General features: G+C 37.5%; 11 protein-coding genes and 2 pseudogenes across 11 annotated transcripts; 3 read left to right on the top strand and 10 right to left on the bottom strand.

Moving 5' to 3' along the window:
* Positions 1-758: 758 nt before the first annotated feature.
* LOC103054289 (olfactory receptor 2AP1-like) lies at positions 759-1,784 on the top strand. Its single transcript, XM_007443214.1, has one exon. The coding sequence runs from the start codon at positions 759-761 to the stop codon at positions 1,782-1,784; it is 1,026 nt and encodes a 341-aa protein (XP_007443276.1).
* A 5,183-nt stretch (positions 1,785-6,967) lies between these two features.
* LOC103054047 (olfactory receptor 6B1-like) lies at positions 6,968-7,939 on the top strand (annotated as a pseudogene).
* Positions 7,940-13,328: 5,389 nt separating this feature from the next.
* Positions 13,329-14,267, top strand: LOC103053815 (olfactory receptor 10A7-like). The gene has a single exon (XM_007443212.1). The coding sequence runs from the start codon at positions 13,329-13,331 to the stop codon at positions 14,265-14,267; it is 939 nt and encodes a 312-aa protein (XP_007443274.1).
* Positions 14,268-25,929: 11,662 nt separating this feature from the next.
* On the bottom strand, positions 25,930-26,910 carry LOC112543157 (olfactory receptor 11A1-like). The gene has a single exon (XM_025177361.1). The coding sequence runs from the start codon at positions 26,908-26,910 to the stop codon at positions 25,930-25,932; it is 981 nt and encodes a 326-aa protein (XP_025033129.1).
* Positions 26,911-35,914: 9,004 nt separating this feature from the next.
* On the bottom strand, positions 35,915-36,901 carry LOC103052713 (olfactory receptor 1f45-like). The gene has a single exon (XM_088143306.1). The coding sequence runs from the start codon at positions 36,899-36,901 to the stop codon at positions 35,915-35,917; it is 987 nt and encodes a 328-aa protein (XP_087999432.1).
* Positions 36,902-44,199: 7,298 nt separating this feature from the next.
* LOC103053171 (olfactory receptor 5J3-like) lies at positions 44,200-45,186 on the bottom strand. The gene has a single exon (XM_007441368.4). The coding sequence runs from the start codon at positions 45,184-45,186 to the stop codon at positions 44,200-44,202; it is 987 nt and encodes a 328-aa protein (XP_007441430.4).
* Positions 45,187-51,907: 6,721 nt separating this feature from the next.
* LOC103053408 (olfactory receptor 10A7-like) lies at positions 51,908-52,885 on the bottom strand. Its single transcript, XM_007441369.2, has one exon. The coding sequence runs from the start codon at positions 52,883-52,885 to the stop codon at positions 51,908-51,910; it is 978 nt and encodes a 325-aa protein (XP_007441431.2).
* Positions 52,886-58,790: 5,905 nt separating this feature from the next.
* On the bottom strand, positions 58,791-59,753 carry LOC103053644 (olfactory receptor 1f45-like; annotated as a pseudogene).
* An 11,632-nt stretch (positions 59,754-71,385) lies between these two features.
* LOC103054130 (olfactory receptor 5G9-like) lies at positions 71,386-72,345 on the bottom strand. The gene has a single exon (XM_007441372.3). The coding sequence runs from the start codon at positions 72,343-72,345 to the stop codon at positions 71,386-71,388; it is 960 nt and encodes a 319-aa protein (XP_007441434.3).
* Positions 72,346-78,501: 6,156 nt separating this feature from the next.
* On the bottom strand, positions 78,502-79,470 carry LOC103054378 (olfactory receptor 11A1-like). Its single transcript, XM_015890468.1, has one exon. It carries the CDS (start codon positions 79,468-79,470, stop codon positions 78,502-78,504), a length of 969 nt encoding a protein of 322 aa, XP_015745954.1.
* Positions 79,471-85,041: 5,571 nt separating this feature from the next.
* On the bottom strand, positions 85,042-86,040 carry LOC107326490 (olfactory receptor 6B1-like). Its single transcript, XM_015890469.2, has one exon. The coding sequence runs from the start codon at positions 86,038-86,040 to the stop codon at positions 85,042-85,044; it is 999 nt and encodes a 332-aa protein (XP_015745955.2).
* A 3,949-nt stretch (positions 86,041-89,989) lies between these two features.
* LOC103054615 (olfactory receptor 10A7-like) lies at positions 89,990-90,967 on the bottom strand. Its single transcript, XM_007441374.4, has one exon. It carries the CDS (start codon positions 90,965-90,967, stop codon positions 89,990-89,992), a length of 978 nt encoding a protein of 325 aa, XP_007441436.4.
* A 5,519-nt stretch (positions 90,968-96,486) lies between these two features.
* Positions 96,487-97,449, bottom strand: LOC148215484 (olfactory receptor 1M1-like). The gene has a single exon (XM_088143304.1). It carries the CDS (start codon positions 97,447-97,449, stop codon positions 96,487-96,489), a length of 963 nt encoding a protein of 320 aa, XP_087999430.1.
* Positions 97,450-109,106: the final 11,657 nt, after the last annotated feature.

Here is a 109,106-nt window from a genome sequence, read left to right as displayed (position 1 = left end):
ATAAGACGCTTATTTTGGAAACATATTATCATTGTGTTCAATTGAATTCTCACCAAACTCATTCCCTTTAATAAATAAACTTGTGTGTTTATGTGCGTGTGTATGTATGTCTGTGTGTGCAAACTGTTAACTACTTTTTGCATCCATAAATGTTAGGATAATATTGATGAATCTGTCTTCTTCTCTTCTTTTATCAGTAAACAGAATTCCCACCTCCCTTCCACTTTGGTCCAACAGACAAGTATGTGAGAATGTCCATTGTTGCCACAACAAACATCAATTAATCCCCCTTCATTAGCTCTACATCAAATTCAGTGCTCTTATGTATTCAAATATTCACAAATGTGCTGTCTAGAGAAATCAGGGATGATCATGGAAGGGACACATCTTAGTTATATTGCAGGTAAAAAGGTTTGCTAGTTGTTTTGTGATACAGTAAAAGTGATCTCAGGAAGCCTACAAAGAAAATTCTCTGGGAAGAATGTGGCTCCATTTTCCTCCATCAATGCTCCTGCATCAACCAAATCAGAAAATACTATCCCCTTCACAAAATGGCCCAAATCAACTTCTACAGCACAGCATCTGGCTATGAAGTGGCTCCAGCAGTACTGCTAGTCTGATTACATTGAAGATGGGGGGGGGGGAGTTCTAGCTGGACAACGTAACTCAAAACTGTATACAGTATGTGCTGAAGTTGTAGAAAAGATTTGATTCTTGTCTTCTTGCAGGACCTATGTGGCATACCATGGATTTGGTTAATGGGGAATATATCAAAAGTAAATAAGCCTCTGACAATTATGGAAGTGAAGAAATGCTCAGTTATCAAGAAAGGAAACCAGACCACAATCTCAGAATTCATCCTTGTGGGATTTGGGACTTTCCCTGAATTGCAGCCTCTGCTTTCTCTGTTTTTCCTGATGATATATCTTGCAACAATAACAGGGAACCTCCTCATTATATTGCTAGTTATAGCTGACCACCATCTTCACACACCCATGTACTTTTTCTTGGGGAATCTGTCCTGCTTGGAGGCCTGTTATAGTTCAATCATCTTACCAAAAATGTTTGCCAATTTGTTTACTGGTCAAAAGTCCATTTCTTTTACTGGATGCATGATCCAATTCTACTTCTTTAGTTGTTGTGCTGGAACAGAGACTTACCTCCTGGCAGTCATGTCCTATGACCGATACCTGGCAATATGCCAACCACTACATTATACTTCCATCATGCACGGGATGTTTGGTGTCCAGATCATGATTGCAGTGTGGATTGGTTCTTTCCTAGCTGGTTGCCTAACAGTGTCTCTTTTGGCTCAGTTGTCATTCTGTGGTCCCAATGTCATAAATCATTACTTTTGTGATTTGATTCCACTTGAAAAACTCTCATGTAGTGACACAAGCCTGATTGAACTTATAACCTTTTTCATTAGTTTCATTTTCATTGTCATCCCGTTTCTGCTAACATTAATATCCTATATTTGCATTATTGTCACAATTCTAAAGATTTCTTCTGCTATGGGAAGGCAGAAGGCCTTTTCAACCTGCTCTTCTCACCTCATGGTGGTTTGCCTTTTTTATGGTACGCTAATAGTTGTCTACTTGTTGCCAGATACACCCACTCTAAGACACCTTAATAAAGTCTTTTCTGTTTTTTATACCATCTTGACTCCTCTGATCAACCCCCTGATCTATAGTTTAAGAAACCAAGAAGTCCGCAAAGCCCTAATGCGAGTTGGATGGAAAGTGATACATGTTGCAAGGATGCAAATTAATATATTATCATAGCTTATTGAATCAATTGTTTCCTCCTTTTATACTGTCTGGTATGCTGAACTATGGCACTTTTCCTTCATCAACAGAAAACTATTGGTCCTGAATGACCTAACATCCCATTGTGCAAGATTTTCTTCAAGTCCCAGTTTTATATTAAAAAACTTTAATAACTGGGGTACAAAATGTCATATCAAAGAGAAATCCTCTGTAATATCTCATCTGAAGTATGCTTTACTTAGTACAACATACTTATTTTCCTCCATACTGCTATTGAGAAAAATATTGTCAATTTTGTTTCTGTTGTAGATATCATTAATATACAATAATTAACTGATATTGTATTGTTTTATGATTAAGATTGATTGCTATACTACAAGAAAAAAATCCATGTTATTGTATGGAAGACTCATCTATAGATATTTCAATCAATCAGTTATTAAAATAAATGACTCAAATCCCATTGCTTTCTTTATTGTCCCCTGCAGCCTTTGTGATTAATGACAGATGAAATGGAGCCATGGAGATACTTCCTAGAATAGTGATGCTGCAATGCTACATCTAGTAACCTTTCGGGCCCACTTTGATTCAGTATTTTCTTTTTCTCAATAAATCATTATCATCAGGGTGGGAGCCATCTGGATTTCTGAGGATGGGAGATATCATTCCAGAAGGCAACAGTAATGAATACTGAAAGAGCTGGCTGAAGAGCTGTCAGGATCTGTCAATTATTTTTCAATAATCTTGAGAACTGGGAAGGAGCCAGAAGACTGTAGAAGAGCAAATGTGATCCACTTCTTCAAGAACGGACAAAAAGAGGATTACTGACCAATGATCCTAATATGAATATTTGGAAATATCTTAGAGCAGATAATAGAGCAGGCCACCTTGAAGACAATGCTGTAATAGCTAAGCATCAGCATGGCTTTGTTAAAAAAACAGGTCATGTGAGACAAATCACATATTCTTCCTTGACAAAAGAACTGCCTTAGTGGACAAGGGGAAAGGTGAGGATATAGTTGCATTTGGTTGCAAAAATGGAGTGAACAATTGCAAGTTATTCATATATGGTGAAAAGCTAGAGCAAGTAGATGAAGGAATGGAGGTTTGGCCTTGGGAATCGGGAAGGAATGAGTGAACTGTTAAGAGGGGATTTTCAGAAAAGATGACTCAGTCCTGAGACAGAGGAAAGTATGAGAAAAATTCAAAACAACTCTGCCTTGATTTTGTTTAGAATAAGTTGGGGCAGAAAGAAATTCCAACAGGCTTTTGAGATTCTGTTATTCTACCCTGCAACATAAAAAAACATTTCTAGAATTCCTGCCATGCTTATTTCTTGATCTTGCCTATGATGAAAGCCTGAAAGTTGGAGGGGGTGAAGGATATCCACAAACTACAATTTGTCTGCCACTTCCATCTGAATTTCCCGCACAAGCACCATCCCCATGAATGGCTGCCAGTATTGATATACATTCATCCCCAGGATGAAGAACAGTCTTTGCTTCATGCCAGGCTGGACCCTCCAATGATGATTGTTATGCAACCAGAGAGGAGGGTCACTTTCCAGTTCCATCTAATTCTTTTCTGCTAGATTTGTCCACTGACCTTGATGAATTGCCTGGTCTGACTTCACCCATGGGAAGATGGATCATTCTAACAGGAAGGGAGGGGAAATAATGTAGATACAGCCTTAGGGGAAGAGAACAACAAACCCTTAAGGGAGGAGAAAAGTCTACTCACTCCTAAGAAAATGAAAAGCATAAGAAAGAAACTCAAAATAACCCTGCCTTGATTTTATTTGGCATAAGATAGGGCAAAGAAAATATGGCAAGCTTTCAAGATTCTGATATTCAATTCTACAGTAACAAAGAGCATTGTGCATTTCCCATTCTAACCCACCTCAAAGGGCTCACATTTGTGTCCCATAGTACAATGTTTCTTAAATATGGAAAAGAGAAAAGTAATTTGTTTATGACATGCAAACACTGGCAGAAACATAATGCATAGTATATGGTCTGTTCTTGGAGGGATGTATGTTTTTTTGAAAAATGAAAGAGGAAGGAATGGCTACATATACAAGAATGCTTCTGCCTACGTCATTATAATGAGGTGAGAGTTAGGAATATCTGGAGAAACGTAGAAGTAAGTTAAATGTAGTGAGAATGAGAAAGTTAAGATGTATTCAAGCAAAATAAAAAGATATAAAATAAACAATGAATGGGTTCTGTAGGAAAGTGGATTCAGTACAAAAGTAAGTGACAGGTCATGTATGAAAGAGGTGTTTAGGTTATACAAAAAGAATGAATAAGAACTGAACTGGAAACAAAGATATAGGGAAGAGTGAGTGAGTCAACAGGAAGAAGACAATGGAGCAGTTGAGATCCTCAAAAAGAGAAAGGTGAGAAGTTTATATAATAGAAGGTGGTATACAAAGCAGTGTATGGACATGATGGAAACATGGATGATTTGCAACAATAGAAAGCTACAGAGATGCATATTGATGGAAACTAGGTTTAGATATGTTTTCTTTCTTTCTTTCTTTCTTTCTTTCTTTCTTTCTTTCTTTTCTTTCTTCTTTCTTTCTTTTTCCTATTTCATGTCTTTCACTTACTCTTTCTTACTCATTTTACTGCGCTCTGAATAATATTTTGGCCCCAGAAGCGAACAGTGTGATGAACAGGTATGTATGTATCTACAAAAATCACCCTGACAAAGAGCTGTGCTACATTTTGAGCCAGAAAATGAAGTAGCCCCATGTAGAAAGAGTGAACTTTCGCATGTTTTTGAAGATTCTGAAGCTCATTGTTTCAGAACAGTTTTCCAAGAGCCAAACAGCAACAAATCCCCAGGCCCATGTGAAATATTTTAATTATCCAATAATTTTTTAAAAAATAACATAACATCCTCCTCAGGCCAGCCCAGATACTTAATAAGGAGGGATGTTATTACCCTGGATCACCAACTAGTGTAAAAAGGATGATGTAACAACACCTGGACACAACACTCTGAGAATGGTTTATTACTATACCTCCCTTTCTGCATCCTTTGTTATTAATGGCACGCTCTGGAGCACCTCAGATATAACAGGGAATGACTACAGGTGAGAGCTAATCTCATGTGCTGGTTTTCTTTGTTTCCAAGATAATCATCCTATACTACTAGAAACAATTATTTCAACAATGCAACAACTTTGGGCTGGGCTGGAAATGATATTTGTCTTCATAATGCATATTCATCAGTCTATTTCCATTAAAAAGAATCTCATTTTCATCTTCTCCTTCAGTACCAACATTTGTCTTCATCTTTGGAAAACTATAGAGCAAGTATGCCTAATTGCCATATTTATCATATTTATTTTGTGTGGTTTTTATATATGTGGTGCTCAGTAAGATTGGTGTCATTTCTTTCAAGTACACTGTCAATTATTCAGGAGTCTGGTAGTACCTTTTCCAACTACCACTTTTATTAAAAGGCATAAGCTTTTATGAGCTGTTGCTCACTTCATCAGGTGTATCTGATAAATTTGTTAGTTGGAAAAAATGCTACCAGACTCATGATTTTTTGCCACCATAGACAACATGGGTCTTCTCCTACACTCCTCCTAAACCATAATCCTTACTGTATGTATACTTCTTCAGAAGAAAATTTCATTGAATACAGTAGGATTAATATCTGAGTAATTCTGAGTCATGGGATTCATTGGACAATTAATTTTTAGAAACTTGAAACACCTTTTTTCGGGTACACTTTTTTGCTTAGAACAGCAAACAGCAATTGAAAAAAGAAAGAAAGAAAAATAACAGACAAAATAATTCTAAATTTAATTTCACTGAATAAAAATTCACCATCCACAAAACTTAGTTTTACAGGAACAAAAAAAACAAGAATAAAACAGTAACAAAGAAAGCATTTCACAGGACAAGATGTTTCATAATTAGTACGTGGCCACCAAGAACAGCCCTTCTCTTGCTGGAGCAGAAACTTGTTTTTCTTATGAACAGGCAACACAGAGAACATCCTTTTTAAAAGATCTTAAGGGGTAGGCAGATTGGAACAGTTGGTGATAGTTCCCAAGACATTTAGCACCTTCAAGGTAGCATTGAATTGTGTCCAGAAGCATACTGACTACCAGTGTGGTTGTTTCAAACTAGTAATATGATTTCATGAACAGCTATAAGGCAGGAAATATAGGAGTTAGACGTGATCTTCTCCAGAGTAGGAATTCCTGGAATATTAGTCTACTCCTAGAAATAAATTATGTTTGTGTCCAATTAATCAACCTGATCAACCTCATTCCCTTTTCTAAAGGGACAGACACCCTCCCACACATCCATCCATACATTTCTCACTTGATCCTCTGTTCAGTTAGTTTCATATCCATTTTTTTCTTATTCTTCATTCTCTTTTACTTATTCCTTCCTTTGTTGTTTTTGTCACAGGTACGTTCCTATCTTTTCTTTAAAGACAGGGATTTCAATTGCAGTTTTATGTAGCCATTCCATCTCAATCATTTGTTAACACTATTTTCTGCATAAATTTGAAGATAATATTGATATGTATCTCTTCATCCTATCTTTTTTCTCTAAAAACAGAATCCTCTCCTCCATTCTACTTGGGCCCAAGTGATGTATGAATGTCCATTAGTAGTATAGCAAACAACATCTATTAATCTCTCCTTATTAACCCCTCCTCTTATTCAGTGGTCTTATCTATTCAGATATTCACAAGTGTGCTGTCTGCAGAGATCAGGAATGGTCATTGTATGGACACATGTCAGTTATATTACAACAAAAATGTTTGTTTGAATCTTGGTGATGCAGTGAAAGCAATTTCAGGAAATTTACAGGGAAAATCCTCCAGATTCTGGATTTTCTCACTTAATACTCTGGAGAGGATCAAATCAGACTTACTATCCTCTCCATGGAATGACACTATCCTAATTCTGCAGCATAAGATTTAGCCATGAAGTGACTTCAGCAATTTTTCCACAACTCTATTTGTACCTGATTCCATAGGAAGATATTGGAGGCAAGTGGATTTCTAGTTAGATAATATAACTCAAAACTATCAATACAGTTCAAATTTGCAATCCATTTGATTCTTGTTATGTTGTAGGACTGATGTGGCCTGCCATGGATTTGATTAATGAGGAATACACAGAAAGGAAACAAGATTCTGAGAATTACAGAATGAAAGAAATGTTCAATACACAGAAAGGAAACCAAACGATCATCTCGGAATTCATCCTTATGGGTTTTGCAACTTTCCCTGAGTTACAGCCTCTTCTTTCTCTGTTCTTCCTAATGATATATCTTGCAACAATAACTGGGAACCTCCTCATTATACTGTTAGTGGTATCTGACCACCATCTTCACAAACCCATGTATTTTTTCCTGGGGAATTTGTCCTGCCTGGAAACTTGCTATAGTTCAATTATCTTGCCAAAAATGTTGGCCAACTTATTTGATGGTCGGAAGTCTATTTCTTTTATTGGATGCATGATCCAATTTTATCTGTTTGGTTCTTGTGTTTGTATAGAGACTTACCTCCTGGCAGCCATGTCCTATGACCGATATCTAGCAATCTGTAGACCTTTACACTATGCTTCCATCATGCATGGGAAAATTGGTGTCCAGATCATGATTGGAGTGTGGATTGGTTCTTTCCTAGCTAATTGCCTAACAGTGTCTCTGATGGGTCAGTTATCATTCTGTGGCCCCAATGTCATAAATCATTACTTTTGTGATTTGATTCCACTTGAAAAACTCTCATGTAGTGACACAAGCCTGATTGAACTTGTTACCTTTCCCATGAGTTTCATTTTCACTGTCATCCCATTTCTGCTAACTCTTACATCTTATATTTGCATTATTGCCACAATTCTAAAGATTTCTTCTGCTACGGGAAAGCAGAAGGCCTTTTCAACCTGTTCTTCTCATCTCATGGTGGTTTGTCTTTTTTATGGTACACTAATAGTTGTCTACTTGTTGCCAGATACACCCACTCTAAGATACCTCAATAAAGTATTTTCTGTTTTCTACACTGTCTTGACTCCTCTAATCAACCCTTTGATCTATAGTGTAAGAAATCAAGAAGTCCGCAAAGCCCTAAGGCGAGTTGGATACAAAATAATACATGTTGCAAGGATGTAAGCTAATATATTATCATAGCTCACTGAAATTAATTGTTTCCTCCTTTTATATGCCTGTTGTGCTGAACTGTGGCACATTTTCTTCATCAACAAAAATCTATTTGAGCTAAAACTGTCCAACATTATTGTGCAAGATTCTGTTGCAAGTCGCATTCTTATATTTAAAGTTTTTAATAATTTTCAATCAAAATACCATATGAAGAAGAATGCCTCTTCTAGTATCACACTCTGAAGAACTCTTTCATTAGGATAGCATACTTGGTTTCTTCCATATAAATGTTGTATAATCTACTTGTATTTTTTTTTCTAATACTGTATGGGCATCATTATCCTAATCAATCAATGTTTCATAGTGAGATTTTAAAAGTTTTGATTGTTAATCTACTTGGAGAAAATCCATGTTCAAGGTTAAATAAAGAAGTTGCAATATTTCAACTTATCAATGATAAAAATGAATAAAGGATGTAAATTCCATTTTTTTTTTCTCATCAGTTTTTGATGCAACTTTGGTCATTAATGTTGGATGGTTTGGAGCGGGGGGGGGGCGTGAATTGGGCATAGTTATGCTGCAACCCTGTGTCTTCTTACCTATCAGTTACATTCCTGTTTTGTTTTCATTTTTCCAATTAACCCATATAAAACTGTGATAGCTCACCAAACACAGCATAAAACTCATGTTTTCTGTGACCATTTTACATTTTCTGAGGTCGGTAGAAAGAGTTGTTTTGACTTTTAAAAAACTATGCATTAAAAATGCTTGCCAATTTACGCTACAATAATCAGAGATCTACTAGCAGATTCAAAACTAATTTCTATCTACCTCCACATGACACTAGATTATAATCCAATTATTGGAGAACAGCATTTTATTTAAACAATTAAACAAAGTGATACAAACTAAGGCAGATACTGTATGCTACGTTTCTGTCATTTTGTCATTTTTAAAAGTTCTATATCTAGATCAGCCATATAAATTTAACCTAAGGAGATAAGGCAGACTTTCCACTGATACATGCTTTTCTTATTCTATAGAAAAAGAAAGGAACAAAACATTCTCAATGACAAGACTCTGGAAAAATATACTTCACTAAAGATTATTTAAACTGAATACTGTTTTCTAATTCTTTCCTTGAAAACATTTTACTCAGTCCACCTTATTGCTAGTATTAATTTTAGGGGAAAAAAACAAAACAGGTTGAGATCATTATTAATAAAATCTAAAAAAATTCCAGCAGTTGACATCTAAAACCATAATATAATCCCAAAGGTTAGAGTTTTTTTGCTTCCTCCCCCCCGGCCCCAGCTCTCTCCTTGACTGGCCCTAGTATAAAAAGGTAAGATTTTACTAGTAATTACTTCATTTGTTACTAATAAAGGAAAGCAACAACAGATGAACTGTTTAGTTCACATTCCAACCATTTAATACATAATGGTAAAGAAATCATCTTCATGTATATTTTGAAGTACACATAAACCTTGCAGATCATTTGTTGCTAAGGGACTGCATGGCCAAAGAAAACTCCACAATAATTTTGCAGCGTGGGGAAGACAGAGAAAAGATACTTGTATTCCAGGGACAAAGTATGAGTGGAACACATCAGAGATGTTGCCTGGGAACATAATTATTTTTGAGGTAAATATTTATGCATCTATCGTGTCCGATTTTCATCTTATGTGTAGTACTCAGGAAAGAATATTGTATGTTTATTTCATCAGAATTTTCACTATCACTAACTTGGTAAATTATGGGGACTAGTTGATGGGAAATCAGATACAGACTACATAAATCTGATGGATTCTTTTTGGATGGGTAAGATCTATGAAAGTGAGAGAATCTATCTTCTCCTTATTGTAAATCAGTTCCAAGGTTCAGGAAGAAAGTAGTAGGTTTTAGAGAAGTCTTAGAACCTTTATAATGCTTGAGCAAAAATTTGGGTGCACAGAATACTGAACACCTACTTCAGGAGTAGGTGTTCAAACTGAAAATAACACTGTTGGGTCAATTTATCAATATTTGTGGTAATATTTGTTTTAATGCTGCAGGTTTGAGAAATATAACAAATAGTCCAAAGATCAGTGATGCCAAGGAGTCATCTTAAAGTGGATTAAGATTCAAGTTACCAAAACACCCCTTTTCATAAAATACATACTGATGGAACCTAAAAGATGGCTTAGACTATAGTTTTGTATAGACCTATATTATGTGGATATTAACTGTCATATTTAAATGAAACATTTTTGTTCAAAACTGAAGGCATTCATTATAGGTGTATCACTAGTCAGAGGTCCACTGCTTCCTACACAGACCATGTAATTTCACTGTCTTTCCTTTTAAGAAATGTCTGCTAATATGTGTGTCTTTAAAAAATGATTAAGGAACAGATTATGATTGTCTCCTTTCAGAAGATGGGTCAGGCTGGCTGGTGATGGAAACAGAATGCTAGGCTTGATAAACCTTAGCTGTATCAGGCAAGACACCCTCAAGTTTGTATTTTCACCATTGATAAGATGATGCTGATCTAAAAACCATCAACTAAGAACTGTTACACTTGAAGAGTCAGTCTTGATCATGGGCCTCTCATTTCCTAAAATCGGAAAATGCAGGGTAACTTAGAATTATAACATGAACATTCTAGACTTTTCATTAAAAAAAAAATCAGCAGCACCCTGGAATTATTATTTGAAATATAAATCCTTAGAATTTCAAATTAGCAATCTGTACTTGGGCCTAAGAAAATAGAGGACATGACAAAGCTATTAATATGGAAGAGGTAAGTACATTTTAGTTATTTTCATTGCCCTGTGTAGATGTTTATCTGGAAACAAGCAAAGCTAAATCTAGTGGGATGAGGGGGCACATACCTGATCCAACATCAGAGCAGACAATGTATTGTCGAAGGCTTTCACGGCCGGCATACAATGGCTGGTGTGGGTCTTCTGGGCTGTGTGGCCGTGGTCTTGAAGTCTTGTTTCAAGACTTCAAGACCACGGCCACACAGCCCGGAAGACCCACACCAGCCATCAGAGCAGACACTCAGAAAATGTCAAGCTTTTAGGACATAGAACTGCAAAGGAATTGTGACAGTAGGCCTAGGCAAAGATTTGATTCAAAGATTCAATATAATGAAGATCTCTTTGAGTCATTCAGATCAGATTTACAAATTGAAATGGTGACCTGACCAGATAGTTCTAAATCTCCTGGATCTCTCTAAACTGATTCAGAAATGTTGTGGTTTTTCTCCTGCTTATGAGTTTTGAAAAATGTAGTCTTGAAACTTGTATCCCACAAATGGAGAACACTGAGGGGAGTTAAGTGGTGTGATAGGCTCTCTGAGACAGACATAAGTAGCCAGCCAGTCAGTTTAAAGTTTTATTAAACTCTCTGCCCTTCTGAATGCTTTTGGGGTGGCAAGGCTATGCTTCACTTTGGCCTTCCTTCTCTTTAGCAGTTGTTTTACTATGGCCAGCCTCAACTTTCAGTTTTGTTCTCTCTTCTGCTAATCGAATGGTATACTCCTGCATTGGTCCTGCCAACACAACTGGGAGATCACCTGTGTCAGCACTCTGAACACAGGAATGAGGTTGACAAATCCAGCCTTCTATGCATTTTGGGGTCAGGTGTTACTTTTACAGTCCAAATGACTAGGACAGGTTCAAATCTCTCCCCATTACAATGAGTAAATTTGTGCAGGTGCTGATTCAATTATTCAGTGCTTTCACTTTCTCAGATGTTTTGCTACAGCCAGCCAGCCAGCCAGCCAGCAACTCTCTTGTGCTAATGGAATCTAATTTGTTCTGGGCCAGCCTCTTTCACGTTGTCCTACCAAGCTCTGTGCCATTCTATGGCAGTGCCAACCTGCTTTTAGGACTTCCGTATTATGTGGCCTGCCAGCTGCCACTCTGATGCAACCGGGTTCTGTCAGGACTGAGGGGGTTTCTTAATGGGGCAGACAACCTTGCCATCCCCTCCGAGGCTCCCCTGGAAAATCAGGGATCAGAGACAGAAAAGACATACAACTCAATAGGGACAAAAAAAAAAAGTCTGTGGCACCCCAGAAAAACATGTGAAACAGTTTAATTTTAAAATAGTTTTGGATTTTAAATGTTTTTGACAATTTCCATTTTTAAATTGGAGTCAGACGCCACATTGGCTCAGCCATGATCTTGTTACAAAACATAGAATTTGGAGGCTTTTTGTGTTGTTTTTCCTTAGCCTTGCTTCCTCAACTGTGAAAGAAGTATTGGGGAATTTTTCCAAGTTTTTACTGTGGTTAAAATCCTTGAAGCCATCTGGCTAAAACTGGCAAGGTTAATGTCTTCTAAAGGTTCAGCCATCCTTATGATTTTCATCCTGTTCTACCAAAACATTGCACGTGATTTTGAAATGTCTCAGTTAAAGCTTAGGAACAGAGATTTTTCAAACCTAATCTGTATCTTTGAATTTAATTGAACCAGACCAGGTTGCCACCAGATCTTGAATCACCACCTAAAACCTGTTTTATTAACTGTAAGGCTAAGCCACACACTAGCCTCTTTGACAATCTGAACCAAAAGCTATTTTAAAATGGCCAGTTCATTTTTGGAGTGGTTTTTTTTTTAATTGAAAACACATATAAATACATCCTTGTTTTTCCAAACATTAGTTTTCATTGTATTTTAATTTTAGTATCGAAATGGAGTCTCTGGGAGGCGCTATCTCTAAAATTATTTCTTGGAGATTTGCAATCAGCAATGGCTGACAGCAGGGATATAGGAATAATTCAGATATGATCTGTATTAGTGTCTGAAGGTATCTATGTATTGTTCTGTTTGACTCAAATCTTTTGTAATATTTCCAACAGCAAGAAATCCCACTTTAACTGCATCTATTTTTCTCTAATATATGGAACTTTCATTAAACTTTGCTAAACGTGTTATTTTTAAATGCAACTATATTTTTTTAGAAGTGCCCAAATATAGTTTAAAAAATGCAACCCTCCTAAATATGTATACATTTCTGGATTTGTTTTTTCTTGGGATACATGTCTTGGCTAAAGAATGATAGATGCAATTGTTCATTTTGACATGGGAGTTTCTGCTTGGGCAGGTCAGTTGATTCCCATTTAAATTCATACTTCCCCCCACCCCACATTCCTAGAGGAAAGCAGTGAACATGATCAGACGATTGTTTGTTACCTTTAATATCATAGAACATTAATATGTGACATTCTTTACTATGATGTGGTGGGTATGTTAAGAATCACAATATCTGTTCTTTCTGAGTGTCTAGGTATGCCAACCAGCAGTTCACTACGTGTATGTCAACATTTGCCTCAATCATCAGAGAGAAGAAAAGAAGGGAAAATGGGGCTACTAAAGTTCTTCAAATTGTTTTTCAGAATCATCTTGATAATTATTAGTAAGAAAGAATGGAAATAAATCAGTCAAGTGTTACAACATTCATTCTTTTGGGATTCAGCAATCTTCCTCAGATGAGAATATTCCTCTTTATATGTTTTTTTATTATATATACTGTGTCCATTGTGGGGAACCTACTTATTGTTTTACTCGTTGTAGCTGACCAGCATCTTCATACCCCCATGTATTTCTTCCTCATTAACTTGTCTTGTTTGGAGACCTGTTACATTTCAAACATCCTGCCCAGGATGCTGGCTAGTTTTGTAACTGGGGATCAATCTATATCTGTTTATGGATGTATGACACAATACTACTTCTTTGGTTTCTTAGCATCTACTGAATGTTATCTTCTGGCAATGATGTCTTATGATCGATATTTAGCAATATGCAAACCATTGCATTATACCACTCTCATGAATGGTAAACTCTGTCTCCAATTAGCCCTCACATCTTGGATGAGTGGTTTGTTGACCAACACCATCATAACTGTTTTTCTGGTACAGTTAACTTTTTGTGGACCCAGTGAAATTGACCATTTCTTTTGTGATGTGTCTCCAGTGGCTAATCTTTCCTGCAGCAATACAGACAGGGTAAACCTTGCTACATTTATTCTAGGATTCATGGCTATAGGGCCCCCATTTCTCCTAACGATAGCCTCCTACATCTATATTCTTTACACTGTATTGCAAATGAAATCTAAAACAGCACAGCAGAAGGCTTTCTCGACCTGTTCTTCTCATCTCATTGTAGTTTCATTTTTCTATGTTTCATTATTCCTTGTCTATGTTGTCCCTGAAACAGAAAGACTGAAGGAGCTACATAAAATCTTTTCTCTGTTCTACACTGTCCTGACTCCAATGCTCAACCCCATCATCTACAGTTTGAGAAACAGAGAAGTGAAGGAAGCCCTCTTTAAAACTGTTAGAAAGTACAGCAGTAGAGTTTTATAGTATCAAAATATCTCAATGGCTGTGGTGAACTACAGTTTAAGATGGGGCATAGCAGTTTTGTTGCTATGGGGGCTAATGTGCCCAAGGAATCCTTCCTTGATGTATCCCAGATCCTTTACCTTATTTTACCTTCAATATTATTTTAGTATTTAAAATAATGTGTCCACCTCTGGCATCAGCTTTATTTCAAAACAGTCTCTGGCCCTGCATAGTCCTAATGTAAAGTTCATACTTTGGTTTAAAAGTGTTCATTCCCACCCATCCTTACAAAAGAGTCACAATATGGAGCATCTTGGGAGAACTAAAATGTATGTAGGCACTGTTATTGATGTTGCCATGTTATTATTGTGTATATTGTTTATATTATTATTGTTACTATTGTGATAAAGATTTATTATTTTATGGATTATTTTTATTCTATACCTCCTTTGTAAGGGGTTTAGATTTTTTTTTTTTTTAGTGTAAATAAGACACTTGTAAATAAAGAAAGAAAATGGAAGGGAACATTTTGGTAACTGGTAAATTGGTTGGCTGTATCTGTTCCTGGTCACCCTGGCAGCCATTTTATGAATCACCATGTTCCTCCATGGTAATAATTTCATGAAGCATTTAAAACATTCTCACAGAATTACAAATAGGCTTGCTAGTTCAAATGTGTGTATATCCCTACTGTACAATTTTCATATCTGAAAAAGCATGTGGTGTTTTGCGTCAAGAAGCCCATTTTAACTGTAACTTTATTAGTCATGCATTTGAAATGGGCGGCCATGTGAATTTAATAAATAAATAAATACAATAATAAGCTTTTTATTTCTTATTTTATTTATTTACGATTCAAGACCAAGCCACAAAATTTAAAATACAACACACCATTCATACTTAGGTATATAATAATGCATATGTATATAAGAGGAAGGCACTCTATAAAATTAGCAATTCACTGGAGGTACCAAATGGTTTCTATAAACTAAGGCTATAGATAAAAAAAATTGCTACTGCCTTTGAAACACCTGGGTATTGCTCATTTAGTAAGAATACTTCAACCTCCTCTTCATGAGTGGAGTCTATCAGGCTCAAGAAGGGTGTATTAGTTCTGATTGCCAATGAGAGTACAGTGGGCACTTTAGAAGGATGTGTGAAGCAGACTCAAGCTCTCTCTTTCAACAAATACATACTCAATCTTCATATGGAAGTTTGGCATATCAACCAGCTGTCATCCTAGTAGGAAGAGCATCTATACAGGCTAGGGAGAAGACCCTTCTATGTGGGGCAAACAGAATCGTATAGATGTAATTGGGGAGTGTCTAAGGGGAGAGAGCAATTCCTCTGTAAGGAAGATGGGAAAGTTTGGCTCTGACTACCTGAATGCCTAAATCCCCTACTTTCTGCTTAAGTTCTACCGAGGCTTTTCTAGGTCCAAAGCAAGTAGGGCTGATATTGACAGTCCACATTATCTCAGATCTTGGTCTATTTATTTTTTGTGTGTTTGTTTGATTGATTTTTTGTTTTCAGAATTGACTGATGTATATCATATGGAATGAGCTGTACCAATGAGGTTCCCCAAATGATTTGTTTTCCCCAGACTCTTTGCTGACATAATCTTGCTCGGGTCTCAAATGAGATGCAGCCTAGCTCTAATCTGGTGATCATAGTAGGGGTCTTAAGGAACTCTCGGGGTACTGTGCTAAAGAATGACTTGAAATAAGCTACCAAAAAACAAAATTTTGGTCTTTTCCAGAAGACACTCTGATAATCCATCAAGCAGGTAAAATCATTTAAATACCTAGGTAGTTGCTTTCAATCTTTTACATGCTGAGGTCATCAAATAAGAGAGTTAGCTATAAAAGCTCAAAAAGTATGTCTAGCAATCAACAAATTTTCTAGTTGGTGAGAGAACAACTTTGTCCATGCAGAAATTAAAGCATTCAAGGCCAAAGTCCTTGGCATGATGCTGTACTGATCTCAGATATGTATTTACCAAAACTTCTCAACCTTTGAACAAATACAAATAAAATACTTAAATTCAATAGGACATATTCCTTACTTTGCTTCAATAATAATTCAATAAAAGATTTTATTGCCAGTTTGATGTAGTGGTTAAGATGCTGGCCGAGAATCACTCATAGGAGACTCTGAGTTCTAATCCTGCCTCAGGCATGAAAGCCAGCTGGGTGACTTTGGGTCAGTCACTCTCCACCCAACCCACCTCACAGGGTGGTTGTTGTGGGGAAAAAAGGAGGAGGAAGGAGTATTATGTATATTCACCACTTTGAGTTATTTATAAAACATAATAAAGGCAGGATAAAAATCTAATAAATAAATAGATAGATAATAACAATAACCTGAGCATATCAATTGTTTTTTCCTCTAATTTTATGTAAATATATAGTAAAATACCCAAAATTCTAATTGGACCTTACAGGATCATTTTCTACTTAGAAATAAGTTGTATTCATACAAAATAAATACCTAGTACATTTGATGAGGGACTGGTGTTTGTCATTGCTCCTAATTTCACAAAGCTGACATTTTGTTTTTATCCTTACTTACTAATTACTGTACAAGAGTGGGAAACTTACAGTTTTTCTTTCTTTCAGAAAAAGAGAATTTCTATGCAGTTCTCATGAGTGGCATACGGTGTTCATGCACTGATGGAGTTACAAAATGGTCAAGGGAAGTGTATGGATGTCCTGTCTTTCATTGTACATTCCACTCTCTAGTGGTCTGCAACTTCCTTGGCTCCCTACGATTTAGTTATATCTTGTATGTATAATACCTCAGTGTAAGTGAAGTCTGTGATCTTCTTCTGATAACTCTGTTCTAAAAGAAGAGCCTAACCATTGTGTCCCCAAGATGGTGATCCTCGTCTGAATAAATCAGAAGCTCACAATGTTGCCTTAATGAATGTACCACATAATCAATAATGATTTGTGAAGACATAAACTGCAATTCGTGACAGCATGTCCTCCCTGAAAAGTTCTATTTGGTCAGTCAGGTTGAAGACCTTCTATTTGGTCATAGGTTATTGGGGCTATTTGGGAGCAAAGGATGAAATTTTTCTATCTCAGATAACTAGTAAATTGGTGCACCATTTGGGTTTTGTTTCAGTGTATGTGTTTGTGTGTTTTAAGAACAGGGAAAAGCACAGGGAAAGGGATGTTCTTTGGACTTTCAGGCCTAGGAACAGATGGAGAGAATGGTTAGAACCTATACAGATATTTCACATATTCCTGAAACAATCTTGCCTTGCAAAACATCTTATATTACTGGACAATTCCACTGTTGATTTTCATGACTTGCAGTCCTAAATGGTGGGATACTATCTGATCAAAGAATTTGTATCAAATTTACCCCATTTTTTTCCCAGGATAGTATATATGGTAAATACCATCAATACAACAAATACAAAAACAACCATAATGAAATATGGCACAGTCTAACAGCATAAAATAATACACCAGTTATAGAGAGGGTAAAATTATGAAACACAAACTTACACATTGAAAGAACAAATATTATACAAGAGCTAAATTTGAAATTTTGATCCGCTAATACACTGAAAGGAAACACGTGACTCTTAATGACTTCTAGGAGGAACTGTCAGTTTACTGCAAACTCATTTTAGAATTTTGCAAACAACTTTGCTTTTCAAAATGTAGATGAGAGCTGAAGCAGTCAGGAAGATACAAAAAAATGGTGAAGATTTTTTTGAAGTGGCTTAGAGCAGGAGTATGTGACACCATATAGACAATTATTTTTATTTTTTAATTTATTTTTTGTGCCATCAGGTCAGTCTTATCTCCTGGCGACTACATGAATAAATCCATGAACTTTTCTTGGTAACCATTTTCAGAAGTGGCTTGCCATTGCCTTCTTTCTAGGGCATAGAGAGAGTGACTGGCACACTAGAACTCATTGTTTCCTGCTTTCTAGCCTGCGGCCTTTAACCATTACACCAGACTGGTTCTCTGAAAGTGAATAATGTGCCATAAAAGAAAGACACAGAAATAGATAAAACGAGCAGGTTGAAAATGTTTTTCACCTGCCAGTAGTGGACTGGATTTTTATAATTCTGGCAATGATGATGCAAACATAAGAGATGCTGGGAGTCAGGCAGCCTTTAAATTTAATAAGTTGTTATTTCTCAAAAACAGCATTTTGCTGGAGATGTAATAAGGACAATCCCTCTTTAAAACATATGTTCTTACAATGTCCTATACTTACTAAGCTTTGGGAGAAAGTAGTGGACTATATAAATATGATGGTGCAACAAAAGCTAAAATTTTCAGAGGATAATATTCTTTTGAACTATATACCTAGTACATGGAATTTGACAACCAGACAATGTGAATAGATTCTCCATGCCCTTATTATAGCCAAAAGACTGATATTGCTGCATTTGAAAGAAAAATGTATGGCCCCCTTCACTCAATGGATTGAAGACGTGATTACACTTGCCACCTATGAGCGGATTGCCTATAGATGTAGACTTTGTATGGACAAGTATAATGAAAGATGGGACTCATTTATACAAAATACATTGGGTTAAAAAACAACAGGATAGTCATATAATTCTATTAGAAATATATATGTACTTGAATAATATTTGTGTTCCCCTTCATGGATCACTGCCTTGTCGTGGCGAAGGGGCTTGCGTAACTCAGTGAAGCCATGAGCTATACCGTGCAGGGCCACCCAAGACGGACAGGTCATGACAGAGAGTTCTGACAAAATGTGGTCCACTGGAGAAGGAAATGGCAACCCACTCCAGTATCCTTGCCAAGAAAACCCCATGGACAATGTTAAAAGGCTAAAAGATATGACGCCGGAAGATGAGCCCCTCAGGTCGGAAGGTGTCCAATATGCTACTGGGGAAGAGCGGAGGGCAATTCCAAGTAGCTCCAGAAAGAGTGAAGCGGCTGGGCCAAAGCCGAAAGGACGTTCAGCTGTGGATGTATCTGGAAGCGAAAAGAAGGTCTGATGCTGTAAAGAACAATATTGTATAGGTACCTGGAATGTAAGATCTATGAACCAAGGCAAGCTGGATGTGGTCAAACATGAGATGACAAGATTGAACATCGACATCTTGGGAATCAGCGAACTGAAATGGACGGGAATGGGTGAATTTAATTCGGGTGACCATTATATCTACTACTGTGGGCAAGAAACCCTTAGAAGAAATGGAGTTGCACTCATAGTCAATAAGAGAGTGGGAAAGGCAGTAATGGGGTACAACCTCAAAAACGACAGAATGATCTCAGTGCGTATCCAAGGCAAACCATTCAATATCACAGTCATCCAAGTCTATGCCCCAACCACTGATGCTGAAGAAGCTGAAGTTGACCGCTTCTATGAAGACCTACAACACCTTCTAGAACTAGCACCAAAAAAAGATGTCCTTTTCATCATAGGGGATTGGAATGCTAAAGTAGGAAGTCAAGGAGTAATCGGAATAACAGGCAAGTTTGGCCTTGGAGTACAAAATGAAGCAGGGCAAAGGCTAATAGAGTTCTGTCAAGAGAACAAGCTAGTCATAGCAAACACTCTTTTCCAACAACACAAGAGACGACTCTACACATGGACATCACCAGATGGTCAATACCGAAACCAGATTGATTATATACTTTGCAGCCAAAGATGGAGAAGCTCTATACAGACAGCAAAAACAAGACCAGGAGCTGACTGTGGCTCAGATCATGAGCTTCTTACTGCAAAATTTAGGCTTAAATTGAAGAATGTAGGGAAAACCACTAGACCACTCAGGTATGACTTAGATCATATTCCTTGTGAGTACACAGTGAAGGTGATGAATAGATTTAGAGGATTAGATTTGGTAGACAGAGTGCCTGAAGAACTATGGACGGAGGTCCGTAACATTGTACAGGAGGCAGCAACTAAAACCATCCCAAAGAAAAAGAAATGCAAGAAAGCAAAATGGCTGTCTGATGAGGCTTTACAAATAGCTGTGGAAAGAAGGAATGCGAAAAGCAAGGGTGAAAGGGAAAGATATAAGCAACTGAATGCAGATTTCCAGAGAATAGCAAGGAGAGATAAGAAGGCCTTCTTAAATGAACAATGCAAAGAAATTGAGGAAAACAATAGAATGGGGAAGACTAGAGATCTCTACAAAAAAATTGGAGATATGAAAGGAACGTTTAGTGCAAAGATGGGCATGATAAAGGACAAAAAAGGCAGGGACCTAACAGAAGCAGAAGAGATTAAGAAGTGGTGGCAAGAATACACAGAACTATACAAGAAAGATCTTAATGTCCCTGATGTCCACGCTGGTGTGATCACTGACCTTGAGCCAGACATCCTAGAGAGTGAAGTCAAGTGGGCCTTAGGAAGCATTGCTAACAACAAAGCTAGTGGAGATGACAGTATTCCAGCTGAGTTATTTAAAATACTAAAAGATGATGGTGTTAAAGTGCTGCACTCAATATGCCAGCAAGTTTGGAAAACGCAAGAGTGACCACGGGATTGGAAAAGGTCAGTTTATGTTCCAATTCCAAAGAAGCGCAACGCCAAAGAATGCTCAAACTATCGCACAGTTGCACTCATTTCACATGCTAGCAAGGTTATGCTCAAAATCCTACAAGCTAGGCTTCAGCAATACATGAACCGAGAACTACCGGATGTACAAGCTGGGTTTCGAAGAGGCAGAGGAACTAGAGATCAAATCGCCAACATTCGCTGGATCATGGAGAAAGCACGAGAGTTCCAGAAAAATATCTACTTCTGCTTCATTGACTATGCAAAAGCCTTTGATTGTGTGGATCACAACAAACTGTGGCAAATTCTTAAAGAGATGGGAGTACCAGACCACCTTACCTGTCTCCTGAGAAATCTGTATGCGGGCCAAGAAGCAACAGTTAGAACCGGTCATGGAACAACCGATTGGTTCAAAATAGGGAAAGGTGTACGACAAGGCTGTATACTGTCACCCTGCTTATTTAACCTATATGCAGAGTACATCATGAGAAATGCCAGGCTGGAAGAATCACAAGCCGGAATCAAGATTGCAGGGAGAATCATCAACAACCTCAGATATGCGGACGATACCACCCTAATGGCAGAAAGTGAAGAAGAACTAAAGAGCCTCTTGATGAGGGTGAAAGAGGAGAGTGCAAAAGCTGGCTTGAAACTCAACATTAAAAAAACTAAGATCATGGCATCTGGACCCATCAATTCCTGGCAAATAGAAGGGGTAGAAATGGAAGCAGTAACAGACTTCATTTATTTGGGCTCCAAGATCACCGCAGACGGAGACTGCAGCCATGAAATTAAAAGACGCTTGCTCCTTGGGAGGAAAGCTATGGCAAGCCTAGATAGCATATTAAAAAGCAGAGACGTCACCTTGCCGACAAAGATCCGCATAGTCAAAGCTATGGTTTTTCCAGTAGTAATGTATGGCTGTGAGAGCTGGACCATAAAAAAGGCCGAGCGCCGAAGAATTGATGCCTTTGAACTGTGGTGCTGGAGAAGACTCTTGAGAGTCCCCTGGACTGCTAGGAGGTCAAACCAGTCAATCTTAAAGGAAATCAACCCTGATTGCTCATTGGAAGGATCGATAATGAAGCTCAAGCTCAGATATTTTGGTCACCTAATGCGAAGAGAGATCTCTTTGGAGAAGACCCTGATGCTGGGAAAGATTGAAGGCAAAAGGAGAAGAGGACGGCAGAGGATGAGATGGTTAGATAGCATCACTGAAGCAATGAGCATGAAACTGAGCAAACTCAGGGAGGCAGTGAAGGACAGGAAGGCCTGGCGCAATATGGTTCATGGGGTCATGAAGAGTCGGACACGACTTAACGACTAAACAACAACAACAATATTTGTGTTAGATAAGCACATATAGTGTCAGAGTCTGCACACTCAATCCCAAAGTTCAGTAAATCCGCTGGAGACAAAAGGTTCCATCAGAGATTTCTTTATTTAGGAGAAGCACACAGCATCATAGTTTGTTGAGTCTGACTCAACATAGCAAAGCCTTGTCTTTTTAAGCCCAACTTCCCCCCCTTCTAGGTTTCTATTCCCGCTTGCAGCTCTTCGTGCCTTGCTCCAGTTCTCACACCTCCTGGCCTTGGATGTCTGGCTCAAGATAGAGATAACGGCACCTGGCCTCCTCTTTCCCCCTCTTTATGGCAGGTCAAGCAAACGGTTAGAATAACATTCCCAGCATTTCACTATTGATCTATGGTTAGCAATAAAAGCAAAAGTATGATTAGTAATCAAAGCACATTAAAACAATTGAAGAATCTGGTTTGCATAGATCCTGACATATAGAATTGTAATTGTGTACTATTAAAATGATATATTTACTTTGTTGTTATATTCACGTTTATGTTAAAGCATGTTTATTTTTTTAATTAATAAAAAAATAATAAAAATAATAAACTGTCGTTATCGTTAGTGAAATCAGTAGAAATGGAGCAATAGAAAATATGGTGGGTAAGCAGGCTTTACAAAAATTACAAGTCAATTTTTCCAGTGGAGTTCATTCATAAAACAATGGTCTATCACACTGGATCCACCAAAGGAGAACTGGGCTATTAGAAACACCATGATGCTATAAGCCATCAAACCATTTGTCCATGCCCTAATCATAAGCCTGAAACAAGTTTCCTAATAGAAGCATAGAACAAAGATCTATGTCAAGTCATATGCCATTGCTACAAGGAAAAATCTTTCTATATCTGCACAATAACCAAAGAATTAATATTGGGCAAGGCATCCACTCACAGTAATGGTTCTGTCTACTGTTAACAAATTACTCAACATTTTTGGCAAGAGGCCAGGAGTTGAGTTAGGTTTTTCTGGTACAGCTTTTAAAATGTAAATTCCTTTCATGTAAATTCTTTTTTAGAGCATAGCATTGCTTGTATGCACCTTTCAATATTTTTTTTTCCTTCAGACTTTTGTGTCTATGTGATTGAGTGGAATAAAGGTAAGAATGAAGAATGTTGTAGAAGGTAGCAAAAATATCCAATATCTGAGATGAAAACATCCCTGCAGCAAGTTGTGCTACATTCATGAATGTTCCAAGATCCAAAAGTACTACTTTAAGAAATACTATCTGAAAAACTGGGCTCCAGGCGACTGAACCTTCTGACAAGATATGCTTTGATGTTGGTTAATTGCTGTTAATTTCCTGATATATAGATATAGATATAATATCAGATATAATTTTTTATTCCAAGGAAATATATGTACAATATCTGTTCACAACCATGTAACATAATGTTTCCGTGGATTGGTTCAAACAAATAATTGGCTTAAAAGTGAATAAACACAAAATATTGGATAATGATAGTGAACCAGTTTCTTGGATTCTACAGAACATTCAGAGCAACTCACAACATGGAAAAACATTGAAAACAGCACATATAAAGGTTACATAAGAGACAGCAGAGAATTTTCTGCATCATGATAGCCAAGAGAGATGATTTTTCAAATCCACTGCCAATAACAGATGTAGAAAATGACAATGGTTTTGTATCTCAACTCTCCCACACCCCACACTGCATTTTATTTCTTTTCTTTTTTCTTTTGTAAATCTATTTCTAAGTGAAGTTGATCTTAGAATTAGTTAGAACATAAACGTGGACAGCACATGAGGAAAGGAGAGTCTAGACTTCATCTTAAAATGCCTAGGACCTTCAACTGGAGATGTCATCATTCTGTCTGGTACATTGAACATGTTGTGATTTATTTATTTATTTATTTATATTTATGATATATAAATAGAAAAAGGAACGCATAATTGCAGCTCATATGAAATCAAGAAAATGTGGGAGGACCGAGAGAGTGTTCTCTTGCCACATGCTTTGTATCTCATAAATTAATATATAAAAATTGGTATACTTAGAAAGTTGGCAAGTAAATCTTTCACATAATTTTAGAAAAAAAAGGTAATTTTCTTTGGACTTGAAGGATATTCAGTAGGAAATGGAAAGAATTTCCAGAAATGCAGGAACAGCACATCTACGATTTCTGTAAAGTTAGGTCAACCCTGCAGAGTTGAATACTACCCATAGAAAAGTCTGCCTAAAATGCTTAGAAATAAGTCTCATGAGCTTCCTGGTGTGAACTGCTACGTTGTGAGGTGTGACAATTATTAGACCAAACTGTCACTGCAATAGGAACTGACAGTATAAGCAAATCTTCCTAGGGAAGATAACTAACTCAGAAGAGCAAGCCATGTAACCAAGAGTAACAATCAGAAATAAGAGACACAGAAGGTATACTCAGCACTGAAACTCAGAAATAGCTTTGAGGCCCTGATATAGGAAACAGGTTCTGAGTGTTCAGAAAAAGAAAAGGAGACCCTGTTGAATATCAGATGGGGTTGGAGCCCTGAAGAATAGAGGGTATGCAAGTGAACTCTCAAAGAAAGCAAGGAGAAAACTTGTGGTAATATGTGTGAAAGGCTATGGGGAGACTTGGAAAGAACAGAAATCAGCAGGTGAGTGAGTTGACAACTTAATAAAAATGGCAAGTGAGGCCAGGTGGGGAGAAATCTGGGAAAGTGAATCTCAAATTATTAAAAAAGATTCTGCCTTAATTCATTCACTATAAATGATACACGGAAATTGCAATAACAGTATGTGTTTACTCCAGACTAGTATCAAAGAATGAGTCCATAGAGCAGTGGCTATAAGCACTGTACTAGGAGTGGGGTGACCAGGTATTCTAGTCTACCCTTCAACAATTTGGTGACTGTGGTCCAATCATTGTCTTGCAGCCCTCAGAAGAAGGTCCTGGCAAACCATTTCCAACATGTTACTAAGAAAACTGCATGGACCTATCCTTCTAGTCAAAAGAAGTCCAGATTAACTTGAAAGATCATAATCAGAAGAATTAAAGATAAAAATAATTAAATTATTTGTAGCTACTGCTTCCTTCCTTACCAATACAAAATTATAAATTAAGAGCTTGTTTGTACAAGAATTGTTTATTGCAATATTAGAAGTAATCATTTAAAAAAAAAAGTACAGGAAGGCTATCCAACATAACAGATACATTTCTAAAACTTGATAAACAAGAAGACTGAAATAATCAAGAACCTAACTTTTTGAAGTATTTTCTTCTAAAAACCTCTTAGGTGACTCATATTATGAACACACATTGGAAACAACATTATAAAGAGAAAGATGACAGCCAAAAAATATTATGAAATCGATAGAAGATTAAAGATTCAAGATAATGAAGATTAAAACTGTCAGAAATGGGGCATGTCTGATGCCATTTGGAAAGAAAACATATACATATTGAGGGGAGGTTTTCAAGAAATGGATAAAGAAAGCTTTAGAAAGACCTAGGAAATCTTAATGGCATCAGTTTTTGGAACCGAGCTATGCCACCCACATGGAAGTCTACAGCCCAATTTAGACATTCCACAATATACATCCCTTTTGTATCTCTGAAATACAAAACTGACGATTTTTAAAATTTATAGCAAAATTGAAAAGAAAAATCAGCGGGTTAAGCAACATTGCCCCTAGATCTACAAAATAATCATGAGTAATATACAAAATGGACAATATAAGTCCTTCCCTCCCCTTTCATCATAAGAAACAAACAAACAAAAAAGGAGATGAGTAGCTCTGCCTGTCTCTGATAGCCGTCTTGGGTTTAGCAACCATATTCAAAATGCTTACTACTAAAGGATAAGGAACGTCTTCAAACAACCCCTTCCAAAAAAATGTGTCAATTTGCCATGAACGCGTCTTAAGGCTTGATGAACTTCTTTATTTCTTAAAGTATAGATGAGCGGATTGGCTAGAGGGGTCAGGATTGTATAAAAGACGGAGAAGATTTTATTAAGCTGTCTCAGAGTGGGGGTATCTGGTAACATATAGACAATTATAATTGTTCCATAAAAGAGACAAACAACCATGAGATGAGAGGAACAGGTTGAAAAGGCTTTTTGCCTTCCAATAGTGGATTGGATTCTTATGATGCTGGTAATGATGCAAACGTAAGAACTAATGGTCAGAAAAAACGGAGCAAGGGTATAAATGAAGGTTAAGAGAAAAACAATGATTTTAAGCAGGCTGGGATCACTGCAAGACAATTTTTCAAGTGGACTTAAGTCACAAAAGTAATGGTCTATCACATTTGGTCCACAAAAGGAAAACTGAGCTATGAGAAACACAACAATGCTATTAGCCATCAGACCATTTAGCCATGCCCCAGCTATAAGCTGGAAACAAAGTTTCCTATTCATAACAGATGCATAGAATAAAGGTCTACATATTGCCAAGTAACGGTCATAAGACATTGCTGCAAGGAGAAATGTTTCTATAGCTACACAACAGCCAAAGAAATAATATTGGGAGAGGCATCCACTCACAGTAATAGTTCTGTCTCCAGTTAACAAATTGCTCAACATTTTTGGCAAAATAGTTGAGGAATAGAAGGTCTCAAGGCAAGACAAATTCCCCAGGAAAAAGTACATGGGAGTGTGAAGATGTTGGTCATCTGCAACTAATACAATGATCAGGAGGTTCCCAGTTATTGTCACAAGATAAATCACCAAGAAGAGTAAGAAAAGAAAAGGCCACAACTCAGTATGATTCCCCAAACCCAAAAGGATGAATTGGGTGATGCCTGTCTCATTTCCTTTTTCTCTATTCAACATTTTTTCAAGTCAGTAAATACCATGCATTTTAGTTAGAAATATAAACGTTAGAATATAATCAGGAAATAATGTATCTGAGTGCTCCAATGGATAAATTACAATCATGAATCCCAACTTTCATTTAAAATGTAGCTTGAGGTCCACAGAGAATTGAAGATCTCAATGAGAATGAATCACAAAGACTCCACATTTCTCCATTTTTGGCTAATAATGAAATTGTTGCAATGATGGCATAACAAGGTGGCTCCTTCTCCTCCAAGTTTTCTTCAATCTCTGCATGATGACATTTGAAGCTCAGCCTCAAAAAAAAAAAAGAGAATTACAAGAAATATTCTGTCAGTTAGCCTCTTATAACATTTGGAACATCAAGAACTACCCAAAATAAAACAAAAAACAAAGATAGGAGTTCAGTCTTTTGTAGTTTTCAGGGACAATGGCAATGCTAGAAAGGATAGTACTTTCTAGCTGTTTCTCTGTGATTCTCCTCCATTATAGAGAATTACAGAGATGACCTTGAAGAAGGCATTCAAAAGTCATTACCTAAACACTAGGTTAGCCCTGGAAGGAAGGAGGGAGTAGAAAATAATTCAAGATTTACCTCTTAGTATGGAGGGAGGGAGGGAGGGAGAGAGAGGAGACAGAATGAGAATATCTCTGCCAGGCTTTCAAAATTCTGTTAATATACCCTATAATAATAGAGCTCCAGTAGTCCTTGCGGGGTCTGTTTCCAATATGTCCAACCTCATAGGGCTAACATCAGAGAAGCCTGACAGAGATTCTCTCTCCCCCTTTATTAAATATTATTATATACAAAAGTTGGAATCATTACATCTAATAACTATAGAAACTATCCTTTGTGAATATGCCTGGCCCCAGTTCAAGAATGACTTTATTAGAACATCATTTCTGTTCATCAGCAAAAGTAATCAGTGCCATTTTGGGAATGATGAATGGAGTCTCTTAGTGAATTCAGTGCAAGGTGAAGAAATACTTGACTGAACCCTCATCAGTTTCCTTGAGCAATTAGCAATTCCCCAGGTAGCCATGAGAAAGCAAGATAATTGTCAATAATAACTTTTAAAAAAAAGTTTTATTGAAAGGCAGTGCCTCAGAAAACATGAATAAGTAAATGATCTGGCACACTCACCTAAAATAAGATTACAGATTAGATTTTTGTTGTAGCTCCTCATCTAAAGTTTTAGACTAAGAAAGCCAAGCACTTCAAGTGGCTATCCCAGGAACCACACACTGATTAAGAGCATACATCATAGTAAACAAAAACTTTACAAACTGTATTATCACTTAGTGAGATATGTGAGATTATTTGTCTTAATGTTTCAATTTCAAGAAAGTTATTCTAGTGTGTGAGGCTAGGTCTTACCTGCCACAAGTGATTGTCAGATTTATAGATGTGCCAGCACTCACAAGCACTTGGTACATGTGGAAACATTCTCTGCTGTCAAAATATTTGTCCCTAAAATATCTTCCCTATGCATTTCAAAGTGATCCAGTAAGATTTGCTACTGATCTTCCAATTTTTCTGAGGAAACTGAAAGATGCAATCAATCTTCTAGCCCCAAAGGAGATTTTTATATTAATTTTTTCTCCTTGGGATTTTTGTTTTGTTCAGAGCTTATTAGTGTGGAAGAGTAGTTGAAATCTTTCTCAAGAAATGTATCTTGAGAGTCTATAAGATTGCATGCATGCACAGGTTATAATAACTGATTTATATTGCCAGCTGTTAAAGTGTGGATTTCTTTCTCTCCATGTATTTACTCTTAATTGTCAAGTAAGCAGTTCCGGGAGGGATAGAGGCCTCCAATTTGGTAGTGGTCTCTTCTTCTGACTCAGATGCCTCTCCTTGATGGATAAATCACTGGAGCAACTGGTCTCAAGTTGGTTCTTGTTAATGCCAAATCTGTCTTTAATAAGACCATGTCTATGATCTGGTGGTAGACAATCAGACAGAGCTGGCATGCATTACTGAGATATGGCTGAGTGAGGGATATGGTTGACACTCCAGCGATTCAAGCCCAGCTCTGCGTGATGGGGTGAGCTCCCGTCATTCATCCCTAACTCCTGCCCACCTAGCAGTTCAAAAGCATATCGTCCGCAAGTAGATAAATAGGTACTCCCATTTCAGTGGGAGGAAATGCCGGCAGCTCTTTGCGCGGGGGACAGGAACCAGTTGCTGGACCCGCCTAGACATGATTGGCGGAAGACGCAACGTGATCGACAGAAGACTGGCAGAGGAAGAAAGCCCGGATGATCCAATTCCACTGTGACCACTGCTGGCCAAGTTTAGTTAATGTAATTGTTAATATGTAATTGTTAATATATAAATAACATTGTAAACCGCTCAGAGTCGCTTGTGAAAGTGAGACGAGCGGCCATACAAATATGATGTATAAATAAACAAACAAACAAACAAATAAATAAATGTTGTCCTCCCTGAAATCTGCCCAGCTGGGTTTCAGGACTTGTACCAGCCTCAACACCAGGCCTGGAATGGAATTGATATGTCATGACACCTTACCTATGGCCAGAGTCACAGTTCTGATGTGGCTGGGTGTGATTGTCTATGCTGCTGCCTCTTAGGATCCCTCCCTGAGCTCTTAGACCTGGTTACCAGCTTGGTGATGGAGGTCCTCCATCTCTTGGTACTAGGGGACTTCACATAGACAGACCTGGGTGTAGTAGAGCTCAGAAGTCCATGGCCTATATTACAACCATGGGCCAGGTTATCTGTGATCCAACATATGTAGGTGGCCACAGGTTGGACCTAATTTTTACCTCCTGGCAGTTGCTTGTGATTTGGTTGTGAAGATTATTATGATCTGCCCTTTGTTATGGTCAGTCCCTTCCTGATCTAGATGTGATTGACTCCTGTCTGCTACCTCCTCAGGGGAGGCTCCATTAGGATGGTCTGCTTCAGATGCCTTATGGATTCATTTAGTTTCTGGCAGATGTTTGGGAATGTTCCTGTTGATCTTGTGGGGCAATTAGGTTGAAGGCCTTCTGCCACTAGTATGGGGTAGCATCTCAGGCCCTTGATTAAATTGTCTTCAGTTGACCTTTCTCTGTTCAGACTTGGATAGGGGAGAGAAGCATTTCTCACTCTGGCTGATGATCTGTGTTGGGAAATGGATGGGAATAGCATGCCTGTCCTGGTCCTTTTGGAACTCTCAGCAGCCTTCTATACTGTTGACTGTGGTATCCTTTGGACTGGCTGCAGGAATTGGGGATACTCTTTTACAGTGGTTCTGATCCTTCCTCAACAGTTGGTTCCAACCAGTGGTGTTTTGAGGGAGAGATCAGCATGATGGCTGCTCCTTTGCAGAGTGCCCAGGAGTCAATTCTTTACTCCCTGTTATTTAAAATCTGCATGAAGTCACTGAGGGAGGTCCTGTGGCAGTTCAAAGTTCAGTACCATTAATAAGCTGATGATGCCCAGGTGTACATTACTACTCCAGACCATGCTAGAGGTGCTCTTAATGTCTCGTCCTGGTTCTTGTTGGCTATGAGGGTCTGGATTAAATTGAACCCTACTAAGACAGAAATACTGTTTGTACATTGGGGGTCCTCTACACCCCCTGTTTTGTTTCTGGACAGGTTTGCACTACCCCTAAAGGAGCAGATCCACAAATTGGGGGTCCTCCTGGACTTATCATTCCTTCTGAATCAGCAGATGGAGCCCACGGAGACGGGGTCCTATACCAGTTGCAGCTTTACTCAGGATGGGAAGATATGACTATATTGGCTCACACCCTCATCACCACCTGATTAGACTAATGCAACACATACTGCCCCCTTCATGGATCACTGCCTTGTCGTGGCAAAGGGGCTTGCGTAACTCAGTGAAGCCATGAGCTATACCGTGCAGGGCCACCCAAGACGGACAGGTCATGACAGAGAGTTCTGACAAAATGTGGTCCACTGGAGAAGGAAATGGCAACCCACTCCAGTATCCTTGCCAAGAAAACCCCATGGACAATGTTAAAAGGCTAAAAGATATGACGCCGGAAGATGAGCCCCTCAGGTCGGAAGGTGTCCAATATGCTACTGGGGAAGAGCGGAGGGCAATTCCAAGTAGCTCCAGAAAGAGTGAAGCGGCTGGGCCAAAGCCGAAAGGACGTTCAGCTGTGGATGTATCTGGAAGCGAAAAGAAGGTCTGATGCTGTAAAGAACAATATTGTATAGGTACCTGGAATGTAAGATCTATGAACCAAGGCAAGCTGGATGTGGTCAAACATGAGATGACAAGATTGAACATCGACATCTTGGGAATCAGCGAACTGAAATGGACGGGAATGGGTGAATTTAATTCGGGTGACCATTATATCTACTACTGTGGGCAAGAAACCCTTAGAAGAAATGGAGTTGCACTCATAGTCAATAAGAGAGTGGGAAAGGCAGTAATGGGGTACAACCTCAAAAACGACAGAATGATCTCAGTGCGTATCCAAGGCAAACCATTCAATATCACAGTCATCCAAGTCTATGCCCCAACCACTGATGCTGAAGAAGCTGAAGTTGACCGCTTCTATGAAGACCTACAACACCTTCTAGAACTAGCACCAAAAAAAGATGTCCTTTTCATCATAGGGGATTGGAATGCTAAAGTAGGAAGTCAAGGAGTAATCGGAATAACAGGCAAGTTTGGCCTTGGAGTACAAAATGAAGCAGGGCAAAGGCTAATAGAGTTCTGTCAAGAGAACAAGCTAGTCATAGCAAACACTCTTTTCCAACAACACAAGAGACGACTCTACACATGGACATCACCAGATGGTCAATACCGAAACCAGATTGATTATATACTTTGCAGCCAAAGATGGAGAAGCTCTATACAGACAGCAAAAACAAGACCAGGAGCTGACTGTGGCTCAGATCATGAGCTTCTTACTGCAAAATTTAGGCTTAAATTGAAGAATGTAGGGAAAACCACTAGACCACTCAGGTATGACTTAGATCATATTCCTTGTGAGTACACAGTGAAGGTGATGAATAGATTTAGAGGATTAGATTTGGTAGACAGAGTGCCTGAAGAACTATGGACGGAGGTCCGTAACATTGTACAGGAGGCAGCAACTAAAACCATCCCAAAGAAAAAGAAATGCAAGAAAGCAAAATGGCTGTCTGATGAGGCTTTACAAATAGCTGTGGAAAGAAGGAATGCGAAAAGCAAGGGTGAAAGGGAAAGATATAAGCAACTGAATGCAGATTTCCAGAGAATAGCAAGGAGAGATAAGAAGGCCTTCTTAAATGAACAATGCAAAGAAATTGAGGAAAACAATAGAATGGGGAAGACTAGAGATCTCTACAAAAAAATTGGAGATATGAAAGGAACGTTTAGTGCAAAGATGGGCATGATAAAGGACAAAAAAGGCAGGGACCTAACAGAAGCAGAAGAGATTAAGAAGCGGTGGCAAGAATACACAGAAGAACTATACAAGAAAGATCTTAATGTCCCTGATGTCCACGCTGGTGTGATCACTGACCTTGAGCCAGACATCCTAGAGAGTGAAGTCAAGTGGGCCTTAGGAAGCATTGCTAACAACAAAGCTAGTGGAGATGACAGTATTCCAGCTGAGTTATTTAAAATACTAAAAGATGATGGTGTTAAAGTGCTGCACTCAATATGCCAGCAAGTTTGGAAAACGCAAGAGTGACCACGGGATTGGAAAAGGTCAGTTTATGTTCCAATTCCAAAGAAGGGCAACGCCAAAGAATGCTCAAACTATCGCACAGTTGCACTCATTTCACATGCTAGCAAGGTTATGCTCAAAATCCTACAAGCTAGGCTTCAGCAATACATGAACCGAGAACTACCGGATGTACAAGCTGGGTTTCGAAGAGGCAGAGGAACTAGAGATCAAATCGCCAACATTCGCTGGATCATGGAGAAAGCACGAGAGTTCCAGAAAAATATCTACTTCTGCTTCATTGACTATGCAAAAGCCTTTGATTGTGTGGATCACAACAAACTGTGGCAAATTCTTAAAGAGATGGGAGTACCAGACCACCTTACCTGTCTCCTGAGAAATCTGTATGCGGGCCAAGAAGCAACAGTTAGAACCGGTCATGGAACAACCGATTGGTTCAAAATAGGGAAAGGTGTACGACAAGGCTGTATACTGTCACCCTGCTTATTTAACCTATATGCAGAGTACATCATGAGAAATGCCAGGCTGGAAGAATCACAAGCCGGAATCAAGATTGCAGGGAGAATCATCAACAACCTCAGATATGCGGACGATACCACCCTAATGGCAGAAAGTGAAGAAGAACTAAAGAGCCTCTTGATGAGGGTGAAAGAGGAGAGTGCAAAAGCTGGCTTGAAACTCAACATTAAAAAAACTAAGATCATGGCATCTGGACCCATCAATTCCTGGCAAATAGAAGGGGTAGAAATGGAAGCAGTAACAGACTTCATTTATTTGGGCTCCAAGATCACCGCAGACGGAGACTGCAGCCATGAAATTAAAAGACGCTTGCTCCTTGGGAGGAAAGCTATGGCAAGCCTAGATAGCATATTAAAAAGCAGAGACGTCACCTTGCCGACAAAGATCCGCATAGTCAAAGCTATGGTTTTTCCAGTAGTAATGTATGGCTGTGAGAGCTGGACCATAAAAAGGCCGAGCGCCGAAGAATTGATGCCTTTGAACTGTGGTGCTGGAGAAGACTCTTGAGAGTCCCCTGGACTGCTAGGAGGTCAAACCAGTCAATCTTAAAGGAAATCAACCCTGATTGCTCATTGGAAGGATCGATAATGAAGCTCAAGCTCAGATATTTTGGTCACCTAATGCGAAGAGAGATCTCTTTGGAGAAGACCCTGATGCTGGGAAAGATTGAAGGCAAAAGGAGAAGAGGACGGCAGAGGATGAGATGGTTAGATAGCATCACTGAAGCAATGAGCATGAAACTGAGCAAACTCAGGGAGGCAGTGAAGGACAGGAAGGCCTGGTGCAATATGGTTCATGGGGTCATGAAGAGTCGGACACGACTTAACGACTAAACAACAACAACAACACATACTGCATGGTGCTGCTTTTAAAAATGCTTGAGTTGGTGTGAAACGCAGTGGCTGTACACATGGATATTTACCAGTGGCATATGCTACATTGTCCTGCAGACTCTGCACTCATTTCCTATTAGCTTATGGATGTAATTTAAAGTGCTGGTTTTAAATTATAAAGCCATTTATGGCTTGATGCCAGATTACCACTTTACCACTGTGGCAGGAGAAACAGCTGGTTTCTTCCACTTTGAGGAAGGGGGGTGGGAATACTGAAGCCCAGAAGCATTATTTTTAGAGATGGGGCCAACCTTCTGGAATGTCTTTCCATTGTAGATTTGTTTCTCTCTAACATTATCTTCCTTCCATGAAAAGTTGAAAATAGAGCTTTTCTGGGGTCTGAAATTATAAATATTGTTTTGGGGTCTTTTATTATATTTGCAAGAAATTTTTATGTTTTCTTTTTGTTTCATCTTACTTTTGTGAGCTATAGAGAGTCTCATATAACTGCCGTGGGATACAAATTTGATAAATAAATAAAGCTTTCCATGCAACAAGTCAGAAGAAAGTTGAAATTGTACATTGACTTGATCTAAAATTGGAATCAGGGGAAAGAAGAGAAATGGACTGAGATACCCAGAAATCTGATAAGGTCTATAATCTACCCAGTTCAATTTGGTCTGTTATAGTTAAACTTCACCTTTTTCCTCTTCTGCCTAGAGAAATTGATTTGTCTGTCTCCTTGAGGAAAATGTGTATGCCTGTGTGTATTAAAGACCCTTGGGTATAAAGGATATATCCTGATATAAGTATGGGATTTCTAAACCATGCTGTTTATACACCCCAATGCCTGCAAAGCAATTCCAATATGGCAAAATTATACCCTATCTTCCTAAAAGTACCACTTACTATTGGCATATGAGGAATTGTTGCAAAAGAAAAGATAGCCCTCCCTTCTCAGTTGCTTAAGACAATGAGGGTCATTTGTCTCCTCAGTCAAGACACAATTTAGCAGAGTCTCCAAAGCTTATTATGGATTTGCAGAGCTTGGTCAAGCAGACATGGACATGTTCAGTAACATTCCAAGGACAAGATTCAAAACATAAGAATTGGGTTGCATTTATCACAAGAAAACAAGGAAATACAAATGTGTGAATACATGATTGGTTACAAAGCATTGCCATATAGGGTACATATCTTATACAAAGTATACATGTGCAAGATATACTCAAAAATTTCCCACTAATTCTAAACTTAAATAGTTATTTAATACATCTTGTGAAACTGTGTTACATGCTTGCTAGGCAACAGCTATGAAGTTTAATTTCTTCCACAGAATCGAAGTTTTTCTGTAGCTCTAAAACAAAATTCATGTGAGTTTCCCGACATTTTTCACTACTTACAGTCCTATACATGGAACACTTTGATCACTAAACTCATAACAAGTTTATATCAAAAAAGAATATTTTAGGCATATATTACAATAAAACACAATCTTTCAATCAAGATAAATAATCATAGAAAAATATTTTATAGTAACAGAGTTTTTTTTTAAGCCACAAAGTTTGAGACAATTATCAAACACAATTCAAACACAATTTCAGTAAAAAAAATTATGAAAAGTCTAGATAATGTCAAGGTATGGAAACACATTTAAAAACTTGTAAATATTACAGAATGCATAAAAGAATGCAGAGAAATTTCTACCTTCTGTAACAAGGAAGATGCAAAATATCAACAACTTTTCAAATCAAGTGCCCATTTTGAATAATTATTCAAACTGATGGAAGCCCAACAAGAAAGAGACAGAACAAGCTCAGAAAAAAAGCTGGAGAAAAGGAAAGGTAGTTAGGTTTGGATTCAGGAATAGAGCAAAGCTGTTAAACTTTCTCCCCACCATGAACCCATCCAACTCCTCAACCAATACTGCTGAACATAGTAGCAGTCTATTATTGACACCAGATTTTCATGCTTACATTAAACATTTGACTACTTAGTAAACTGAAAAGAAGTTAACAGTTTCAGGTGACACATGCCATAAACCATTTTATCACAAAGTCGTCTTAGTGCTTTGTGAATTTCTTTGTTTCTTAAAGTGTAGATAAAGGGGTTGACCAAAGGAGTCATGACCGTATAGAAAATGGAGAAGATTTTATTGAGAGGTCTCAGGGAGGGAGTGTCTGGCAATGCATAGACAATGATTAATGTGCCATAATAGAGGCAAACGACCATGAGATGAGAGGAGCATGTTGAAAAGGCTTTTTGTCTTCCAGTAGTGGATTGGATTTTGAGGATGGCACAAATGATGCAGATGTAAGAAATGAGGGTCAACAGAAATGGAGGAATTGTGAAAATGATGGTCATACAAAAAGCAAAGAGTTCAAAGAGACTTGTGTCACTACAGGATAATTTCATCAGTGGGCGCAAGTCACAAAAATAATGGTCTATGACATTAGGCCCACAGAAGGATAACTGAGCCACAAAAGAGATCAGAACAACATTAAATATGAAACTATTTATCCATATCCCAGCCATAAGCTGGAAACAGAATTTCCTGTTCATAACAGAAGCATAGACCAAAGGTCTACAAATTGCTGAATAGCGATCATAAGACATGACAGCCAAAAGATAGGTTTCTAGAGCTGCACAAATGCAGAAGATATGATATTGGGCTAGGCATTCTCTTACACTGATGCTTCTTTTATCAGTTAGCAAGTTGGCCAACATTTTTGGCAAGAAGATAGAGCTATAGCACGTGTCCAGGCAAGACAATTTTGCCAGGAAGAAGTACATTGGGGTGTGAAGGTGCTGATCGGCAACAACAAGCAGAAAGATGAGGAGGTTCCCAGTTATTGTCATCAGATAAATCACCAAGAAGAACCAGGAAAGGAAAAGTTGCAGTTGAGGAAAATTCCCTAAGCCCAGAAGGATAAATTCTCTGATGCTTGTCTGGTTTCTCTCTTCTATATCCAACATTTTTTTTCATTAATAAAAATTCACATACATTCTAGAATATATAACAAGAAAAACACAGGTTCAAATGGAAAATTATAAAGTACTAATTTCCCATTTTCTAAAAAAGGAATGAGGAAGGGGAAGGGGAAGGGGAAGGGAAGGGAAGGGAAGGGAAGGGAAGGGAAGGGAAGGGAAGGGAAGGGAAGGGAAGGGAAGGGAAGGGAAGGGAAGGGAAGGGAAGGGAAGGGAAGGGAAGGGAAACACCTTGATAATATTGACCATTATTTCACTCAGATAGCAGAAAGATTAGCTATACCTGGGATGATGTGGCTAAAAACAGCTAAATATGCTATTATTTTCATATCTGTTATGTAGTAGGGTTGAGGGTCTCACAGTATGACAGTTCTGCAGTAGAGTGCATGGGTTAAGCATTTCTGTTTCTCCTCTCCCTTCCAAACATACTTCATATCAATCTAGTGTTTTCTGAAACATGCTTACCCATTATTCCAAAATGAAATAAGTAAATCTACAGTATTGGGATGTCATCCCTTGAAACCAAGTGAAGTTGTCAGTAATACTTGTGTTAGAAATTTAGAAAATGATGGTAATTTTGTACTTGGTTCTGTCTCCATACTTCACACTGAAACAATTTTGGTCTTGGAATCCACCAGAAAATAAAATTATTGATTGAGGACAACAAATGAGAAAAGGTGATCCTGGAATTAATGTTAACATGTCTCAGACCTTCTACTAGAGACATTTTCAACCTGACTGGTACACAGAACACATTGAAATTATATTTATTTGATATATCAGGAGAAAGAGAGTACACCATAGTTACAATTCTTATATTGCCACATATTTTATTATCTTTTAAATTAATATATAAAAGATTGGAAAGTAAGCCATTGTTATAATTTTAGAGTCTGCAGATTTTTAAATAAAAATTTAGCAAGTACTCACAGAACCGTCTTCTATTTTTTCTCTAGTCCATCTTTGAACAAAATCTAAATTGCATCCTCACAATTTCTCAACATTAAGGTAAGCAGTGGTCCAATTTTTGACAGCAGTGAAACTGAGATGTGAACATTTTGCTTTCCTCGTGTTGTGGAAATTTTCTACTCACCGTCAAAGAACAAGAGAGATTGCAGATTTGCAACAAAGTTTTTTTTTTTTTAATTAGCAAACGAAGAATACAACAATCACTGCCCCTCCCCAGCCAAAAAGTTGCCAAGATCCCCAAACTCTCTACATAGATTATATAAAGATGGCAGGATATCTAGATATCACACAGATGTCATGAATGATTAATTTATGATGATTAGAAGGAGGAGAGTCTTTCTGTGGTGATTGAGTGATGGCCCCTAACCTGGAGACAATGGGGCCTTGAAGTCACCATGAAATTGCTCTGCCTGCCCATATTAGCATAACAGTAGCAAAAATAATACAAACAATACTGCATCCGATTACTTTTTATTATTGTAAAGGGATGTCCTTTGCACTTTTCTCCCTGGAAATACCAAGTCTGGGGCTTGCTATCTCTTTCCTCTGAGCAGTTGGCCCATGGATAAAGACAGGCACCTCCTGTTCCTAATTCAGCAATTTTACAATAATACCTTGGTTAGACTTAGCTGCAACCTTCAAGGCATCTTATCTAACACAATTACTGTTCAAAAGGGAGTCAGATAAGGCTGCATCTTAGCTCCTACCTTATTTAACCCCTATCCATCCCATGCTTCCATCTTCCCAAGATTGCTGAGGTAAATATTCCACTTCTTTTATTTGCTGACGATGTCCCTATCCTTTCACAAATGTCTGTAGGACTTAGGTGAGTACTCAAAACTTTCATCCATTTTGGCCAAAAGCACTTACTGATAATCAGTGACCAGAAAACCAAAGTGGTTATTCTGCCAAGAAACCCAAAAAGTTTCAATGGAAAGGAAATTAAGCAGGTGAAAAGCTTCAGGTATTGGGCAGAGGGGTGGTGCTCCAGTCTACAGATGCCTGGAAGATGTACATTAATCATGCTGCTTCACAAGCACAAAGGAGCACAGCAGCTATTACTTATTTATTTTTTTTAAGAGTAGGAAATGCAACCAAGCAGCTCTGCAACTTTTTACATTAATACAAACTGCACATTACAAAATGTCCCTACATGAGGCAAACCGGAATCAACCTCTTCTGCAGTCCAAATTATTCAATATCGAGTGTTGACAGTAAATCATATTCCAAGGTCATTTATGGCACAAAAGATATGCCTTTGCAAGGATCCATAAGTATATCTGCCCCCAAGGACAACACCAAATGTTTGACCAAAATCATCTCAGGAGAAAAACTCCATACCTGTTGGATAAATGAGGATAAAACCTCAACTGACTTCACACAAACACAAACACACAAACACAGGGTCTGTTTTAAAATGGTCTGCTGAATAAATCACATTGGTAGGCTCAACCTAAAAGTAAGCTACAAATCATGATTTATAAACCACACATTCTGACTTCCCAGATCAAGATGAACTAAAATGAAGCCATGATATACCTTACCAAGATCTGTGAAACCAACTAATATTTTAATGGAAAAGAACATCAGGAAAAGGACATCATTCTTGCAAAATCTATGAGAGTGTCTGAAACTTATTTGTAGCAAGTTATGGGTTTTTTTATAGATGTCTCAAAGAGTGAATACTATTTTTCCTCTACATTACTGCTCAATAATTTGCATCCTAAAAAAGCTGGAGAATTTTCCCCTATGAGTTGAAATTATTCCAAAACAACTTTTCATAAAAATTTAAAATAATTAAACCTAGGAGAATCATTGCTACATTTCTAGTATACTGATGTAATTTGATTATGAACCTCAAGGGAAATCTTATATTAATACTTTAATCTTGGGATTGCAAATTATACAGAGCTTGCTAATTCTGAGGATTTGTTATTGTTGTTGTTAGCCTTTGAGTCAGTGTTGACTCCTGGTAACTGCCTGGACTAGTCCCTGCAGTTTTCTTGGCAAAGTTTTTCAGAAGTGGTTTGCCATTGTCCGCTTCCTAGGGCTGAGAGAGAGAGTGACTGGCCCAAGGTCACCCAGCTGAATTAAGCATAGACGAGAACTCACAGTCTCCCAGGTTCTAGCCTGATGCCTTAACCACTACACCAAACTGCTTCTCATAATTCTGAGGAATGTCTGACCCATTTACAATATTATTTGTGCAATTAATCATGAGAGTCCATAAGGTCTCAATCATGCACTGATAATAGAATTAACGTATACCCTCTACAGTTAGCAAGCTGAAAATCCTTGTTTAACCCTGGGAAAAGGCAATAACTACAGACCTTTCATCTGCTTCAAAGAGCAGATGGGTTCCCTATAGAGACTAACACGTTCTGTGCTACTGGCAAGTCTTGATTGTCAGTTCTATAATTCTATGTATTACATCTTATTTTCTCTTTGAATTTTCAGTGATTTGGAAACTTTCTAACTTTGCCTTGGAATCTTCATTTAAACTAGGAGTCATCAGTCAGCAGTAGTAAGTTATGATGATTGGGGGGTAGACCTTTTACACTGCAACTTCTAAGATGTATTGTTCCATTATGCCTGAATTTTACATATCCTGAGGTTGATCACTGTGAATCGTTAAATATTAGTCTTCCAAAAGGACAAAAAGCTGAAGAAAGGACAGCTCTTCTTTTGATTTCTTGTACAAAACTTAACTCAACTGGCACATGATTCTTTCTTCACAACTGGGAATACACTAGAACTGTTCAGTGCAATTGGGGTCAATAGGTTACTATGGGGGCATGGACGCCCTGTATGACATTCAGTTTTGTTGCACTAACTGGTACCATAAGAGACTGCTTCATACTGTGTGCTGTTAGGTTGTACAATCCTTTTCTAAGAATACCTTCTTATCTGAGAGGAAATCTCATTGAAGAAGTGAGACCTCCTTCTATTGGACAGACATTGGTTTGCATTGCAAACTCCATCTCTGGAAGATAAATGCACCAAGAATGAGAAATGTTTTGTCAAAGTTCCTTCATTTCTGGTAATTGTATTTATTTATTTAAAACATTTGTATAGCCGCCCATCTTAAAACCAACCTTGGGTGGCTTACAACCAATAAAACAACATAAAACCAGCAATAATAAACTAAAAACAGAAAAACCTGGTGTCACAACACACTTCCCTGATGCAGCCCACATTCTCATCTCACCCTGATCTCACCCTATCCCAGTGCCTGGGGGAAGAGCTAGGCACTGGGTCCTGAGTGCTCTTGAGAAGAATAGAAGGATAGGGGACTGTTGGATCTCAGGCGGGAAGGCGTTCCATAGGGCAGGGACTACAATGGAGAAAGCACACTTCTGAGTACAGACAAGATGGCAATGTTTCAGGGAAGGGACATGGAGTATGCCTACCCTATCCACTCTGGTGGAATGGCCAGACATCCTCAGGGAGAGGTAGTCCTGCAGATAACCTGGTCCTGTGCTATGTAGACCTTTAAAGGTAATAACTAGCACCTCGAATTGCACCCCGAAGAAAACTGGGAGCCAGTGCAGCTCATACAAGAGGGGTGTAATATTGGCAAACCTAGGTTGCTGTATTCTGGACCAGCTGTAAATTCTAAGTGGTCTTCAAGGGCAGCCCCATGTAGCGTGCACTGCAGTAGTCTAAATGAGAAGTGACCAGAGCCTGAGTGACCTTAAGCAAGGCCTCCCAATCCAGAAAGGGTACAATTGGTGCACCAGATGAATCTGTGCAAAGGTTTCCCTAGCCACAGTTGCCACCCACTCCCAGTCCCCAAAGCTGGCTCAGAAGGATACCATGGTCAGTGATATCAATAGCCACTGAGAGATCCAGGAGGACCAGGAAGGTTTTAATTTTAATTTTAGAGATTGGTGTACACTGTTAAGTGGTGAGAGCAGAAGAGTTGAGAAGAGGATCCTACAGGTGAAGGGGAAAAAATAGTCCTTTACTCTTTTAGTGAGTGGAACCACACTTTTAGCTTTGAGTTAGTCTTTAATGTATCTTTGCACAGGGGAAAATACAAATTCAGCCCACCCCTTGAGGCTGGAGAGAAGATACAGAGTAGACTTGCTCATATCCTTTAAATGTGAGTCAGCTTCTAGTAACCCTAAGCTTGCCAAAGCAGTGGGTATTATCTTTATTTTTAGTAATAATGCTGTTAATTTTCACACACCAGCAGTTAATTTAGCATATTGCAGCAGTTTTACTTTAAGGATAACATAGTTTCACCTAACAGCAGCTCCCATCTTTTGCAAACTAAGGAATTGCTTAAATCAGTTGAGCTTGGTGTAGTAGAGTGTAGAAGAGTAGGGTCCCAGGCCTTAAAATAAGGGACTGAACCCATTTCCCCCTTCACAGGGTATGCCTGATTTATATCATAAATGTGTATAGGGACATTTCCCTGGAAAACCTAAACAAACATTTATTTGTTGAACAAGTCAGAGAGTTTAGATACTTTAGAATCATGGTTTCTAAAGTTGGACAGAAAGATGAAAAAGAAAGTAACCCAAGCCATGACTGGTAACAGGTAGAGAGGTAAGCCAACACATGTCTTTTTGCTGCATGACTCCTTTTCTTCAGTCTCAGTCAAAAACATAGAGACTTTGTCTCAAAAATTGGCCTTTCCACTACCAATATTTTGTTTGCTTCCTTTTTTTTTTTTTTTTAGTCTGTTGCATTTAAAAATCTATTGAAAGCAGTCATTTTACAACTGGGACCTTTCCCAGGAGCTATGTTTGGAATGGGGAGATCCATTTTCAACAATGTTTACAGACTCCAGGAACAATTATTATCTTGGTGGAAGAAAAGGATAATGTTTGCTAGAGTTTAAGGAACATGAGACAGCAGGGGGAAGAAATTCCAGAAATGCAGAAGCAGTACAGCCATGACTCTATAAAGTCAGGCTGACTCTGAACTGGATGTTGTCCATAGAATAATTAGGCTAAAAAATATTCAGAAATAAGCTGAGTGAGCTTCCCAATGTGAACTGCCACATTGTCAGCCGTGATTATTATTACACTAAGCAGGCACTACAACAAGAATCCATAGTATAAGCAACTCTTCCTAAGGAAAAGAATCAATTCAAAGAGCAAGACAGGCAGATCAGACAATTAGAAATGAGTGACACAGAAGGTATTCTCAGTGCTGAAACTCAAAAACACAGTAGCTGTTGCCTGGATTTTGATGTTTTCTTCTTCCTTCCTTCCTTCCTCCCTCCCTTCCTCCCTCCCTCCCTCCCTTCCCTTTCCTCTTTTTCTTTTTTGCACTTTTAGTTTTTTTCCTTTATTTCTCCCCTTCTCTTTCTTTTCTCTTGTTCTACTTTAGTTTGTATTAGTTCTTACTATATACAGGTCAATATATAGCTTGCCAGAGTTGGAATGTATTCAAGAAATCATCTATCTGTGTGCACCACTAGATAAGTTAAAATCACAAACCCCAACTTTATTATAAAAAGTAGCCTTAGTCTACATAGAATCCAGGATCTTATCCAAAATCAATCACCAGATTTTTGCCTATTTTTAGCCAATGAATAAAATTGTTGAAATGATTGGCCTAATAAGGAAGCACCTTCTCCTCCAGTTTTATTCTATGTTTGCAGGTCTTGGAAACTTTGCCCTGGAAAACAAATTGAGAATTACAAGGAATATTCTATTGGTTAATCTCTTGTAATGTTTGAAGACAACCACAGCCAGGCAAAATTAGCAAGATAGTTTAATTGTGTGTCATTTTCAGTGACAATGATATTGGTAGGGAATATACTCCTTTGTTTTGGTATGATCCTCCCCCATTCCTTCTTCTCTATTCTAAACAATATAAGGTTATATCTACACTGGAAACAAATTTAATATTAGAATCAAGGTACAATGACTGATCAGAAGAAATGAAGATATTTCTGATTATTTTATTTTCTCAATTTATCGATTTTTTTAAAAAGTCAATGTGTTAAGTTTAACATAATGGCATTGTCCTTATTTTTTTTAAAAAATGAGAAAAATACAAAATGGACAATAAAAATCACCTTCACCCTAATAAGAAAAAAAAAAAAAATGAGTAGTTCTGGCTGCAAAGACATAACTGTCACTGGTTGAGCAACTATATTCAACATTTTCACACCTCAAAGATAAGGAATCAATTTGGAATACCCTTTCATGATTCCATGGGGATCTTGATGGCAGTGTGACTGTCTCTGAAGGCCATCTTCTAGAAGACCTAAGAGCTTCCTTGTGCAATTGGTTGGCCACTGGGAGAACAGACTGCTAGACTCCATGGACCAGGGCTCTGATCCAGTAGGGCGCTATTTATGTTCTTATGTTCTGCCTACCCCCACAAAAAAATAAAATAAAATAAAATGTCAAATTATCAAGAACTCGTCTTAAGGCTTGGTGAACTTCTTTATTTCTTAAGGTGTAAATGAGGGGATTAGCTAGAGGAGTCAGGATTGTATAAAAAATGGAGAAGATTTTATTAAGGTGTCTCAGAGTGGGGGTATCTGGCAATATATAGACAATGATTAATGTGCCATAAAAAAGACAAACCACCATCAGATGAGAAGAGCAGGTTGAGAAAGCTTTCCGCCTTCCAATGGTGGATTGGATTTTCATGATGCTGGCAATGATGCAAATGTAAGAACTGAAGGTCAGTAAAAATGGAGCAATGGTAAAAATGAAGGACAAGAGAAGAACAATGAGTTCAAATAAGCTAGGATCACTGCAAGACAGTTTTTTCAGTGGACTTAAGTCACAAAAATAATGATCTATCACATTAGGTCCACAGAAGGAAAACTGAGCTATCAGAAAGACAATAATGCTATTAGCCATAAAACCATTTATCCATGCTACAGCTATAAGTTGCAAACAAACTTCCCTATTCATAAGAGAAGCATAGAATAAAGGTCTACATATTGCCAAGTAACGGTCATAAGACATTGCTGCAAGGAGAAATGTCTCTACACCTACACAAGAGCCAAAGAAATAATACTGGGAGAGGCATTCTCTCACAGTAATAGTTCTGTTGACACTTAATAAACCAGTCAACATGTTTGGCAAGATAGTTGAAGAATAGCAAGTCTCCACACAGGACAAATTCCCCAGAAAGAAGTACATTGGGATGTGAAGATGTTGGTCAGCTGCAATTAGCACGATAATGAGGAGATTCCCAGTTATTGTCACAAGATAAATCACCAAGAAGAGCAAGAAAAGAAAAGGCTGTAGTTCAACAGGATTCCCCAACCCTAAGAGGATGAATTCTGTGATGCCTGTCTCATTTCTGTTCTCTGCATCCAACATTTCTTTAGGTTAATAAATATCATACCAAAGATAGAATATAATCAGGAAATCATGCATCAGTGTGCTCCACTAGATGTTATCATCATGAATCACACTTTATTATAAAAAGTAACCTTAGTCCACACAGAATTGAAGGTCTTATCCCAGATGAAACAGGAATTTTCCTTTCTGTGTTTTGGTTAACAAATGAAATCGTTAAAATCATTGGCATGAGAAGGAAGCTGTCATCTTGTCATCCGTTTTTATTCAATCTGTGTGTGTGGATGTTGGAAGATCTGCCCTGGGAAAAAAATGAGAATTACAATGAATATTGTATTAGTTAGTCTCTTGCAATGTTTGAAGATAAACAGAGCCGCAAAAATTAAACGAATAGCAATGATAGCTCAGTTACGTGTCATTTTCGGTGACAATGGTGATGGCAGGAAAAATACTACTTTTTTTTTTCTGTTATTGTCCCCCATCTCTATCCTAAGCTATAAAATATTATATCTACACAAGAAGTAAATGCAGTATTAGAATCAAGGTACCATGATTAACCAGAGAACTAACAGGAAATATGATTTTATGGCAAAAGATACAGGACTGTGCATAAGATCCTGTTCGATCTGATTGAAACAGTGATACTGTCATTTTTCATACTGAAAATACAATCAGAAAAGACTTTGACACAGTTTCATTAGATTAGACAAGTAACAAGTTTGGTGACAAGTTCTTTTCCCACATCATCATTTAAGTTTGCAGAAAAAGAATTGTAGTAGCTGAAGTATTAGAAAAGCTACTTCTGGAATAAAATTACATTTTTACCCAACAGAAACAGGAGACATCATGTCTATGAGTGAGATGATGATCACCAATTTCCACAATTCAAAAAGAGGCAAAGATCTTTAATAGCTATTGGTTGTAAAGATTTTTGCTTAATGAAAAAGAAAAGTATCGTACCTCTCAATTTCAGATCCTGAGGAACATAAGTGGGGAGGTACTACTGAACTAGTTCTGGCACTTGGAGTTCATGTACATCCCTGGCTTGCTGCTTGAAAACGTAAAGCAGAATTAGGAAAGTTTGATGCCATCCAGCCTTGAATCTTCATAAATGTTCTTCAACATGCTTCTCGAATAAGGATGAAAAGAACACTGTTCTTTAGTGAAAACAGAAAAGATTCATACCATTTAAAGAGAAACCAGTTAGGAATCTTCCTTAATGATGGAAGATCCAGGTAATAACTCTAGAATTAAGTACAAGTCTAAATCTTGATATCGCCAGGAATACAAAAATGTTAATGGGTTCCAACTGAGGTGTACCCTACTTGACAGGAAAGCACCTTACAAGGGCCTGCTGAAATAAAAAAAGTGGATGCTGAAGGTAGAAGAATCAGTTACAGAAGAAATCTTCAGCTTTCAAGAAACTTCTAGATTTCTTTCTGAAGGGGTAGATCAATAACCTCAGAAACCTGAGTTGAGTACTTTAGTACCACAAATAGTGATACAACCAGTGACCAAATTCTTTATCAATAGCAATTAATATGTTTCTGCTGTCCTAAACCTATTCAACACACAGGCCTTGGGCTTCTTGCTTTATGGTTAACCAAGTCCTAAGGAGAGACCTTTGGCATTCTAAATCCTCAGAGACAATAACATATCCCCTGTGGGATAGAGGCAAATCTTAGAAGCTCTGGACTCTTTTTTCATTACCTGCTGTCATTTGGATCAAAGGGAGCTCACTTAGCACTGCAACAATGATTCATTGAATGGAATCTCAAGAAATATCACAGTGTTATCCCCATGATAACAAAAATGTTTTGTTCAGAAGACCTTTTACTCTTGCTGAGTACCATAAAAACATCAATATAAGAAGATGTTCTCCTTGGCTAGACTTTAGGTTTTGCCTTCCCTGATATTTGAGGGAGATTTAATAACATTTCATTTCAGCATCATCTTTGCCCTGTCCAAACCAGGTGACTGAGTCAGTTCTTCACATTGTACTGCAGTACTCATTTTGATGATGTACCTTGATGCTTCTGCTAGTTAATAACCTTTTGCAGATAAACCATGAAGAAAACAAACTTTGCATTAGTAAAATTGTGTAATAATGCTATTAAGAGTTGCTCGATTATGTTTGATTCTATTGCTATAAGTACGATACTGGTTTGGGTGATATCTGGTAACCAGGAAGACATTTGTATTTGTACTCTGTTCTTAAAATAGATTTTCATAGCCCACCACATTGTTTAATTTATCACAATTATTTTTTTTCTTTTTATTTTGCTTACTGAGTAAATTGAATTAATTATTCAATTTATGTATGTCTGAACATACATGCAGAAAAATTCTAGTTGGTGACCATAATTTTTGACAAGGGTCCTTTCTTCTTGCTGTTAGCCTTCCTGTAAAAACATAGTGCTTTGTATTTTATTGAATGTACTCTTGTACAAAGTTATTAATAGCTACTGAGACTAATCTCAGTATGAAAACATTAATTTCACTAGAGTATTATTTCTTGTTATCACCATAAGGAATAATTTCTTTTCTTAAGATGATGATTTTTGAAGTTTAATAAATCTAGTGTAAGCTAAATACATTATTGATTTGTCAGCTTCTTTGGACAAATAGCACTTGGCCAGATGGCCGTGTCTGCACAATAGACCAGATTCTACAGTTATTTACCAAAAGGCCACCAGTATGCAGGATGGCTGTTCTCTAAATCATAAAGTATGATATTTGTCAATAATAAATTCAACAATATTTTACTGAGGTACAGAGTCTAGAAGATGTTGATATGATAAAGATTTGGCACAACGAGTTAATTTAAGATCATAGACACAGATTTTGATGAGTTCTTTGTGCCAAAGGTTTTGGATTTAAGGAAGCTAAAGAAGAATAAACCCATTATTCTAAATCACAATGCCAATCTGTAAACCACATACCAAGTTCATCATAAAAAATAAAAACCTTACAAGCCACATTATCATTTAATAATATACAGAAGGCCATTTGAGGACTCCTAATGTTCAATTTTCGAAGAGTCTTTCAGTATCTGAGGGTAGAACTTACCTAGCCCAAGTGACTGTGAGATTCATAGATGTTTTATCCCTTAGTCTTATATCTCCACATTCTTGCAGGAAAAAAAAATGGCACTTGGTACACATCGGAACATTCCCCACTATAAAAAACCTGTTCCTAAGTACCTCAAATAAGAATTGCTACTGATTTTCTTTTTTTCTGAAGAAGCTGAAAGATGCCACCAACTTCCTAGCCTCAAAGGAGATTGTTACATTAATTATTTCTCCTTGGGATTTTAGTCTTGTTCAGAGTTTTTTTACTTTGGAAGAGTAGTTGAAATCCTTCTCAGGTAATGTATCCTTAGAGTCTCCAGGGTCACATTCAAGACAGATGATAACAAGTCACCTGTACTGACTATTGATATGGTTTGGGATTTTTTCTGTTGGTCTGGGTTTATCTTGGAATCACTTCCAGACGATTTCAGTGATCATTATTTTATTCCATTTTCCACACCTTTCAATCTTCAAAATGACCCTTATATGGCTGAAATAAGACCATGTCCATCCATGTTTTGAGGGCGGACAAGTGGGCAGACTTGGCATGTGTTACTGAGACCTGACAGGGAGGGTGTTGATGTTGTCTTCTCAGAAACTTGCCCAGCCAGCTTTCAGGCCTGTACCTATCTCAGTACCATATGGGTGGTATTGATTTGTCATCACACATTATCTTTGGCAAAGGTCACTGTTTGAGAATGGCTAGACATGTGTTTGGACAGGGCAAAAGGAAAGCTAGAGGTCCTTTGATTTTTTTACTGTTCTGGTGTTCCTTAGGATCCCTCCCTGAGCTCCTAGACCTGGTTGCCAGCTTGGCGATGGATGTCCTTTGCCTATAGGTTCTGGGGAATTTCAGTCTTTGGGTGGATGGGGCTTATGGGTTCATGGCCCCCATGAAAACCAAGGTCCTATCCCAGGTTTTCTCAACTATAGACAGTGACAAGTTAGAAGTTAGAGGTTGCTCTGTGACCTGGACATTGGAGGGTGTTTTGATCTACCTTTGTTCTGTCCAGATTCTTCCCTGGTCCAGAAATGTTTGGTTGTTGATCTCTGCAGGGTTGGGACCATTAGGATAGTCTACCCCAGATACCATATGGATCCATCTGGTTTCTGACAGGTCCTTGAGGATTTCCCTGAAGATTTTGTGGTTAGGTCAGTTGAGGGCCAGGTCTGCCACTGGTATGAGGTGGCATCTTGGGCCCTTGACTAAAATTGCCCCAGCAGCCTCTCTCTGCCAGTTGATCCCAATGGTTTGAAGAGATGGAGTGGCAGAAGTACTGGCTGAAGTGCAAGAGGAAACCAACTAAGAATGATTTGAACAAGCATGAATGGGTGCCTATGTTCAGGTCTTTTGGGTAGGGGCCATCCCATTGATTTATCACAACTAGGTGGTCCTCACAGAATCATGACACCAGGCTTGGCTGGTACACCAGTTGCAGGCTTACTTGAGATGGGAGGACCTGATTACAATAGCCCACATCCTCATGGTGGTGCCCAGTTACCTGCAGGACTGAAACTCCTCTCTAGAGTCAGCCTGACCACTTCAATCATTTCAGAAGGAGTAGCTGATTGTCCCGATCTCAGGGAGGTGGGGTGGAGCCCAAAAGCATTGTTTTTCAGGGATGGGGATCACCCCAACATTATTTGCTTTCCAGAAAAAAATTGAAAAGAATGCTTTTCTGGAAGAATCTTTAGCTCTGAAGCCATGTAAGTTTGGGTGGTTTAACTGTACTCATAAGGTTTATTATTATTGTTATTGTTATTGTCTTATTATCTTTGTGAGCTGTAGAGAGTCTTTTTTGACTGCAGCAAGATAGAAATTTGATAAATTAAGCAATCACCAGGGAAAGAAGTCTTTTGTATTATTTGGACACTAATTATTTGCCCTAACTGTAACATAATATGAAATATGTAATAATATAACCCATTAATTTCTGACTGGAAATGCACCTCCTCCACATTTCTATAAGAATGATTTTAGCTCGAAATGAATGGGAGATAAATCTTCAATTCTTTATTACAAAATCTTAATCAAGATAAATTGTTTTTCTTTTTGGCAGACAATATCACTATAAAATCACACTGGGCATTGTCTCACCTGAAGGTAAGAAAAGTCTTCCTGAAACATACAGAGAAACCCCCTGTATACAGGCAGGCAGGCAGTATAAGAGGACAATGGCCAGATTTTCTTCCTCAGGAAAACAATCTCATCATGATGTCACAATGGCTATCACTCTGATACTTCAGATTCAAAATCTGAAGAGCCTGACCAGGCAGACTCTCAGTCTCCACCTCAGGAAATAATAGAACAAAAAAAAAAGTAGACTGCAGAAAATACACCTTCAAGCTTTGGAAGGTGAGGGACAGCCTGAAGAAGCAAGGTCATGAGCCCTGAAATGTATAGGAACATTTTCCTGAAAAACCTAAATAAGGTTGCTGTTTTCATAGTCAGAGAGTTTAGATTCTTCAGAAACATGGTTTTTGGAGTTGGAAGAAAGCTGAGGGGAAAAAAAGTGCTATAGCTTGTCACAGGTGGGAAGCCTTCCAAACACGTTTGGCACCTTGTCACATGAAGCCCAAACCTCAATTTTTTTTTTCTGCCAAGGGAGGCTGATTTATTTAGCTTTGGATAACATTGATCCACTTTTTGGGAAGAAATGCCTGGAAAAATATTGTCTAGGATTAGAATTCATTTGCACAAGTAAAGTGAAAGATCTGAGAGTTCTGTGGTCTGGGTGTTTTGGTAGCCAGTTTCTCCAGGCAACTGTGGGAGAAATGCAGTTTTATAACTTAGCTCTCATTCAGTTGAAAATACTGAGACTTACTGAAAAATTTAATTTCTACTGATTTCTTTTTTTTTTTTTTTTTAAAACCTTGATGATAAAATCAATGCAAGGAGCATATCTTGGTATGGCTGGGAGTTCCAAACCATCCTGTTTACACTCCCTATTGCCTCACAAAGCAATTTCTATATGGCAAAATTATGCCACAGCTTCCTAAAAGTTTTAATATACATGTGTGTGTGTGTGTGTGCATGTGTATGTGTGTGTGTGTAAATAATACAACAATAAAACAAACCCTTCAAGCAAAATCGGTAATCAAACCAAAACATGTTCTATTGAGAGGGAATATGAAAATAACACCATTAAATTTGGACAATTATATTTGGACAACATAATTTCCATAGTTTGTTTCAAGATTATATTAAAAATGCAGGGAAAGTGAAGTCATGTAAACACATTTCTTTCTTTGTTTGTTTGTTTATTCATTTAATCAATTTATATAGCCACCCATCTCAACAAGTGACTCTGGGCAATAAACAATATTAAAAATAAAAATAAAGCAAAAATCATAAATATTATAGAATACATGAAAATTGCAGAGAAATTTCCATGTTCTGGTAAAAAAGATGAAAAATAACAATAACTTTTCAAATCAGATGTCTTTTCCAAAAGAAATCATTGATGGAAACCCAACAAGAAAGAGGCAGAACAAGCTCAGAAAAAGCTGGAGAAGAAGAAGAGTCAGTGAGATTTGAACACTTTCATGAAGCAAAGCAATTAAACCCTAGACCTAAACCATCATGATCCCACCTGAAATTCTTAGCCAATACTACTAAACAGAATACACCAAATTTGCATACTTACATTAAAGTTTGACTATCCAATGAATTAAAAAGAAATGGACAATTTCAAGTGACACATGCCAAAAATGATCACTTTATTTAAAAGCCGTCTCACGGCTTTGTGAATTTCTTTATTTCTTAAGGTATAGATTAGAGGGTTGACCAAAGGAGTCATGACTGTATAGAAAATAGAGAAGATTTTATTGAGGTGTCTCAAGGACGGTGTTTCTGGCAATGCATAGACAATGATTAATGTGCCATAAAAAAGACAAACCACCAGGAGATGAGATGAGCAGGTTGAAAAGGCTTTTTGCCTTCCAGTGGTGGACTGCATCTTGATGATGGTGGCAATGATGGAAATATAAGAAATGATGGTCAACAGGAATGGAGGAACTGTGAAAATAATGGCACCACAAAAAGCAAAGATTTCAAAGAAACTTCTATCAGTACAGGATAATTTCATCAGTGGGTGTAAATCACAAAAGTAATGGTCTATGACATTAGGCCCACAGAAGGATAACTGAGCCAGGAAAGCTGCCAGAATAATATTAACTATCAAACTATTTATCCCTGTCCCAGCCATAAGCCGAAAACAGAATTTCCTATTCATAATAGAAGCATACAGCAAAGGTCTACAAATTGCCAGATAACGGTCATAAGACATGGCAGCCAAAAGATAGGTTTCTATACTTCCACAAAGGCTAAAGAAATGATACTGAGCTAGGCATCCACTTAGAGTAATGGTTCTTTTACCAGTCAGCAAGTTGGCCAACATTTTGGGTAGCGAGATAGAGCTATAGCAAGTGTCTAAGCAGGACAAATTTCCCAGGAAGAAGTACATTGGGGTGTGAAGGTGCTGATCAGCAACAACAAGCAGAAAGATGAGGAGGTTCCCAGTTATTGTCATCAGATAAATCACCAAGAAGAACCAGAAAAGGAAAAGTTGCAGCTCAGGGAGGTTCCCCAAACCCAGAAGGATGAATTCTCTGATGCTTGTCTGATTTCTCTCTTCTATATCCAGCATGTTTTTCCATTAATCAAATCTCACATAAATTCTAGAATATATAACAAGAAAGATAGATTCAAATGCAAAATATAAAGTACTCCTTTTCTTTGGGTTTTTTGAAAGAATATACTAAGAAAGAAATTTGGTAATATTCATAATTATTCTATTCATATAGCAGGAAGATTAGCTCTACCTGGGATGATATGGATAAAAGCAGAAAAGGAGCCTGTTGTTCTCCCACCTTTTTATATAGTGCAGTTGCAACACTGGGTTTCAGACAGCTGTGCATTATATTACATTAACCATTTCTGTCTCCTCCCTCTCACCAACATACTTCCTAACATTCTTCTATTGTTTTCCAAGATATTTTATCTATGATTCCAAGTTCAAATATCTACATCTACATTGTAGGAATCCCTTTCCTGGACAATTATATGAAATTATCATTAACAGTTCTTGTGTTAGATATGCAGTGTACATTAAGTTCGCTCACCTCATTGTACCCTGCATTTTATTGTTTTAATACATTCATTTCTAAATAAAATTTGTAAAGGAATCATCCAGAACATAAAATTATTGATCAAAGAAGAACATGAGGAAGGTGATCCTGAAGTTAATCTTGAAATGTCTAGGCTAGAGAAATTATCAATCTGACTGGTACACTGAACACATTATATTTATTTAAGTAGAAAGAGATACAATTATTATGAAATGTGAAGGGAAATAATCTTGTGCCACATAATTTATATCTTATAAATATATAATAGGTTGACAATTAAATCATCAGTATAATTTTAGAGTCTTCAGAATCCAATAAATATTTTTTCTGAATCTTTCAATAAAATTTTACTAAGTATTCATAAAACTTTTTTTTTTTTGGTCTAGATCATCTTCAAAAAAATTTAGTTGCATCCTTACAATTTCGCATCATTCATTAATATAAACAGAGGTCCAAATTTTGGCACCAGTGAAACTGGGAAGTGGATGTTTTCCTTAGGCAATCCTGAATCAATCTCTTCTACATACTATTCAAGAATATCAAGTGTGCACAGTAAACTGTATTTGAGGGTCATCTATGATGCAAGAGACATCCCCTAAGCCACATGTTTATATTCACTCAAGGACAGTCCCAAATACTTTTTTCTAGAAATCAGCTCAAGAAAAGAAGTTCAAACTCTTTTAATTAATCGGGGATGGGCTGTTTTATTCAATACATTAATGCATGATTTCTTTTAAACTTGTTTGCTGAATAAATCTCAGTGGCTGGGCTCCTATATAAGGGTAAACTATAAGCGATGATTTGCAGAGCACAAACATTGACTTCCCAGATCAAGCTGAACTAGTGATACCATGATATAATTTTACTTACTAAGCTCTATGAAGCCAACCAATATTTTAGTGAAAAAGGAACATTAGGAGAAGAGCATCATCCTTCCAAAATCCATGCAACTGTCCGAAATTTATTTGTAGCAAGTTACTGCTTTATTTGTTGATGTCCCAAAGAATCAGTTTATATTGTTGATGTCCCAAAGAATCAATTCTCATTTTTCCTCCAAATTATTGCTCAACGCAACTTGGAGCATTTTCTGCTATGAGATCAAAGTATTTCTAAAATAGCTTTTGATAAACATTTAAAATAATTAACCCTGGGAGATCTTTCTGGTTTTCTGATGCAATTTGATTACAAACCCCAAAGGAGATCTTACAGTAATATGGTAAAAAAAATATTGGGATTGCCCTGTTGTTCAGAGTTTGTTGATTCTGAGGAATGGTTGACCCCTTTGCAATATTATTTGGGCAATTCATCCTGAGAATCCATAGTCACATTCATGCACTAGTAATAAAACTAATCTATATCTTCTATTGCTAGCATTCTGAAAATTCTAGTTTATTTCTAATCCTGGGAAAAAGGCAAAAACTTCACCCTTTGCATATGCTCCAAAGATCAGATGGGCTGCCTCTAGGGACCAAATTTTTAGTGTTACCACCAGGTCCTGATTTTAGTTTGCATAACTCCTGGCATTATATCTTATTTCTTTCTGTTGGAATGTTGTTGTTTTTTTTAGAATTCCTTATTTTTCACTTGGAATTTTCTATGGGTTTATGGCAAGACATTGCTTTAGCAGCAGTACCTTCTGCTTCTCCATGTCTTCACCTATGTCTTTTAACTACCTGTAGTTAAAAGCCCTTGTTTAGTAACCACAATTAGGACCAGCATCTCAGTTGTTAAGTGAAGTGGTCACTAAGTGAAAAATCATGTGACCAGGACTGTGCTTATGATTTAATTTCAGCTGTCTTTTGCTTTATAGCCTCAGAAGGATACAACCCCAAACAGCTGGATGAGCCCAAATGGAGGGGAAGGTTTCTGAAACTCGATTCACAAGGAAGCTGGGTAAAAAGGATAAATCTTATAGCCCTTTTTCCCACTCCCCCATCCTTTGGAATGCTCCCCCCGTCCATGGGATAATTAGCAAAAAGAAAATTAATGTTGGTATTTACATTTATTGGAGAGGAAGGGATTACATGAGAGTAAGCAGGCATGCAATGGGGAATACACACTGAAAGGAATGCACTAGCACTGGTTGTTTGCCTAGTGCACTTGTGGCTATGTGCCCTGAGCTGCTTAGGAAGCAAAAATGTGAAATTGATTAGGGTCTTGTCAGTGTCAGGCAGCAACCTGACCTGGCTGGAGGGTTCTAATCAACTAATTAAGGTCACAAAGCTGAGCTTGTTAACTTGTTAACTGTCTGAGGCAGTAGATAAACAAGGACTACCTGTACATATCTCTTCTGTCCTGATGGAAGCAAGTCACCATGCCTCCCTAACTGACTAGATGAAAGTGGGGGAAAAGAAGAAGTATGCTTGGTCAAATTCAGGGAAGCTAAGCCCCAGCAAAGTAGCAAAACAACTGAAAATCAGTACACTAATCCCATCTTCAAAGACCAACAGAGTAAGTGGGGATAATTTCCTTTCTTGAAGTAATCACTATGGTCCTCTTGAACCAGCTGAAGCTAAACCTTGATCTTTATCAACTGATAATGAACCCTATTATCTTTCTCCCTCAAACACCAAACCTAATAGGTTCCCAAAGAGCTACAGAAAGCCCATTTCACAACAGCCTTCTTTAGCACCACCCTTTCGTGCTGAAATGTTGGCTAAACAATGAACACGGGTGGCAGAAACCATGTCTTCTATTTACTCAGGCTTAACTTCCATCATCAAAAAGCTTGCTATGCTGCATCCCTTCGCCCTGTAACAGTGCATAGTCCTTCAGGTCCAACAAACGTTAATCCACTCCCTTCTAGGAAAGGGGGATAATTTCATTTGCCAGCAAACAGAATTTCCCTGCAGTCCCCAACATGAGTGCTGCATCCATGTGTCTACCTCAACAAATCAAGTCTCTCTTGTTATCAGAAATAACAAAACAAACAAGCACAGATGGACCTCTTGCAAAACAGTCATTTTTTTCTCTGAGCCAGTTTCTACATATTCCAGTTCCACAACTGAACTTAGAAGTAAGAGATTAGCTTTCTGCTCCACAAGACAGTTGCAAAATTGTGCTCAAACTGAAAACCCCAATTATTCCGCTTATGATATGGCAAAGGAAGGAATGCCTTGTTCCAAATTTAACAAAGATGAATTTTTGCTGATTTGTCTGTCAAGCCTCTGCTTTCTGCCCCTGAATGCTGGTGTAATGCCAAGCTACATAGCTGTAAATGCCATGCTATGGACCCCGTTATCTTTCTTCCTCAAGGCGCCAAGCCCAGTAAGGCTCCTGAACACCTACAGAAAGCCCATTTCTCAACAGCCTTCTTTAGCAGCACCCTTTCATGCTGAAATGCTGGCATGAAGATATAGGGCTGACCAAAGGATTCATGACTATATTGAAAGTAGAGGTGGGTATTTTGGGAGTTATTGTTTTGGTTTAATTTCTTTGGTAGTTAGCATAGCATTTTTTCTTTCTTTCTTCACTTTATTTGTCTATATATAATACATTAGGTACATGCTCCAAATGATAAAATGATAATATTATACCTTTATTATTATATTGCCACTTAGTTTTTATGTAAAATCATAGTTAACCTTTTTAAAAGAAATGTTAATTGTAATGATATTGAAGTTTTAAAAATAGGGAAAAAAAAGAATTGTTTTGAACTATGGCAGACAATATCATTCATCTTGAGAGAAGCTAAACTTGAATGAAATAATAATGTTCCTTCTCTTTACTTTTCGAGTGCAGAATCAGCATCAGGTCATAAGGGTTGTCTCTCCAGCCAGGTCAGGCATCTTTTGTTGTGGGCTGGTTGTCAACAAAAGTACAAAATTGGGAACTAGACATGAAGCCTTAATACATATTCCTAGTGATCAATAATATTGTGCAATTTCACAAATAAGTGCTTGATTATAATGACCCCCATACTCCATACTTTTTCTTAAACTTTCATCATAGTATCCAAAATGAAAACATTTTAAAACTCCTTCTTGACCTGCTGTGCCTTCTGGAGTTTTCCAAGATTGTCCAAGACAATTTTATTATTGTTATTAGAAATAATAGTACTTAAATTTATTCTAAACTATCATGGATGGCTGTAAATATAACCGATACAGTTCCAAAACTTGGCAAACTAGAAGGATGAAGTTGTCAAGAACATTGGAGTATTTTCTTGTAAAAATTCCTAAACAAAACCATTATGAACACACAAAGGAAACAGTAATGCAAACGTTATACAGGGGACAGAGACAGCAAAAGGATTTTAAGAAACTGATGGACTGTGAAGATGAAAACTATCAAAAATTTGGCATGTCTGATGCTAATTGGAAAGAAAAGTGGTAATTATTATTGGAAGGCTTTCAAGAAGCAGCTAAGGAAAGCTAAGAGTTGGAGGATTTATTGCTGGGCACTTTTAGTTCTGGAGTGTGACATTAGGCAGCTGTATCTCACTTCCAGGATCCCACTCAGAATTTCCAACCCATGCTGATTTAGTAAGACCTAGGAAAACTTAATGGCATAAGTTATTGGAGCAGGATTAAGCCACCAACATGGAAGATTTCAACTTGATTGACATGTTCCACGAGACACATTAATATTACATTCCTGAAAGGCAAACCTGGTGATTTTTGGATGTCTGATTTTCACAATTTATTGCAACATTGAAAAGTCAGTATATAAATTTAGTGGCATTGCCCCTAATTTGCAAACATCATGAGAAAAATGTAAAACAGACATTAGAAGTCCCCCTCCCCATCACTTCATCACCAGCTTAACATCCTTACAGTCTTAGAAGAAGCAAAACAAACAAAATACAGATGCTCTGACTCTAAAAAGGAGCTATCTCTGATTTATCAACTACAATATGTTCCAAATGCTTTATAAGCATGTTTATGAATATTCTCAATTAGCAAAAGCAGCAGGGGGAGGGGGAGTTAGAAACCAAATAGACTTTTTTTTCTTTTCCTCTTCCTCTTCCTCCTTCTCCTCCTCTTCCTCCCCCTCCTCCTTCTTTTTTGCATTTAATGATTGTCAAATTTGCTTTGTTCATTTTTTTCCTTTCTTTTTTTCAACATGCACACATAATATTAAGTAATCAGCTTAAGGCAGAAACCTTTATTGTACAACAAATATGTTGATGCATTATGGAGTGTTTCTTTAATGTTATATTCAGTTCTGGAGGAAAAATTTAAATAATGTTATGCTCATTAACATTGACATTTTAAATCATAATTAATAATACTTCTCTCTCTTTTTATCTTCAATGGTTTAAGTTATCTAAAGATTAGCGTGTAAATAATCTTCAGTCAATACTTTACAAATACCACTGTATTGAAATAATATAATGCATTATGTGTGTTTTATAGCAATATAACAAAAAGGGGGAACTATGTTCAAAATACCCACTACCTACTGTAAATAGAAGGAAAAACTTCAGATTATCTGTCTTCCCACCAAAAAAGTCAATTTAATGAGAACCCGCCTTAAGGCTTGGTGAACTTCTTTATTTCTTAAAGTGTAGATGAGGGGATTGGCCAAAGGAGTCAGGATAGTGTAAAAGATGGAGAAGATTTTATTAAGCTGTCTCAGAGTTGGAGTGTCTGGCAATAAATAGATTATGATAATTGTACCATAAAAAAGACAAACCACTGTGAGATGAGAGGAGCAGGTTGAAAAAGCTTTCTGCCTTCCAATGGTGGATTGCATTCTTGCAATGCTGGCAATGATATAAACATAAGAACTGATGGTTAGTAAAAATGGAGGAATGGTAAAAATAAAGGACAGGAGAAGAACAATGAGTTTAAATAGTGTGGAATCACTGCAAGTCAGTTTTTCAAGTGGGGTTAGTTCACAAAAGTAATGGTCTATTGCATTAGATCCACAGAAGGAAAACTGAGCTAGCAGAAACACAACAATGCTATTAACTATCAAACCATTTATCCATGCACCAGCCATAAGCTGGAAACAAAACTTCCTGTTCATAATAGAAGCATAAAACAATGGGCTTCATATCGCCAAGTAACGGTCATAAGACATTGCTGCAAGGAGAAATGTTTCTATACCTACACAAGAGCCATAGAAATAATATTGGGATAAGCATCCACTCACAGAAATAGTTCTATCTCCAGTTAACAAAGTGGTCAACAGTTTTGGCAAGATACTTGAAGTATAGCATGTCTCCAAGCAGGACAAATTTCCCAGGAAGAAGTACATGGGGGTGTGAAGGTGTTGGTCTTCTACAACTAGCACAATTATGAGGATGTTTCCAGTTATTGTCACAAGATAAATCACAAGGAAGAACATGAAAAGAAAAGGTTGGAATTCACTGGAATTCCACAAACCCAAGAGGATGAACTCTGTGATGCCTGTCTTATTCTCTTTCTCTGCATCCAACATTTTCTCAGGTCAATAAATGCCATGCCAGAGTTAAAATATAATCAGGAAATAATGGATCTGAGTACTTGAATGGATAACTTATAATCATGAACCCCAACTTTCTTTTACAATGGAGCCTATAGCCCACACAGAATTGAAGATCTCAACCAAATGAATCACAAGGACTCTGCATCTCTCAATTTTTAGCTAATGAATAAAATTGTCACAATGATTATCATAAGAAGATTGTACTTTCTCCTCCAGTTTGTGGACATTTGAAGTTCTTCCTGGAGAAAAAAAGAGAGAATTATAAGAAATATTCTATCAGTCTCTTATAACATTTGAGACATCAAGAGTCACCCAAAATAAAAAATAAAGCAAAGATAGGAATTCCATTTTTTGTGGTTTTCAGGGACAATAGCAATGTTAGGAATGATACTAGTTTGCTATTTCTCAGTCATCCAATTCCATTACTGAGGAGTAAAGAGATGGCCTTGAAGAAGGCATTCAAAAGTTGTTGTATAAACACTAGGTTAGCCCTGGAAGCGGGGGGGGGGGGGTGAAATAATTCAAGATTAACCTCCCCTATTTCTCTTAGTATGGGGAAAGAGAGAGAGAGAGAGGGAGAGAGAGAGGGAGAGAAAATGAGAATCTCTGCCAGGCTTTCAAAATTATGTTAATATACCCTGTAATAATAGAGTTCTAGTAGTCCTTGTGGGGTCTGTTTCCAACCTGTCCAGCTTCACAAGGCCTCCAGCAGCCTTAGAAGCCTGACAGAGATTCTCTCTCTCCCTTTCTCTCTCTCCCTTTATTAAATACTATTCTGTACTATTCTGTACAAAAAGTTAAACTCATTATGTCTAATAACTACAGAAACTATCCCTAATCCCAGCTCAAGAATGAAGGCATTAGAATATCATGTCTGCACATAATCATGTCTGCACACAGCAGATCAGATTCTCCAAAACACCAGTGACATGAAGGAAGGGTCTGTTTTCTACATGAGAAAGCAAGAAAATTGTCAATAATAATTTAAAAAAAAAAAGTTACAGAAGGGCAGTGCCCTAGAAAACACAGATATGTAAATGATTTGGCACACTCACCTAAAATAACAAATTAGATTTTTGTTTTAGCTCCTCATTTAAAGTTTTCGACTAAGAAAGCCAGGCACATCAAGTGGTTCCCCCAGAAACCACATACTGATTAAGATCATGCATCATAGTAAACAAAAACTTTACAAACCATATTTTCACTTAATGAGATATGTGAGATTATTTGATGTCTTAATGTTCCAATTTCAAGAAAGTTATTTTAGGTGTGTGAGGCTAGGCCTTACCTGCCACAAGCGATTGTCAGATTTATAGATGTGCCAGCACTCACAAGCACTTGGTACACACAGAAACATTCTCAGCTGTCAAAATACTTGTCACTAAAATATCTTTTTTATGTATTTCAAAGTGATCCAGTGAGATTTGCTACTGATCTTCCAATTTTTCTGAAGAAGCTGAAAGATCTAATCAATCTCCTAGCCCCAAAGGAGATTTTTACAGTAATTAATTATTTCTCCTTGGAGATTTTATCTTGTTCAGGACTTATTGCTTTGTATGTGTGTGTGTGTATATATCTATATGTGTATGTATGTGTATGTATGTGTATCTTATTAAAGATATATTTTTATGAAGGTAAATGATAAACACGAAACAATGTAGAAAAAAGAAGGAAGGAAGGAAGGAAGGAAGGAAGGAAGGAAGGAAGGAAGGAAGGAAGGAAGGAAGGAAGGAAGGAAGGAAGGAAGGAAGGAAAGAAAAGGTACAAAAAAGAAAGCAGAAAGAGAGAAAAAGAAAAGGAAAAGAAAAGAAAAATACTTAAAGAAGCGACTTCTGGTCTTCTTTACAGCAGTTACAAGCATACTTAATACCATTTCCCTCCTTCTAAATTACTTACCATGGTTTCCTTCTCCCCATGTTCAACCCTTACTAATTGGTAAATACAGAAATCACCTGTTCATTTTTATCCATTTTCAGAAAGAAGTCCATAAAGGGTTTCCAGTCTTTTATAAAAGTATAACTTATAAAAGTTTCATCATTCTCCTTGATGAAACAAGTCAGTTTAGCAATTTCTGCAAGTTCTGCCATCTTCAGAATCCATTATTCCATTGTGGGTATTTCTGTATTATTCCATCTGTGTGTATATAATAACCTTTTTATGATAGGTGATATATGGTTTTACCATATATAAAACCAATCATCCATGAGTCTTTTCTAATTGACTGTCCACAAGTCCTAGTAAGAAAAATTCTGGTTTCATTTGAATGTTAATTTTGAAAACTCTGCATCATCATATGTATTTCTCTTCAATATTTTTTCATTTTTTCACAAGTCTTCCATGCATGGAAAAATGTCCCTTCATGCTTTTTACATTTTGAACAGCAATTAGAAGTATCTTTATATATCTTAGATAATTTCTCTGGTGACATATACCAACGGTACATCATTTTATAAAAATTCTGTCTTAAATTATAAGACAATGTGAATTTCAATCCTTTTAATCACATTCTTTCCCAGTGTTCCATCTGTATACTGTAACCAAAATTCTTAACCCATTTCATCATGCACTCTTTAACCTGTTCTTTGTCCATTTCAAGTCTAAACAGAAGTTTATACATTTTAGCAATTATGTGTTCATCATTTGTACATAATTCCATTTCAAATTCCGTTACACGTTGTTCTATACCCAGTAGCTTTTTACCCTTATTAAACCTCTCCTTTAATTGTGCATATGAAGACCACTGAAAAGTAAATCCCTCTGCAGCCAACTGTTCTCTTGATTTCATCTTAAGTTCTCCATTTTCCTGTATTAGCAAGTTTTGATATCTTAACCATTTTTCTTTACCTGCTGTTTCTGTTGCATAAAATGCTTCTTGTGCTGAGGCCAAGTAATGGTACTTTCAGGCACAGCCAGAGTTCATATCTGTTCAATATTCTTAATATGGCATTCCTAACATAGCGATTTTTAAAGTGTACATTAACTTTAACTTTATCATACCATAGGAAACCATGCCACTCAAACCGCAGTTTGTGCTCTTCTAGCTGTAACATTCTTTTATTTTATTTTTTCATTCAGACCAAACAGCAGGATGCAAAATACAAGTCTGGAAGTCCTAATCCTCTTTCCTTTGCATCCTGAAGAATTTTATATTTAACTCTGCCCTGCCATATACATCTGGATATATCTTTTTCCCATTGTTTAAAAGGTGCATCATTTCTCAAAACAGATATTGTCTGAAATAAAAACATAATCCGAGGTAACGCATTCATTTTTACCACTTCCAAATAGTGAACTGTAATTTTTTCCCACCTTAATAAATCCTTCTTAATTTCACTCCATTAATTATTTTGAAATAACATCAATTCATATTAGTCTTAACAATGCCCAAATATTTCACTTTTTTGTCAACCTGAAACCCAGATTTTACAAACAATTCTTTATGACTTTCTATCTTCAAATTCTTTGTCGACATCTTTGTTTTCTCCTTATTAATTTTAAAACCAGCCAGAGCACCAAATTCTCTGTTTTTCCATTAATATATCTATTCCTTGTATGGAGTTTTCCAGAATTAAAACCAAATCATCCACAAAAGCCCTTAATTTATATACTTCTTTTTTTAACTTTCACTCCAGCAACTATTTTGTCTTATTTTATATCTCTATTTAAAACTTCAAGAGCTAGAATGAATAACAATGGTGAAAGTGGGCATCCTTGCCTCGTTTCTTTCTGTATTTTACATGGTTTAATCAGCTCCCCACTTATGAATATTTGTGCAACTTGTGAAGTACATATCGATTTCACCCATGTAATAAGATTCTCCCCCAAATCCATACCTTCCAAAATCTTGAACAAAAAAGTTCAGATTATCAAAGGGCTTCTCCATGTCAAAAAATGTAAACACAGCTTGTTTTTCATACTGTTGCTCCAAATATTCTTTTTTATATAATTTTTATTGAGTTTCAGAAAAAAAGTAAAATACAGAAAAATCAAAAAGAAGAAAAAAATAACAAAAGAGAGAAAAGTACAGAAAAAGAAAAAGAAAAAGTAACTTCTGACTTTCTTTGGTACAGGCATAGGTATAAAATATGTTCCCCTCTTACTCTAATATCTAAAAATTCACATAATAAAAGCTATCCTTTGCTCTAACATTGAAAAAGATTACAAAATTAGTCTATATCAACAAGAAATATAAAAAGAGTAATACAAGATATTGCTGAAGTTATGGAATAATTCAATCATCAAAACTTAAAATCAAAATTTCATTTTTTTGTGTATCAAGTAAAAAGTCCAAGAGTGGTTTCCAAATAGAAACACAACTGGACAGTGTCCTTTCTTTGATCAAAGTAGTAGGTGTTGCCATCTCTGCCATTTCCATTAATTTCAATATCCATTCTTCAGCTGTAGGTATTTGTAATCCTTCCATTTTTGTGCATCTAGAAGTCTCGCTGCCATTATCATATAAAGAAACACATTTCCATATGTTCTTTCTATCTGTTTATCCATCATACTAAAAGAAAGGTCTCTAGTTTCAACTGTATATCCATTTTTATTTTTATTTTTTTAATCAAAATACATATCATGTCCCAATATTTCTTAGCTTTTTCACAGGTCCACTATAAATGATAAAAAATGCCTTCACACTGATTGCATTTCCAACATACATTTGAAATTCTTTTATACATCTTAGTTTATCTGGTGTCAAATACGAATGGTACATCATTTTATAGAATTTTTTCTTTTAGGTTATAATTAAGAGTAAACTTCAAACCTTTATTCCACATACTTTCCCACTGGTCCAGCATTATGTTATATCCAAAGTTTTTTGCCCATTTAAACACAATCTTTAACATATTCCTCTTTCAAATTAATCTTTAACAAAAAATTATATATTTTATCAGTAAGATGCTCATCATTAACACATAAAGCATATTCAAATTCTGTTTTCTCTGAGGTAAATTCATAACTTTTCTTATCCAATTTAAATCTTTCCAACAACTGTGCATAGATAAACCATTGGCAAATATAACCTTCCAATTCTAATTCTTCTCTGTTCTTCAGATTAGGCTCTCTGTCAGAAAACAATAAAAAATTTGCATATGTCAACCATGGTTGTTTAGGTGTCATTTCTCTTCTATAGAAAGCTTCTTGGGGTAACAACCACAAAGGGATTTTTGGAGACAATCTTACCTTGTATCTGTTCCAGATTCTGAATATGGTACATCTAATAAAATGGTTCTTAAAATCACTATTAACTTTTACTTTGTCATACCATAAATATCCATGCCATCCATATCTTAAATCATGTCCTTCTAGCTCCAATAATTTCTTGTTTTTTAAAGTCACCCACTCTTTCATCCATACCAGACAAGCATCAAAATATAACTTTAAACCTGGAAGGCCTAACCCAACTCTTTCTTTAGCATCCTGTAAAAGTTTATATTTTATTTTTGGTTTTTTATCTTGCCATACAAATTTAGAAATATCTTTTTCTTTTTCTTTTTTTGCCATTATTTAAATGGTACATCATTTGTCAATATCAGCTTGACCATACTGCATTGGTCAAGCAGACAGGGACATGTTCAGTAGCATTCCAAGAGCAAGACCCCAAACATACAAATTGGGTTTCATTTATCACAAGAAAGCGAGGAAATACAAATGTGTGAATACATGGTTGGTTACAAAGCATTGCCATATAGGGTAAGCACTTTCTCAAAGTATGCATGTGCAACACATATTCAAAAAATTTTCAGTAACTCTCAGCCACTTCTTTAATACATCTTGTGAAACTATGCTACGTGCTTGCTAGGCAACAGCTACTAACTAATTTCTTCCACAAAATCTAAGTTCTTTTGTAGCTCAGGAACAAAACTCGTGTGAGTTTCCCACCATTTTTCACCACTTACAATCCAATGCATGGAAAATTTTGATCACTAAAGAAGTAACAAGTTTATATATAAAAAGAATATTTCAGATATATATAACAATAAAACAAAATCAGTGAAAATAAATAAACATAGCAAAACATGTTATAGTAGTGGAAATATTTGTTAAAAAAAGAAACAGCCACAAAGTGTGAAACAATTATCAATACAATTCAAACACAATTTCAGTGAATAATTTATTTTAAAATTATATGAAAAGTCTATGGAAAGTCAAGGTATGGAAACACATTAAAAATGTGTAAATATTGTAGAACAAGTAAAAACTGCAGAGAAATATCTAACTTCTGCTAAAAAGAATATCAACAACTTTTCAAATCCACTTTAAAAGAAATTATTGAAAGTGATAGAAAAACAATAAGAAAGAGGGAGAACAAGCTCAGAAAAAGCTGGAGAAGGTGAAAGGTCAGTTGGATTTAGACTCTGTCATGAAGCAAAACTATTAAAGTCTGTTCCAAACATGATCCAAGCCCAAACTCTCAGTCAGTACTACTAAACAGAACAGAAGTTTATAACTGACAACTGATTCTTCTGTTTTTGTTAAAATTTGATTACCAATGAACTGAAAAGAAAATGACAGCTTCAAGTGACAAATGACAAAAAAAATATCATTTTATCAAAATGTCGTCTCAGGGCTTTGTGAACTTCTTTGTTTCTCAAAGTATAGATAAGGGGGTTAACTAAAGGAGTCATGACTGTATAGAAAATGGAGAAAATTTTATTGAGGTAACCTAGGGAAGGGCTGTCTGGCAATGCATACACAATGAATAATGTGCCATAAAAGAGACAAACTACCATGAGATGAGATGAGCAGGTTGAAAAGGCTTTACGCCTTCCTGTGGTGGATTTGACGTTTATGATGGTGATGATGATGCAAATGTAAGAAGTGAAGGTCTACAGGAACGGAGGAATTGTGAAAATGATGGTCATGCAAAAAGTAAAACGTTCAAAGAGACTTGTGTCACTACAAGACAGTTTCATCAGTGGATATAAATCACAAAAGAAATTATCTATGACATTAGGCCCACAAAAGACTAACTGAGCGACAACAGCGACAAGAATGACATTAAATACCAAACTGTTTATGCCTATTGCAGCCATAAGCTGGAAACAAAATCTGCTGTTCATAATAGAAGCATACAGTAAAGGTCTACAAATTGCCAAATAGCGGTCATAAGACATGGCAGCCAAAAGGTATGTTTCGATCGATGCACAAGTGCAGGAGAAATGATATTGGGCTAGGCATCCACTCACACTAATAGTTCTCTCACTGGTCAGCAAGTTGGCCAACATTTTGGGCAAGAAGTTGAAGCTATAGCAAGTGTCCAAGCAAGATAAATTTGCCAGGAAAAAATACATTGGGGTGTGAAGATATCGATCAGTCACAACTAGCAGAAAGATGAGGAGGTTTCCAGTTATTGTCATCAGATAAATCACCAAGAAGAACCAGAATAGGAAAGGTTGCATCTGAGGGAGATTCCCAAAACCCAGAAGAATAAATTCTCTGATACTTGACTGGTTTTCCTTTGCTATGTCCAACATTTCCATGAAATTAAATATCACATAAATTCTAGAATATATAACAAGAAGGAGACAAGTTCAAATGTGAAAGTATAAAATACCCGTTCCCCTTAAGTATTCAAAAATGGAAGAAGGACAAGAATATCCTGAGAATGTAGGTAGCTGATGTTCATCATTATTCTCCTCAGAAAACAGGAAGATTAGCTAGCTTGGTATGATGTGCCTAAAAGGAGGAAAATTACCCCTTGTTCTCATACCTGGAGATGAGGAGATGAGGCACTCAAGTTATGAGAACTGCACATTACAGTACATGAGTTAAGCACATTTCTATTTTCCTTCTCCTTCCTATCAATATTCTGTTGTTTTCCAAGATATGTTTCTCTATGAGGTAGGTGTGTGAGCCTTCAATTTTTTGGAAAAGGTTTGCCCTTGCCTCCTTTCTAGGGCTGAAAGAGAGCAACTGGCCCAAGGTCACCCACCTGGCTTTATGCCTAAGGTGGGACTAGAATTCATGGTCTCCTGGTTTCTAGCCTGATGCCTTAACCACTACACCGAACTGGCTCTCTTAAATGAAATAGGTAAATCTACCATATTGGATCACTTTCCTTGAAAACTATATGAAATTGTCAAAAGCACTTGCAGTGTTAGTTATGTACAAATTGACTATGCTTGTGCATCTGGTTGTCTCTCCACTCCCCACACTGCATTCCATTGTTTTAAATAAAACTGTTTGAAAATAAAGCTGCTCTTTGAATCAATCAGAAGATAAAATCTTTGATCAAGGACAGCACATGGGGAAAGGTGAGTTTTCATCCTAACATGACTTCTGCTAGAGATATTGTCAATCTGTCTGGTACATTGAAGACATATTTATTTGATATATGTTTCAAATCCAGTGCAGCATACTTACAGTTCTTATGAAATCAGGAATGAAATAATTTTGGCTTCCACATATGTTTTATCTCATAACTTAACATATAGAACATTAATATATTGAAAAGATTGGCAAATAAATCATGCATATAATTTTGTAGTCACTACACGCCAATAATATTTTTCTGGATCTTTAAACAAATGTCATTAAGTACTCACAGAACTGTCTTCTATTTATTTGTTTAGTCCACCTCTGAAACATCTACACTTTATCCTTACAATTTCTCATGGTTAAGGTAAGCAGTGGTCTATATGAGTACAGGTGTGAAATTGAGAAGTAAATGTATTGCTTCACGAAGAAGAAATGTATTCCTTAGGCAGCACTAATTAATGTCTACAGATTGTATTGTTAAAGAAGATCAAGTGTGCACAGTAAAACATATTCTAAGTCATCTGTGATGTAACGAGATACCTCTTTGCAAACATCCAAATGTTTATGTTCCCTGAAGGATAACACCAAATATTTTACCAAAAATGAGCTCAGAAGAAAAAGTCCAAACTGATTGGATTAATAAACCCTGGACTGCCTTTATATAACACAAATGAATGGTTTCTTCTTAAGATGTCCTGCTGAGTAAATCACAGGGGCTGTACTGATGCCTAAGAATAAGCTATACATTATGTTTTGTGAACTGCATAAACTGAGCTCCCAGTTCAGGCTGAACTAAAATGATATCGAGCTATATTTTACTATGCTCTATAAAGCCATTCAATATTTTAACGTAAAAGAACATCAGAAGAAGAACATCATCCTCCCAAAATCCATGAGAATGTTTGAAATGGAAATTTATCTTCTGCAAGATATTGGTTTGTTTAACACATGTCCCGATGAGTCAATACTGTTTTCCTCCCACTTACAGCTCAAGAATCTGCCCTCTAGGTAAGTTGGAGTATTTTGTACTATGAGATGGAAGGGTTTCTAAAACAGCTTTTCAAAAAATATATGCAATAATTAACCCCAGGAGATTTATTGCTGCTTTTTCTGATGCATTTCATTTATGAATCCCCAAGAGACTGTTGTGTTGCTCAGAACTTGCTAATTCTGAGGACTGATTGACTCATTTGTGGTACTACTTGGCAATACACCCTGAGAGTCCATAAGGTCACACTCATGCACTATAATGAACTTATTGTATAACTTCTATTGTTAGCATGCTGAACACTCTTGTTTATCCCTATCCCTGGGATTATATCTTATTATCATATTTTTCTCTTGTCATTTTCTTATTTTTCTCCTAGAATATTCTGTGAATTCAAAAATTCCATATTTCTTTTTTGAATATTCACTGAAACCTTGAGTATGTAATCAGCAGCAGTGAGATATAATGATCAAGGAGTGGGTCTCTGTGTTCTATGCCCTGAGGGTGATGATGATGATGCTTCTGAATTTACACATTCTGAGTTTACTCTCTGTAAATCTTTAAATATTCACCTTGCAAAAGTTCAGAACTTCATGTCTGAGAAAAAGGACGTGATGCCACCCCTTTTGATTTATTCAATGGAATTGGGGTCAGTGAGTCCAATAATGGACAAGGTAGCCTGTATTGTACAAAACTTGGTTGTATTGTCACTTTAAGTGACCACTTCATTCTGCATGCTGTTAGTTTGCCTCTGCACAATCCTGTTCTGAGAACCATAGTCCTTACCTGGAAATAAATCAAACTGAAATAAGTGGGATGTCCTCCCAATGGACATATATTGTTTTGTACTGCCAACAGCATTTTTATAAAATAAATGCTCTGTGAGAAAGGCATGTTTTGTCAAAGTTCCTTCATATTTGGTAATTTTAATATGCATTGTTAAACTTTAGCTTTTTGGTAATTTTAGTGTGCATTGTTAAGTTATAATAAAAGAAATGGGAGATGTTTCCCACAGGATGCACCTGCTTTATGTGAAAAATGTGTACTGGGACATATCCCTAGAAAACAAAAACAAAGGTTTATTTGTTCAAAGAGTTTAGATACATGAGAATCATGGGTCTAAAGTTGGAGATAAAGCTGAGAAACAATGTTAGAAAGCCATAACTTCCTGTTTAAGATGCCATGGTGAACACACGTCTCTTATTTCCTGATTAAAAGGCTTTCAAACTTCTGTATTATCAGGCTGCGTGGATAACAACTTTCGTCATTCGGTAAATAAAATGTTTTATTACATATTATTTTGTTTTAACAAGCTATTGGAATGGCAACTAGACCTAAGCATTCAACAGCTGCCTCAATTTCAACTACGCCACTATCTGCCAAGCCAGGCAAGATGGCAGAGGAGGAGGATTCTTTTGCTACTTTATTAAAAGAGATCCTGGCTCAGGTACAACTTTTGAAGCCAATGCAACAAGATCTGGCAGAGCTTAAAGATGATTTAAAAATAATGCAAGAAAAAATGGTTTGCTATGAGGATCATTTAAATGCTCATGGGAATATAACTCAAGCCAATCATAATATTTTGGATAAATGAATTACCTATTTGGAGTCAGAATTGCATAGGAAATTATAACATCCACTTTTTTTCCTCCTTTTCTTCTCTTTATCTACGTTTAATACTCTAAGGCACTTACATAATAGAATATTAAGAATCTAAGCACTTCATATAAATATCATCATATCAAAATAACATATCGCACTAAAACTGAGAAGATGGAGCAATAGATGGTTTATATGGTTAGATTTAATAATATGTTAAAGGATTGAGATAGTTCTATATTAACATCTTATGGATATACAGTAAAATTAGGCAATTTAGAGCAGGAAATTTTTAGATTTAGCTTAGTGGCACTAACTGCTAGTACCATTTACTTCAGGGATACAAGTCAAAATCTCCTACTCCTGTTGATTTAGAGAAATCTAAGAAAGCTTAACAGCATCAGTTTATGGAGTAGGGTTAAGCTAACAACATGGAAGTTCTCAGCTCAATCTAGATGTGCCACAAGGCAAATCCATATTACATTTCTGAAACACAAAATTGCTGATTTTTGGATATCTGGAAAATGTATTGCCAAATTGAAAAGATAAGTCAATGTGTAAAGTTCAATGTAACAATTATAAAATGTCATGGGAAAATTACAGAATAGACAATTGAAGTCAACCCCATCACTATCTTCCTTGCAGTCATGGAAGAAACAAAAACTCCAGATCTAGATGAGTAGCTCTGGCTGCAAAAAGATGATTGTTTCTGGGTTCACACCTGCGTTCACTACCAAAGGCAAAGAAAGAATTCTAAGGACAGTTTCCTAAAACAATTGTAAATTTCATAAGAACCCGCCTTAAGGCTTTGTGAACTTCTTTATTTCTTAAAGTGTAGATGAGGGGATTGGCCAAAGGAGTCAGGATTGTATAAAAAATAGAGAAGACTTTATTGAGGTATCTCATGGTGGGGGTGTCTCGGAACATATAGACAATGATTAAAGTGCCATAAAAAAGACAGACCACCATGAGATGAGAAGAGCAGGTTGAAAAAGCTTTTTGCCTTCCAATGGTAGATTGGATTGTTATGATGCTGGCAATGATGGAAATGTAAGAACTGAAGGTCAGCAAAAATGGAGGAATTGTAAAGATGAAGGACAAGAGAAGAACAATGAGTTTAAATAGTGTAGGATCTCTGCAAGTCAGTTTTTCCAATGGAGTTAAGTCACAAAGGTAATGGTCTATTATATTGGATCCACAGAAAGAAAGTTGGGCTAGCAGAAACACAACAATGCTATTAACTATCAAACCATTTATCCATGCCCCAGCTATAAGCTGGAAACAAAACCTCCTGTTCATAATAGAAGTATAAAACAAAGGTCTACATATTGCCAAGTAACGGTCATAAGACATTGCTGCAAGGAGAAATGTTTCTATAGCTATACAACAGCCAAAGAAATAATATTGGGTTAGGCAACAACTCACAGTAATCATTCTGTCTCCAGTTAACAAACTGGTCAACATTTTTGGCAAGATAGTTGAGGAATAGCATGTTTCAAGGCAGGACAAATTCCCCAGGAAGAAGTACATGGGGGTGTGTAGGTGTTCGTCAGCTGCAACTAACACAATGATGAGGAGGTTCCCAGTTAACGTCACAAGATAAATCACCAAGAAGAGCAAGAAAAGAAAAGGCTGCAGTTCATCAGGATTCCCCAGACCTAAGAAGATAAATTCTGTGATGACTGTCTCATTTTCTTTCTCTGCAATCAACATTTTTTTCAGATCAATAAATATGCCAAAGTTAGAACATAATCAGGAAATCATGCATCTGTGTTTTCCACTGGATAAGTTATAATTACCAATCTCAACTGCATTATTAAAAGTAGCCTTACTCCATGTAGAATCAAGGTCTAATCCAGAATGAGCCATCAGGACTCTGCATCTTTCCCTTTTTAACTAATGAAAGAAATTTTCACAATGATTGGTATTTTAAGGAGGCACCTTCCCAACCAGTTTTGTTCCAGCTACCAGTCTTCCTACCAGAGGCTCCATCTTGGAGGGAAAAATAGAAATACAAGGAATATTCTATCAGCTAGTCTCTTTTAATATCTGAAACACTTGGAGATCCTCAAAATAAAACATGAATCCTGCTTTTTTTGTGGTTAGCCTTGTAAAAACGAATTGCTTTGTACAAAGGATTCATGTCCCAGCCATTACTAATACTAGCGCTAGCACTCTCCACTATAAATATGTGTGTCCCTAAAATGTCTTCCCCAGGCATTTCAAATAAGTGATCTAGGGAGATTTGCTGATGATCATCAGATTTTCTATAAAGCTTTAATCTACAATAAAACTGCTAGCCCCAGAGGAGATCTTTACATTAATTATTTCTCCCTAGATTGTTTCTCTTGTTCAGAGTTTATTACTTTGGGAGAGTAATACATTTTTTTTTCCAGGAAATCAATCCTGAGAATCTGCCGGGTCACACTCAGGCACAGATGTAAGTGACCTGTACTATCTGCTGATATAGTTTGTATTACTTTCTCTCCATATGTTCACTCTTGGTCCTGGGTTATCTTGAAACTACTTCCAGATGATTACAATTAACTTTTTTTTTTTTTTAACTCCAAGAATATTTATATTGAGTTGAACTGGAGAGAAGTATTATATCTGTTTTCTAAAACCTTGATAAATTGTTTCTCTTTTAGGGAGGCAATATAGCTGGAAATCATGCTGGAAAATGTCTTGCCTGAAGGTGAGAAAAGTTAGCTTATATACTATGAGCCACCCACACTACACAGAAAGGAATTGTGAAGGCTTGCTCTTCAGGAAATTTCTCCTTTTGAAGAAGATGGCCCTACTATGATGTCACAATGGTCATCAGTTTGATTCAGAAGCTGAAGAGCCTGATAGAAAACTCTCAGTCTTTATTTCAGGAAATAACAGGAGATTGTGCACTGGTTGGAGAGGACTTGAGAAATCACAACTTCAAGCTGGGGAAGCTGACTCAGAGCCTCAGTGGTCAAGGTCTTGAGCTCAGCAAGTGAAGTGTTTTTTATGATAAATGTCTACAGAAAACCTAAACAAAACTTGCTTTTTTTAGAATCAGAGACTTTAGGTACTTCAGAATCATGGTTCTAAAGTTGGAAGAAAACTGAGGGGGGAAAAGGTTACATAAACCATAGTTTGTCATTGAAGGAATGGGAACCAAATATGTTTGTAATCTGGTCCATGAGTATCATATTCTTCAGTTCTCAGGTGAGAACAAAGGGACCTTACCTCAAAAATCAGTCTTTATACTGGCAATACCTCACAAATACCCACTTCAAATAAGAGGTGTCAAGACTTAGGATAAAATAGAGGCAATATTTGTATAAAATCACTTTTTTTAAGGCTTATGGATATATTCACCCACTTATTGAGTTGGCTTATTTGATTATAAGAAGTGTATGATATTCACTCTTCTTCTGTTTTGAAAGAACACTTCAGATTGCTTATCCACATAGACCTCTACCAACTTTCCTGTTCAAACTGAGGACACACAGATTTCTTAGCTGAAGTTCTTGGACAGGAAAAATAATATATAATCAGTTGGAATATGGAAGAGAACATTATGAGTTCCTTGCATACAACATGTCAGAGGGCAAATTCACTCCAGCATTGATATGGTCTTTCATTGGAAATAGGGGAGAGAAGAGAAATGGACTAAAAAACCAAGAAATCTGCCTGCTCAGAGTTATTAACTACCCAGTTCAATCTGATTTTGGTGAATAGGCTGTTGAATTATCTCATTTATTACAGCTAAACGGAAACCTCATTGTTTCTTATTCTAGCTAGAGAAGCTGGTTTATCTAGGGATAGTAGGAAAACAAATATGGAGGATTTCTGACAAGGATTTGGATTCAGGTACACGAGCAAAGCTAAAGCCTTGGCTCTGCTCTGGGCTTTTCAGATAGCCAGTGTGGGAGACATGTATTTTTAATCCTTAGCTCTCATTCTGCTGAAAAAAAAATGGGATGTAAGCACTTAATGAAGAATGGATTTCTTTCTAATGCAAATTATTGTGCATAACTGTAGCTTTGGGATCGAATTTCACATAACTTTTTTACCTGTACAGTTCTCCATTTAGTTTTGTTGAACTCAGGACATAAAGCTGTGGGATAATAACTTCATCTTTGCACAAATACAAGCCACTTTAGGATTGTAGATGATGCCTCTTAAGTAATAAGTGTTTTTAAGTTATATTAATTATTTAACTATGTATGATGTCAGCAATATTAATGAGGTTGGGGGAATTAAATAAAGGGGGGGGGAATCCAACCATTTATGCTTTCATCATTCACCCCAAAAGAGAGGTATAAGACATGTTCAGTTAATCTTCTGTTTTCTTAACAAAGCAACCAGGGCCATTTTTTTTTCACTTTTTGTTATCTAGAAATGCCATTCATGTCAAACAGCATTCTTTAAATAGAAGACCTTTTCCAAAACCACGACACTTCCCAAGTGCTTCTATTTTACTTTACTTAAACTGTATATGCTGGCTTTTAAATTTTGTTGAAATAATGCAAGTGTTTTATTGTTGTTGTTGTTTTAAATATGGTAGTATGTCCTGATTATTACCTACTTCAATATTTCTCATTCTGAAAAGCCAATAGAGAGAACTATTATGGAACTATTATTATTGGAAACAACAGTTGCCTAATTTAGGTAACACCCTTGTATCTGTGTGTTTTGTGTGTGTTTACGGTTTTTTATATGTAGTTGTTTTTATGTATTTTTTTTAATTGTTGTACTCCACCCAGAGTCACCTTGTGTGAGATGGGTAGCTATATAAATATGAAAAATACATACATACATACATACATACATCTGCTACTGAATGTGCCTGTCTCCTTGAGGTATGTGTATATAGAGAGAGACCTTTTGATGGAAAAGGTGTATCCTGGTATATGGGCTTTCTAAGCCACAAAGTTGACACTGGGTGGTGGCATCTCTCACCAAGCAAGTAATGCTTTCTATTGGCATATGAAGATTCTAAGCTTTTCTGTATTTTTAGAACAATACTCATGAATTCTGCAACCTTATTCATCATTTGTAGTTATAAAGTTGGGTAGATTTTTATCACTAAACAAATACCAATGTCACATCAAAAAGGAATGTTTCAAGCAGACATAACAATACCAAAAAAAATCAACATATAAATACTCAAAGCAAAACATATCATAATAAGAAGGAATGTAAAAACAAAGCTACAACGCTTTGTATACTTATCAACTTAATTTCAGTGAATAATTTATTTAAGGGTTAATAGGAAAAGTCCAGGGAAAGGCAAAATATGGAAACATATTGAAAGCAACAGACTTAAATGTTATGCAATGAAAACACATTGTAGAGAAGTTTCAACATCCTGGTAAAAACAAATATTTAAAATATCAATAACTTTTCATATGAAATGCTTATTATGAAATAAATTATTGCTCCATTGGCTGGAAACTTGACAACAAATAGGCAAAACAAGCTCAGAAATAGCTGGAGAAAAAGATCAATAGAATTTGGACTATGGCATGAAGCAAAGCATTAAATTAGGTTCCCACCCATGATCCCAGTCCAAATCCTGGGGCAATACTGTTAATCAGAATAGCAGCCTAATCTTGACACCAGATTTTCTCACATTCAAAATCTGACTACCAAAAAGGAATTGAAAACTTCAGATGACTCTGAAAAAATGCTGACATGCCTTTATCTCAACTTTATTGCTTCTGAAAGACAATTAAATTCAGCAGAAACATTGATTCTTTGTAGCCAGCTTCTCCTCATAATACTCCACGTTCTTCACTAATGACCAGAGATACAGAAAATGCATTGAAAACATGGAGGGAGGTTGGCATTATGGAATTATTTTATTCCTTTTTTGTTCAGAAGATAAGAAAATGAGGGTGGGACTTTGATCTACTGCAGTTCAGGAGGCAGAATGCTGATTGATAACATTTTATGCACTCTTGTCTTGTATAGCTGAAAAGGGAGAATCCATTGGAATACTTTTAGCTTTTCCCTAGAGCTGTGGTTATAATGAGGAAAATGGAGGTTCTGTTTTAATCAATGTCTATAGACAAAACCCTGAATCTTGGTTGGAGGAAGTGTATAATGGTTGCTAGTGTCCAGGATAATGAAATAGTAAGACAAAAGAGTTTCAGGAAACAAGTGAACTGCTGGACTTCTGGGGAAAAAATGGTGGACTGGAAACGGTTCAGTGAAAAGTAGAATCAATGACCATGGTGAAGGGAAGAGCCAGTGAGTAGACCGGCTCTTCGTAATTCCTCTCCAGACAAGGAAAGGTCTTAATAGTAATTTTATTAAAAATTATAGTTACAAAGATAAAAACTAATACAAGCAAGATGATGATGATGATGATGATGATGATGATGATGATGATGATGATGATAAGAAGAAGAAGAAGAAGAAGAAGAAGAAGAAGAAGAAGAAGAAGAAGAAGAAGAAGAAATAGAAAGTGCAGAAACAAAAACTAGAAAGAAAACTAGAAACGAAAAAATAAGAATATGGTAAAGAAAAAGAAAATAAATATATAAAGAAATTACTTCCCCCTTCATCACAGGTACAAACAATTTTAATAACTTAGCACCTTCTCTTAAAATACAACAAATGATCTCTTCTCCCCATATCTCAAACCGCTACACCCCACTGGCTCTCATATAGCAGTTAGCACTATTAAAACAAATAGAAAAAATAAAATAAAAGGAAAGATGCCACAACATAAAAAATAATAAATATTCATTAACAGGGAGAAGTTAAAAGACAAGACTATTTCTAAACTTTATTATACTTTATTGTGATGATTAATATACTTTATTATAGTTATTACTAAATAACTTAATATTAAAGTATTATTGACATTTCTTTTTACATTTTAAATTTTTATTAAATTTCCTTTAAAATGTCAAGCATGGCTGTCAGATATTAAACCTTAAAAGCATGATAAACTAGAATAAAATTATCAATAATGTGATCATTGGAAGTATTTTTAAAAGAAAATTTTCAGGACAACACATGTTATGAATATACATATACATTTGAGACAACACCAAAGGCCTATGTGAAGAGATAAGAGGACTTCTTAAAATGATGGACAGTAATGGTAAAAATTATCAGAAGCTCGACAAGCTAAATGGCTAATAGAAGAAAACGTTTTTGCATTTCATCACTTTGCATGGTGATAGAATGCCATCAAAGAGAGGGGTAAATGAAGTTGAAATCAGGTGATGTGATACCATTTGGGTGACTCTATTTCATCTCCATCTTGTATTTCAGAAATTTGGCAGTAAAATTGCCGATTTTCTGCTCTCTGTTTTTCATAGTTTACTGAGAAGATTAAAAAAGCAACTTGGTGGTGTCAAGATTAATGGAGTCATATTGTCCCATAAACTTGCAAGATTGTTACGAAAGATGCAAAACAAACTCTAATGATATTACTTGATCACTAGTCACAGCCTTGCAGCCCTGGAGGAAAAATGTTGACAGTTAATTAGTAGCTCTGACTGAAAAAAGGTAACTAGTCCAGCATCTCTACTCAAGACTTCATCTACTAAAATAAAAAGAATTACTCCCAAAAACTGCTTACAAGAAATAGCTAATTTTCTGCTGTCTGTTTTTCATACTTTGCTACAAGACTAAATGGCAGATTTGCAGTGTTAAACTTAAGGCAGGTATATGGCTCTTTAAACCTTGCAAAACACTTATGAAAAAAAAATCAAGATTATCTATATAGGTTAATCCCTCCACCCCAATGTTGCTTTATTACCAGCCACAGCTCTGCAGTCCTGCAGGAATGGAAAAACAGTCAAAATTGTATTAGGAGCTCTGGTTGCAAAAAAGGCATCTGTCTCTGTTTAGCAGCTATTTTACAATTTTACTTCATAAACAAAAGATATAACTCCTTCCAAAAATTCTCAATTTCTTGTCAATCCGTCTTAAAGCTTTGTGAACATCTTTATTTCTTAAAGTATAGATGACAGGATTGGCCAAAGGAGTCAGGATTGTGTAAAAGATGGAGAAGACTTTATTGAGGTATCTCAGAGTCAAAGTGTCTGGCAGTAAATAGACTATGATAATGGTGCCATAAAAAAGACAAACCACCATGAGATGAGAGGAGCAGTTTGAAAAAGCCTTTTGCCTTCCAATGCTGGATTTGATTTTTACAATGGCAATGATGATATACAAGTATGATGTGATTGTCAGAATAAATGGAATCACAGCATCAATGAAGGAAAGGAGAAAGACAATGAGTTCAAGCAAGCCTGGGTCAGTACAGGATAATCTTTCCAGTGGGGTCAAGTCACAAAAGTAATGGTCAATGGCATTGGGGCCACAAAAGGATAGCTGAGTAAGCAGAAACACAGTGATGCCATTCGCTATTAACCCATTTAGCCATGCCCCAGCTATAAGCTGGAAACATAGTTTCCTACTCATAATGAAAGTGTAAAGGAAAGGTCTACATATAGCCAGATAGCGGTCATAAGACATTGCTGCAAGGAGACATGTTTCTACAGTTGCAAAAGAGCCAAAGAAATAATATTGGGTTAGACATTGACTCACAGTAATAGTTGTGTTTCCAGTTAACAAACTGGTCAACATTTTTGGCAAGATACATGAAGTATAGCACATCTCCAGGCAGGACAAATTCCCCAGGAAAAAGTACATGGGGGTGTGAAGGTGTGGGTCAGCCACAACTAGCACAAGAATAAGGAAGTTCCCAGTTATTGTCACAAGATAAATCACCAGGAATAGCGAGAATAGCAGAGGCTGCAGCTCCGTCGAATTCCCTAAACCCAGGAGGATGAATTCTGTGATGCCTGTCACATTTTCTTTCTCTGCATCCAGCATTTTTTCTGTTCTCTAAATGTCATGCAAAAGAATGCAATCAGGAAATCTTGAATCTGAATTCTCCACTGCATAGGTTAAAGTCCCCAAATTCCCATTTCCAAAAGCTGTCTGCAGTTTGGAATAAAAGATGTCATTTACAATGAACCATCACAACTCTCCACCTGCTGATAAGGCTTTTAACTAGTAAATGAAATCATAGTGGTGATTGACCTCAGAAGGAACCTTTTGTCCATCTATCTTTTTCTGTGGGTATCCAAAGGCCTGAAAAAATGAGAATTATGAGAAATATACTGAGTCGGTTGTAATGTTTAACACCCCCGTAAACAAAACCTGTAGCAGATACAGGAATTCAGTCTTGTATAGTTGTTAGTAACAATAGTGATATTAAAGAAAGATACAAAATAATACTGTTAAGACTACTTGGATATTTGTCTATGATACTCCTTCATCCCTACTTCCCCATCCTAAAGTATACAATTGGATATTAACTCAGGTACTAAAGTTACAACTGATCAAGGAATTCTAACCAGAGGAAAAATATTCCTGGAAAGGGATATTCAGGTCTGTGCATAAGATATGAGTGTTAATTAAATCTGATCGAAACAATGAGATTGAAAGAATGATTTATTTATTTTTTATTTATATTTCCATCCATTACACTGCTGAGTGACTCTGGGTGGTTTACAGTAAAAACAGTAAAAACAGAATAAACATTAATTGAACATTAATTCATATTATTTCCCTTGATTTCAGAAAAGAAAGAAGTGATCATGATAATTTAATATTTTTCCAATCTGTCCTTAAAATTCTTCCAGAATGTTTAATAGTGACTGACATCAAATCATGCTCATTGGGAAGCAGAAATCTTCCTTCATGCAGCATAGAATTGATATATACAAAAGAAATCATACACATAGGATGATGACCACTTGTTTCCTCACCTTTAATGAAGAAAATACTATTAACAGCCAATTGTCATCATGGCTATTAACTCACCTTAGACTGAGAAGTAGCATTTGCCTCAGTTTCAGATTGGGAAACATGCATTGGAAGGTATAATTGTGGTCAAAGATTGCTTTTAGACTTTCCATAGAATAACATATTTTTATTTATTCATTCATTGCCAATGTCATCTTACCTTTATATTATCTTATTATGTTTCTTTTATCTTGTTTGCTGATAAATAAATTATATATTGAACAAATAGTTTCTTTACGCACTTACAGAAATATGTGTCCGTATCTTGCCCTGATTGTTGTGGATCTTCCTGCAAAAGCATATGGTTTTGTACAAGAAATCATAGTCATTATAGCTAAGAGCTATTGAGACTATCCCCCACAAAATAGTCTTATCCCACTTCAAGAACACTAAACTGGAATATTATTTGGGATTATCACCATAAATTATTGCAGCCTTTCTCAGAACGACAAACTGAGTCATTTAGTGAATCTAGTGCAATGTCAAGCAAGACTGGACTCAATCCTAGTCAACATTTGTCCAGATGGCCAAGCCCAGAGCAGACCAGATTACCAGGTCATCTTTCCAAAGGCCATAGACATGTAAGATGGCTATGCTCACTAAACAAAGGTACATCATATTTGCAAATAATCAGGTCAACGCTATTTTAGAGTCTAGAACATACTGATATAAAAATGATGTGGCAAAGTGAGTTAATGTTAAATTACAGAGTTAGTTTCCATCATACTTGTCTCAATTTTAGGGATGAAGGGACTGAAGGGTCCTGAGTCACAATGTTGACCAATAAAAGCTGACTGGAACTTACCTGCCACAAGTGATTGTCAAATTCGTATGTCCTATCCCTCACTATTGCTACATCTCAAAATTACTGGCAAAAAAATGACAGTACACACTGTCACAACATTCTCCACTATAAAAATAAATGCCCCTAAAATACCTTTCACAAGCATTTAAGGTAAATGAGGGAGATGTGCTGTTGATCTTCTGCTTTTCAGAAGAACCTGTAAGATGCAGCCAGTCTCCTAAATCCCAAAGAGTATTATTTACATTAATTATTTCTCCTTGGGATTTTTGTCTTGCTCAAAACATCTTACTTCAGAAGACTAAATGAAATCTTTCTCAAGAAATGCATCTTGAGAGTCTGCAGGGTCACATTCATGCACACATGATGACAAGTGACCTGTAGGATCTGTTGACACAGTTTGTATTTCATACAGTCCATATTTGCTCTCCATTCTTTGGTTCCATGTTATCTTGGAAAAGATATTGTAATGTACTTCCAGATGATTGTAGTGATCATTTTTTTTAACTCCATTGGTCACACTTTTCAATCTGCAAGGAAAGCAGTCTTTCAGATTAGATGGAGAGTGTTTATTTGTATTACAAATAAAGGAAATATGACAAGTATTACAAATAAGCAAAGTACAAAGTACTACAAAATCTGAAATAGTACAAGAATAATCTATTAATGTCTGGATGGTGATTTTTAACTCCAAGTAAATTTATACTGAATTAAATAAAAGAGAAGTCTTTGATCAAGATCTCTTGATGTCCTACTCAAGAGATCTTATTTCTGTTTTAGGCAGGCAATATCCCTATAAAATCCCACTGGATAATTTCTCACCTGAAGGCAAGGGTTAGGGTTAGGGTTAGGGTTGACATATGCAGAGCCACTCCCTGTACTCAGACACAAGCGTCAACTCCAATTGGAAGCCTTACTGTGATGTGACAATGGTCTTTCTGTTTCCAGCATCAGGGCGCAGTGGTCAGTTTCTTCTCTTCAGGAAGGCAGCCTTGTTATGGTGTAACAGTGGCCATCATTTCTATTTCTGGCAGTCAGCGTCAGACACAGTGTTCACTTTCTGTTCGAGATCAGTCTGTTTTTCAGATTCAAAAACTGAAAAGCCTGCCCTCAGGAATTAACAGAAGAGAATGTACGGGTAGAAGAAGCACTTGTACTGAGCCCAGTGTCCGTGAACTCAACTGGAAGGCAATGTTCAAACTCCTGTTGTGAAATCATAATGAAGATAAATGCTTTCTGTTTTAGCCAGGCAATACCACTACAAAATCACGCTGGACAACTTCTCACTTGAAGGCAAGAGAAATTGGCAAAACCATCCATTTTACTCGGGTGGGCAGCATCAGGACACAATGGTCAATTTCTTTCAGGGATCAATCAGACTCTTAGCCTGGGTCTCAGGAATTAACAGGATAAAATATTGTGATAGGAGATATAGATTCAATCATGCAAGGATGACTCAGAGACTGAGTAAATGAAGTCTCCAGCCCTGCAGTGCATTCCTTTATCTGATAAATGTGTACAGAAGCATTTGCCTGAAAATCCTAAAATGATTGGTTATCTCAGTAACTCAGAGAGTTTAGATATTTCAAATGCATAGTTTCTACAGAAGAAAGCTGAAAAAAAAATTACTCAAGCCATAGCTTGTCATAGGTGAGAAGGGATCCAAGCATGTTTACTGTTTTGTTGCATGAGTGTCAAATTCTTCACCTTTCAGGTGAAAAAATAGGTGTCCTGCATCAAACATTGGCCCTTCTACTGGCAATACCTCACAAGTAGCAAGAAGTATCAAGACTGAAGATGAAACAGAGGCAATGTGGGCATGAAATCACAATCAAAGTCTTTTTCTTTTAAGTGTATGAACATAGTCTATCACATATTAAACTAGGCTTCTATACATATATGATATACACCATTTCCATTGTCTTTCTGCTCTGAAACAACACTCAAGACAGCTTATCTTCATATTCCTCTATGAACCTCCCTAATTAAACTGAAGTCACACAGATTCCCTAGCTAAAGTCCTTAGTCCAAAAGAATAGCATGAAATCAGAGGCAATATAGAGGATATTTCAGTAAGAACTCTGCAAATTCAACTTGTGCATTGGGATGTTCTTCTACTGGAAGCAGAGAAGAGAAATCAATTGAGAAACCCAGAAATTATGTCTGCTCAGGGGTATTACCAAGTCTGTTCAATCTGGTTTATGCCAATAGGTTGTTAAATTCTACATTTGTTTCAGCTACTCTAATACCTCACCTTTTTTCTGTTCTGCCCAAAGAAGCTGGTTGATCCACACATAGTGGGAAGAAAAGCATAATTATTTGGATACAATGTCTCCTAAATGTCAATCTGTTTGCTTCCCCATTTAGTTTTGTGGAACTCAGGACACAAAACTCTGTTACAAACACCATTCTAAGCAGAGGTAGAGCCAATCACTTTAGGATTGTGACTGATGCCTCTTAAATAATTAGAGCTTTAGATTTATTTTTAATTATTTAACTGCTTACCATATCAGCAATATTAATTGGGGAGGAGGTAAACAAAGGAAAAAATGTAACTATCCATTTATATTTTCCCCATTCATTCAGAAAGAGGGATACAAAGCTACTGTTCCTTAGCAAAGCAACCAGGATTTTTTCCTTTAACTTTTTGTTATCAAAAATGCCTTTGTATCAAAAAGAATGATTTAAATAGAATATATTTTCTGCCATTGTTTTATTACAAAACGATTATATTTCTCAATGGTTTCAAATTTACTTTATTAAAACTCTAATATTTAGAAGAGATTTCTGAATTTGGGATATCTAGTGGTGAATAAATTCAAGCCTTTTTGAAATGTTGGTGGTTCATGGTTCATAGTGGTTCATTTTTTAAATCCCCTCCTTATTAAATGGGATTGTGCATTTGCAGTATTGTGCATTTGCAGTATTATTTTAATCTTTGTGAAATAATATAGATCTCTTCTTCTTCTTCTTCTTCTTCTTCTTCTTCTTCTTCTTCTTCTTCTTCTTCTTCTTCTTCTTCTTCTTCTTCTCCTCCTCCTCCTCCTCCTCCTCCTCCTTCTCCTTCTCCTTCTCCTTCTCCTTCTCCTTCTCCTTCTCCTTCTCCTTCTCCTTTACAATTTCTTGGTATATCCTGACTATTAACTACTTCAGCACTTCTCATTTTGAAAAGACAGCATGAAGGACTATGTCTGGAAGTGGTAGTCACCTATTTTAACACTCGTGTATCTACTGATGTCTCCTTGAATAATGGAAATGAGTTGATGTATATCAGAGACCACTGGATGAAAAGGTTAGGTCCTGGTATGAGTACAGGATTTCCACACCACACTGTTTATGGTCTGACTTTTTCTCTATTTCAGAAAGGACACTCTTGTTAGTTTCTAAAGATTATTCTCTGCTTGCAATCTGAAGGAAGGAAAAGACTTTGATCACTAATTCTATACCAAGTTTATATCCAGAAGTATGTTTCAAGCAGCTACAACAATAAAACAAAATACATAAATATATAATCACAGCTAAACATGTCAGTAGGATGCAATATAAAAACAAAGCCACCTTTTGAACAATTATCAAGCACAGTGAATTATTTCTTCTTAGGATTATATAACACATTTAAGGTATTTGGAACTATGGAAACACACTGAAAATAGTGAAATAAATAATATGCAATGGATAAGAGACTGCAGACAAATTTCTACATCCTGGTAACAAAAGATGAAACGTTTAAAACAACTTTTAAAGTAAGCAGCCTCGTATATCAAATTTTAAGATTTACAATGAAACTTTGGCTACCTAACAAAGTGAACAGAAATTGAAAATTTCAGATGACTCATGCGAAGAATTCTCATTTTATTAAAGAGTCGTCTTAGGGCTCTGTGAACTTCTTTGTTTCTCAAAGTATAGATGAGGGGGTTGAACAAAGATGTCATGACTGTATAGAAAATGGAGAAGATTTTATTCAGGTGTCTGAGGGAGGGAGTATCTGGCAACACATAGACAATAATTAACATGCTATAAAAGAGGCAAACCACCAGGAGATGAGACGAGCAGGTTGAAAAGGCTTTTTGCCTTCCAGTGGTGGATTTGATTTTAACGATAGTGCCAATGATGCAAATATAAGAGGTGATGGTCAACAGAAATGGAACTATTATGAAAATAATAGCTTCACAAAAAGCAATGAGTTCAATGAGACTTGTGTCAGTGCAGGACAATTTCTCCAGTGGACGAAAGTCACAAAAGTAATCATCTATTACATTAGGCCCACAGAAGGATAACTGAGTGATAAAACCCACCAGAATGATATCAAATATGAAACTACTCACCCATGCCCCAGCCATAAGCTGGAAACAGAATTTCCTATTCATAATAGAAGCATAGTGCAAGGGTCTACAAATTGCCAAATAGCGATCATAAGACATTGCAGCCAAAATATATGTTTCTGTAGTTCCACAAAGGCACACAAAATGATATTGGACTAGGCATCCAGTCACAGTAATGGTTCTTTTACCAGTCAGCAAGTTGACCAACATTTTAGGTAGCAAGATACAGCTATAGCAAGCGTCCAGGAAAGACAAATTTGCCAGGAAGAAGTACATTGGTGTGTGAAGTTGCTGATCAGCCACAACTAGAAGAAAGATGAAGATGTTTCCAGTTATTGTCATCAGATAAATCACCAAGAAAAAGCAGAAAAGGAGAGGCTGCAGCTGAGGGGAATTCCCAAAACCAAGGAGGATAAATTCTCTGATGCTTGTCTGGTTTTGATTTTCTGAATCCAGAATTTCTTCCATGTATCAAATATCAATCAGATCTAGAATATACAACAAGAAGCAGGCACATTCAAAGGTAGGGTTATGTAATACTCTGTTCCTCAAAGTTTCTTGTTAATTTGTTAATAATATTTTGAGAATGTTGTTAGCTGATATTCACCATTATTTCATTCAAATAGCAACATGGCTGGGATTTTACAGCTAAAATTAGCACAATTACACTTTTGCCTCATCCCTATCCTGGAGAGCAATATGATTCAGGGGTTCAAACATTTCCATTTCTCTTCCCTTTCCCAGATAAATCTCTCTGGAACTCTAAAATGTGCTCAGGGTGAAATAAGTAATTCTACAACATTGGGATTCCTTTCCTCGAAAGCCACATGAACTTTTCTAGAAGTTTTGTTGTGATACATACTATATACCCAAGATAACTGGGGTTGTGTATATGGTTGTCCCCACACAACTCACAACCCATTCTACTTTTGTAGGAAATAGGTCTTGGATTCAACAAGAAGATAGCATTATTGACCAAGAGAAGCACCTAAAGAAAGATGAGACTGGACTCAATAATGACATCCGTAGGATATTGCAGAAGAGACGTGGAACAACAAACACACTGTAATTACGTTTATTTGAAAAATGAGAAGAGTGTGCAACATACTTACAGTATTTCATGTGGTATTAATAAAACAATCTTGTCTTTCCACCAATTCCATCTACCACAAAGCAAAACTAGACTCTAATACATAATTTTCTGTCTGTTTGAATAAAGAGATTAGAGGAGGGATTCATCCCGGCAGTCACCAGGAGTCAAGATTAACATGAAGGCACCAAAAAAAAACTAGTACTCATAGAACTATCTTCTATTCATTTTTCTATTGAGCTCTGGAAAAATCTGCACTGTATTACCTCACTGTCTGATGGTTCCCATAAGCAGTAATCAAACTTTGGATAGGAATGAAAATGAGAAACCGTTCTGTTACTATGTGAAGAACAAATGTTTTTCTTCAGCCATTCCTGAATTACGTTGTACAAATGACAGCAATCCAGAAGATGAATGCATACTAAATCTTAAAAAGGTCACCTGTGGCACAAAGAAATCTATTTTTCAAGCATCCAGAAGTTTATCTTCTCCAAAGGACACTGCCATATATTTTCACCAGATTATCCCACAAGAATAAGGGTCCCAACAAGTTGAATTCATCTTCCCTGTACTGCTTTACACATTACATGAATGCATGTTATGTTTTAACAGTGGCTGGGCTCACACATAGGATAAATAATGAAACATTGTTTAAAAGCCACGAAGGCTGATTTCGCAGATCAGGCTGAAATAAAATGAAAGCATAATATGGCTCAGTACAAACTGCTAAGCTATCTAAACTTTAAGGGAAAAGAATGCCGTGAAAGAGTGCATCAATCTTCTTTAATGCATAATTGTCTCTGGAATTGGAATTTCCTTGCACTTTGTTAATAGCAGATTGTCCAAAGATTCAGTATTGTTTGTGTCTACATCACTGCTGGAGGATTTGTTCTCTGGGCAAACAGGAGCTGTTTCTGCTATAAGACAGAAGTGTTTCTAAGTATATATAATTAATTAATCCCTGGAGATTTGTCACTGATTTTCTGTTTTTCTGATGCAACTCAGCTATGCACCGAAAAGGAGATTCCCACGTAAATTCTTCTTTGGCATTGCTGTGTCATTTAGAGCTTCCTGATTCTGAAGATTGATTGACCCATTTGAAATCTTTTTCAGGCAGGTCGTCCTGACAGTACATAGGGTCACTTTCATCCACAATAATAAGACCCATACTTTCTACCATCATCATGTTGCAAAAGTCTCTTGTTCATTAGCTGTCCTGTGCTATGGGAAAGGCGTGGACCATCAATCTTGCATTTATTTTCTTCAATTAGATTACATACTGCCCACAGAGACTATATTGTTGTGTGCTATCAGGCTATGACTGTTAGGTAGTAGAATTTTGAAAAAATTGTTTATTTCTCTCTCTAAATTCTCTTAGGTCTCTCTTTGAGCTTACTTAATTTTTTGGTAGATCACTTTTTTTTAATTTCTCCTTGGAATCTTCACTGAAACTCGGAATCATTCATCTGCTATAGTGCATAATGATTGGACTCTTAGCAATGGAACCATATTCTTGTCTAAGCGTTATCATCTCATCCTGCCTAAATTATCACATTTATCTCATCTTTAGGTTAATCTCTGTGAATCTTTCAATATGGAGTTTTGGGAAAGCCTAAAGATATTTTTCACCCTGGAAAAAAAAAAAAGCCAAATCTCTTCCTCTTTGACTTGTTGGAAGAAAGCGAAATAAATTGACAGTTCAATGTTTCTTGATAACTTGTAATAAGACAATGTTTTTCAGCATTCTGGAGGCACAGGGAAGACAGAGTAACAAGTAGTTCCTACTCATTCACAATGGGGACACTGAAAGGGATCGTTAGTTTGACATGGCACAGCCCTATTCTTATAAAACCTTCTTTGCTGAGAGTAAATTCCATTGGACGAGACTTCATTTTAATGGAAACACATGGGGTTATACTACAAATGGCATCTATTTAAAATAAATGCATTGCGAGGGAGACAAATATTCATTTCTGGTAATTTCTGGTATAATCTAGCCACATCCGCCTGGCTTGTGACAATGGGTTGTTGATTCTCACACTTGTTACAGCTAAGTCTGTGCTCTGAGCTTTTTGGACAGTTTCTCAGGCAGACTGCAGGAAAAATGTATGCTTATACATTAGCTCTCATTCCATGGAAATACTGGGACTTAAGGACCTAATGAAGAATTTAGCTTTTATTGATTTCTTTTTAGTACAATTTGATGTGCATAACTGTGGCTTGTGGATGCAAGTTCTCCTAAATTTTGAAATTACAGCTATCAGCATTCAGATATGGCAACTTCATTCTAAGTACAAATGGGACCAGGCACATTAGGATTGTGACTAATCCCTCTCAATTGGTAATAGTCAGTTAATTCTTTAAATTCTTTAATTTTGTATCATATCAGCAGTAAGAGTGGGAGGCAGGAGTTAACTAAAGGAGAAAAGAAAGTTTAAACATTTATATTTTCACTATTCACAGAAAAAGAGGTATATAAAGCTACTGTTCTTAATCTTTGATTCTGTAATTAAATCAAACAGGACAGGTTTTTTTATTCATTTATTTTTGCTTTTTACTATCAAGAAATGCCATTAATACAGAAAGGCATTTGTTAAATAGAATATTGATCAGTTTTATTACAAAACTACTGCAGGACTCAAAATTTTCATTTTTTTTTAAATGAAACTATATTATATAGAACTGATTCCTGAAATTTTAATATTCAGGTGGTGAGAAAGCCCAAATTTCTTTGAAATTTTACTGGTTCATAAAGTTCATGGCACTATGAAATTTGAGATCCTTCCTTACTGATGATGGTGTGAATTGGAATGGTTTTTTATCTTTGTTGAAGATTAAATGCAGATTTCTTCTTTTTTTCATCTTTTTTTAAGATTTGTTGGTATATCTGGGTTATTTACAACTTCCATATTTCTCATATTTCTTTTCTGTTCATTTCACTCTTTCCTTTTTCTTTTCTTTCTTCCTTTTTTACTTTTTCTTTCTTCCTTTTTACTTTCTTATACTTTCTCTCTTTGAGTTTAGCTTGTATTGGTTGTTATTACTATAATTCAAATCTTCAATTATATGTATCTATGTATGTATGTGGGTGGGTAGGTGGGTGGATGGGCGGGGGTGATAAAGATTTTTTTTTCAAATAGATGGAACTGCAGCAGGAAGTGGGGCAGAACCACCTCAAAAATGTGGGGAGAAGAGGACTGTGAATGAAGCAAAATTATTAAATCTTATCCCCACCATGATCCATTCTGATTTCTCAGTGAATACTGCTAAACAGAATATCAGCCTATTATTGACACCAATTTTTTTATTTCCCCAATTAAACTTTGGCTATCTAAATAAGTGAAGAGAAATGCCAAGAATTATATTTTTATTAAAAAGTCGTGCTAGGGCTTTGTGAACCTCTTTGTTTCTCAAAGTATAGATAAGGGGGTTGAACAAAGGTGTCATCATTGTATAGAAAATGGAGAAGATTTTATTGAATTGTCTCAAGGAAGGGATATCTGGCAAAGTATAGACAATGATTAATGTGCCATAAAAGAGGCAAACCACCATGAGATGAGAGGAGCAGGTTGAGAAGGCTTTTTGCCTTCCAATGGTGGACTGGATTTTGATGATGGTAGCAATGATGCAAATATAAGAAATGAGGCTCAAAAGAAATGGAACAACTACAAAAATAATGGATATGCAAAAAGAGAAAAGTTCAGTGAGACTGGTATCTGTACAGGACAGTTTCTCTAGTGGACGAAAGTCACAAAAGTAATGGTCTATGACATTAGGCCCACAAAAGGATAATTGAGTCATGAGAGCTACAAAAATGGCATTAAATGTTAAACTGCTTACCCATGCCCCTACCATAAGTTGGAAACAGAATTTCCTATTCATAATAGAAGCATAGTGCAAAGGTCTACAAATTGCCAGAAAGCGGTCATAAGACATTGCAGTCAAAATATATGTTTCTGTAGTCCCACAAAGACAGAAAAAATGATATTGGGCTAGGCACCCAATCACAGTAATAGTTTTCTCACCAGTCAGCAGATTGGCCAACATTTTAGGTAGCAAGTTACAACTATAGCAAGTGTCCAGGAAAGACAAATTTGCCAGGAAGAAGTACATTGGGCTATGAAGGTATCGATCAGCTACAACTATGATAAAGATGAGGAGGTTTCCGGTTACTGTCATCAGATATATCACCAAGAAGAACCAGAAAAGGAGAGGCTGTAGCTGAGGGAGATTCCCAAAACCCAGAAGGATGAATTCTCTGATCCTCGTCTGGTTTCCTTTTTCTGAATCCAAAATTTCTTCCATTCATCAAATATCAATCATTTCTAGAATACAGACCAAGAAGCAGACAGGTTCAAAGGCCAATAAATGAAATACCTCTTTTCCTATCAGTTTCTTGAAAATTTGAAAATATCCTGAGAACATTGGTAGCTCTTACTGACCATAAGTTCACTGAGATAGCAGGATAGCTGGGATTTTATGTTTAAAAGTAGCAAAACTATTTTGTTTGTGCCTACTTTGGAAAGCAGTATAGTTCAGGGCATCAAGCATTTCCATTTCCTTTCCCCCTACCAAACTTACATTCTATCTGTCCTCTGCAGATTTGTAAACTGTGGTCAATGTGACATAAGTAATTCCAAAACGTTGGATCACTTTTCTGGAAACCAGCGTGAAGCTCTCAATAACATCAGTTAGAAGATATGTTAGATATGTACAAACTGGCTGCAGTATATCGAGTTACACACCCCAGAACCCTTTCTAATTTTTGGAATACATTGGTCTTGGAATCCCCAAAAAGATAACATTTATTTACCGAGGGAAGCACCTGAGGAAAGATGACACTGGAACTAAAATTAACATGGAACTAGGACATTCTGCAAGTGACGTGGAATGTTTAACACATTGTCATTATACCTGTTTGAAAATGAGAACAGAGTTACATAGTTACTCTTTATAACAAATTAGGAAAGCTTGCAAATAAATCAGCCAAGTGACTTTTATGTTACCAAAGGCTAATACATAATTTTCTAAACTTTTCAATAATAAGTTTGTTAGTATTCACAGGCCTATATTTTATTAATTAGTCAAGTGCTTCTCTGTGGTGTAAAAAAAGAAATGTTTTTCTTGGGGCATTCCGGAATCAACTTCTACCTAAGATATTATCCAGGAAGAGGAAACTGCAAAGTAAAACTTATTACAAAGCCATCAGTGATAGAAAAAAGTATTCCTTGGCAAGCATCTAGGAGGTTATCTTCCCTGAATGACATCACCATATAGTTTCACAAAATCAGCCCAAGAGAAAAAGAGTCCAAACCTTTGAATTCATCTTCCCTGGGCTGGGTTTACACATTGCATGAATGCATGGTAACATGTTGAAGAAATTGCAGTGCCTTGGTTACAGACCAGAAAAACTGTCTTCCTAGATGAAGCTGAAATAAAAGGAATCCACATTATGGCTTAGTATGAACTATAAAGCCATCTGATTTTGAACAGAAAAGAAGGCCATGAAAGAGGGCATTATCCTTCTTCAACATATAATTGTGGATGAAATAGGATTTTTTTCAGCAATATTTTATTGGCAGGTTGTCCAAGGATTCAGTATTGTTTTTTCTCCACATCACTACTGGAGAACCTGTTCTCTGGGCAAGCTAGAGCTTTTTCTACTGTAAGTGCTTTAAAGTATTTAAAGTTAATTAATCTTGGGAGATTTGTTGCTGATTTTCTTGTTTTCTCATGCAACTCAATTAGACACATAAAAGGAAATTCCCACATTCATTCTTCTTCCTTGGGATTGCTGTTTTATTTAGAGTTCACTGATTCTGAGGATTGGTAAACTCATTTGAAATATTTTTCAGAGAATGCATCCTGCAAAGTCACGTTCATGCACAGATAATAAAGCTCATCTACACTTTCTTCTTGAAAGTTTTACATGTTGAAAAATTGGCTTGTACATTAGTCACCTTCACCGATAGACAATTAAAAACCACAGGTCTTCCATTTACTTCCCTTGGTGGGTGGGTAGGCTACCCTCAGAAACCAGGCTATGAATATTAGGTAGTAACATGTGAGGAAGTATTGATCATTTTCTTTTCTTATATTTCTCTTTGAATTTCCTTATTTTTTCTCTTGACATTTTCTACAGATCATTTTTTTTTTTTTAATTTCCCCCAGATTCTTCACTGAAATTTGGAATCATCAATCCTTTCTAGTGAAACATAATGACTGGGGAGTGGATCTTTAACAATAGATTCTATGACCTTGTCCGAAGTTGATTTATCCCATCTTCAGGTTAATCTCTATGAAACTTGAAACATGTACAGTAGTTCTATGAAAGGCTAGTCTGAAGACAAGAGCAAGATCATAGATGGCTCTGGACTCCAGCTGGTGCTGCTGAATATTAGGTCAGCTTCTAATAAGAATCACCTCATCCAGGTTGGCATGTATTACCAAGACCCGTCTGGACAAAGAAGGTGGAGTGCCCTTCTCTGAAATGTGCCCAGAGGGGTTTCAGGTTAGACATCAACCACAACTCCACTGTTGGGGAGGTAATGTTGCTCTTGCCTATTAGGAGATTCTGAAGGTTGTCAGGGGTGCTGTCCTGCAGATAGCCAGGTGTGAGACCTTACTGGTGAGGGTAGGCCTTAAGAATCAGTTGGAAGTCCTGCTGCTGTACCAGCCTCCATGCTGTTTTGAAGCCTCCCTGCCCACTCTGTTCAAGGCCGTCTCCAGGCTGGTGGTAGAGACCCCAGACTTGGTTCTGGGGGACTTCAATCTGCCACCCTTGAGGGTAGACTCAAAGGCAGTGCAGGGGTTCATGGCCACCATGACAATCATGGATCTGACCCAGCTTATCTTGGTCCCGACCCACAGAGAGGGTCACACACTGTTTCAGGGTAGTAGCTATGTGATCTGGAGTTGGGGTATGTTTCCATCTGTCCCTTGTCACAGGCAAATCACTATCTGGTAGGCCTGGATTTTACCAAAGTGCTCTCCTCCATTTGCAGGGAGGCAGGATCCATTTGATTGGCCTGCCCCAGACATCTAATGGTCCCTACTGGGTTTCAGAAGGATCTTGGGGTTTTCCCTGGAGTTTGTTACACACTTTGACTAAGGCCTCTGTTGCTGCCTGGCATGAGACTACAGGAGCAGCTTTAAATTGGATCAGGGTCACTGCTGGGATACAAGACATCCTTGTGCAGAATTCCACTTAGCCCCCTGCAGAAAAAAAATTTAGTCGATGTTACAATCATTCTATGCACTCACCTTGCCCCACTCCAAGACTGGTGCCCACACCTATAGTTTCAAGTGAATCATGCTTTCTTTTTATTTGCAACTCCCCCCATGTGCCATCCTTGTATGACACAAAATTTGGACACCAGATTGTGGCAGCCCTGCGTCCTGTAGCCTAAGCTGATTCCACACTGCATGTGGCTGTTTCTTAAGCCAAGTTCAGAACTCCCAGTCTGGATTCCAATGAGCTGGCAATAGAGATGGGCTGCTGTTTAGTTTAATGTTGATGTGATTCAACATGCCCCTATTTCTTGCTTTTCCCATCCATGCAGGAAAGGCAAACATGGCCAATTTGTTCTTATATGGATCGATCCACCAATGTCTGCCTTTTCCTTTTAGGGAACTCAAATGCCATAATTGTGAAAGAAGTTAGGAATAGCTTGTCCCTCCATTTCCTACATTCTTCTATTGGCTCATGTATCCATGCAACAAAAAAGTACTGGTACTTCAGTTTCATAAAATGAAAGTGTCAGTGTTTTTATTCTCAAGCCCCTTCATCTGACCTCTTAAATTTCACAAAGAATCTTTATTGCTAGTTGGGGAAATAGACCATAAACGTGAAAGCCGATAGCAAACCCATTAGAGCAGGTTATTCTGAGCCTCTTTCTTCTCACACATTCCACCCTGCAGGTCTAAGTAATCTCATCTCCAACTACCCTGTCTCCTCATCGTGGTTCCCATTTCACCACATGTACATTGTAAGGATATTGAAAAATAAGAATAAAGGAAAGGGAAAGGGAAAGGGAAATGGAAAGGTTTCTTCTCTTCCATTTGCCTTTTCCTCCTGGGCAGGGAAATTGGAAAGCAAGGGGAACGTACTTGAGCAGCCTGAGCAGAAACCAGGTGCCCACTGGGATATTTAGGAGTGAATGGAGTCTGAAATTCTAGGGCTGAAGATATTTCATTTAACCCAATAGGCCATCAGGAATGAAATGCAAGATTATTTTTTTCTCTAAAAAAAAAAAAAGCGAACAAAACATAGCCAAGGTCTGGGGTAATTGTCAGTGTCAATGGTGATATTCGTAAGGATGCAAAATATCATTCTTAAGATTACCATGTTTGTCTAGATGCTTCCCCCCCCCCCCATCCCATACTTCCACTTGGTAAAATATAGAGTGGTATATCAACTCAGGCAATGAACTTAGTATTAGAATCAATACACAGTGATTAATCAAGGAAGTAACCAGAAGAAAAATGTTCCTGGATTTTATGAAAAGGACATATACCAAAGATTGCAGTGACTGTGGTTAATAACTGGGAGTATCGCCCATGTATTTGCTTAATACCAGTTTGAGAATGTCAACTTCATTGGTGGATCATTTCTGATCTTCATCATAAGAAATCACTGCTTCTGACAATGAATCTCTTAGCAATTCTAGGGACTACCGATACTTAACTCATTCTCTCCCACTTAAGGAAAATATAACTTTGTTCCCTCTCTCAGTTTAACCCTCTCTCTGTACCTGGGTATGAGGAAACTGCAAATTTGTGCATGATGACACAGGGATTTTAGAGTGGTGGATAGAAAGATTTGATCCTGTGTATTGAAGAAGCGTGGCTGCACAAAAAGCTCTCTGAAAAGTTGAGGGACAAAAAGGATAAGTATAAAAATGGAAAGAGGCATGTAAGTACAGCAGAATACCAGCAAATAGCCCGAATCTGCAAGGACAGAGTCAAGAAGTCTAAGGCTCAGATTGAGATAAGACTTGCAACATATGCAAAAAATGAGAGGTTGTAACAAAATTGATCAGATCCAGCTGGTCAAAGTCCATACTCTTGAAGGAATGTGGCCACTGCAGGAATGTGGGCATGTCAAACATCTCAGAAGGGACCCTTACTAGTTTCGAGGGCTGTAAAGGCAACAGGAGACAAATGTACTTTCAGACTTGCAAGGTTCTGTTAATGTAAGCTTACAATAAAGCAGAATTAGTTCATCTGAGTGTGCTTCCTGTCTAGCCTACCGTGCAAGGCTGACAGTGTATTTGTGTGTATGCCTGTGTGTATAGGGCAAAGATCCCTAGAGCATAACTGCTCTCTGTTTTCCCCCTCCCAAGACTGGGAAAGGGATAAAAGATAGAAGAGGAATTTTTAGAAAGTAACGTACTATGATGATTACAACTATCAGAAACATGACAAGCAAAACAGCTTACTGAAATATCTACATGATGATGGAAGGTCATCAAAGACAGGGCAAATTGAAGTAGAGACAGTGATTCATCCCCATTTGGGAGAATCTACAGAACTCCCATCTTCTGTTCCTTCAAAATTAAAGATCTTCCACTCTAAATTTGCAGCAAATTTGCAGTGTTAAGCTTAATGGTGTTATATTGTGTTTTAAACCTTGGAAAGAGTAATGAAAAGATACAAAACAAACTGTATACATCACCTCCATCAATCAAGTACTGTCACTACATCACCAATCGCAGCCCTGCAATCCCCAAGGAAGAGACCAAAAAGTCATACATGAATTAGTAGCTCTGAGTGCAAAAAAAGAACTGTTTCGATAGTCTCTTTATCTACTTAGATGAAAAGAATCATTTCAAATAACTTCTTCCAAAAGTTATCAATTTATTATGAAGCCGTCTTAAGGCTTTGTGAACATCTTTATTTCTTAAAGTGTAGATGATGGGATTGGCTAAAGGAGTCAAGACTGTATAAAACATGGATAAAATTTTGTTAAAGTGCCTTAGAGTGGGGATGTCTGGAAACATGTAGACAATGATTAATGTGCCATAAAAAAGACAAACCACCATGAGATGAGAGGAACAGTTTGAAAAAGCTTTTCTCCTTCCAATGCTGGATTTGATTTTTTTGATGGCGGTGATGATAAATATATAAGATGTGAATATTAGAATAAATGGTATGGCAATATTAATGAGGGCTGAGAAGATACTAACAAGTTTGAGTGAGCTTGTGTCACTACAGGAGAGCTTTGTCAGTGGAATGAAGTCACAAAAGTAATGGTCAATGACATTCGGTCCACAAAAGGTGTGCTGAGTGATCAGGAGTACTATGGTGCTATTAACTATTAGCCCATTCAGCCATGCTCCACCCATAAGTTGGAAACACAGCTTCTTACTCATAATAGAAGTATAAAGAAAAGGTCTGCATATGGCCAGATAGCGATCATAAGACATTGTTGCAAGGAGACAAGTTTCTACTGCTGCAAAGAAACCAAAGAAAAAATATTGGACTAGACACTGACTCACAGTAATAGTTCTGTCTCCAGTTAACCAATTCATCAACATTTTTGGCAAGATACATGAAGAATAGCAGGTCTCCAGGCAGGACAAATTCCCAAGGAAAAAGTACATGGGGGTGTGAAGGTGTGGGTCAGCTACAACTAGCATAACGATGAGGAGGTTCCCAGTTACTGTTGCAAGATAAATTACCAGGAAAAGCAAAAAAAGCAGAGGCTGCAGCTCCGTAGCATTCCCCAAACCCAAGAGGATGAATTCTGTGATACCTGACTGGTTTCCTGTCTCTGCATCCAGCATTATGTTTAGCTCACTGCATCTCATTCAGCTTGTAGCTTGGGTGAAATAAAGGACATCATCCACAATCAGCCATAGAGCTCTCCACGTCCCTATCAGGTTCTTCTTCTTAACTGATGAATGAAATCAAAGCAATGATTGACATCAGGAAACACCTTGTGCTCCAGTGTTCACCCATCTTTTCCTCTGAGTATCAGAAGACCTGAAAAATGGGCAAATACAAGAAATAGACTAACAGTGAGTTGGTACTGATTTTGAACACTTCCCACAATCCCAAAAACAAAGCATAGCCAAGGTCCAGGGTTATTGTCAGTGTCAATGGTGATATTCGTAAGGATGCAAAATAACATTCTTAAGATTACCATATGTTTGTCTGGATACTTCCTCATCCATACTTCCACTTGGTATTCCTCATGCAATCTTCCACTTGGTAAAATACAGAATTGTATATCAGCCCAGGAAATGAATTTGATATTACAATCAAATTTACAATGATTAATCAAGGAAGTAACCAAAGGAAAATCGATCCTGGATTTTATGGAAAAAGGCTCCCCAGGACTTTGATCTCACTAAAGTAATGACACTGTTATCGTACATAACCCAAAAATTAAACAGAAAGAACATTTGACACAGTTGCATTTGATTTCAAATGAAGAATAAGTAATCATAGTAACATATGGCAGTCCTGCCCTGGTTTCTGCTCTTTACCTAGAGAAGCATATTGCTCAGTATTGAAGGTTGCAAAGATTGTGATTAATGCCTGGGAGTATCACCCATGCATTTGCTTAATCCCAATTTGAGAATATCAACTTCATTGGTGGATCATTTCTGACCATCACCGTAAGAAATCACCTGCTGCTGATGAATCTCGTAGCAATTCTGGTGCACTACATCATTCTCTCCCATTCAAGGGAAACTCTAGCTTCATTCCATCTCTCAGTTTAAAAAGGCCACATATAATTAGAAAAGTACTATATCTTAAACTATTCAGAGGGGGATGTGGATTCCCTAACACAATGCTGCACTTCATAATTTTTCTATTAGATTCAAAGATCCATTTAAAATATGGATAGATTCCAACAAAATGGATAGCCATACAACTTTATCAAAAAGTGCCTGACCACTCAACAACACAACCAACACAAGCTATTTAAAGGGATCACATTGCCATACATCAGAAATGTCTCAGAAACCACCAACAGACTATTAACCCTACATACCCTAAAACCCTACATACTATTCAAAAGAGACAAAAGACCAGAAGATCGCTTCACCAGCAATCATCACCCAGATAAGCAAAGGTTACCACCAGCACACAATCAAACAGCAAACATATGCTAATCAAGGAACTACCAGAGGAGAAAAACAAAACCCCCACCCCCACGGCACTGGCAAGGCATGCCACAATACATAAATAGACAGCAAACCCCATCCCATTCTAGCACTGAAGATGTTACCTAGCCAGGTAATGAAACGTTTCCAAGAAAACAACCAAGCTCATAGAACCCCAAGGATTGCACAGTTCATCCCTGAGCTACACATATTCGCCTCTATTGGTTTCTTCCCTCTGTCAGTTTAAAAAGGCCACATATAATTAGAAGAGTACTATATCTTAAAATCTTCAAATGGGGATGGGGATTCCCTAACACAATGATATACTTCATAATTATTCTATTAGATTGAATGATAAATTAAAAATATGGATAGATGTTGAAGAATCCCATCTATGTATCCAAGATCTGCATGTAATCTTGTTCAGTAAGAAAACTGTTTTATACTGGCTGGAAGAAATTATGCATAATCCTTTCTTGGAGTTTACACTGGAATGTGTTGAAAGTGGCACCCAAAATTATCCCCTTATAAAATACTGGTATTTCCCACTGAATTTCCCACTACAAATTAACAGGTAGAAATGGGAAAACTGACGTAAATTTTAAAATTCTTAGATAACTAAAGGCAATTTAAACTTTATTTCCCCCAACAGAAAGAAAAGCTGGAAATCTAACATTTGAAGTTTAAATTGACTACAATATGCCCAAATCCTATCATTTTTCAAAGAAGTGGTAAGGGAAATGTAGCTGAACAAATCATCCTTGAAGCAGAGTAAAACTCTAAATATAGATTGAAATAAGGGAGCTCATCTTATGTCCATCTTATGACAAAGTTAAAACAAGTCTCCCCAAATATAGCAGTATCTAATGGTAGAAGTTACTTGCCACAGGTTAGCCTCATATTCATAGATTTCCCAGCAGTCAGAATTTTGAGAGAACCTCCAGGAAATAATGTGCTCTTCATACCACTATTTATAAAAATAGTAGTATATGGGCTGCATAGTGAGCCCCACTATAAAAATAAGAGCCCTAAAGTACTATCCCTGTACTCTTCAAATAAGTGATCTGGAGGGGATTTGTTGTTCATCTTCAGGTTTAATTAGGAATGATGTAATCCATCTCTTAACTCCAAAGAAGATGCCTATATTAATTATTTCATCTAGGGATCTCTGTCTTCTTCAGTGCTTATTAGTTTGGAAGACTAGTTGATTCAGTTGAAATCTTTCTCAGGAAATGTATCCTGAGAGTCTGTAGGAGCACATTCATGCACACTGATTGTACTGTCTGCTGATACAGTTTGGATTTCGTTCAATCCATAATATTCACTCTCCACGATTTGGTTAGTATTAACTGAAATCTGCTCCATGCAATTGTTACCATGATTCCTTTATTTCACTGGTCACACATTTCAATCTCTACATGGACTAGTTGAAGGTATATTATAAAATTTGAAACAATACAAGAATCATCCCCACAATTCTATATGGATGAATTTTAACTCCAAGTAAACTTATATTTAACATAATATAAGCTTCTGTTTTAGGCAGGCAATATCACAATAAAATCATGTTGAAAAATTTTTCACCTGAAAACAAGAAACATGAGTCAGAAGTTGACAGTGCTCCCCCCCCCCAACCACCACCACCACCACTCCCCTGTTAGGCTGGCGACATCAGAACACAATGGCCAGTTTCTCCTGTTGAGGTAGGCAGCCTCAGAGTGGTGTCACAATGGCCATCATGTATATTTCTGCCAGGCAGCCTCAGGGCACAGTGATCAGTCACTCTTCTTCAGGTGAGAAATATCAGCCTTCGTTGTACTGAATGAAGAGGAGATAGCAGGATCTACGTCTCAACATATTTCAATGTAGAGAAAAGAAGGAATGGCCTTGAATGACAGGAGAAAGAGCCACTACCAAAGTAATGGTCAGATAGAAGTGGCCTGGGTCTGGGCAGAACTGTAATGTGGCTAAACATCTCAGACAAGCCCTTCCCTCATTCTCACCAAATTAAAGGGAAGCGGAGAGCTCATTCCTAGTCTGATATACCTTGAAGGGCTAACACTCAGATGGAAGTGGTCAAACAGAAGCCTCCAAAACCATTTCCCCTGTTAAATTAGAAGCATGAATTCATCTCCAATTCCCATGTTATTAGCATGGGGCAAAGCAAAGAAACATGCAGTCAGCTAGGCTGCTAATGGCCGCAGAATGGCATGTCAGTATTCAGCAAAGGTATGGGAGAGAAAAAGATGGGGAGACTCTATCTCTGTACCTGGGTATGAGGAAAGTGCAAATTTGTGCATGATGACACAGAGATTTGAGAGTGGTGGATGGAAAGAGTTGACCTTCTGTATTGGAGAAGCGTGGCTGCAGAAAAGTTCCCTGAAAAGTTGAAGGACAAAAAGGACAAGTATAAAAATGAAAAGAGACACTTGTGGGCTTGTAAGTACAGCAGAATACCAGCAAATAGCCCAAATCTGCAAGGACAGAGTCAGGAACGCTAAAGGTCAGATTGAGCTAAGACTTGCAACAAATGCAAAAAATGAGAGGGTTTGTTTGTTTGCTTGTTTGTTTTTTATATGTAAGGAGCAAGTGGAAAGTCAAGGAAATGGTTGGTCCACTAGTGGTAGAAGATTGCAAAAAGGTGATGGGGAGCAGGGAGAAGGCAGACCTGTTTAATTCCTTTTTTGCATCTGTCTTCATCAAAAGGAAAAAATAGTCCAACTTGTCAAAAGCAGAAGTGTGGGAGACAGAAGAAGAATGCAGGTCAAAATAGGTGAGGAATTGGTTAGAGAATACCTAGCTGCTCTGAATGAATTCATGTCTCCTGGACCAGATGGTTTACACCCAGGGTACTGAAGGAGCTGGTAGATGTGATCTCAGAACCACTGAATGAAATCTTTTGAGAGCTCTTGGAGCACAGGCCAACTGCCAGAGGACTGGAAAACAGCTGATGTGGTTCCAATCTTTAAAAAAGAAAAAAAAGTAGATCCAGGAAACTATAGACCAATCAGCTTGACATCAATCCCTGGGAAAACCCTGGAAAAGGTAATCAAGCAGCGGGTTTGTGGTCACTTAGAAATGAACAAGGTGATTACTAGAAGCTAGCATGGGTTTGTTAAGAACAGGTCATGCCAAACAAATCTTATTGCCTTCTTTGATAAAGTGACTAAATTAGTGGACCAAGGAAACGCTGTGGATATAGTATACTTAGATTTTAGTAAGGCATTTGATAAAGTAGACCACAGCCTACTTCTTGGCAAGATAGAACAATGTGGGAAAGACAGTACCAACTCCAGATAGATTTGCAGTTGGCTGACTAACCACATGAGTGACTTAATGGAACTACATCTACGTGGAGGAAATATGCAGTGGGATACCTCAAGGTTCTGTCGTTGGCCCAGTGCTCTTCAACATCTTCATAAAGGACATAGATGAGGGGATTGAAGGGGCACTCATCAAATTTGTGGATGACACAAACTGGGAGGAATTGCTAACAATGTGGAAGATAGAGTCAAGATTCAAAAGGATCTTGACAGACTTGAACATTGGGCCCTATCTAACAAGGTGCAATTCAGTAGAGATAAAAGGAAGGTCCTGCACTTAGGCAGGAAAACCCAGATACATAAGTACAGAATAAGCAGTACCTGGCTCAAGATTAGCACCTATGAGAGGGATCTAGGTGTTCTGGTGGACCACCATGGAAGTATGAGTCAGCAGTGTGCTGCAGCTGCCCAAAAAACTAATGCACTCCTGGGCTGCATCAACAGAGGGATAGTATCAAGATCCCTGGAAGTGATACTACCGCTCTACACCACACTGGTGAGGACACATTTGGAATACTGTGTCCAGTTCTGGTCACCATGATACAAAAAAGATGCTGAGGCCCTAGAACAAGTGCAGAGAAGAGTGAGAAAGACTTCAGGGGCATTGCTCCACAAGTTTCTGGCTGTGAGACACTGTTCATTAGGTTGGGTTCCCATGAAAAGTTGGGAGTTCTGCTATTGTACCAGCCTCTCTGCTGCATGGCAGCCTGCCTGCCTGAGCTGCTGGAGGCCATCTCAGGGCTGGTGGTGGAGTTCCCCAGGCTTATGGTTCGGGGGGGCTTCAACCTGCCGTCCCTGGGGCAGTCCTCAAATGCAGCTCAGGAGTTCATGGCTACCATGGTAGCCATGGGCCTGTCTGAAATTGTGCGGGACCCAACCCGACACAGTGGCCATATGCCAGATTTAGTTTTCTTGTTGGAGCAATGGCAAAGTAATCTGAGGGGAGATTTGCAGCTTTCCCCATTGTCATGGTCAGATCAGATCCTGGTGACCCTGGGTTTCTCCTATACCATCCCCCTCTGCAGAGAGGTAGGACCCATGCAATTGGTCTGCCCCCAGTGCCTGATGGACCCATCAGGGTTTCAGAGGAAGCTGGGGGATATTCCCATGGATCTGCTGCATGGTCCAGCAGAGGCTTTGGCTGCTTCCTGGAACAGGGAGGCAGCCAAGGCCTTGGACAGGATCGCGCCTATGTGACCTCTCTTTCCACATTAGCCCCGACACTCCCCGTGGTTTATGGAGGAGTTGAGGGTGCTGAAGAAGGTCTAGAGCACTGCTGGAGGAAGACAAAGACCAAATCTGACTGAACACAGGTTAGAGCTGTTATCAAGGCCTCTATTATGGCAATAAGAGCGGTGAAGTGCCCATACTTCTCCGTCCTTATCGCGTCCGCAGAATGCTGCCCGGCAGGCTGGTCAGGATCACTAGGTCCGTCCTTGGCAAGGGGGATGTGGGGGTTCATTTGCAGGGCCATGCGGAAGAATTTTCAGAGCATCTGCAGGACAAAGTTGCTCGGATTTGTTCCAAGTTAGACTCCGAGCATGGGGCGGAGTCTGGGAAGATACCAGAAGACCGTTCTTACCCTGTTATCTGGGAACAGTTTGATCCTGTTGCTCCTGAGGAAGTGGACAGGATCCAGGGGACTGTGAAGGCCACTACTTGCCATCTTGACCCATGCCCCTTCTGGCTGGTGAAAGTAGCTTGGGAAGTGATATGTGGTTGGATCCAGGCGATGGTTACTACATCCTTGCAGGAGGGAGTGTTTCCAGCTGCCTTTGAGGAGGCGTTGGTGCATCCCTTCCTCAAGAAACCCTCCCTGGATACTACTGTACTGGACAATTTTTGTCCAGTCTCCCACCTCCCCTTATTGGGGAAGGTGGTTGAGAAAGTGATGGCATCACAGCTCCAAAGGGTTCTGCAGGAAACGGATTATCTGGATCCCTTTCTAGTCAGGTTTCAGACCAGTTATGGAATGGAAACAGCATTGGTCGCACTTATGGATGACCTCTGGTGGGAGCGGGATGGTGGAAATGTGACCATTCTTGCTCTGCTTGATATCTCAGCAGCTTTCGATACCATCGACTACAGTATCCTGTTGGGATGACTCAGGGAATTGGGGGTGGGCAGCACAGTATTGTGGCAACTCGCCTCCTTTCTTCAGGTCTGATCCCAATCGGTGGTTATAGGAAGCAAGAGGTCCCGTCCTTGGCCCCTCCTTTGTGGGGTGCTGCAGGGTTCGGTTCTCTCTCCACTCCTTTTCAACATCTACATGAAACCGCTAGGTGAGATCATCCATCATCATGGGATGAGGTATCATCAGTATGCTGATGATACGCAATTATACATCTCCATCCCAGGTGAAGTAAGTGATGCCGTGACCTCCCTTTCACCATGCCTGGAGGCTGTAGGGGTCTGGATGGGGAACAACAGGCTTCAGCTGAACCCTGATAAGATGGAGTAGCTGTGGTTTAATGGCTCTTCTGTATCCGGGACATTGTCATCTTTAGTGCTGGATGGGGTAGCACTGCCCCAGACAGACCCAGTGCATAATCTGGGGGTCCTCCTAGACTCATGGCTCATGCTTGAAGAGCAGGTGGCAGCCGTGGCAAGGAGGGCCTTCACACAACTTCAGGTTGTGCATCAGTTATGCCCTTTCCTGGATTGGGATGCCCTTCAAACAGTCACACATGCCCTTGTTATCTCCCAGATAGATTACTGCAATGCACTCTACATGGGGCTACCCTTGAAGAGTATCCAGAAGCTACAGCTGGTCCAGAATGCAGCCACGTGGGCTATTTCTGAGCCCCAAGGAGGGCCCATGTAGCGCCACTGCTACGCGAGCTACATTGGGTACCAGTTTGCTTCCGGGTCCAATTCAAGGTGTTGGTTATCACCTTTAAAGCCCTGCATGGCATGGGGCCAGGTTACCTGAGGGACCACCTCTCCCCCATGACTTCAGCCCATCCCACCTGATCACACAGAGAGGGCATGCTTTGGACCTCCTCAGTAAAAGAACTGCAATTAGCGGGGTCCAGAAGGCGGGCATTCTCTGAGGTAGCCCCCATTCTTTGGGCATTCTGCCCCCTGGAGATGTGATTTGCCCCCTCACTCCTGGCCTTTTTACGGCTTTGAAGACTTGGTTCTGTCACTTGGCCTGGGGTTGGGATGGAATACTTCAAGTGTGGGGATAGCTAGCTCCATAGAGGCCTGCTGTCTTCAGCCCCAGATTCTTCATCTTCTTGGACTCTCCTTTTCCTTTTTTAGTGATGTTTTTAAATTTTGATGTTTTATGTATTTATATATATTTATGGTTTTAATGTTTTGTGTGAGTCGCCCAGAGTCCCCCATTGGGGGGAGATGGGCAGGGGAGAATTTTAATAAATAAATAAATAAATAAATAAATAAATAAATGAGTAAGTAAGTAAGTAAGTAAGTAAGTGGTCTGGAGGATACATCCTATAAAGAATGACTAAAGGAACTAAGTATGTTTACCTTAATGAAGAGAAGACTGAAGTAAAACATGATAGCAGTCTTCCAATATTGAACGGCTACCACAGGGTAGAGGGTGTCGATTTATTCTCTATAGCACCTGAGGGTGGGACAAAAAGCAATGGGTTCCAGCTCACCAGAGGGAGAGCCAACCCAGAAATAAGGAGGAATTTCCTGAGAGTGAGAGCTATTAAGCAGTGGAACAGCTTGCCTCCTGGAGTTGTGGGTGCTCCATCACTGGAGGCTTTCAAGAAAAGATTGGACAGCCATTTGTCCAAGATGGTATGAGGACTTCTGCCTTGGGCAGGGGGTTGAACTAGAAGACCTCCAAGGTCCCTGCCAACCCTATGATTCCATGATTCCATGAGTGGTGGAAGATTATATTTAAGAGTAGAGGAATATGTTTGGATCATGATGCCAGAGCAACTTTCTTGGCTGTTTTGATACACAAACAAGCACACACATAGACACCATGGACACTGGAGCCCTAAATCCATAATATGAGGATGTGGTGACTGGTTTTCCTTGTTCTTTCCAGAACAGAAAATATGACCCCTGCGAAAGCAAAGATGCTTCATAATGTCCTGGTGAAACATAAGATAGAGCTGGAGGAATGTGCTATTAAAGAGGCAAACCTCCAGGAGATGAGAAGAGCAGGTTGAAAAGGCTTTTTGCCTTCCAGCGGTGAATTTGATTTTGATGATGGTGCCAATGATGCAAATGTAAGAGGTAATGGCCAACAGAAATGGAACTATTATGAAAATAATAGCTTCACAAAAAACAGTGAGTTCAGAGAGACTCGTGTCAGTACAGGACAATCTCTTCAGTGGATGAAAGTCACAAAAATAATGATCTATAACATTAGGCCCACAGAAAGATAACTCAGTGATAAAACCCAACAGAATGACATCAAATATGAAACTACTTACCCATGCCCCAGCCATAAGCTGGAAACTTATTTCCTATTTCCTATTCATACTAGAAGCACAGCACAAGGGTCTACAAATTGCCAAATAGTGATTATAAGACGTTGTAGCCAAAATATGTTTCTGTAGTTCCCAAAGACACACAAAACGATATTGGACTAGGCATCCAGTCACAGTAATGGTTCTTTCAGCAGTCAGCAAGTTGGCCAACATTTTAGGTAGCAAGATAGAGCTACAGCAAGGCAAATTTGCCAGGGAGAAGTACATTGAGGTGGGAAGTTGCTGATCAGCCACAAACAGCAGAAAGATGAAGGCGTTTCCAGTTATTGTCATCAGATAAATCACCAAGAAGAAGCAGAAAAGGAGAGGCTGCAGCTGAGGGGAATTCCCAAAACCTGGAAGTCTAAATTTTCTGACGCTCACCTGGTTTCCATTTTCTATGCCCAGATTTTCAGAAATTGCTTATCTAACCATTTTAAAGCTATTAAAGGTCTTTGGAACAACGAGATTGAAAAGGTACCTGTTGGTCATTTCTGAACAACAACAAAAAAAAAATTAACTATAGATTTGAAATTTGAAATTGGAATTTGAAATAAATAGTAAAAAGCTACATAACGTTTTGAACCAAGAAAGTTATAAATAAATTAATGATCCAGACAAATGGGGAATATTGAAACTTTTACTAAAAGTTTTTGAAACAAAGTATTTTAAATAAACAACTTTTCAAGGGGACCAGAAATATTTTATCTACCATAAGTCAGAGCAGAGATTAAAGACATCATGATTTCCATAGGAAAAGAGAGGGGAATAAACATTCCAGGAAAAAAGGGGGAAAAAAACTCCTACCTTTGAGATATATAAAATGACACAAGAACTCTAACATTTGAAATATTAAAGGAGAACTTTGTGAAAGCAGTCAGGAATAGCTTGTTCCTCCATTTCCTACGTTCTTCTGATGGCTTATGGATCTATGCAACAAAAAAGTACTGGTAGTTCAGTTTCATAAAAACAACTGCTCTTTTTCTCTAAAAAAAAAAAGTGGAGGTCAGCTGAGAATAGGGCAGCCTAGAATGGAATGGCTACACAGCAAAGTGATGAGCAGATGGAGGAGAAAGGCTTCTCAAGCCCTGCAGCCAATCACAGGGTACTCAGGTCAGAAAACAGTTCTTTTGAAATCAATGCTGGAAAACATGACAGGCAGTACATTTGCAATGGGCTAGGAGTGGGACGAGTATTACATGATCTGTTCCTGCATTCCAAACAAGCTGAATGGCTCGAACAGGTGATGGGCTAAGCAGTAAGTCCAAATCCACCTGGTGGTGATATAAGATGACTTATGCCTATGAAAATCATAAATAGGACCAATTTATGGACCTATCATCATGTGAAATGTACCCTCTGCCAGGAATATGGATTACTAATAAATAAAGAAACTGCCAAGTTTAAACATTCAATGGCAATTAAAGTGTTTATCATTCTGTTGAGAAAATATCAAATAAACAGTGTTACAGCAGGACAGATGATAGACATCCATTAGTGAGAAATTAGAAGACCACATTATTATCAGAACAATTTTTATTATTATATTTGATAAAAGATGTTTTTCCATTTCTTTTTGCATTTCAAATTTCCACTAAATTCCATTCCATTTTAAATTTCTATACAGACTTATCAGTCAGCTTATATACTACTAGAGGTTCCTTTACAACAGGTGATTGAGTAGAATATTAAATTTTTCAACCATACGAGTATTGGAAGTATTTTCAAGGAATAATCCCAGGGCAACACACATTATGAGGATACATTGTAAACCACAGAAAATCCACATAAAGAGTGTTGGAAGGCTACTTTGGACATACTGTATGAAAGCCAAGGGCTGGCTGCACCAGAGAGAAGCCATGTTGGAGCAGAAGGTAACCTCTTTGCAGGCTTGCCCAGAAAATATCCTTTTCTTGTCATCATGATCAATATTGAGCTTAATAAACTCCACAAGGAGCTCTTTGTCTAAGCTAAGTGCATGATAGTGGACTGAAATAATTATGTGCCCATAGATCAGATGAAAATAAAAATATGACTGATGGATAACAGTATTAAGAAATCCTCAGAGTATACGTACAAGGACAGCTAACCCTCTCACCAAACTGTACCCCAGATTGTAAGAAAATTGATCAGAACCAGCTGGTCAATGTCCAAACTCTTGAAGACAGGAAAGGAGCTCAGTGTATGAATGTATCTGTATCTGTGCATGTGTGTAATGGAATGTGGGAATGACCTCGGGAGACAAGAGAAAGAGCCACAGCTGGGGAAACAGTCAGATAAGAGGCAGCATAGCCCACAGCAAGAATGGCAAACATCTCATAAGGGACCCTTCCTAGTTTCTAGGGCTGTAAAGGCAACAGGGGAGAAGTGTACTTTCAGACTTGCAAGGTTCTGTTAATGTAACCTTACAATAAAGCAGAATTAGTTCATCTGGCTGTACTTCCTGTCTAGCCTACCATGCAAGGCTGACAGTATATCCATGTGTGTTTGTCTATGTGTATAAGGCAAAGATCCCAAGAGCATAAGAAATAACTGCTCTGAGTTTTCCCTC

Source organism: Python bivittatus, unplaced genomic scaffold (assembly GCF_059951505.1).
Source record: "Python bivittatus isolate LINGU-HERP-01145 unplaced genomic scaffold, Pbiv_v1 ctg000410_np1212, whole genome shotgun sequence".
NCBI lineage: Eukaryota > Metazoa > Chordata > Lepidosauria > Squamata > Pythonidae > Python > Python bivittatus.
This window is presented reverse-complemented; position numbering and strand designations above follow the sequence as displayed.

Coding starts and splice junctions, on each gene's coding strand:
- LOC103054289 (XM_007443214.1), top strand. CDS start 759: ATGGGGAATATATCAAAAGTAAATAAGCCTCTGACAATTATGGAAGTG.
- LOC103053815 (XM_007443212.1), top strand. CDS start 13,329: ATGGAAATAAATCAGTCAAGTGTTACAACATTCATTCTTTTGGGATTC.
- LOC112543157 (XM_025177361.1), bottom strand. CDS start 26,910: ATGTTGAATAGAGAAAAAGGAAATGAGACAGGCATCACCCAATTCATC.
- LOC103052713 (XM_088143306.1), bottom strand. CDS start 36,901: ATGTTGGATATAGAAGAGAGAAACCAGACAAGCATCAGAGAATTTATC.
- LOC103053171 (XM_007441368.4), bottom strand. CDS start 45,186: ATGTTGGATGCAGAGAACAGAAATGAGACAGGCATCACAGAATTCATC.
- LOC103053408 (XM_007441369.2), bottom strand. CDS start 52,885: ATGCTGGATATAGAAGAGAGAAATCAGACAAGCATCAGAGAATTCATC.
- LOC103054130 (XM_007441372.3), bottom strand. CDS start 72,345: ATGTTGATTGCAGAGAAAGAAAATGAGACAGTCATCACAGAATTTATC.
- LOC103054378 (XM_015890468.1), bottom strand. CDS start 79,470: ATGCTGGATGCAGAGAAAGAAAATGTGACAGGCATCACAGAATTCATC.
- LOC107326490 (XM_015890469.2), bottom strand. CDS start 86,040: ATGGAAGAAATTCTGGATTCAGAAAATCAAAACCAGACAAGCATCAGA.
- LOC103054615 (XM_007441374.4), bottom strand. CDS start 90,967: ATGGAAGAAATTTTGGATTCAGAAAAAGGAAACCAGACGAGGATCAGA.
- LOC148215484 (XM_088143304.1), bottom strand. CDS start 97,449: ATGCTGGATGCAGAGACAGGAAACCAGTCAGGTATCACAGAATTCATC.